The 144,179-nt window shown below is 44.4% G+C and overlaps 2 protein-coding genes across 2 annotated transcripts; both read right to left on the bottom strand.

Annotated features, from left to right (window-relative positions):
- Positions 1-34,397: 34,397 nt before the first annotated feature.
- Positions 34,398-69,048, bottom strand: FDXR (ferredoxin reductase). The gene is made up of 12 exons (XM_056867344.1): positions 68,970-69,048; positions 61,056-61,153; positions 50,694-50,789; positions 49,465-49,587; positions 46,550-46,663; positions 44,980-45,081; positions 42,204-42,311; positions 41,360-41,444; positions 38,038-38,237; positions 37,251-37,422; positions 36,010-36,183; positions 34,398-34,529 (listed from the first exon to the last, which is right to left on the bottom strand). The coding sequence occupies exons 1-12, from the start codon at positions 69,046-69,048 to the stop codon at positions 34,399-34,401; spliced, it is 1,482 nt and encodes a 493-aa protein (XP_056723322.1). The 3' UTR covers position 34,398.
- Positions 69,049-80,371: 11,323 nt separating this feature from the next.
- FADS6 (fatty acid desaturase 6) lies at positions 80,372-93,639 on the bottom strand. Its single transcript, XM_056863036.1, has 6 exons — positions 93,108-93,639; positions 88,513-88,679; positions 84,215-84,395; positions 82,667-82,854; positions 81,173-81,352; positions 80,372-80,531 (listed from the first exon to the last, which is right to left on the bottom strand). Exons 1-6 carry the CDS (start codon positions 93,595-93,597, stop codon positions 80,382-80,384), a joined length of 1,356 nt encoding a protein of 451 aa, XP_056719014.1. The 5' UTR covers positions 93,598-93,639; the 3' UTR covers positions 80,372-80,381.
- Between the last annotated feature and the right edge of the window lie 50,540 nt (positions 93,640-144,179).

The following is a 144,179-nucleotide window of genomic DNA, read 5'->3' as shown; positions in this document are numbered from 1 at the left end:
ACAAGGTTGCATTATCACCTATTACAACTGCAGTGAATATCCACTGTGCTTATCTTGTGTTCATTTGAGTTTAGTATAGAAATGTCACAGATTCTACTTTTTGGCTTCAGTTTTGATCCCACTGTTTTACTGCTCTAGTCTACACAAGTTGATGCTGCTTTAAATCAGTTAGTCTTTAAGACGCCACAAGCCACCTTTTTGTTTCTGCTATAATGGGTTATCGCAGCTCCCCCTCTGGAATAACAAGAACACCGTTTGTGTAACCCCTGCACATCTATGCAGTAACCCCTGTAACCCAATGTAAAAACAGCAAGACGCAAACGTCTTTATTGTAAGAAAGCAACCTTGCTACACTGCCCTGCTTATGATAACTGGGCAGCAAAGCTAATGTTGCCAGTAATTTTGGAATCCCCTATCCTTTGAATGATTGATTTCTCTACCTTTCTAGCAGATGGGTGGGAGGTGCTTATTTCATCCTACTGCTACCTAACTTTGTGTAACATCTCCTTGAGATAGGAATCAAGGCTACAATCCTAAGAACACCTGAATAAAGCTGGACTTGCTTCTGCATAGACCTGCTTAGGATTGCTCCCTGAGTTGCCTTTAAGGACTTCATGCAATTGATTCATCTCCATGAAAGCCAGAGTATAAAATTATGATGTGTTTTTTGCCACTCTTATGTAGGGTTGCCAACTTCCAGATGGGGCCTGGAGATCCTCCAGAATGCCAACTGATCCCCTTTTGGGGGGTTTTCATGGCAAGAGACTAACAGAGGCGGTTTGCCAGTGCCTTCCTCTGCACAGCAACCCTGATATTCCTTGGTGGTCTCCCATCCAAACACTAACCAGGGCTGACCCTGCTTAGCTTCTGAGATCTGACGAGATCAGGCTAGCCTGGGCAATCCAGGTCAGGGCATTGTTATTAATAGTATTGGTCTTTTTGGAGGCACAGGAGGGTGAAGGGGAGGGGTTGAGCGAGGGGAATAGGGGAATGGTGGGTGTGTTATGGACCTTCTACCCCCATCTAGGTCATCACTTGGTAGTTCTTCATGTGAACCTGCACAACTCTTTGCTAAGTTTATGTTCTGAGGTGTTGTCTCTCAATAATCGATGTTTGGTCCATCTCAGAGCAAGGCATACCAATCTTTGATGCGAAGTAAACACAGATCGAAATCCTTGCCACTTGACCTTACTTGTGAGGGCAACTTGACTCAAGTTCTTGCAAGAAAGAAAAACGTGACATGGGAGATAGCTGTTGTGAGGACACAAGCATCCTGGGCCACCTTCCCATCATTCTGGGGGCATCCACCCTCCTCAATAGCAGGCATCTCCCTAGTTTTTCACTCTTACTACGCCCGTACTTTCCACTTGGCCTTTAAAATTTGCCCAAGGATTTTGGGCTTTGCTCATATATCCAATGACATAAACTTTTGCCCTGTCAAAGCTCACATGACAATGTGCCAGTTGGCCTTTTCAGGTGGGACAGCACCTTTTGTCTCCGTGATCTCTGTTCACTTGACAGCAAATCAGAGTCTACAGGACTTCAGCAAAGCAGAAAGATTGCATTATCTCTGCTTTATGAGTAGGAAATGCGAGGCAAAGAGCAACAAGGTAATTTGCCCACGGCCTATGTCTAAATTAAGCCTAAAACTGCCTCCTGCCCAGAGCCCTGGATTCATCCCAGCCCAAATCAGCCCTCTCGTTCTTTTAATAGGACTCATCGACTGCCTGTGGCCATTTTATCCAAGTTCCATTTTAGCTCTCCTGCCAGACCAGGTGCTCATTCACTGATGCATTACACGTGGCAAATGACTTTGTCATTTTTCCCCTTGAAAGCACTATTTTTTATTAAACTTGAAGAGTGACCCTTCCCCAGAGAGCCTGACGGAAATATGCATCCATCAGCCTTAGGATGGCACTGATCAGCTGCAGCGGCACACAGGGACAAGGCATGCTGTTCTTAGAGGAAACGGATTGGATATTGTGGGCTTTCCCTCCCTCAACCCAGAAAGAAATTTCCAGCAGCTACAAGGGGAAAATGTACATAATCAGAAGGAAGAAAGAGGATATGATTGCTTTGAAGAGCCAGTCTTGGCACCAATCAGTCTAGGCAGCTGCAGGTTTGGAAAAAGGCAGCTGGTGTAGTTCTCCAGCTGTCAGTCCCTAGCAATGCAATTATGGTCACCTTATAAGCATATAGATTCAGCTCTGGGAACAACATCCCAATCCACCAGACATACTAAATAGCTGGATCCTGTATTGACACTCCACTCCAATGAGTAACAGCTCAGTGTGGTGTAGTGGTTAGGAGCAGTGGACTCTAATCTGGAGAACCTGGTTTGATTCCCTACTCCTCCACATGAGTGGTGGACTCTATTCTGGAGAACCTGGTTTGATTCCCTACTCCTCCACATGAGCGGTGAACTCTAATCTGGTGAACCGGGTTGGTTTCCCCACTCCTACACATGATGCCAGCTGGGTGACCTTGGGCTAGTCACAGCCCTCTTAGAGCTCTCTGAGCCCCACCTATCTCACAGGGTGTCTGTTGTGGGGAGAGGAAGGGAAGGGGGCCGTAAGCCAGTTTGATTCTCCTTAAAAGGTAGAGAGTCGGCATATAAAAAACAACTCCTCTTCTTCTTCACCAACACGTGCACACACACACACACACACAGTATTGTGTGTAAACTGTACTCCACCATCTGTTGGATGGGTTGAATTACTGTGATGGGATGCAAAGAAATTATTGCTTTACACCCTAAACACAGTCATTATTAATTGTACATATTAAGGACCCACCTACCCTTAGGATTTCTTCCATGAGTTATTGTAAGTAACTTTTTCTCCTTTTGCAAATTTAGCTGAAGGTTTGTTTTATCAAGGAGAAATGTAGGATGCAGACATAGGGATACTATAACTCTTTCCTCCCCTGTTGTTTTCTCACTGGAAAAAGCCCTCCCAAAACTCTGAACTAAATGTACAGGCACCCATATTTTTCTCTAGTAGGGGTAAAAAGCAGCTCAGGAGTGGCTTTTTCTAGCAAGAAAATGGCAACAGAGGAAAGAGTTCGTTTCCCCTCTCTCCTTCCCCTCATGCACATGTGCCCCCTGATAACACAATTCTGGCAGCTAAAGTTGCCAAAGAACTTTTAAAGTTTAAAATACACAGGAAGAACTAATAAAGTGTGTTGAGTTTTGAGTCTTAGAGCAGAGACCCCAGAAAACAAACTAGCATTGTTAGTCTTATAGATTGGGTGGGTGGGTTTGATGAGCCACTAAAAATTCTGCCCCAAATGCAGCAGGAATGCCTCAACACTGCTACAAAGTAGCATCAGCAAAGTTCTGTGAATGAGCAATCCCAATCTCTCAGCAACTGCAAAGGTAATGGTTAGGGTTGCCAACCTCCGGGTGGTGGCTGGAGATCTTCTATTACAACTGATCTCCAGGCGATGGCAATCAGTTCACCTGGAGAAAATGGCTGCTTTGGAAGATGGGCTCTATGGCATTATACCCCATTAAAGTCCCTCCCCAAGCCCTACCCTCTTCAGGCTCCACCTCCAAAATCTCTAGATACTTCCCAACCTGGAGTTGGCAACCCTAGTAATGGTGAGCAGCAGCAAAAGCAAGCACCTGCAGAAAACCTATAAATGCACCATCAGTCCAAAAGCAACAACCACAGGTGAGAGTTGGTGCCCCTGAGGCACCCTTATGTAGAGTCCAAAATGCGTTCTTTTGACAGGCAACGGTATGATGGAAACACTTTGTCCAAAAACCAATCTATGCAATCATCTTGACCTACAATATCAATAATACACTCCTCCAATTGGCCACTGTCCCAGTCTCTCACTTCCATCATCTGCCACCTCATTCTCTCCCACCTGCTGCCACGCTGCCCTGCCAGTAGGGTTGCCAACCTCCAGGTAGTAGCTGGAGATCTCCCTCTATTGCAACTGATCTCCAGCCAATAGAGATCCGTTCACCTGGAGAAAATGGCCACTTTGGCAATTGGACTCTATGGCATTGGAGTACTTCCCCTCCCCAACCCCCGCCCTCTTCAGGCTCCGCTCCAAAAACCTCCCACCGGTGGCGAAGAGGGACCTGGCAAACCTAGTTGTATTCGTGTGTCATAGCGGAATAAAAGACAAAAGTCCAGCGGCATTTTAAAGACCAACAACATTTATTTCAGAATGAGCTTTCATGAGTCACATCCCACTTCATCAGATAGATATGTGAAGAAAAATCGTACTGGAAAATACTAATGGGAGGGTTGTGGGGGAGAACAGTCTTGGGGTGGTGTGTATCACCCCATGAGTCTTTCAAGTGTAAATCTCAATGTAAGGGGAAAAGAGAAGAGTTGATGTAGAGAAGGCAATGTGTGAGGCCCCTCATAATTCAACTGATTTAGAAGTTACACATACTGGAGGATGACAAAGGTCAGAGGTTTCAACAGATAGTTTAAGCAAAAGTTAACTGATACTGGTCTGATAAAACATGTTAAGAACAGCCAATTAAAATTTCTTTAAAATCAGTCATGTAGAGCTATTAAATAATTGAGTGACCGAGGAAGCCTAAATCACTGTTTAAGACAGGATGACATATAGTTTAAGTTTTTGCTGAGTTCTAATTTGGCACTTTCATGTTGAATATCCCATTTGAAGGGTTGGGGTTGGTAGAACAGTGACTTTCAGGGAGATTAAAATGTTCCTCCACACATCCCTGCTTTAGATCTGGGCTGGCGCACCCGCTGCAGGCTGGTATACGTGGCTGATCTGGGCTGGTACACATGGCCCGGCCTGAGCAAATTACATCTATGTGATATCCGGCCTTCGTGACAAATGAGTTCGACTCACCTGGTGTGGCTGATATTATTAGGTCCTGTAACAGTATTGCCTGAGTGTATATGGGAACAAAGTTGGCATCTAGATCTGTTGTAGGGTTTGGTTCCTGGGCTTGTCTCTCTGTTGGGTGATCCATAGTGGTTGGTGAGAAGCTGTTTAAAGTTAACGTCTCCTGTCAGCAAGTAAAGGACCCAACGCTTGTGAAAGAGAAGATTCATACCCAGGAGAAGCTATAGGTAATTGATGATGCCTTGAAGTACTTTTAAGTTATGAGCTGAAGCAGACCACCAGTGGTATTCTGTTGTTGCCTCCTTTGGGTCTGTCTTGTAGTAGAATGGCATCGGATACCAGTCTGGCTTTGTTGATCTGCTCTTTTACTTTACCAGGCGGGTATTGTAATCCAAAATATGCTTTTTGTAAGTCCTCCAGGTGAGAATCCCTGTCTGAGGGATCAGAACAAATGTGTTTGTAGAAGAAGAAGAAGAGTTGTTTTTTATATGCCGACTTGCTCTACCTTTTAAGGAGAATCAAACGGGCTTACAATCGCCTTCCCTTCCTCTCCCCCCAACAGAAACTTTGTGAAGAAGGTGGGGCTGAGAGAATTCAGAGAGAGCTGTCACTAGCCCAAGGTCACCCAGCTGGCTTCATGTGGAGGAGTGGGGAACCAAACCTGGTTCTCCAGATTAGAGTCCACCACTCTTAACCACTACACCACACTGCCTCTTGTAGTGCAGTGCTTATGGATTGCTTTATATTTTCTGGATGGTAGCTGGAAGCATGCAGGTATTTTCAACAGTCAGTGAATTTTTGATATAGGGTGGTGCTAATATGACCACTCACAGTTTCGCAGTGGTCTCTAGGAAATGTAATTGTTGTGTGGGTTGGTTCTTCATGAGGTCAATACTGGGCTGAAAATTGCTGACATTATGATGGAACCTCCTGAGAGCTTCCTTCCCAGATGATATAAGTATCATCAATAAATCTTAGGTACAGGGCACGAGTTAATGGACAGGAGCTGAGAAAGCAGTGGTCTAAGTCAGCCATGAAAATGTTTTGCATATTGTGGTGCCATGAGGGTCCCCATAGTTGTGCCGTTAATCTGAAGATGTAAACTGTTATCAAATTCAGAGTAGTTGTGGGCGAGGACAAATGAGCGAATGCCGATATACAGGTTTGCTGTGGTGCAAGGAATCTGACTTGTAGCAGAAATCTATGAAAGGTAAAAGGCCAGAGGTCTAGAAGTGGGTTTATCACACACATACTAACTAGGGTTGCCAGGTCCCTCTTCGCCACCAGTGGGAGGTTTTTGGGGTAGAGCCTAAGGAGGGTGGGGTTTGGGGAGGGGAGTGAGACAGCAGGCCTTTGAAAAACCAGTAGGCCTCTGGAAAAACAAGGGCAGAACGGAGGGGGAAATAGGGAAAGAAAGAGTGGAGCCAAGAATAGCAAAAATGAGAAAGGAGGTCTGTTGATTAAAGCTAGCTAGACAAGGGTGGAAGGGAGTTGATATCTTCCAAGGTTTGGCTGGACCAGAGCTGGGAAGATACCAGAACTGGTGTCTGGAATCTTAAGGAAAGAACAATAGTCAATGGTAGTTACCAGGGGCAGGAAAGAACTTCAAACAGGACCAATGGCATTCCTGTATTCTGTATTATAATGAAGCCAATCATAAATAAGCTAAATATAATAATCAACCAGTAAGCTATTAGCTAATACTTTGCATCCAATGAAAAGTTATTATAAAATATGCATAGATAATGTATTTTAAAATGTATAATGAGCTTATAAAAGATGTTGCACACCTTTGTTAAAATGCGCAGCTAATTCTTTTAATGCTCTCAAGAGCAAGGCTGAGCCCAGTAGCTACTGAATAAACACTGGCTTTTTCTAATTCTGGTCTGAGGTCTCTCTGTCTCCCTTTCCTGCTTTTGATTTATTATTTTTCCCCGCTACAGGAGGGACATCAATGCCACAGAGTCCTATTGCCAAAGCAGCCATTTTCTCCAGTTGAACTGATCTCTGTCAGCTGGAGATCAGTTGTAATAGCAGGAGATGTCTAGCTAGTACCTAGAGTTTGGCAACCCTAATACTAACACCCCAGCCACTCAGAGCTTGGGAACCGGGGAGGCAGAGGACCAAGGAACTGGTGGGATCAGGATACTAACCACTGCACTACACTGGCTCTCACACTAGATTTTCATTAGTTACATTCCAAATGCACATCGTTTGATATTAATGCCTTCCCAAATGCCATTGTGCAGGCAAACGTCAGAGCTGGGAGAGAAACCATTTATCTTACAGGGCGCCTTCACAATTATGCTGTTTCTAGCACAGCACCTTAATGCCAGACACAGGAAGAATCCTCTGTGGAAGATGGTCTTGGGAAGTACTGGATGCATTCAGAGTATTCACCCTACACAAAGCAGGTCCCTGTGTCTACATCACACCCCAATGATTTTCATCTGCTCTTAGGTCAGTGATGGCGAATCTTTTAGAGACCGAGTGCCCAAACTGCAACCCAAAACCCACTTATTTATCGCCAAGTGCCAACACGGCAATTTAACCTGAATACTGAGGCTTTAGTTTAGAAAAAACAACTCATACATTAACATCTTTTGTCTTAAAAGAAAAACACAATAACAGAGCTTTATATGCTTTGCACACTCCTTTGCACACTTTTACCACATGCATTTGGAAAAGCAAACCTTTTTTTGAGGGGGAGGGATAAAAACCCTAAACAGACTTTGGGCCAAGGAAGCATCTTTAAAGGTCTCAGCAAACCCTTTTGCACGCTTATACCGCACGTCTTTGAAAAGCAAACCTTTTTTTTGCGGGGGGGGGGGAGATAAAAACCAACACTAAACAGATATAAAAACCAACATTACACAGTTTTGGGGCCAAGGAGGTGTCCTTATGGGTCAGAGCAAACCCCTTTGCACACTCCTATCACATGCATTTCAAATAACCAAACTTGGGGTGTGTGTAGAAGAGATGAAAATCACCACGTCTAAAAAAGGTGTGGGGAAGGCACCAGGCTCAGTGGGCTGGTTAACAGTGAGGGGTATTCTTCACGGAGATTTGCTGCTGTTTCGATGCTGATTTGCATCGGAGTCAAATTTTGGTTATTCACTGCAGATGCGTGGTTTTCCCCCCTTAGCAAAATAAGCCGGGTTAAAAGAGAGGCAATCCAAACCACTTTTGAAACGATCTTTCCTGTGGACACGTGTTTTCTTGCGCGGATGCCCATGAAAAAATGTTTGCTTCGCTCCCCCGGACGTCTCCTTTCTCCTCCCCCAAGAACAGTGATTGGCTGGGGGAGTTTTGCGCTCGGACAAGAATACCGCCCCTTTGGCTGCCTGCCTGCCTGCCTAGAATCCTGGCACTTCTCTCCCTCCGTCCCCACACGCCTTCCCCGCCCCTCGCCCGGGATGGGTCTTGGAGCTGGGCCCACACCTCCAAGCCCAGGGGGACGTTGGACGGACGGCTCCAGGGGGAGACTGGCGGGGCCACGCCATGTGCTCCTCGCGCGCTGGGGGTGGTGGTGGTGGCAGCTCAGTCTAGGGCAGTGGGGGGATCTTCAAAAGAAGGGGCTGTTGGCCCTTCTGCCCCAAAGGGGAGGGGGGATTTTTGAGAAATCGGATGGGGAAAATGTGCATCCTGAGAGCGGAAAACCCAAGTCAAAACTCCCTCCCATCACTTTTCTGAAGAGGGGCGGCCAGCCTCCTCTTATCTCCCTCCTCTCTCTCGATGTACTGTGGCCGGATCATGGCCAGCGCGCAATCCAGGGGCCTTCTTTCCTCTCCCCCCCTCGCCATGCACACTGGCTGGATCAGGGCTGGCATGCAAGCTAGGAGCCCTCCTGTCTCTCACGATGCAATGTGGCCGGATCATGGCCAACGCGCAATCCAGGGGGGCTTTCCTCTCCTCCCCTCGCCATGCACACTGGCTGGATCGGGGCTGGCATGCAAGCTAGGAGCCCTCCTGTCTCTCACAATGCAATGTGGCCGGATCATGGCCAGCGCGCAATCCAGGGGCCTTTCCTCTCCCCCCTCGCCATGCACACTGGCTGGATCAGGGCTGGCATGCAAGCTAGGAGCCCTCCTGTCTCTCACGATGCAATGTGGCCGGATCATGGCCAGCGCGCAATCCAGGGGCCTCTCCTCTCCCCCCCCTCAGCATGCACACTGGCTGGATCGGGGCTGGCATGGAAGCTAGGAGCCCTCCTGTCTTTCACGATGCAATGTGGCTGGATCATGGCCAGCGCGCAATCCAGGGGTCTTCTTTCCTCTCCCCCCACCCCCCATTCCCACTTTCAGCTAAACACTTCTCTGAGCACATGGATTCCCTGCCCCTCCCCCCCAATCCTGTCTATCATTAAAGGGCAATGGGTTCCACACCTATAGAAAATAGAGGGAAGCTTTGAGGAAAGCGCTGCCTCCCCCCCCCCCCCCACAATTTGGAATCTGACTGTTCCCAAAGCAGAACAGAGCGAGGGTGGAAGAAAAATGGAGGAGACCAGAGGGACTGGTGCTTGTTTTTTGCGCTGGGGCTGGTGAACCGCACGAGGTATTCTGCTGGGCAGAATTGGGGCGGAGCTGGGGGCAGGCATAAACAATGAGCCTGTTGGAAGGGGAGGCCTCCTGCAAAAGGGACAGACCAAACCGTTGTCAAATACAGCGTGCTTTGTTCCCATGAAAAACCAAAACTACAGATAATTGATGGGGATAAATCGGGGCCATGAAAAAAATATTTAAATCATGTTTTTCTTTAGTCCGTGGCAAAACAGAAGCAAAATCTACCGTGAAGAATGCCCCTGAGAGTCATTAGGCAAGAATGCAAACAGGAGCAGCGACAACCCAGGGATTTGAGATTGCCTTTTTGCCCCTCTCCTTTCTCCTGCTGCAGCCTGGACAAGTCGCCTGCGCTCTCCCCACATTTGCTGCCCAAGCAGGGGAGAAGAGAGCCAGAATTTGCAAGAATGCAAACAGGAGCAGCGTGCGCCCCAAGAGCAACCCAGGGATTTGAGATTGCCTTTTTGCCTCTCCTTTCTCCTGCTGCAGCCTGTTCAGTGGGCCCTTTAAGAGTGGGAAGGGCAGACAGACAGGAACCTCTCTCTCCTGCTGAAGCCGGGACAAGTTGCCTGCGCTCTCCCCGCGTTTGCTGCCCAAGCAGGGGAGAAGAGAGCCAGAAGGGGTGGGGTGGGAGGAGAACTGCTCGTCCCGCAGGCCCTTTAAGAGTGGGAAGGGCAGACAGGAACCTCTCTCCTTTCTCCTACTGCAGCCGGGACAAGTCGCCTGCACTCTCCCCACATTTGCAGAGCAGAACTCTCTGCTGGGGCGACGGCGCACGTGCCCACAGAGAGGGCTCTGAGTGCCCGATCTGGCACGTATGCCATAGGTTCGCCACCATGGTCTTAGGTCATATAGGCTCAGTTCAGGCATGAACTACTGGCTTAATGACTATGGTTAGTATGCTTGTTTGAATGCCTGTCCAATCCACTAACAATGGTTAGTTAAGGCCTGTCAAACCAAGATCTAGACCATGTTTTGAAGCGGTTTGCTAACCACTGAGTTAGACCCTGTGATCCACCAGTAGAAGTAGGGTTGCCAACCTCCAGGTACTAGCTGGCGATCTCCTGCTATTAAAACTGATCTCCAGCCAATAGAGATCAGTTCACCTTGAGAAAATGGCCTCTTTGGCAATTGGACTCTATGGCATTGAAGTCCCTCCCCTCCCCCAAACCCCGCCCTCCTCAGACTCCACCCCAAAAACCTCCAGGTATTTCCCAACCCAGAGCTGGCAACCCTAACCTGACTGTATGTCACAGAAACATTATCAGGCCAATAGGAAATGGCTCTTCACCTGTCTAGTGGATAAAACTTACTGCATCTTGAAAAATTCCAACCTAGAGAGAAAGCTAGGCTGATACTAACTTTGTATACGAAGGGAAGTTTAGGTGATTTATTTAAAGATTTACTTAAAGCAGGTAGGCAAGTCCTTACCAGCACACCAAAGACCAAGGTAAGCTGGTTTGGCTGAATGTATAATGTGATCCTGTCCTGACATTTCCAATATTGATATCTCCTTGTTCGTCTTGCTCACTATTGTCATGCAAATTAAATTTGCAGTTATGTTTGCTCGGCTTCCAGTTTTTCTCTCTTCTCTTGTGTTCTCCACCATCCTTTTATTTTATCCTAGATTACGGTGTACATTTTGAAGAGGAAATCTGTTTCACAAGATCCTGTGAAGTCCCACGCACACTGCTGATATAATAAATGAGGCTGGTACCTTATGTATGAGGCAAGTACCAGGATGCTGATTGCTCAAAATACCTTCCTATGAGGAATCTTAGAAAAACTTCCATGTGTGTGATTATGTGATGTTCTCCCAGAACAACCTGAGGCAGCTGACTTTGGAATAGGAAAGGTGAGTGCATCGCACGTCACGTCTCTCAATCAGCCTTTCCTTCTGTGCAGTGTGGCTGCATTTGCATCAGAGCATAATGGAAAAAAACAAACCATTGCTCGTGTTTGTTAATAACAGCAAAGTGCAGGTGGCTGACAAGCGGAGGGCCAACATTTCATTGGAACGTGCTCTTACCTGGATGTTAGTTGTAACATAGACCGGACGAATACACCAGCTGGTCTATTCATGGATCATTTTGCCCCAGTTTCTGTGATGGATATCAACAAGATCCTGGGATTGATGAAGGTCACTATTTGCGCTCTGGATCCTTGCCCACCCTGGCTGCTAAACTCATGTAAGGACCACATCAACAAACCCTAAGTATCATAAATCAGTCACTTACTCAAGGCACCTTCCCTTGACCACTCAAAGAGCCAGTTATCCATCTGCTACTTTAAAAACCATCCCTACAGAAAAAGTATGCAAGCCAAATCGCTTGGTTTCTAACTTGCCTTTTCTTGGCAAAGTGTTTGAGAGAGCAGTAGTGGACCAATTCCAGGTCTTCTTGGATAACTCATGTGCCCTAGACCCTTTTCAGTCTGGCTTCAGGCTAGGCTGTGGGACAGAGACTGCTCTGCTAGCTTTAGTTGATGACCTCCATCTGAGTGTAGACAAAGGCCATGCCTCCTTGTTGCTCTTATTGAACTTATCTGCAGCTTTTGATACAGTAGACCATATGAACTTGTTGAGGCACTTGGAGACAGAAGTAGATATCAGGGATGCATGATAAACAGGTTCAAATAATTCCTCACATATTGGACTCAAAGGCTTGCTGTGGGAGACCAGTTGTCATCAGCGTGGGACCTATCCTGTGGAGTACAACAGGGCACAATTCTATTCCCCATGCTTTTCAATCTCTATGTAAAGCCCTTAGGACAAAACATTCATAGCTTTGTGGCTGGATGTCATCAATATGCAGATGATACCCATCTCTATATATCCTTATCCAAATCCCCTGGTGATATGGTAGAGGTCCTGAATAACTGCCTGGCTGCTATGGTAAATTGACTAAGAGTGAACAAATTGAAACTAAACCCTGAAAAGACAGAGGTAATGCTGATTGGGAAGGTGGAGATCTTGAAGGACATTGTGTTCCCCATTTTTGAGGGAGTTCAGCTGACCCTTACTGAGTCAGTTAAGAGCCTTGGTGTTATACTGGACCCAACTTTATTACTGGAGAACTTTATGCAGTTGCTTAAGTCTTTCTTCCAACTCAGCCTAGCCCAAATGATGGTCCGTTATCTTGATAGGCTGATCTGGCCACCTGGACCCATGCCACAGTGACATCGAGCCTAGACTACTATAATGCACTGTACATGGGCCTCCCCTCACAATCAATTCAGAAACTCCAGCTGGTGCAGAATGCCGTGGCTCATCTATTATCAAGAGCTAGATAGAGCATGCCCATTACTCTCATCCTGCAGGCACTTCACTGGCGCCCATCAATTACCAGGATCAATTTAAGATATTAGCTGTCACATACAAAGCCCTTCATAGCCTTGGACCCTCAGAATCCTTATGGGTGACAATTCTGGGCCCCAAAGGAGATTTAGTACTGGGGACGTTCTATCGGCCCCCTGACCAAATGGCTCAGGGTGATCTTGAGATGGAGAATGAAATTAGGGAAGCATGTAAAGGTAATGAAGTAGTAATAATTGGAGACTTCAACTTCCCTCATATTGATTGGATAAATGTATGCTCCAGTCAAGCCAAAGAAATAAAAAAAATTTAGACATCCTAAATGACTGTGCCCTTGAACAGTTGGTCATAGACCCAACCAGAGGGGAGGCGATCCTGGATTTAATACTCTGTGGTGCTGCCAGTGATTTAGTGCGGGATGTGGATGTAGTTGAGCCAGTTGGCAATAGTGATCACAATGGCATCAAATTTAATTTGTCTGCAAGTGGAAAAGTGACTGGGAAATCTCACACAATTACCTTTGACTTTAAAAGAGGTAACTTCTCTAAAATGAGAAAACTGGTAAAGAGGAAGTTGAAAGGAACAGTTGGGAGGGTTAAATCTCTTGAAAAGGCTTGGGGGTTACTCAAGTCCACATTACTAGAGGCTCAGCTAGCTTGTATACCACAGGTCAGGAAAGGTAGTAATAAGTCCAAGAGGTCACCACCATGGCTAACAGGTAAGGTGAAGGAAGCAATTAGAGAAAAAAAGTCTTCCTTCAGAGACTGGAAGGTTTGCCCAAACGAGGCGAACAGAAGCAAACACAAACTTGCACAAAGGAAATGCAAGCAGATAATTAGAGATGCAAAAAAAGATTTTGAGGGGCTTATTGCTAAATGCATCAAAACAAACAATAAGAAATTCTTTAAGTATATTAGGAGTAGGAAACCAGCTAGGGAAGCAGTTGGACCATTGGACGACAATGGGAGTAAAGGAACTCTAAGGGAGGATAAAGCGATTGCTGAAAAACTAAATGAATTCTTCTCATCTGCTAAGCAAACTTCATAGTCACGGGATAAGAGGACAAGTCCTCTTATGGATTGAGAGCTGGCTGAAAAATAGGAAGCAGAGAGTAGGAATCAATGGTCAGTTCTCCCAATGGCAGGATGTGAGCAGTGGGGTGCTCAGGGATCTGTGTTGGGGCTGGTCCTTTTCAACCTGTTCATCAATGACCTGGAGTTGAGGTTAAACAGTGAAGTAACCAAGTTTGCAGATGACACCAAATTATTTAGGGTGGTTAAAACAAAATCGGACTGTGAAGAGCTCCAGAAGGATCTCTGCATACTAGAAGAATGGGCATTAAAGTGGCAAATGAGATTCAATGTGAGTAAGTGTAAAGTGATGCATATTGGGACAAAAAATCCCAACTTCACATATACACTGATGGGATCTGTGCTGGCAGCGACAGACCATGTCCACAGGCTCATTCCTATCCACATGCTTATTGATGCTTTCAAAGGAGGACTGTAGAATAGATAATGTAAATAAATATAATTTGTACACTTATATTCTTTTTCATTGTGGCAGTAACTTATCTTATTGTGGGTCTGTTTCTTCTCTCTGGACATTTTTTTTTTTTTGTATGAAAGCACAAATGTGCATGTCTAAACAAAGGATGGAGATTTAGGTTAGGTTTAAGTCTAGCCAAGTTGACCTCAAGTTCATAAGCAAGAACCATTCTTGCTAAACAGAGCTGAAATAAACCAGGGGCGGGAGCAAATCTACCTAGCAGATAAAAAGCCTCCCAGCATAGCACCGATGTGTGATGGAACTACAGAACAGTTTAGTTTGTCATCTGCTAAGGATCCAACATTTTAAAGAAAGATTTCATTTAACTTAAAAGGATAACCACAAGAGACCTGATATTAACATCTTAAATAATTTGCATAGAAGAGTGCAGTCAACCTTGTAATGCTTCATCATTGCATCTCAGCACCGGGTTTATCCTTAAAACACCCTGGCAAAATAGAGCATCCTATTATCATTATGCTCCAGTTAGGCTTACAACACTTAGCTTCGTAGACAATAACATTGTGGAGAGATTAGCACTTTTTAAAACAGATCAATTAAAGCTGATTTGAAGAAAAAGCAATCTAAGCATTCATTCAACAAAGGTAGGAATGTAGATTGTTTCGTCCTAATACTGTTACACAACCACTGAAATTTTTGAGAGCAGGTGGCTTGCAACATTTAGCTGCTGTCTTACTGAAGTTAGCATTTCTCTCGACTAATTCTGGATTCATTTGAAAGCTCACGCCTTATCAACAAACACGTGCCAGTTACCCAGTTTACCTTACAAGTGACTACACATTTTTCCAGACCTCATTCTAGTGATCCAGTAACTATCTGGGAATAAGCAGCAAGGTGGAAAGGGCTGGTCTGTGGGTACCATTGCTTGTATGCCTCCTTGTTTGTTAGCAGCTCATCCTGTATATTCTTTGATTTCTCAATAAAAAGATATTACAAACCACTGTAAGCTGGACTCAAAGATCTATTTTAAGGACAGGACAACTAAAAAGAAGGAACGTGAAGGACTGATTTCTTATGTCATCATGACAACCCAGAGATCATATGCTCAGTATTGAAAACAACTGAAGAGTTCAAAAGTTGCATGGTGGTTGGATAAACTGTCTACATTCAGACATTTCATAAACAGGTTTTTGAAATGTCTGAATGTAGACAGTTAATGTTCTTTAATGATTATAGACAGTCCCTCAATGGGAGCTAATTGTCAGGAGATGGCAAGAAGCCATCTTATTTTCTCTTATTTTCTTGTTCACAAACTTATCAGAGTTTGGAGAAGGCGTGCCAGTGCAGGTGGAAAACCAGTGTGGTGTGAAAGAGAGATCTGGTGCATAGTAAGGCTGATTCTTCCCTTCACTTACATTCTATTTGTGTATTTGTAAAAATGCCATATGTCTCTAATGTTGTCTTATCCAAAGGAAATTAAGTGCTGCCTGTGGAACCTCTCACATGGAATGCTTTAATATTGTATAATTTCTATGTAACCAGAATATCCAACATTCATATTTTTAAAATGTATATAAGCAGCATATATTTCTAGTACTCCTTACAAGGATTGTCACCCGTAAAACACGAAGGTGTTCTACTGATCAGCAGTCAAGTCAGGTTATCAACTTTACTACTGACACGGTGGCTGCAACTTCTGCATTGTTTTGCTCTTAAAGGAATAGATGCTGGCCCATCAACAAAGCTAGAAAGTCTAGTAGATAAGGGAGACGATAGATCAATGAAATCCCGAGACCAGTCATGAAAACAGAATATGGACAATAAACAGTGCAATCCAAAACAGTTGGTTCTGGTCTTACCTAGAAGGTAGGTTTCAGAAGGTGGTGCTATGGGACGGCTGCTCAGCCTTTGGCCTATGGGGTACAACAAGTTTCCATCTTGTCCCCTATGCTCTTTAACATTTACATGAAACCATTGGGTGATGTCATCTGGAAATTTAGGCTGACATGTCATCAATAAGCGGATTACAGTTCTACCTCGCACTTCTAGCTGATCCCAAGGAGGCTGAAAAAACAGTGAACTGGTGGCTGGAGAACGTTTTGGAGTGGATGTGGGCTAGTAAACTGAAGTTTATCCCAACAAGATGGAAGTACTTCTGGTAGGCAGATGGTCTGACCTGGGATTTAAGGTATCACCTGTTTGGATGGCATTGCACTCCTCTTGAAGGAACAGGTCCATAGTCTGGTGTGCTCTTGGACTCAGGCCTACTGCTGGATAAGCAGGTGGCAGCTGTGGCCAGGACCTTTTACCAGGTTAAATTAGTTAGCCGTGGCCTTTCCTGGGCATTAAAGTTCTGGCCACTGTGGTGCATGCCCTGGTTACATCAAGATTAGATTACTGCAATGTGCTCTGCATGGAGCTGCCCTTCAGAAGTGTTTGGAATCTTCAATTGATACAGAATACTGCAGCCAGCACCTTGACTGGAGTGGGTCGTAAGGACCATATCACTCCAGCCTTGGCTCATTTACACTGGCTCCCAATTTAATTTTCAAGCACAATTCAAGGTACTAGTCTTGACCATCAAAGTCCTATATGGTTTGAGACCAACATACCTGAAGGACCCACCTACTCCCTTATGAACCCACCCAACCACTACAATTATCTTTGGAGGCCCTGATTCAGATGCCCCCACCTTCTGAGTTTAGGTGGCTGGCAACCTAGGAGAGGGCCTTCTTGGTCATGGCACCAAATCTCCAGAATTCTCTCCCCAGGGAGATTCATCTGTCCCCTTCTGTTGCCACCTTCCGCCAGTGGGCAAATACTCTTTTTTGTTTCATTTGGCATGCCCTCAATGATCCCTCCTTCCTGACTGTTTTAATTGCTATTTTATGCCTTTGTACATCTTTTAGGAGCCCCGTGGGGCAGAGTGGTAAGCTGCAGTACTGCAGTCAAAAGCTCTGCTCACGACCTAAATTCAATCCCAAGAGAAGTTGGTTTCAGGTAGCCGGCTCAAGGTTGACTCAGCCTTCCATCCTTCCGAGGTCGGTGAAATGAGTACCCAGCTTGCTGGGGGTAAAGGAAAGATAACTGGGGAAGGCAATGGCAAACCACCCCGCAAACATAGTCTGCCTTGGAAATGTCGGGATGTGACGTCACCCCATGGGTCAGGAATGACCCGGTGCTTGCACAGGGGACCTTTACCTTTACATCTTTTAACTCTGCTCTTAATTTTTTTTCAATTATGTGATTGGGGTTAGTTTTAATGGTATTAAAATGCAATTTCATCATGTATATTTTAAATTGTTAGCCACCTTGGTGGCACTTGTGAGGGCAGAAAGGAGGGATATAAATTTTGTAAATAAATAGTTACACCCTTCTAATGCCATCATATTAAATAGACTAGAAAGGGTATGACTCTGTTTAGGATTGCACTGCTATGAGAGTAGAACAAATCTAAGCTGTCCATAGGATAGCTAGACATGAGTAGCATAATTTGTATGATTTTGTAAGACAACCACTGTAAGGGTGTCACCCTCAAACTACCTAAGGCCATTGAAAAGTCAGCTTTACCTACACAAACCAGGGTGACAGAAGTACACATCCAATTCAAGACTGGCTGCAGGCAAGAATTTTAAGAAGATTTAATGAGAAAGAATATCTAAGAAAGAATCTGTTAAGTGAATCAAACAACCAGACTTCATACAATCACTTTGGTAAATAGCCCACAGGCAGTGGGAATAGCTGGTTAGATAAGAAATATAGCCCCTCTTTCAACTGTGTTCAGCAATAACAACAGGTTGGTTTCTTAATCTTGCACTCCCTCAGAGGCCAATTGAAGGCTTTCACTAATGGGAAGCCTTGAATCAAATTCCAGTTCACTGTCACAGCCAAATGCAGGCCTCTGAGAAGATTAGGGCTGATGTTTTCCCTCCAAACTGATACTCTAAACCTCACTTAATTCCAGTTTAGAATGGGGTGGGAGCAAACTCCAATCTGCCCAGTAGGGTTGTCAACCTCCAGTACTAGCTGGAGATCTCCTGCTACTACAACTGACCTCCAGGTGATAGAGATCAGTTCCCCTGGATCAGTTCCCCGTCCTCAGGCTCCACCCCAAAATCCTTCCACTGGTACATAAGAAAGGCCCTGCTGGATCAGACCAAGGCCCATCAAGTCCAGCAGTCTGTTCACACAGTGGCCAACCAGGTGCCTCTAGGAAGCCCCCCAACAAGACAACTGCAGCAGCACCATCCTGCCCGTGTTCCACCGCACCCAAAATAATAGGCATGCTCCTCTGATACTAGAGAGAATAGGTATGCAGCATGACTAGTATTCATTCTAACTAATAGCCATGAATACCCCTCTCCTCCATGAATATGTCCACTCCCCTCTTAAAGCCCTCCAAGCTGGCAGCCATCACCACATCCTAGGGCAGGGAGTTCCACAATTTAACTATGCGTTGTGTGAAAAAATACTTCCTTTTATCTGTTTTGAATCTCTCACCCTCCAGCTTCAGCAGATGACCCCGTGTTCTAGTATTATGGGAGAGGGAGAAAAACGTCTCCCTGTCCACTCTCTCCAAACCATGCATAATTTTATAGACCTCTATCATGTCTCCCCTCAGCCGCCTTCTTTCCAAGCTAAACAGCCCTAAGCGTCTTAACCACTCTGCATAGGACAGTTGCTCTAGTCCCCTAATCATTTTGGTTGCTCTTTTCTGCACCTTTTCAAGTTCTGTAATATCCTTTTTTAGGTGTGGTGACCAGAACTGTACACAGTATTCCAAGTGTGGTCTCACCATAGATTTGTACAAGGGCAGTATGATATCAGCAGTTTTATTCTCTATTCCTCGTCTAATTATGGCCAGCATGGAATTTGCCTTTTTTACAGCAGCCGCACACTGGTTTGACATCTTCATTGAGCTATCCACTACCACCCCAAGATCCCTTTCTTGGTCTGTCGCTGCCAGCACAGATCCCATCAGTGTATATGTGAAGCTGGGATTTTTTGCCCCAATATGCATCACTTTACACTTACTCACACTGAATCTCATTTGCCATTTTAATGCCCATTCTTCCAGTATGCAGAGATCCTCCTGGAGCTCTTCACAGTCCGATTTTGTTTTAACCACCCTAAATAATTTGGGGTCATCTGCAAACTTGGCTACTTCACTGTTTAACCCCAACTCCAGGTCATTGATGAACAGGTTGAAAAGCACCGGTCCCAACACAGATCCCTGAGGCACCCCACTGCTCACATCCCGCCATTTGAGAACTGACCATTGATGCCTACTCTCTGGTCATTTTTTCACGGAGGTTTGGCACGGTTTTGCCTTTGTTTTGGCCCGCAGCAAATTTTTGATTATTCATGAACTCTTCGAGTTTTAGCAGAAAAACCGCGTCAACTCCATGTCTTCTCAAACCTGTGTTGGTCCGTTCTTTGTGGTTGCTACGCATTTTTTTTAGCTCCATGAAAAACATTCCTGGGTTCGGACCAATTGTCCCCGCCCATGTCAGCTAATTTCTCCTCCCCTGTGAACGACAATTGGCTGGGAGAGTTTCAAGCCCGGGGGACAGCCTCCCTCCAAGGCAGGACAGATCTCCCTCCTGCAAATCCAAGCCAAAACTCCCATCACCCTTCTGAAGAGGGGCAGCCAGTCTGCTCTGGGTCTCCCTCCTGCCAGTGTGATCCTGTGTTTGTGTTTTGAAGGGGGGCATCCTGAGAGCGGCAAATCCAAGCCAAAACTCCCATCACCCTTCTGAAGAGGGGCAGCCAGTCTACTCCGGGTCTCCCTTCTCTATCTGGATGGAAGTTCCTGGCAATGGATGGGCGGAGTTCTACTGGGGGGGGGCACAATGATGATCGTCTGTCAAAGTCTGGGAAAGGGGGTGTGTGGCCAAGAAGGGGGGGGGGAACGGGGAGCATGGTAAATAGAAAAATTATATAAGGAAACCAGAGGGACTGGTGTTTTTTTTTTGCTGGGGCTGTGTCCAAAGAGGTGAACTGCACTGGGTAATCCGCTGGGTGGAGTTGGGGCGGAGTTGGGGGCGGGCATAAACCATGAGCTTTTCAGAAGGGGACAGACCAAACCGTTGTAGAATACTAGAAGGTGCTAGAGATGCTAGGTGCTAGAGACTTACTTTTTTAAAAATGGAAGCTGGGGATTCAGAGAACCTGCTAAGGCTATTGTTACAATGTTCCAGTGATATGTCGATATTTTAATACTATTTTTTTAAAGGGGTGCTTTGATGCCACCAAAGACACCATCAGTGACAGCACCCTCCCTTGAAAATCCCCATTATTGGAGGCATGTGCAGAAGAAAATAAACTGACCCCACAACTGTGAAAACGCACAGGGAAGACAGACGTGTGGAAGAACCATGCCCAAACCGCTTCCAATGTTTGTGGATCAGTTCTCAAGAAAATCAGGAGTAAGTCCAGCATGCGGAAAAGCCAAAGCTCAAAGTACTTCCAAATGCACCACAAGTACTCAGCACTGATGAAGAGTTGAGGACCACCATTACATACTATTTGTGCATGTAATGAAGGGCAGCTCAGGAAACTATTCTGTAAAACAGGGGTGGGGAACCTTTTTTCCGCCAAGGGCCATTTGGATATTTATAACATCATTCATGAGCCATACAAAATTATCAACTTAAAAATTAGCCGACCAAGCCCCAAGCAGGCAGCTGCCCCAGATGACCCTCCCCACACGTTTCTCCATTGCCCAGGGTGGGAAAGGGTTAACAGTTTCTTGGGCGGTCCTAGCAGCTCTATAGCTAACGACTCTTCTACAAGGGGGAAGAAAGGTTCCTTTTCTTGGCAAAACAAACACATCCGCCTTGAATAGAGGCTATACCTCTTCGCGGGAGGGGGCGGATCGCCAGTCTTAGATCCTTCTGAGCTAGAGATCTGCCAGGACCCACAAAGGGCCAGACCAAATGACATTGCGGGCCTTAAACGGCCCCAGGGCCTGACGTTCCCTACCCCTGTTGTAAAGAAATCCTACTTGCAGACAGTAGGAATCCCTGCCCATTAAACAACTCAACTGCTTTCCTTTAAAAAAAAAAAAAAGGCAAGATTTGCCTCACAATGAGGACAAGAAATCAACGTTTGGGGTTACACACACATTTTGATATGACCACTTTGGATTTTACACAGGATGATGCCATAATCTAACTACCGGGATCTCCTCAGGATCCCAAGAAATTAAGGAGTGTCTTCTCATTCCGACTTCCCTGTCAGGTGGACGTATAAGAACAAGGGCCCCCATCTCACAACTGGCTTTTTCAAGAGACTCGGCGAACTGGCACGCAAGCCAACGTTTCAGTAAAATGGCGCCTGTAGAGCCAGGAGCCTCCGGTGCCATCTGTTCCTTGACTGAAGGGCCATTAAAGAAAGAATCATGAAGCCGCGCAGAACAACGGCTGCCGGGCGTGATGATTCATTGCCGTTAATGTCAGAGAACTTTGAAAGCGAGACGCCGCGCCTCTACAGACGGGGTAATTTGGGAAATTCATCTAAATTCATTTTTTTTTTACGATTTCATTAAACAAATCACTCCATTTAAAACATCTCCCTGCTTCCCCCTCCACTTGCTTCTAAATCACTCCCCCCGCCCAGCCCAAAATGGAAACAAGGGCCTCTTCGCCTCCCTCCCCAGTCAGCATTAAATAAGCAGGTAGATGGGTAGCCCCCAGGTAGCACCGCACACACATTTAGCGAGAGGGCGGTTGTTAGGCAGGCAGGAGCCCCAGCCATTTGTTGGGCCCGCGCAGAGCAGCTTGTTTACAAACACTATAGGAAGGAAATGACAGGCCTTGGCGTCAACCGCTATAATGGGCGTCTGCTGGGGAAAGCTGCCGTTTTGGCATCAGGCACTCCGCTGCTTCTGCAGGGGGGCGGCCTCGTGTATTTTTGTTCTCGCCCGACTCCTCTTTTTTTTTAAATAATTTTTTTATTTTCTTCATTTAATATATCAACAACAATATAAAAGTAATAATAAAAAGCATACAAACAAGTGATATCTTTAATTTAACAATACAATGACTCCCCCCACCCTCTCCCTCTTTCATCTAAAAATAAATTGTATAAACTTTTGCTAACGGTGCTAATCCCAATATTATTTTAATTAACCTGTTCTTATCCTATCCAACATTATTAATTCAATACCTAATATAAAAATTAATACAAAGTATAATTAAGGGATTAGATTCGCCCGCCTCCTTTTTTTAAGGCTGTGCAATGGGGAAATGGGCTGGGCCCATAGGAAGGAGAAGCAGCAGATGGATTATAGAATTCTTCACTATGGTGGGATGGGCACTGTTAACAAGCATCCACCCTATTATTCTCTCTGTTGTTCTGTGAGGCAAAAACAGGGCTGCCAACCTCCAGGTACTAGCTGGAGATCTCTTGTTATTACATAGGGTTGCCAACTGCCGGGTAGTAGCAGGAGATCTCCTGCTAATTCAACTGATCTCCAGCCGATAGAGATCAGATCACCTGGAGAAAAATGGCCACTTTGGCAATTGAACTCTATGGCATTGAAGTCCCTCCCCTCCCCAAACCCCACCCTCCTCAGGCTTCGCCCCAAAAATCTCCCGCCAGTGGCGAAGAGAAACCTGGCAACCCTATTATTACAACTGATCTCCAGCCGATAAAGATCAGTTCCCCTGGAGAAAATGGCTGCTTTGGCCATTGGACTCTATGGTATTGAAGACCCTCCCCTCCCCAAACCCCGACCTCCTCAGGCTCCATCCCTGGCAGCCCTATGCCTGGTAGATGCAAATGAGTTCAACAGTGATCACTTCCTTTCAGTAGTTGGGTTGACAAGAAAGAATTGGACTCTATGGCATTGAAGTCCCTCCCTTCTTCAAATCCCACCCTCCTCAGGCCCCGCCCCAAAAATCTGCAGGTATTTCCCAACCCAGAGCTGGCAACCTTAGGAAAAAACGTTTAGCATCTATTTATTTATTTAGTTCATTTTTGCCCAGTTCTTCCTCCAAGGAATTTAGGAGGGTGGCAACCCTATCTCCCTACCTCCATTTTACTTTCATAACAACCTTGTGTAGTTAATTATGCTGGGAGAAGCTGATTGACCCAAGGTTACTCAGCAAGCTTCATGGGAGAGAGGAGATTTGAACCTGGTCTCCCAGATCCTGGTTCAATAATTTATTTTATTTAATGCATTTGTACCCTGCCTTTCTCCCCAAGGGGGACCCAAATGGCTGTAACCACTACACCAAACTAACACTTAGCCAGAGGCTGGAAATAAATGAGCACATGCACCTTGGAAGATACCTCTACACATTTGGTTCTCCCCCTCCCCCCCCCAAAAAAAGCCTTTCAAAAGCCTGGCTTTGCAGACAATCATAGAACCAGAGTTGTAAGGGGAGGAGCTGTGGCTCAGTTTGTAGAACATCTGCTTGGCATGCAGAAGGTCCCAGGTTCAATCCCCGGCATCTCCAGTTAAAGGGACTAGACAAGTAGGCGATGCGAAAGACCTCTGCCTGAGACCCAGGAGAGCCCCTGCTGGTCTGAGTAGACAATACTGACTTTGATGGACCAAGGGTATGATTCAGTATAAGGCAGCTTCATGGGTTCATACAGGACATCTAGTTCAAGCCCCCAATCTCAGTTATTTAGCTGTGGGGGGGCATGCTCTCTGAATAAGATTTCTAAGATGAAGCCTGAAGACAGAATAGTCTCTCCAGTCCGCACAGTTGCCGATTACTACCGCAATTTGAGCTTCCGTGCTATTAATATCTGTGAGGCCTGGAAACATTTGCCACTTGTCTCATCACAGAAGACATGATACCTGCTAATTTTCCTGCTTTAGTATAGGGTAATTAATTGCACAGGAGCACCATTTAGGAGCAGACATTGGCAACCTCACTTATGAACAAGGGATACCAAGGCACCAGTCCTCCTATTCCAGAGTGTGTTGCAGTTGCCATAAACTGCTCCCATTAGGGAGTGAACAGAAGGAAAGCTGTGTTCATCTGTTGCATGAAATTAAACAAGTCTAGTGTCACTTTAAAAACTAAATTTATTGCTGGGTTCCTTCTTGTGAGCTGGAGCTCACTTCATTAGATGTGAGTGGATGAGAACAAAAGAATACTCCACACATGACAACCATTGCAGTCCAAATTGCAGAACGTGTTCAACTCAAAATAGTTTGGTAAATTATGCTGATTTCACAGTCTTTCTCTCTCTGTCCCCTCCCCACCACAATTAAGGATATGTTTCTGGTCTTCATTGGAAGAAAATTAATTCCTGCTAATAGTTTGAGAACCAGGAGAATCAACAGTTGTAGAGATGATACCTCGTGAAGGATTAGAGTATGTTCAAAGTAAGTTCTCAGTTTCTTCACTCTGGCGCCTGTGTTCATATAGCTACACAGTTCCAATCTCAGTATTCAATGGGTACAAAAGTCTTCTCCTAGAGCTCACTGCCATAACCACCACCCTCCTGTTTCTAGCAATTCCAGACCTTATCTTAGGATTTTGAAGGCATTCTATTTTGGTGCTTAGGTCCCTGTTTCCTTTAGTCCCTGTTCTTGAGGAGGATCATACTTCATGTTGCAAATGGTTATTCCCAGGTGAATGTTTCATATCTTGCAGGGGGAACACTCCATAAGAGATACTGCAGAGTGATGCTTGGCCATGGCTCCCTAATGCGCATCCGTTATTTGTTTATTTACACATCTGCATGGCCAGTCCGGTGCTGCTCACTGCTTGTATGGGTGGTGAGCAGCCAGAGAGCCATCTGCTTCATGAAGTGGCCCTCAGATGAACCTAGGGTTACCAACCTCCAGGTACTAGCTGGAGATCTCCTGCTACTACAACTGATCTCCAGCCGTTAGAGATCAGTTCACCTTGAGAGAATGGCCATTTTGGCAATTGGACTCTATGGCACTGAAGTCCCTCCCCTCCCCAAACCCCGAAAATCTCCCGCCGGTGGCGAAGAGGGACCTGGCAGCCCTCGCTGAACCCTATGGAGAGGCTTAAACCCAAAAGGACCTACTGCTTTGATCCTGTCTGAACAGAGATTATATCTGTTGGCCACAGTTGCACCCTTTAGTTTTCATATTTGTAGGAACAGACCCAAGATAAGAACATAAGAAAAGCCATGCTGGATCAGTCCCAGGCCCATCAGGTCCAGCAGTCTGTTCACAGAGTGGCCAACCTGGTGCCTCTAGGAAGCCCTCAAACAAGACTACTGCAGCAGTATTGTCCTGCCTGTGTTCCACAGCACCTAATATAATAGGCATGCTCCTCTGATCCTGGAGAGGATAGGCCTGCATCGTGACTAGTATTCATTTTGACTAGTATCCAGATTGTGATGGCCTTTGGCCACAAACAAGAAACTTTATAAATAACTAGTATCCATGGATAGCCCAGTCCTCCATGAACATGTCCACTCCCCTCTTAAAGCCTTCCAAGTTGGCAGCCATCACCAGATCCTGGGGCAGGGAGTTCCACAATTTAACTATGCGTTGTGTGAAGAAAGGCTTCCTTTGCTCTGTTTTGAATCCCTCACCATCCAGCTTCAGCAGATGACTCCACGTTCTAGTATTATGAGAGAGAGAAAAGCTTTTCCCTGTCCACTCTCTCCATAGCATGCACAATTGTATAGACCTCTATCATGTCTTCCTTTAACTACCTTCTTTCCAAGCTAAACAGCCCCAAGCATTTTAACTGCTCCTCATAGGGCAGATAATATTTAAAATCCAGCACCAGAATACCCCCCATATGATAATTAGTCAATTATCTGCATGTTTTTTAGATGACCTTGGTTGCTGAGGACAGATGCTTTCCTAACAGAAAGCAGGCTAACTGACATGGTAACCTTCCTCCCAAGTAGCAGACAAACTTTATACAAGCAACACAAATGCCGGTTCTCCTTGCAAAGTGAGGCAGCCCTCTCCTACTTTTTAAAACAGAGGAAGACACCTGCAACATTGCAGAACTTGCACATCAGAGAACAAGCTCATTTCAAGCCTTGCCTTTCTCTCCTGCACGTTAAGTGTGATCATTTCCATTAGAGGTTAGGTGACTTCAGGCTAATGCCCACACACATGAAACTGAGGTGGCAAAGTCAGAGTGAAGACTGTCAACAGGCCGTTTCAGAATACGGCATATAGTGAGGCAGAATAGTTCCTTTAGCATTGTGTAATGGGGCTGGGAGCTCAGGCAGGGGAAGGCTCAGGGGTGAAAGGGAGCTGGTGCAGGCCACTACAGAAGACCGGTAAGAAAACAGCCAGAGTGATACCTCCCATCTTCTGTTTTAAGCCCCTAAAGGAGAGATTACCTGTAAGAAATTTACTGTCACCCCCGGGATGGCAAAACTAGATGCAAGACTGTGAGATCAATGAACAGATATTTGCACGATTTTTACCAGGAGAAATAGCAGTCACACAGGCCCCAAATTCATATTGGAGACAGGGTGCAGGGGGAGAGGAAATTTAACCCTTCGCTATGCTTGATTCAATTAATTGAAACTGAGTTTCTTGCCCCTCCCCTTTGAGTAGTTATTTGATCAGGGGGCGGGGAGAAAGGTACCGGCCAAATTTAACCAGGGCCCTACATGGCTGTTATTCCCCTTCACGAGGAAGATCTCCAAGCATCACAACTGAGAATCATACAATAGTTCCTGTCTTCATCTATGACACGCTGGAAACTGTAGGACCTAAGGAAGGCACATGTGAAGCAGGCTGCAGAGAACTGCTCTGTGAGAAAAGAGGCTTACAGATGGGAAGATTCATAAGTGGGCAGAAGCTAGGGAATCTTCTCTCGCCTGCTTCTGCCACAACAAAGCCCTCAGATGTTGAAATGCAAAAAACCAGATGATAGAAGGAGAGTGGGATTAGACAGCAGGCTCCTGTAGGCAAGCTGGACTCTGAAGGAATTGACCCCTGCACCAGCACCCAACGGGCTCAGATCAGCATCTCTAAATTAGAGAGCTAAGTGCAGAGGGAGGATTTCACTGCAACTTTGTCTTCATCATTCCAGGCAGTTTGGTAGCAAAGACAACCAAGATGTGGATTTAGACACGTTGGGTTGCTTTCCCTGTGAGCCTGCTTAGGTTTATTTATTTGTTTTTTCCCAGTTTTTTAAATCCCACCCTTTCCTGATCAAGTCAGGCTCAGGGTGGCTCACAACAAGTTTCAACAATATTAAAATCATATCACTTACCATTAAAAAAAACCCTCCATTTCTGTTCAAATTCCAATGGCGCCCTTAAACCTGAAGACAGTGACTGGGAGCCTAGTCAAAGAGGGGGAAGAAAAGGGAAAGGAAGGAGCAGGCAAGGTATCCTAGGCAAAGGATGGGGGTAGGAAATAGGTAAGATGGAAAAGGTAGGTAAGTTAGTACGTTGCAGCAAAAACATAAGATGTTTTTTGGCACATTAAAGACTAACAGATTTAATGAATCATAAGCTTCTGTGGGCAGGAGCCCATTTCACCAGGTATATGAAGTGAACCTTGAGCCTGCATTCATAGCTAGATACAACTAGAATTACCTAAAGCAGTATGGTGTAGTGGTCAGAGTGTGGGACCAGAACCAGAGACCCTGGATTCAGACCTCCACTCAGCCAGAATATTCACTGGATGACCTTGAGCCAGTCACATTCTCAAGTTTGGACTGCCTTACAGAATTAATGTGAGGATAAAATGGGGAGCAGAGACCCAAATATACCTTCCAGAGCAGAAGGAAGTTGGGATGAAAGTGTAATAACAAAATGAAAAGGCCATGAAATGCAAGAGGTAGTCTGTGCCACGTTTCACTAACTGAGGCTTCACTTCATGCGTCAGATTTATAGTAGCACAAACTTGTGTGGGCATGAAATGGTTTCTAGCCCACACAAACTTGTGTTATTATAAATCTACTAGTCTTTCAGGCGTCACAACACTCGTTTAATACTGCAGTGTGTAAAGGGAAGCTATTTATTGAGCCTGAAGAACAGAGTTTTCCTTCAAAGGCAGAACAGATCTTAAAGCAGAGACAAAGGCAGCCCAGTTTATCTTCAGTGTAGGCAGCAGTATGACATCAGATCCATACCTTAGATAAACTTCAACGATTTTTCACTCCATGCTGCAAAAAACTTTGTTGCTTTCCTGCGAAGGGTGCGTGCAATGCTTACTGGCTTCACAGCACCATCTAATGGGCAGAGCAGACTTGGGCTAAGAAAGCTTTGGGAAGTTTAGAATTGAGAAGGGAGAGGGAAGGATGGCCAAGTTTCCAAGCCAAACTGAAGAAGTGAGCTGTGGCTCACGAAAGCTCATACCCTACCAGAAAATATTTTTGTTAGTCTTTAAGGTGCTACTGGACTCTTGCCCTTTTCTACTACTGCAGACAGACTAAAACGGCTACCCACTGTGATTTAAGCCAAACTGGGTCACAGTAACTGGTGCTACAGTTCAAAAGCCATTACTTTATGTAATCTTCACCTAGGGTGCCCTTGTTCACACAAGGTTTAAGCCTAAAAGATAGACTTTTTGTCTTTTAGTGCTACTTTGCATAGGGGGCATTAATTCCAAAGCTCTGTCAGATTTCAATGTGCAATCCCCCATTAGTTCTTCCTTTTCCAGTTTGTAGAAAAGCTAGGGCAGAATGAGCAGATTTTAACCTACACAGCAATAGGATCTTTGCACAGGTAAGGACAAGGAAATATTATATCATGTGCTATTAATCTTCACCTTGGGTTCTTTGCATTCAATATCTTATGGTGCAAAAGGCCCCTGGGTAGACCATATGGTGATTACAGTGGTGAGATGCTAAGGATTTCTGCGGCTTTTGGGATCCAGCTGTTTTCATCGTCAACTGACAAGCAATATCTTGCACAGGGCTGGTGACCAAGACAATTTCCACACCCTCTCTTCATTTACCAGCAACCCAGTTCTTCCCTCTATGCAAACAGAGCCTGTGACCAAAGCAAGGCCCATTCAACAATGAGGCAAAGCTGCGCACTTCAGTTGACTCACCTGATACATACCAGGGTATTTCTGCTTCCTGGCTTTTATGTTACAGCATTGGCATGAGATTTATTTAACTACACTTCTCTTTCCTTTCCCTAGATTTAACAGCCACTGGCTATCCATCAACCACTTCCCACTTTAAAAAGGGGAGATGAAATTTAATTTTCCTTGACACTATAAAGAGAAAAGTTGCCACATCTCTCACGCAATTGACAGATCTATTTGACAGCAGATAACATAGTATCCGCTTCTCAAAAAACATCTTTAGCTGTTTTATCCAGGGAGTGATATATTTATTTTGTGCATTATTTTGTGGACATGCTAAAACAATGTGGGCTAGGGAGTCTATTTGATCCAGACAAAATGGGCATTTTTGTTCTTCTGCAATAATTTTATTGTATCGCCCTTGTGTCACCCTTCTCTTTCATTTGTTAAAGACCACAAACAGCTGATAACAGCTCTACACCTCCCAAGTGGTACTGAATACACACTGAATTTCCCCAGCCATATGAAGAGTCAGAGATACCATCATATGTAAGCCAAGAGGCTACTGGTGGAAGGAGAGCCACTCCAAAAAGCTTTGGTACTGGAGGCAGAAAATCCACATGACCCTTTCATAAATGACCGCCTCTCCTGGTATGCCCCCCCCCCAGAGAGCACTGCGCTCAATGAATAGCAATTAACTGGGGGTCCCCGGACCGAGGAATGTGTGGCTGTCCTCCACAAGGGGCAGGGCTTTTTCAGCGCTGGCCCCAGCCTGGTGGAACAGCCTCCCTAATAACACCAGGGCCTTGCGGGACCTAAATGAGTTCCACAGGGCCTGTAAAACGGAGCAGTTCCACCAGGCTTTCGAATTAGGGCAGCCGCAAGTTTTTTTCCCAATACCATCATTGCTGGCCGCCCCATCCTCTCCCCCCAACTTAGGTTGGGGGTTACTGCCTGACCTGGTTTTTTCAGTGGCTCTGTTTTTTTTGAATGTTACTGTTGCCATCTTGTTTTATTCATTGCTGGGACGTGTGATTTTAAATATGTTTTAATCTTCGTTTTTATATTAAATGTTGTGACCCGCTCTGAGCCTGGCTTGCCAGGAATGAGGGTAAGATATAAATGTGAGGAAGAACATGCCTCTCGTCAATTTCAATATGGCAGGTTGCACCCAGGGTCAGAGCTGTTATCTTCTCCCTCTGCCACTTAATGGCTCTCAAAAAACCCTTGTGAAACAACAGCTTCTTGCTCTAGAAAAAGGGAAGAATCTTCTAAACAGAACACTGGGATCCAAGCCATCCACCTCTTTTATGCCAAGTACTTGCTTGCAGAGTATGTATAGACCCAATGCAGTCCACAGAGATGGTTAAGATGCTCAAAGTACAAGATGGTTTTCAGCTGCGATGCAGAAAGCTCTCTCTTTTTAGAAGTCTATACCAGTGGTTCCCAAACTTTTCAGGCCACCGCCCCCTTGGTTCCACAAACTCAACCCCAGCACCCCCTACCCTATCCAACAACACAGTTGAAGGGGCCCGCCTCTAGCGCCCCCCTGCTGCCCCCTTGCCTTAGTGCCTCCTTAGGTAATCCCACCCACCCCCAGGGGGTGGTACTGCCCACTTTGGGAACCACTGGTCTATACAAACAAGGAAAACTTTAGGCTAAAGAGAAGGGCAGAGAGAGTAAGCATTATTTTGGGCCCTTGAAGTTTCCCCGAACAGGGGACGCAGATCTGTTCCAACCCTTCTAAGAACATGCTGCCGAAACCAGTTTAATCACGCTCCTAAATCCAGAGTTGATGCCATTTCTAGATCAAAGAAAGTAATACTCTAAATGCATCATCGAAGCACCATAACAAGGGCTATATCACATAAGCAGCTGTTCGACAAATGTTATTGCTCATTTGCATACAAGCTTCCAGCAGTTGTTGCATTTCCCTAATGAGACTGCAAATGAGATTCTGGTGTATGTGCGTGCAAATGCATGTGTGTATCTCCTCTAGACTAGAAATGGGGCCCAAAATACTGGAATTCAAATTGCATCCTTCTAGCTGAAACAATGCTCATAGTTCACCAAAAGCACACAACAAATTGGTTAAGTTTTAATTTAACGTTTAAAATTTCCATAGGCCTAGAGGGGCTGAATCATGGCTGCATGTTCTGTTCCTCGAAGAAAAATAACAGCAATTCTGTGCTAATGTAGCAAGCACTGTATAAAATCAAACATATCTGTAGGTGTCTGCATAATTTATTCCAATATGCTAATAATAGGGAGTGCTCAAGAGCTAGGCAGGACATTAAAGGCCCACCTTTAAAGGCCAAATGGAAATCCTACATAGCCTAATTCTGGCACTGGATATTCCTCCAGAGTTTTAACATAACATTTTTTAAAAAGCCTTATTTTGAAGCCATGAGTCTAGAACGTAACAGCATTCGAATAATGAGCAACGGCTTTGGCTGCAAAGTGGAAAGAAACCCTTCATTTTCCTTTCACACCCAAACCAAGAACTGACAATAAACAATGGATTCAAAAATACCTGGACCCTCAGAGCACAAAAAGTAAGTGTTCAGGCTGTAACACAAACAAACAAAAATTGCAGAGAGCAGCAAAACCTCTGCTGAATGAGACTAATGCCAGGACAAATATTTAGTAAGATCTTTCTTATGAGTGCAGGTATTGCTGGATTTTTATGGGGAATATTGGTGCTGTGTAGAACTCAGTTCCTTGTCTGCAATCAGCTACTAATGGAATAATTGAGCAGAATGAAAATGTCCTCATGTGAAAGAAACTTTTGGTTTTTTTAACATGTGTTTTATTTCACAGTTAGGCAAAACATAAAGCTGCTTAAGGGTAGATTAGATGAGATGGTAGCAGTTTTGTGATCACAAAGAAAGACGCATAGGTGAGGGATCTTCAGGTATACAGCTGAGGGCACCCTGATTCTCCTACGGCTTTCCTCTCCCCAAATGGTTTTCTGTTATTCTGAGTCTCTCCCAGAATCAGTCTTGATGGTCAGAAAAGTGCCTGATGACAAGGGTGATAGGGAGGTAAGTCCTTGGGATGTAGGGGTCTGCACCCACACACCTTTTTGCCTTCAAAATGAGACCCCCCCACCTTTCCCAGCCCTAAGAAATTGAGGCAATGCCATCTTCAAAACACACAGAACTGCCAAAAACAGATCCATTTTGGGTCCCTCCGGTTCAGCTGCACGGCTGTCCCTTCTGGCGAAAAGAGGAACAAAGACAAACAGTAGAAAGAAACACAGATATAGGGCAGATAGTGCAGACAGAGGCAGAGAACAGGAAGATACACAGATAGCAGGAAAGATCAGAGGCATAGTGAAGGTGAAGAATTTCTTACTCCTGATAATAGTTGTACAAAAGTCGGAATGGAAGGTTAAGCCAGAGGCAGCGCTGAAGAGAAAATGTCTCCATGCTTTAATCAGCGGCAGTGACCTGCTGCGCACACAAATGCGTTCCTGAAATAAACACATGAACCACAAGGCTGTTAAAACGCTGTGTACAGCCTGGGACCAAACCTCTCTGAAGCGAGTACATGGGTTTGAAGGATATGCATCAGTTGCTCACATTTCATGGGTTTGCTACAGGAAATGCCAGCGTTCCACTCATATAGCAACCAAGTCAAGCCACCTGGAGTGGGAAACTCAATCCCTGGCCCCTGGCATTACCAACAGTATCTAGTACTCTATTTGAGCCCTGGCAAGAGATAGTAAGGAGGCAAATCATACCAATGGCCAAGGTAGGCATAACCATCCTTTGTTGTATTCAACCCACTGGATTCAACCTTGTATTCAACCTTCTTACACTTTCGGTCTGGTGGTGGAATGCCATAATTCAAGTTGTTACTAATGTGGTCTGTGCTGTCCTGCTGGACAAGAACAAGGATTACAAATGTGGTTTCATTTTACTCTAATAGATTGGTCCAAAAGCAGTGCTTCATGAACTCAGAGGATTCTAAAATATACAACCCAAGAATCCAGTGAGAACGTCAATCAGAGCTTTCTACTATGGCATACCTCCACAGCAAACTAATTAGACATGCATGTTACTTTATCTGCAGCAGTAATCCAACTTCTACTTGAGTTTCTGACAAGAAAAGATAACCATCTGCCATGATTTATTGACAGTAAATGTGTGCTTGAACTTGGCAAGGATCGGTCAAGTTTGCAAAGAGCTGCCTTGCATCTCCTAGCTCTTTGGCTTGTTACCACAACAGGTCACCAAACTGACATTAAGGCAAAAGCCCACACACCAGATCAGGCACAGAAGCAAAGGCTGCCGACCCAGGCTAACCTTCTATTTGAGGAAGAGCTTTATTTTCAGAAGATTATACAAATACCTTCCATTGCAATATGACATCAAAGTTATAGGAATCAGGGAGGTGAAGAAATTGAGTTTCATGCTGTAGGAAAAAGAGTAGCAACACTCTCTTTTGCTGTCTGGCATGTCCCCATGATTATGCAGATGTTTAGTTCCTCTCTGAATTTCCTTATGTTTGGCTTTCCTGTCATGTCCAGCATGTTTGAAGCAGGTTCCTTTTAACATAAGAAAAGCATGCTGGATCAGACCAAGGCCCACCAAGTCCATCAGGTTAAAAATGGAATGCTCTGCACATTTTAGTGTGAGTGTTCTATGGAAGTTTTTGTTCTCTCAAAGTAAGCACCAGTGAAAACTTGTTCAAGAAAGAGTTGAGGCCCAATTTTGCCTTTCCCAAATGGTTCATATGAGCCCAATATAAAAAACTGGAGCCAGGCAAAACAACAGAAAAAAAAGAATTATTAAGGCACCTACCCCTAAAAATCAAACTTTTATGTACGTAGTGTGCCCCACAAAGGGGTCCTGTGAATCATTAAAGCAATTATGGAAGAGGGAAGAGTAAGGTACTGCTTGCATAGAACTGCAGAATCCAACTAGCATCTACTCAGGAGTAACTTTCATGGTCAGGAGAGAACAAGATGGCCAAGGCAGTTGGCTAAGGCAGTTAGCCAAGGCAGTTGAGAACTGCTGCCTAGCCTATAATAACAACAAGCTTTTAACCAATTCACATCCTTTAGAAATCCAGAACCAGCCCAGTCTCAGGGTCTCCAGAATATCTGTAGGCTGAGGAGTAACACAATCTTCTGTAGAGACAGTATTTTTGAGGGAGACAGGGCCACAGCATGAACGTGGCCAGTTCACACAGCGCAGATGCCCAGCTCAGCGACCAGTCAGTTCGAGCATCTCCCGCGGATCCACTATCTTCTCTCGAGGCTTCCCAGCCAGCTTGCCTCTTGCCACTTCGGCAACATCAATCTTCTCCCAATCCGAAAAGGAAACGGGATGGATCCCTGTCAGATCATAGCGAATGAGAATGTAAAGATCAAGTCAACCCGCTCCCCAAAGGCACAGAAATTATATCCCCATGGAAGCCCCTAAAGCCCACATGGTGTCTATGTAAAGGCCTCTGCAGAACCAAATGCTGAGTAAAAGGAATGCTTGGCATGTCAGTTACTAGGCTGATTTAAGAGGGTGGCTAAAATGGATTTGGCAATGAACTACCTTAGGCAATGAAGCACTTTTGGTTCACTTAAAAATGAAGAACTGGTTTATAAGGAACATATGTGCACACACCAAATAAAAGCATTTAATGACTGTAAATAACCCAATCGGGCTTCCTCATGCATTCTTAGGTAGGTTGGAGAAGGATCACCATAAAAATAATCCCAACCCAGTAGCCTTTCACATTCTGACAGTGATGCTTCACGCACACACGCACACACACAGCACATATTCATACTGACCTTTTCCAGGTTTTACACACTGGAAAGTGATAACTATAACATCACCTCTCATAGCTTTGCTAACTTGGACCACTTCACCTATGATTCATTTTCGACACAAACACCACTGCCATTTGGCAAACAGTCATTTGCAGAAAACACATGAGGCAGGTCTCTAGCACAAATTGAAGGAAGGACCGGGGCTCAGTCGTAGAGCATCTGTTTTGCATGCACAAGGTCCCTAGTTCAGTCTCTGACACAATTAAAAGCATCAGGCAGAAGATGACATGAAATACTCCTCTGCTGAGCCTTTGAAGAACCTCTGCCAGTCAAAGTAAACAATACTAAGCTGGATGGACCAACAGTTTGGCTCGGTATAAACACATGCAGCTGATTCTCCACCTATCAACATAGAACAAAGCCCATCTCAAAGCACATCGATAGGCATGTTGCAAAGCAAACCGCACACTTAAGTAACTTAACAATAATACTAGATTCTATACGTCCAGCAGACTGTGGTTCCTGGGTGAAGAGAGTAGAATTGAGCGCTCATGATGTTTAGGACAGGAATGCTCATTACAAGCTAGAACAAAAAACCAAAATTGATTGTGGGTATTCCCACGGATGTGGAGAGAGTTCTGAAGAGTGTGACATGAATTACTGTTATTTATGAGCCGCCTCAGTAACACAACTTGTAAGCGAAGTAATTAAACATCACGATCAAGCGTGAAGAACAAAGTGACTTACAATCTAACAACGTGTATTTTAGAAGAACCATGTGAAGACAAACCCAATTCCCAGACACCTATAACTATTGTTTTTCAATCTGAATTTCCAAACCCATGGTGTTATTTTGGGAGCCTGAAGCATGGGATTGTTAGTTTCTTTAATCACCTCTGGTTGGCAGTACCATTGTTCCCTTTAGGTAGGCACAATGAATAACTGGAGATTTGCCACAATTGCCAACATGGCGTCAGGTGAGATATATCAGCCAACCAAGTCAACTGGCTTATTACAGGTTGAGATGTGTTTCCCCACACACACTCACCTCGAGACTGAAGCATGATTCTCACCAACTCAAAGCCTTCCTTGGCCTTCGAAACATCCAGTGAGCCAGACCCCAGGTCCTCCAGCACAGACTGAGCAGTGTCAAAGCTGTCATTCATGGTGGTGAGGATGACACCCACAGGCCCCCGCTTGACCCAGCCACTGCAGTAGAGCCCTGCAAAGCGTCACAGACCAACAGGCAGTTTAGCCAAGGAAAACCCCCAAGTCTTTGTGCGAAGATTAATTCCATTAACCTGTCTTAACACAATTCTTTAGCTTGAACACAGCCAAGCAACAGCCAGGGACCTTATAGTGCTCTCTATGAGACCAAGATAACCATGGTATGTCTGTTGCTGATCTGAGAAAAAGCTTCACTCAGGGTCAAATATCATAGCTGAACCAGTATTTGCACAACTGGTCCAAAATAGTTTGAAGTATTATCAAAACTAGATTCCTTTGAAATGTGGTGTTGGAGGAGAGTGTTACGGATTCCATGGACTGCCAAAAAAACAAATCAGTGGGTTATAGATCAAATCAAGCCTGAACTGACCCTAGAAGCTAAAATGACTAAACTGAGGCTATTGTATTTTGGTCACGTCATGAGACGACAAGAGTCACTGGAAAAGACCGTCATGCTAGGAAAAGTTGAGGGCAGCGGGAAAAGAGGAAGACCCAACAAGAGATGGATTGACTCTATAAAGGAAGCCACAGCCTTCAATTTGCAAGATCTGAGCAAAGCTGTCAAAAGATAGGTCATTTTGGAGGACTTTCATTCATAGGGTCTCCATGAGTCAGAAGCGACTTGACGGCACTTAACACACACATTATCAAAACAATAACTATTTTGCTTATCGATCAGTTAACAATTACAGTCCAAATTATCCTGGCCAGTCACTCCTATTTTTACTCTAACCCTTCTTCCAATCATCTCAGGATGGCATACATGGCACCGCCTCCCCTCTCATTTTTCCCTCAGAACAGCCCTGTGAGGTAGGTTAGACTGAGTGCACAAGGCTGGCCCAAGATCATCCTGCGAGATAAATGGTAGACTGAGTGCACAAGGCTGGCCCAGGATCATCCTGCGAGATAAATGGTAGAATGGAATTCAAACTCAGATCTTCCCAGTCCAAGGCAGGCACTCTAGGCCTACATTACACAGGCTCTTCTGAGCAGTCTGCCAAAGCATCCCATCCTCCACCACACAGCACTCTCAATTACACATGTGGCCTTAGCCGTACTGACCTGGGGCGCCAAGGACTCTGCCCAAATTGTTTGGAATAATCCCTTGCTTGGCTTCAAAGGGTACGGCCGGGTCAATTGGGAGGCTCCTGTAACCGATGCTGCTGAGGATCAGCCCACACAGCAGGTCCTCGACTTCTCCAGTGGGAACTGCCTTGACCGTTTCTCCTGAACTCTGCATCGTCCGGGAGCAGAAACGAAGAAGAGAGGGGGGCAAGGTTAGGCAGGGCATCTGGTTGTGCCAACGGTGTCAACTGACATCTTGGCCAGAAAATGGTAGTGAACTTGTGGACCCTTTTATCAGAGCCTGGGAGGGAAAACCATACACCCGAAGAGCCCCGACGCAAGCTGATCCGAGTATTCTAAAGGAAGGGCAGCTACAATAAAGAAATAACAAAATATCCCAACAGCAGATGCAGCATTACCTCTGTTTCAGCTCCTTCATATTCATGGCAACCCCACCACCAGGACATGTAAGTGTCCTCTTATCACAACTATCAATACCAACAGGAGGGGTTTTTCCCCAAACCATTATGCAGAAAGTGGCTCCTTGGGGAGACATAGTGCTGGCTTGCTGAGAAGCCACCATTTCAGCTCATAGGCAGCAGGCAGTTACATTGGTGGTTCTAATTAGACTGGGAGAATAAAGCTGTCTTTAGCTTAACGCCGAAGGGCTCCTGGGGGGGATCTCCAAACTAAAAGGCTGCAGCGAGCCTGTGAGAGCCAGACAGAAGAGGAAAGGGGGGGGGGATAAAGCTTTTTGGCATGGAGGCAACTTAGGAGCTCCTACTTCCAACCTGGTGACAGCCATTCGGATCCCTCTGGCACGCTTCCCGTCAGTGGCAGGCAACACTTCCAGCGGGCTGCGCAAGAACTTCAGGCTCCACTCTCGAGAGGCTGAAGCCCAACGGCCGGCCAGTTCTTCCCCAGGCTCCTCTAAGGCCGTTTTGGCCATCAGCTCAGTCAGCCGTCTCCTAGGTCTGGGAACATCTGCAAATTAAAAGAGCACTGCAGAAGAACACAATAGACCCAGCAGATCACAGTTCAGCCATCTAATTTCATAGCATCATAGAGTTGGAAGGTACCACCAAGGCCATCTAGTCCAATCCCCTGCACAATCCAGGAAATTCACAACTACCTCCCCCCCCCAACACACACACACACAAGAGACCTCTAGCCCATGCCCAGAAGATGGCCAAAAAACCTCTCCAGGATCCCTGGCCAATGTGGCCTGGAGGAAAATTGCTTCCCAGCCCCAAAGTGGTGATTGGCACTACCCTGGGCATGCAAGAAAAGGCCACGAGAGCCAAAGACTGATGCAACCCTTCCTGCCCTCCTTCTCATGATCTGCCTAAGGTCATAGAATCAGCACTGCTGACAGATGGCCATCTAGCCTCTGCTTAAAAACCTTCCCGAGGAAGCCTGTTCCATTGAGGAACCACTCCGTCAGAAAGTTCTGGTCTGACCTTCTGGGGCAAAAGAAAACAACGCAGCACCATCCTCCCCCTACCCCCCTCTATAAAAACAGATATGTAGCTAACCAATAAGAAAATTAGTATTTTTTATCTTAACTGACTGGGAAAAAACTTGGCAACTGCCAATGTAGTATTAAACTAATGAATCATGCACTTCTTTACATTGCAACAAACCCTGATGGAGGAGAGTGGTACCTCTTTAATTAGGTACTCGCTCACGTTCAGTCCCCAGCATCTCCAGTAGATCATGTAGTACATCACATAAAAGATCTCTACCTGAGACCCTGGAGAGCCGCTGCCATTCAGAGCAGACAATAGTGCCATAGACAGACCAATGATCTGACTCCTTATAAGGCAGCTTCATGTGTTCACTAAAACTGTAATTTTAAGAAGAGAAATCCAGTATTTCTAGACTTTTATTTTAAGCTGGCAAAAGTAATCGTATTCTGTTGTCGGCTCAGGCCCTGCACAGTTCTTTTTTCCCCAAGTCTGAAATTACCCCCCAAATCCCGTCAGAGGAGCTGTATCGACGTTTCAAAAACCAGCTGAGATAAAGCAGCAGTCTAAACATAGTATTTATTTATTCTCCCCCTAGAATGGTTAACCTTGCAGTCTCTTCCACTTAATGTCATAAAAACCCGCCTCTGAGCACACTGCAACTCCACTGCCACAAATCCCTCCGCTCTCATTCCCCCCCCCCCCTGAATTTCAGCACTCTACAATCAGGATATGCAGGGAGCGGCCCCTAAGGAAAGGGCAGCCACCCTCCTGCTGTCTGGAGCAGCCTCTGCGAAGTCGCTGGCCCTCGGCCATCTCAAGGTTAGACAGCTGCTGCTGTAGCTCATTGCCCTGTGGAGCACTGCAGTTCATCCCGACAGCACCCGTCGAGCCAGTCAGTTTATTACCAGAGGTAGCCTGTCAGAAACACAGGCAAAGTACAGGGGGATGTTTAGCTTGTTAACAACACAGTGAATGAAACCTCTTCCCATTCTAGGTCTATCTATATCAGGGGTGTCCAATCTTTTGGCTTCCCTGAGCCACACTGGAAGAATTGTCTTGGGCCACACATAAAATACACTAACACTCACGATAGCTGATCTCAATGTTTTAAGTAAGTTTGCAATTTTGTGTTGGGCCGCATTCATAGCCGTCCTGGGCCACATGCGGCCCAGGGGGCGCAGGTTGGACAAGCCTGATCTATATCATGGCCAATTCCTGAATCGTTTGGTGACTGGGGTCGGGGAAAATTGGTGAAAGCCCCCCTGGGATTCCCAAGATGCTTTCTATCATCCTCAATCACAGCCCATTAAAAAATAACATGCCTGATCTACAAAGTACTAAGTGCCAAACAATGTTAACTATCAAGGAGAAGAGTTAGTTTTTATATGCCGACTTTCTCTACCACTTAAGGAAGAATCAAACTGGATTACAATCACCTTCCCCTCCCCTCCCCACAACAGATACCTTGTGAGGTAGGTGGGGCTGAGAGAGTGTGACTAGCCCAAGGTCACCCAGCTGGCTTCATGTGTACGAGTGGGGAAACCAACCCGGTTCACCAGATTAGCATCCGCCACTCATGTGGAGGAGTGGGGAATCAAGCCCGGTTCTCCAGATCAGACTCCATCGCTCCAAACCACCGCTCTTAACCACTACACCACACTGGCTCAACAGCTAAACCAGTGATGTATCTCAAGCTCCAGCTTCAAGGAAAAGGGGTAAGAATCATAAAGGAGTCCAGCTGATCGAATGGATGCTCCCCCTGTCCCTCAGGGCATCACCTCACGCCTTGTACTTTCACTGAAACAGCGTTTCTCCCCATTCCCTCACACCCCTTCCCTGGAATCCAGACCTGGGTACCTTCTCTTGAGGTAGCTTCTCTATCTGCCTGATGCAAGGGAGCACAGGCCATCCCCCTCTTCACTCCGGCGTGAGAAAATGCTGCTCGTCTCTATTGTTTGGTCTCCTGTATCTTGTTTTAGTATGTTAAATTGTTCACCAGACTTGAGTGTGGTAAAACGGCACAAATGAAATATTTGGCTCCTTTGGCTCCTGATCACATTCACTTCCTCCCGTGGCCTTCTTGATAAAGCCATCAGTTGCCTGACCAGGCTACCCGGTGACAATCGCAATTTCTCACACAGCTGTCCCACACCTGGGCTCAATCTGGCCTCTGATACAAACAGCTCCTGATTTCATGGAAGAAACTGTTTTCTCCAATACAAGTCATGCCAATCCAAGGACTTACTTTATTGCAGGCACTCAATTCTCCCCCCTCCATGCCTCTGAGCATGTGAACATAAGAATGGCCATGCTGGATCAAACCAAGGCCCATCAAGTCCAGCAGTCTGTTCACACAGTGGCCAACCAGGTGCCTCTAGGAAGCCCACAAACAAGGCGACTGCAGCAGCACCATCCTGCCTGTGTTCCACAGCAACCTAACAGGCATGCTCCTCTGATCCTGGAGAGATCCTGATGTGTGTAGGGTTTTCCCACACTGCATTCTCCTTCTTAGCAATTGCAGTCAGCTCTCACATTCATAGGATTCGGCAAAGGGCTTTGGGATCAGGGCACAGCTCTGCAAAGGGCTGAAACCAAGGAAAACACCCCCCCTTAAAAACAAGCCACATTGATCCTCACCCTTGATAGCATCTCCAAGGCCTTTGAAGTCTGCAGGATCTAGGAAAGGTCTGGCACTAGGAAGGTTGATCATCTCCCGCAGCTCCTGAGGTTTTCAGAAAGAGAGACATTACATTTCCCTACTCCATACATGCGTATTTCAGAAATCTATGCAATGCTTGGAAGGCTGTTCTTCCGACAATCAGCCCAAGCACAACTGCCCCCTCAATTTTTTTTTTTTAAATGAGAAGATAACCCAATAACCGTCATTCTGAATTATAGCACATCCAGATGTCAGAGTTTCCATGCTCTCCATTTGGCACTTGTCTGCAAAACTGAAAGGCAGTCTTTTCTACAAACTCCTGGCATCAAATGTAAACGGAATGAGGAGTTGTCAGATTATGTATCATTTTGGACAAATAAGATTGATGTGAAGCTCTGATGAAGATTTTTATGAAACATGATCAGGAACTGGCAACCTGTCTAGTACTGAAGAGATTATTTATAGCCATTTTTCCACCGATACTGAAGAGATGATTTATAACTTTATGAACTGATCTACTGGTGTTACATCATTGAAGAGATATCCACAACATACGGAAGAACAAGCTCAAGGATTGTGTATGGACTCTTGATTCTATGCCAGTAGAATAATTGTGTTTTCTTACTTTAGATGTATTTCAGTCAGTATATATAGTTATAATGCTGGTACATAATTAAATCTGTGAGTATTGTCCCTTAGCCACATGCTTTTGTTTTTTTGGGGTTTGATCAAATGTAACGTGCCAGCCCCAGGGATGACCGGGCCAAGGGGAATATTTTCAGCTACAAGGAAGGTCAAGCATGCCAACGCTGTATTTTTTACCTTGATGGTGAAAGCCACCTGGAGAGGACCCCTCCTCCCTACAAGGCACACCCGCCTCACTTTGCTGCGGGCCAGGACTGCCAGTGAGTCTTCAGTGATATCCGTTTTCTGGGCAAAAGGAAATGGCAGTAAGACAGGGGATTAGGCAGGGTAATGGGGGGAGACTGGAGACGTTCACATCCTCATCAGCCCTCCAGTTCACATTAGCCTTCCTTGATGCAAAGCGCTTTACACAGATAATGCTTCAGTGCTGCATTAATCAAAAATATCTGAATGCCTTTTTGCCAATCATACTTCATTTTTGAATTACTGCTTCTTGGTCCATTTTTATTGAGCGATATCCTATGAAGGACACAGGGCAGGGAGCTCTGTCTGAAGTCTGAACATGGCCTTATCATCAATTATATTTCGTACACAGAAGCCAAACCCCACAAAAACCCCTTCACTCGGCTGTACGGCATGCCCATACGTAAGCTATGGCTATTGATTGCAAAATAAACAATTCCTTTCCTGATCACCAACTATAAGCATTTTGCAAGGAAAAAGATATACTGTGGCTCAGCTGCAGAGCATCTGCTTGGCATGCAGAAGATCCCAGGTTCAATCCTCAGCATCTCCAGTTAAAAGGACCAGGCAAGTAGGTGATGTGAAAGACCTCTGCCTGAGACCCTGGAGAGAGCCACTGCCGGTCTGAGTAGATAATACTGACTTTGATGGACCAAGGGTCTGATTCAGTATAAGGAAGCTTCATGTGTTCATGTGTATCTGCACGTACTATCCAGAAACAATGCTATACGTGCCCTCCTGCACTGACATCCAATATGTAAAACTGAAACTAGTCTTCAGAAAACAAGGAGAGTCTTCAGGTTTCAGAGCTTCTGTGTTTTGTACAGTTCATTATAGATTATTGCCCCATTCTCTGAACCCCACATACCCACACCTGCCTGTCATGACCCCTTATCGCCCATGTATTAAAATGGAATCCTGAAGCTTCACAAACACCGTAGTTAGATTGGTTCTTGTAGGTTATCCGGGCTGTGTAACCATGGTCTTGGAATTTTCTTTCCTGACGTTTCGCCAGCAACTGTGGCAGGCATCTTCAGAGTAGTAACAGTGTCTCTCAGTGTTACTACTGTCCTTCAGTGTTACTACTCTGAAGATGCCTGCCACAGTTGCTGGCGAAACGTCAGGAAAGAAAATTCCAAGACCACGGTTACACAGCCCGGATAACCTACAAGAACCAATGAACTCTGACCGTGAAAGCCTTCGACCGTAGTTAGAATTCGACGCAGAGGAAAGAAAGAAAAGGACGATCCCAGCAGGCAGAACCTCTAGGGCTTCCAACTCATTCATTTCAAGAGAGCTCCGTCCTTTGCGGCACTGCAAGGCAAAATCCATGAGACACAGAACGGGCCTGTTGTCATTCTCTGCCATTTTACTCTTTACAAGTCACAGAATAACTTGTAGATACTTACTGTCTCTTGCTCCCTAGTTGAACAAACTCCATTTTAGCCAATGCTTCATCGCTGGATTTAGTCCAGACAGAAAGAAAGGCCAATTGCAGATGCTGGTGAGGGGAGCAGAGCAGATAAAACTCAAAGCGCCTACTAATTTCCCCAACACGTACGCATGAAAAAAATAATGGATACTGCCCCCTTGTGTTTAGTTCAGATATCGAACGTGATTCCAGAACACATGATGTAGATCAGGGTGTCGAACTCAATTATTACAAGGGCCAGATATGACATAAATGTCACTTAGTTGGGCCGGGCCATGCCTCGCCAGCCCAGATCAGGACTGGGGTGGGGTGGGTGGCTGCCTCAGCTAGCTCACAGGCCTGATAAGAGCTCTCAAGGGGCCAGATTTGGCCCTCAGGCCTTACATTTGACACCCCTGATGTAGATAGAGTTGTTGCCATGTCCCACACAACCTAAAGGCATCTCTAAAGGGGGAAAGCCAAAGCTCTCATCCTTCACCTGCCACAACGAGCACATTCCATTTGTCTTTTTTTTTTAAAATGGGCCTTTCTGCAGTTCGTACAGAAGAGACGCGTAGACTTTCACACTGATAACCTCTAGGTTCACCAGCTCTTTGATGCTCCGTGAGAAGATGCCCAGCTTCCCAACAGGGACTGAGTGAGGGGAAAAATAGCTCCATAAATGCCCTTGATAAGGGGGAGAAGCAGAAGAGGAAAGAAGAGTCCCTCTCTCTAAGGAGAACCACAGGTTAAGACTTCTATCCTCTGTGGCTGCAGGCTGATAAAAGCCAAGAACTCAAGTATTTAGCGTGCTTAAAAAGCAGCAGAACACGAAGCAAAAGTTATCTGTTTTGACAGTGACAGCGTGTCAGTCCTAGCACCGTGGATTTAAGGAGAATGCCTCGTTTCTCGCAGACAGTCTCAGAAAATGAGAAGAGAGATTTTCTCACATCCCGTTTCTCCCTTCCTTGGTAAAGCAGGACCTCATATTGAGCGCACACAGTGATCCGCTGCCCTGATCCTATCTGCTCCTTCAATTGCTCTCCCACCCACCCCCACCTCTTTGGGTGGCAGATGCCGGATTACAACCTTCCCACAGAGCTCAACAGCAGGCCAGCTCTTATCTGCGAGGCGAGAAGCCAAGAAGCCGGCTGCTTTCACGGAGCTGCTTTAATGAGAGATTCTGCCCAGCTCCACCTCGGTGCCAGAGTCCTCCTTTAATCCAAACGGGATTTCTGATAGTTTTAAGTAATACCTTACACATCCTTGCACTGCAGCTAGCATTTGTTCTTGACTCACCCTAAGAATTTCAAGAGGCGACAAGAGAATCCTTGCAACATCCAGAGCCACGTTCCCATGTCCGAGGACCACCGCTGTCTCGCTGCTCAGGTCCGGCTTCAGCTACAAGGTTAGAGAGATCTTTCACAAACCACCACTCCAGCTAGCTCCCGGCCTCCTACAGGCGCACCCCAAGTTTTTAATCAAGGCAACCCAACACAGAATTTCTGATAGGTTCTCACACAAGTTATGCCTTGGGGACAACATTCAGGGCCACTTTCTAGCAGACTGTTTCCCCCCACTGCGTGTCTCTTCTTTACAGTAAAATCAAGTGCATGTGACAAATGCAAACACCTACTTTGCCACACATAGAGGCACCAAAATGCAGACAGTGGGACAAGTCATACTTCACAGGATACGCATGGCTTTTCTACAAAATAGTCATCTCATGGGATGCATCCTTCAGTGGAGCTCATGGCCATACTCTGATTCCATACAGCCTCAATGCCCAGGGCAAACAGACATGTTCCCCACCTATAAAGCTCCATTTAGACCCATCATCATCCAGTATAGGTTATATATTTAACATGCTGTTGAAAACGCATCTCCCAATATGGCGACATCAGACACTACTTTATAGCTTCGTCCCTGTCTACCTACAGCAGTGTGGACACACAAGGAGGGGGATTGTGATATTCCTTCCTTGCTGAGGAAGATATGGGGTGGGGCCATGGGCAGTGGTAGGGTGTCTGTTTTGCAAGCAGAATGTCCCAGTTTCAATTCCTGGATCCCCAGCTAAAGCAGGCGGGGTAGCAAGTGATGCGGAAAGTCTCCATTGGAGACCTGCAACCAGTCAGAGTAGACAATGCTGACCCTGGCAGACCAATGGTCTGACTCTGTATTTACTAATGCTGAGGGAGAAAGTGGTTCTCTACTGCACAAGAAAACCAACACTATGCCTTCACAGTAAGACAAAAGAGAGTATTCTCACTCTACAACCCACTCTCCATGTATGTGTATACATACATGTGCATCCACACATACTCTGATAGAATAAGCTTCTGTCCAGCTCTAGGCAAACAAGGTTAATGAGGAACAGAACTGGTTATCCTACGGGGAACCACAACAACTTTGTACAAGTATTTTTACCACTGTATACAGCAACACAGATAACACAACTTAGACAAAGCAGCAGATTTCATCAGTCACACAAGCCAAAGAGGGTTGTGAGATCAGACTCTGCTCCCTCCCATAGTTATTCAGAATACTTAAAAATATTCCTACACCTCTGTGGGTAAAACACCCTGTGTGAAGTGTCCAGACCTTTCCCTCATGTTAAGGGCATAAGCGTCCCTTCCAGTTTTCCTCATGGCACCTCTCAAAGAGGGAGACAGCTCTAATCCCCTTTTTACGGATGTGCAAATTGTTCACATTTGTAAATCTGAGGAGGATTTAATTTGACGTCTGCTAATCTTTTCCAATTTCAGGCCTTTCAGCCACTAATCTGAAGCTGGATAGCTGTATCTGAACATGCAGAAAGTCTAGTGAGGCAGGGTGGGGGATGGGGAAAGAGAAGCTTACATCTTCTTACATCTCTATTTTCAGGTAGGCCGTTGTACCAACCCACAAAGGCTCTGGCTGTATAAACTCCCGCGAGATCCTCCCCTGGAATTCCAAGGGTCCGATTGTCCTCAGCCCCATAGCTCTGTACAGAAAGAACAAAAAGGCACACACATTTTCCAGGCTACAAGTCTCACACTCAGATATACACATAGCTGACATTACTTCCACAGAGAAATACCCGTAGAAGAATACATGCTGAAAAGCATTTCTAAAGAGTTCAAAATCCATTAGGGTTTTATAGGAAAACTCAGTAAGCAAAAACAGGCAAGAAGAAGAAGAAGAAGAAGAAGAGGAACTGGTTTTTATACCCTGCTTTTCTCTACCTTTAAGGAGTCTCAAAGCGGCTTACAATCACCTTCCCTTCCCCTCCCCACAACAGACACCTTGTGAGGTAGGTGAGGCTGACAGAGCTTGGAGAGAACTGGGACTGGCCCAAGGTCACCCAGCAGGCTTCATGTGGAGGCTGTACCATATTTCTTACAGATTTCTTGTATGCCATTATGAAATTTTTCAAAGGTATTGCTCTACGGAAAGGGGGAAAGTCACATTGTCACAGAGGTTCTATCACTGAATCAATATTGGATAGAACGGAACTCAAAAAGAGCGCACTCTTTATGAAAACTTTCAGCAGCTGTAAAAAAAGGCACCCTCCATACACACAAAAACACTTTCAGCAGTCTGGGGAGGGGACGTTGCAAGAGGAGACAAACATGTTTGCCCACTGTACTGAAGAGAGTGGTGAGGATGGCAGCCACCCAGTTAACAGTAGCAAGGGCACAGGACACGCAGACCCCACAGGGCAGCAGGCAGGAAACACCAGCCCAGTTGCTATGCTCTCCCCGCTGACAATCGCAAGGACAAGCAATGAAATGACTGCAGAGTTGCAAGAGTGGGAAGCATCAATCAGGTGGCCTTATTTAGAGAATTTGTAGGCCACCTCTCCAGAACACGGCTCAAGGCAGCTCACAACTGAAAACAACAAAACAGGCCAATAAAACCAACAAAACAAGTAAAAAAAAATGACAAGCCAATAAGAGCATGCCAGAGAATAAAAGCAACATAAAGGTGATACTGATAAACATGATACTGATAAAACAGTCCTCAGGATCTGGACAGACCATAAAAGAGCTGGAAAAGATAAAACCTCTTATTTAAAAGCCCAGGTAAAGAGAAATGTTTTGGCTTGATGCCTAAAGGAAAGTAAGGGAGACACCAGGTTAGCCTCAAGGGGGAGAGCATTCCAAATGCAAGGTGCCACCACTGAAAAAGCCCTGTCTCTGGTTGCAACCCATGTCACCTCTGAAAGAGTGGGAAGAGAAAGTAGGGTTTGATCAGCACATCTTAACCAGCAGGTTGGACAATATGGGAGCAGCCAGTCCTTGGCAATGGGAGTACCTCTTCCCAACTCTCGGGCTGAAACCTTGTCTAACAGGTAGCTGGATGCCCACCTCCACCTCCGCAGCATCCACTCTGTATAAGCAATGAAATGATAGAAGCATAGACTCATTCTCAATTGACTTCATTTGTCTTCAATGACACAGTCATGTAGGCAAAATCTGATTGGCTATGTAGCACTGTGACACCATCACACTCACGTTATTACCTCTTATTGATTACAGTTACTATCCCATGGAGTATGATTCAAGCTTTTAAAAATGTCATCAAGAGGGACAGCCAATTGATGCAGGCAGGCATGAAAAAGGTAAACATTTGGAGCAAATGAGAAATGTTTTTGGCCTAAAACCAAAATGGCCCACCATTCTGCACAGCACTGATAATCAATATAAGCTTGCAGACACGATTCTCAAATTTGTATTTACGATGGAAGATAAAGCAAAACAGACTAATTCAAACAGAAGCCAACAAGAACATTTAGGGATGGGAGAACGTTTTCCAACATATTACTAAGGTAAAAGGTAAAGGTCCCCTGTGCAAGCACCGGGTCATTCCTGACCCTTGGGGTGACGTCATATCCCGACATTTACTAGGCAGACTTTGTTTGTGGGGTGGTTTGCCAGTGCCTTCCCCAGTCATCTTCCCTTTACCCCCAGCAAGCTGGATTCTCATTTTACCGACCTTGGAAGGATGGAAGGCTGAGTCAACCTTGAGCCGGCTACCTGGTTGGGATTGAACTCAGGTTGTGAGCAGAGCTTGGGACTGCAGTACTGCAGCTTACCACTCTGCGCCACGGGGCCCTTCAACATATTACTACACTATTAATAAACTAATGAGATTGGTTGGTGTAACTAGTTCTTTTTAAAAAGGAAAGTTGAGAACAGAAAATAGCAGGTTACTACAGCATTCAATTATTCTTCCATGCCTTCAGCAAACCTGTTTTCTGATTCAGATAATGGGGTTACTTGGCGGTGGGGCTATCCTGCTCCCAACAGTCAGAATTAATCAAAAGCAAAGAAAAGCTCACTTGTGCCTGCTGTATATTTTAACCCCCCCACCCCAAAAGCAATGCAATTCCTCCATGGGCCCAATCCCATGGAGAAAAGTTAGAACCTGGTCCCGGATGCTGTGAAAGGCATGTGTGATGTGACAAACTCGATTTTTATATATTCTATGTCTTTTTATATTCTATAAGTTGAGGGGCTGTGGCTCAGTGGTAGAGCCTCTGCTTGGCATGCAGAAGGTCCCAGGTTCAAACCCCGGCATCTCCAGTTAAAGGGACTAGGCAAGTAGGTGGTGTGAAAGACCTCTACCTGAGACCCTGAAGAGCTGCTGCCAGTCTGAGTAGACAATACTGACTTCAATAGACCCAGGGTCTGTTTCAGTATAAGGCAGCTTCATGGGTTTGCTTGGACCTGCCATTTTTCTCCACCCCCTTGTTCTCTTTCTCTCTCTTTCATATGACAACACGCAGGCAAGCAAACTCACCAAGATCACCGCATGATAAGCCTTCTGCAGTTCCTTCACAGTGATATCCTTCCCCACGGTCACATTCCCGTAATAGGAACAGCGATCAGAGCGTGCTGTCTGAGTGAACGTGTTGATCACATTCTGTTGGGAGAGGTCAAAAGAAGCGCCATCTGAAAAGCAATTCCTCTCTTCCCACAGAACCCAGCTGCAAGGTCTATGGATGATAAAAGATCCCTCAATGACCTTGTGGCATCTAAGCCAGCATCTCGCTCTCTGATTCATGCTGCTTCTTCCAAGACTCTTATCTGCCAACTAGTAGAATATCTCATTTTAAAGTAATGCTGCTATCCATAGCTTCTAGGCCAGTCTGTGCCACAAAAAGGGTAAATCCATTCCCACCCCCCCAGCACACAATGGCCAGTAGCATTTCAGTTGCTTTACAACATCAGATTTACCTCATGGAAAAACAGTGGAAAGTTACCCACTGAGGGACTTTTATTCACAGGAAATAACGAAGGCAGAGCAGTGATGACCTTGTTTAGACACCAGGTTTATCCTTCCAAAATTTGGTAGCACACATTACTGGTTAATTACCTTTCAAGATTTATAAAGGCCTTGTGAAATCAAAAGGTCAGGTGCAAAACCTAACCCCCTAAAAAGAAATGAAGTGTTGTACACGTGAAGGCATAGGTGCGCACACAATACAGCTTCTAGAAGAAGAAGAGCTGGTTTTTATATGCCAACTTTCTCTACCATTTAAGGGAGAATCAAACCGGCTTACCATCACTTTCCCTTCCCCTCCCCACAACAGACACCCTGTAAGGTAGGTGCCCAAAACTGAACACAGTATTCTAGGTGAGGTCTAACCAGAGCAGAGTAAAACGATACCATCACTTTGCATGATCCGGACACTATACTTCTGTTGACGCAGCCCAAGATCACATTTGCCTTTTTAGCTACTGCATCACACTGCTGACTCATGTTCAGTGTTTGTTGTACTAAGACCCCATGAACCTTTTCGCACACACTACTGCTCAGACATGTTCCTGACAAGCAAATCCTCAAGTTCTAGCCCACGTGCCCCCAATGGCTCATATGCCAAGCCTCTCTTCCTGGCAGAATGGAAGAAAGGTTTTAATGACTGAAGTGAGAGATTCAAATAGCCATCTGTGCCCAAGCCATGAGAACCAATTCCAAATCTCTGGTCTCCTCATTGTGCACCCCATCCTTTACTGACCAGTACTGACCTTGACTTCTGGATGGTCTGGAGCTACTCCAAAACGAACAAGGCCAAAGGGAACTGGCAGCTTCTCATAAATGTCCACCTGAGCCTGTCTGTGATGCTGGGGGAAGAAGAAGTTCAGATTCATTAGAACATAAAACACCCAAGAGGACAAAAAGCAAACAAAAGCCAAAGGGGCATTCATTGAGGTTATTATATATTTGTGGTGCTTTAATGCAACTCCTGTTTCTCCTTTCAACCTGACAACTTGGAAGCCAATTTTTGCCAACACTAATCATGTAAATATGTTCATATGTTGTGTCTCTGCATTATTCTTTAAGGAAAAAAAGGATCCTCCAGTAGGTGACATTTAATCTAAATGGCTCCATAGAGCAGCCGAAGCATCCAGATTTGAAGTCAGCACTAAGAGAACTCCAGAATACCAAAGATCAATAACATTACTTGATTTGGAGTTCAAATAAGCCCAGCGTCCAAAGACAGTGGCCTGTATCTACTCACACATTCTGAAAACTGAAAGGGCACATAAGATTTCGAAAGGGGGGGTTGAGAGAGCAATTTCCAACTACAGTCTCCTCCTACAGTCCTCACTTTTTCTCCTGTGCTGTTCCTGCGGGTCTACTTACCCACGAGAACAAAACTTCAAGGGGATCAATGGCCTACAATGGGAGGGGTAAGTCATGAGACTAGGTTTCCCCATAGTCTCATGTTCAGACTCAAGACTTTGGTTCAGGCATAAACTTTGGGCCATGATATATTATTGGATAAATGGGAAAGACTTTGGTCTCAAGATATGAAAATGATGCTTGCGCAATCTTTAAGAGAAAATATTTATAAAATGATTTATAGATGGTATTTAACACCCAAAAAGATGGCGACAATTTACAATACAATGTCTCCAAAATGTTGGAAGTGTAATGTAGAAACAGGTTCATTTCACCACATGTGGTGGACCTGCGACAAAGCAAAAAAAAATTGGGACATGATCTACAATGAAATAAGACTAATAATATAGATCAATATATCTAAAACATCAGAGATGATGTTGCTTAGTATGATACCGAACTCTATTTTGACTCAAAGATCATTCTTAATGTATGCCACCACGGCTGCAAGACTGGTATATGCAGCTAAATATTCCAGACAAAAAAGATTGAATACAAAAAATGTTAGAATTGGTGGAAATGGCTAAACTTACAGCACTGATAAACCAAAAAGACAATATACAATTTATGGGAGAGTGGGAGGCTTGGAGAATGTACTGTGAAAATGAATTGTAAATGGGGAAATTTGAGGGTTATTCTCTGATCTAATCCATTTTATATTATTTTTAAGGATGCTTCTATAATTGAATATATACTTACTGGAATAATTGATTATATGACAGATAATAGATACTTATGAATTATATATATATATATATATATATATATATATATATATATATATATATATATATATATATATATGTATATATATATATATATATATATATATATGAATTTTCTATGATTGCTTTAAATATAATTATATATTCATAATTATTTAGTAATATAAGGATTAGAACTGTTGTCAAAAGAATATCTAAATTTATAAAGAAATTGATGGAGATGAAGGGGAAGTCAAATTTTTTATTTTAAATATGTTTGTAATTTCAACAATAATTGTTTTTTCTTTTTTACTTCTCAACTTAATTATTTTTATTATTGTTGATGCATGTGTTTATATGTTTTGGAAAATAAAAAAAATATTACAAAAAAAACTTTGGTTCAGGCATGAGGCCTGCAGAACATGGAAAATTCCTGATTTCTGAGCACCAAGGCCAAACTGACAGTGACTCCGAGAGAGAGGTAAGGGTGGATGGGAAGCAGTTCATAGGTGCAAGGAGTACAACCAACACTAAAGGTTTCCAGGCCACCCTTAGAAGCCTACACTTTCCATCTAGTTAACGCAAGGATTTATGGGAGACTGTCAATTGGATCTGAGGTATCCGCAGAACACCAGATACTTATTGGCAATCTCACCTGATTGGCTACTTTACCTGGAAAGCAACACAAATGGTCAAGTGGATTATATAATGGGGGTGACTCTTGATTGGCTAGCCTGAATCATGCCAGTGCAGGCAGCAAGGCATAAAGTGAGATCCTTCATCCTAGTTTTGCATGCTTAGTCGACCTGAGGGAGGACGGATTAGAATAGATAAATAAAGTAGCCCACTTGGAGCTCTTGCCATAGCTTTGATAGGGGCCATGCCATGTTAGACCCATGCCATGATTACACTCTGCCCTACTGGGAAGGAATGTTGTGGGAAAGGAATGCTGACAGGGAAGGCTCCTTGAGAAAATGCCAAAGGGAGCTTCTGTAAAGAACAGTATATTATGCATAAGCTAGAGAATTTGAGGCACCAACAGAGATATCTGATGTCCATTGTTTATAGAACATCGCAAGGCTAGTACAGTGGGTATCTGAAGGGTATGTTAATGGATGAATGTCCTGAAGTAATGATGACAATCTGTCATCTATGCATATCAGTACAACACGCATTTCAAAGAGTGTCTACACATTTCAAAGAGACCCCAACAGTCAATGCATTCCCAGACCACATTCCAATATATTGATTATACTAGCTCATGTGTCATTAGTATATTTTATTATTATATTAAACAACTGCTGTATGTTACGTGTGTGTCATAATGGTGCATTACTACACACCACCCAAAAGGTATATCAGATGACATTTTGCTTGTATCCAATGCTCTCTGCATTAGCAGCCTTTGTCTTGCTAGCAGTGGCCTTATTGTGCACAATAAACTAAAGATTTTACTTTTTTGCCTTTGCCTCTGGTTCATTTTGTACTTGGACAAAGCACCAAGGGCCGAACCTTAGCACAACCTGTGGGTGGCGCTAACAGCTTGAAGGCTTGGCTCGGCCTTTTGACTGGGTGGGCCAGGACAGCTGAACACCTGTTGATTTTGGATTTTGAAACTATCTTGGATGCTGCCTTGTTAAGTACCCTTTAGATTAAGGAACCACTGTTTTGTGAGTATCTAGAACTAGTTATTTAGCCTTTATTATTTTATTCTTGCTGTTGTTTGCTCATTTGTATATTCCTGCACATCCTTTTAATAAAACACATTAATTATATTTTGGTATGTCTTTGCATTTGGGTGGTATGGCTTTGCATTGGGTGACTTGGATCTGAATCCAAGTTACCTTGGCCAGGCCTGCTATAGCTACTGCTACCAAAGTAATTTGCTCTCACTTGTATATTTTATTTGAAGACTTACCCTGTGAGTGGTCTACCTTACAGGGTGGGCCAGTTTTGGGAGCTGTCCAGCTCAGCGCCTCCTTGACAGGGTAAATCAGCAGAAATTGCCATTCATTCTTCAGAAAACCAGAATGCCTTTAAGCCTTCAGAACTGGATGCTTGGATACAAGGTGCAGAATTTATGGACCTCATACACTGCCCACCCTAATACATTCCAGAAGGCTGTAGGCATCAGAAGGCTGAAACCAAGGTTTATTTCAGAACTAGACTACCAGCTGAACAAGAAAGCAGAGCAGAAAACTAGGGAATAGGGTCATGTTTAGTTACAAAGACAGAGGTATGGCCAGATCTGCAATTCCTAAAACTCTGTAACCCAGCTTCTAGAACTGTCCCATATAATACAACCAAACATGGGATTCAGGTTCTTTTCAACTACCACGGTATGTCTGGTCTAACACTTCCAGCTCATGGAGAGACCCCTTTGAATAACTGTCAGGCTTTGACTCCTGCGGGCCAGAGCCCAGGGCAGGCATGCCCTCCAGCATCCTTTCTTCACCAAGCCCAAGGGTTGGGCCTCAATTTATGGAGAGGAGGGGGGGTTCAGCTGCACCCTGAACCTTCCCTCTTCGGCTGCAAAGACATGCCCTGCCTGGCCCTTCTTCTCAGATCTCTATAGGACTGACTACTAAAGGATTGCACGGGGGCAGGCTGACCCTGTACGCCCCCAATATCCTCTCTTCAGGAGCAGGCCCACAACGATTGAAGGGAATCAGGGCCAATGGCCTCCCTGGCTGGGCCCTCCACTAAGGTTTTAAGAGGCTACTCTGCTGGCATGCGCAGGCCCTAGGAGCCAAGCCGGTGCCAGCCTCCTCCCCTGGCCTGTTCCCAGGGGCAGGCTGCTGCCCGAGGCCCACCTCCCTTCTGGGCACGTGCCAGGCCTGCTGGGCTTTGATGTGGCCGGGCCTTTGCTCCTTTTGTTACGCCAAGCACAGAGGTCTCCTTTATTTGGGGAAATTAGCTGGAGACTAGATAGAGTTATGTGAGAGGCTGGCGTGGGGATCTTTTTAACCAATTCTGCCCCTAGGTGAGCTAGCCAGATGGAGAGCAACCCAATAACGAGGGAGGTTTTATGCATTTTAAGGGTTTTATTAAAATTAAACACACACACACACAATTTCCAACACATACAGAGCTAAGAAAGTAAAGGTTTGAGATTCCCAAGTGGGCCATAGGTAGCTTCCTGCACAAGGAGGTTCCAGAATGGCAACTGCAAGAGGGGGAGGGGAAAAGGACTGCACTCCAGGTGTAGAGCTTAAATTTTGTGTAAATGGCAGCCAGCCACTATGGCAAAGGGAAATATTTTTATACCCAAGGAAGGGAGGAGGAGGAGGCATGGTTTCCCTGCAATTGGCAACTCCCGGTGATGGCTGAGGTACTTGAGAGTTAAGTGTACAGCATAGGATTGGAGATTTGAGGTGGGGTCCGGAAGATGAGTAACTGAAGGGTTTGGCTGGAGAAAGGATGAGATTAAGGTGCATCAGAATGAACTGACAGGATTTGCCAGGGAGTGAGCAGCCTTGCTGCAGGAAGGGTATAGAGACACAAATGGCTTATCTTGGGCTTCTTTGTCTTTGCTCAGACGCTGCAAACGTTCCTTTCCTAGGAGGGTATGGCTCACCTTTTGCTGTTCAGACCCTGTCAGCTCGCTTCAGCCTTGCACAACCAAAATGGTTGCCAGGAGACCCCTTGTCGTCTCTGGCTACATGGCAGGGTGCCATCGTAGCACACCAGCTGTGGCCTTGTACACCATGTGGGGGTGTCCCAGGATTGCCTAGGGTCTGGTCTGAGGCCATAACACTTTCTCCACAACCCTAACTCATCAGTGGCTGGGCAAGGCTGTCTCTGTTGCCCATCTGTCACCCCCAGATAATAACCATTTATCAACACTACTTATGTATTTACTTCATTTACTTATACCCTGCTTTTCTCCCCGTTGGGAGAAAAGCAGCTTGCGTTGTTCTCCACTCCTCCATTTTATGGCAGCCAACTACCAAGCAACAGAAATGCCAATTAGCCCTGGACCAACGGCACTGTAAATGTGGCCTCCTGCCTAGCCAAAGCACATAGGAAATTAAATGCAGGGAAGTACTTTCTCATCACATCCCCATGATCCTTAAGAAGAATATGAAGAAGAACGAGACACACTCATTACCTGCAGAGTCTGACCACAGCAGTCACTTTTGAATTGTAATTGATTTTACTGCTGAAATCAATTAAGAAGGGGGCCAGGCATACAACAGGGACAGGAATTATGGATTGTTATACAAGACCAACCCCTCAGTTAAACTAATTTGTTCCCCTAGATAATCATCTCAATAAAAGCAAGGTGACACTTTCAGTGACAGAAGACAAAATGGCATTGGGGCATCAAGCTAGAAGGTTGATTCCAGCATGATTAGACAGCAAAGGAAAAAAAATCAAAGAGTAAAGACAAGTATACTGTGGATTCAGCAAACATTAGGAGAGAAAAAAGACGACTACAAGAAATCCTATTTAACTGCCAGGTTCATGTGAACCTGCTAAATAGCCCACAGATGAGTGGATTTTAACATGGTGCTAATAAATATTTACTGAAAGGCTGATCGCAATGGCCATATTCTAACATAAAAAAACAAGAATGTTTTTTGTGGGAAACACAGATCACTGAAGGAAGAATATTTTAACTCGGATAGAAGTGTAAGCAGAGTACCAATAGGTAGGATTTTATTGCTCCCTCAAGAGACTTCCCTTGTGACCTAAGAATTCATTAGCTGCCCATCCACCTTCATCTGGAGATCGGAGTGTTGGCTTAAAGCAATAAATTATCAGTATGCATAGCAGCAGCGTCCTGTATATTAAATGTTTTGGCTGGAGGACCTGATGAACAATCGGCCAGAGGAGTATACCAACTGAAGTTAGAGACATTGAATGCTATGTCTTTTCCTGTTACGAAGCAGTCTTCCATTTTCTTCTGCTTATATACGGGGGAACACAAACGTCTTCTAAGTCCCGTGCACGCTTGCTAGCTCCCATTATTTGTTTTGCAAATTTCATGGTAATTAAATTGTCTAAGCCAAGGATGTCGAATTCAATTGTTACTAGGGGCCGGGCCATGCCTCGCCAGCCCTGATCAGGACTGGGGGGGCGGGCGGTGGCTACCTTAGCTGGCTCGCGGGCCGGATAAGAGTTCTCAAGGGGCCGGATTCAGCCCTCGGGCCTTACGTTTGACACCCCTGGCCTAAGCTATTTATGGTGAGCTTGTACATAACATATAAATGAGACTGCGCAACAGATATAGAAACTATGAAGGAATTACCAGCTTGTCGTTTGAAGTTAGAGCTGGGATTGTTATGGCCCGGCACAACTGAAGTCTTTCCTAATTTATTACCGCAAAGATATCCCAAGAACTCTTCCCTCAGTCTGTAATAGATTAAAGTGATCTCCCTGAGCTTCCCCAGCAGCAAAACCACTGCTTGACAGAGAGATAAGTCAGTTAAGAAGGTGAAATAAATTTGACTTGGTGAGAGCTGCAGCAAGTGCGTCCTATCTCGGCGCCATCTTGGAAGCAGACCAATGAGCTGCTCCAGCTTAAAGCAGAAGAAGGTAAAAAGCTTTAAAATTCACTTAGCCCAGTTTTGAAATCCCTTTGATACTTCGAACTGGGAAAACCCTTGGAACCACAGTTCAATGAAAGGACCAGGGATTGCCAGCCAGCATTCCCACAGAACTACAACTCCCAGGGTTCTTCAGGGAGAAGCCACAACACTTCAACAGGCTTTACATCACTTCATGTGTGTGACATGAATTAGAGATGTGCATTTGTGAAAAATAATGAAAAATAAAAAGATCTTTTCTGCTGCTACAACAAAAGCAAATGGGAAAGCTGACATTTCTTAATATTTGTTACACCGGCTCCAGACTGCCCTAGAGTTCAGACTTCTGACTAGGGAGAGTCAATAGAGAATAAAATGACAGGTATTCTTTCCAATGAGTGGTGGGAGGACTGTGGAAAGAATGACTAGTCATTGCTGGTTTGGGGAGGGCTTCCTCTATTCTATGCAAGCACAATCTTTGCAGTTACTTTACCTGCGTTTGTACCATTCTCTCAAACATTGTGAATTTATATGTTTTTGCACTTTGCACATTCCATAGCTATATAACTGACCTGTGCATGAGAGAAAATGTAATTGGTTTACTCTTTTTTGCTAGGGTGTGGTTTTTCCTTCATTTGCTTTCCTTTCTCTTTAGTCTTGGCTCTAGTGCAAGCCTGTTAACTCTGTACTCTGCCAGTGAATAAGTTACAGCACAATCCTACAGACAGTAACTCCTGTCTAAGCCTATTGACCTTCCACAGGTTTGCCCTCTTAAGGATCACTGTCTTGCGTGTTGGTCTCATTATCTGCTGTATGTACACTCAGTCCTTGTGCATCACTCATACTGAGTGAATGCATATTAACAGTTCAGTCCATCTGTCCACATCGCCCAGTGCATTGCATGCACATTTAAAGCAATTTCCACCAAGTACTACCAGAAGAAGAGTTGTTTTTTATATGCCGACTTTCTCTACCACTTAAGGAAGAAACAAACCAGCTTACAATCACCTTCCCTTGCCCTCCCACAACAGACACCCTGTGAAGGAAGGTGGGGCTGAGAGAGCTCTAAGAGAACTGTGAATAGCCCAAGGTCACCCAGCTGGCTTCATGTGGAGGAGTGGGGAAACAAATCCACCAGATTAGCATCCACCGCTTATGTGGAGGAATGGGGAATCAAACCTGGTTCTCCAGATCAGAGTCCACTGCTCCAAACCACCGCTCTTAACTACTACACCATGCTGGCTCTCTACTAATATTCCATTGTCTGTTTCCTGCAGGCACTCACATATTTCCAACACAATGCAAGCCCCTATAATCACCCTCCTATGCTACCTACCTTTCTTGAGGCGCCAAGTGCCTTCCTCTGTGCCTGCTGCCAACTCTGCCTGCCTTGTTTTGGGTGCGAAACACTTCACTGTGCCTGCACTGAAACACTGCCTACTTTCTGGGAGTACGATACACATCTCTTCAAGTAAGAATTTTAATTGAATTCTGGGACCCTTTGTCCTGTCCACCTGATATTTCAAAGGATCCCTTGCATACAGGTGTACAACTTGATCTCTACCTATTGGAAAACAAAGATGTCACAGCTAGAAACACATCTCCCATTGAAACTAACAGAAAAACAAGTGAAGCTTTCAAAATGAAAATGGGCGGGGGGTAGGGAACATTTGCACATCCCTAGCATGGGTGTTACTGCAGCTTAAAGGAATTTAGCTACCCCTTCTACAAACTTCTATAGAACCCTGTGGCACAGAGTGGTAAGCTGCAGTCAAAAGCTCTGCTCACGACCTGAGTTTGATCCTGACGGAAGTTGATTTCAGGTAGCCGGCTCAAGGTTGATTCAGCCTTCCACCCTTCCGAGGTTGGTAAAATGAGTACCCAGCTTGCTGGGGGTAAAGGGAAGATGACTGGGGAAGGCAATGGCAAACACAGTCTGCCTAGTAAATGTCAGGATGTGATGTCACCCCATGTGTCAGTAATGACCCGGTGCTTGCACAGGGGACTACCTTTCCCTTTCCCCTCCCTTACAAACTACATCTAAAGAACTAAGAAGACTGAGCAAGCCTTTACACCCTTGCTACCAGAATGGCAAGTGACAAACTGAACAAAGGAGCTTTATGAAAGCTAGAGGTGCCATTGAGCAGGCCCACAGTTCTACCTGTGCTTACAATATCATCACAAGGACTTGCCACTGGCAGATAGTGATGCCCTTGAACATCTGTAGGAGGATGACAACATTCATTTCCTTTCTCCCTATCAGTGGAGTATGCCCTTCAGGGTTACCCTTCAGAGATAAATGCTGAGCTGTAACAGCAGTAATAGCATTCCTCCCCTCCCATTTACAACCAAGAAAGAGCTCTGAAGATCAAAAAGATCAGGAAAAAGAAGATTCTAATTTAGCAGTATCCTATCCACTGGAAAGCGCAAGCAGTAGTACACTTTATTCCCAATTATACATTATCTTCCAAATTTGATCATAAACTTTCTTGCTAGAGATTTCCATTCTTCTGAAGCCTCTGATGTGTTAGTTAACCTACCTGACCTGGCTATTCGCAAGCACAGAAATCCTCCCCCCCCACCCCCCGTGCCCTATTTTGTTCAAATTACTTTTTCTTGAGGAAGGGTTTGCTGGGATTGGGGATGGGGAGACTGCTGATTTTCAGGTAGGACTGGTTTGGGGTTCAAATCTATGTGGGTTTTGGCATTCCAAAGTTTTGGGACCATTGTTTTCCATGGGGAATGAATTTGAGGGTCTGTTGCGGCTGCTGTAAAGAACAAGGGACCAAATTTGCATAGAACATAGCGTCCATCTAATCTTATTACCACCACACCTCAAATTCTAAGCAGATTGAACAAAGGGGTTCAGCTTTACAGACCCTTGAAGTAGGCGCCTCTGGGTGTGGGTGCACTTCTCTCCACTGATTCCTAAGGGGGGGGATAGCTACTGGAATTTAAAAAACCAGCAACCCTGTCTGCATTTATTTCATGTTTCTAATCTTACAGTGACTGACTAACGATTTTTAAAAAATTACTTTTCTACTGAAAACTCTGAGTTTATAGTCATTCATTGTGGTCTGTTTGTTCCCTTTCACAAAGTGACGGAGGGAGGGAGAGATTTTTTCTCACAGTAAGCACTACAAGTAAGCCAATTACAACACAGCATTTAAAGGGGCGGGGGACTTGATCTGAGCTTGGAGACTGCTGATGCATAGAGTCACAACAGGAAAGTGTGGGCCCAGTGAGCAACGAACTTCAGATAAAATTCCCGTGCATAAATGACCATTGTAACTGCATCTGAGTAAAAACAGATACCCAGTAGAAATCCTGCAGGTCTTTTCCCATTAAAGCCCCTTGCAGAATGTCTTGAAGCACATATTGAGTTTTTTCTTCCTGAACTAATTCCATAGCGCCCCCGCCCCCCGCAATGTCTCCAGCAGCCCTACAGCTCCGTACTTTTGTAGGTTACCTTCAGAAGATGGTGGGCCGTGTAAAATCCAGCAGGACCGCTGCCTACGATACATATCCGAGGTACGAGCTCATCGGTGGAAAGAAGCCTCTTGACACCTGAGAACAAAATTGCATCAAAACAGAGAAGTCACATCAAAGAAGCAGGGCTGTACTTGGGGGGGGGGGAAGGCCTTCATACCTGTCAAGACAGAAAGGTTCATTTTACATGCTTGACCAAAGTTTAGATCTCCATTTTGAAATGCTAAGTGTTAGTTGTAGTTATTTTCCAGAGCCACAGAAGCCTAACAGTCTGCACCTGTAGCTTGTTAAGGCTAGTGAGATATCTGTTCAAGGACACCTACATTCCAGCTTAATTGGATGGTACTGTGCATCTGCGAGAAGTTGGGAGGGGGATGAGATCACTCCTTGGTGCCTGAGAAGTGTGCCGGTCAGAACCGGTCAGATCCAACTAGAAGTTTCTCCCTGGCTAGTGCCCTGATTGGGGGAGGGAGAGGGGTCATCTGACCTGGGGTTAGAAATCCATAATTGCAATTAGGCATTAGGGTGGTCACCTTCTCGTTTGCTATCCGCATGCTTTACTTCTGCTTGGAACACCGTTATTCTGCAACTTACGTAACGCAAGGCTCGTGCCCAGCCTGTATGGCGGAGACCAGAACCAGCTTAGAGCAGCGAGTAAGAGTGCCTGCTAAGTGCCAGCTAGTAAGTATTCCGATTAAGTTAGATTTTGTTATTTTTCTTGCCAGTGTGCCTTAACTGTAACCCGTGTATTAATCAGTTATTTCGAACTTTCTTAATAAAGCTTTTTCCAGCTTTTTAAAAGGCTGTGGTTTCTTTTGAGTTTTCTGGCCTACGCTCGGTCCCGTTCCACAAGCTCTGGGGTCCCTGGAGAGGGCTCAGGCGTGACAATACCCCATTCAGCTGCAGCTTTCGGCAACTTTCCCATGAGGCGTGTGTATATGTCACTTCTTGCCAAATGAGGAAGTGACACACAAATACTTTTGTCCTCCATTCACAGGCCAGTAGAGATTTCCAACACAACACATAGTTAAATTGTGGAACTCCCTGCCCCAGGATGTGGCGATGGCTGTTGGGGGAGTTGGACATATTCATGGAGGAGAGGGCTATCCATGGCTACTAGTAAAAATGGATACTAATCATGATGCATACGTGTTCTCTCCAGGATCGGATGAGCACGCCAATTATATCAGGTGCTGTGGAACACAGGCAGGACAATGCTGCCGCAGTCATCTTGTTTGTGGGTTTCCTAGAGGCACCTGGTTGGCCACTGTGAGAACAGACTGCTGGACTTGATGGGCCGTGGTCTGATCCAGCATGGACTTTCTTATGTTCTTATGAACACTGAGCTGAGAACTGATCTGAGCTCTGGCAAAAAGACCAAGGATCCTGATTGCCAAGCAACCAAAGACCTGATGGACATGTGTGAAATATTTGACAGAATTGGTTCCCAAGAATTGTAATCTGATGCTTATGAATTGTTTTTCAGCCTTGCTTGATAGATGGGGCAGTCAGCTGTCTTTTGCACTAATGAAGTAAAAGCAGTAGCACCAACTTTCCTATTAGCATTTATTAATATAGCCTTGGGTTTAGAAGACCCACAGACCAGGGTGGCTAAAATAGATGATTTTTTAAAAAAACAAAAAAAATCAGATTTTTAAAATTTAAATTGGGATTTTTAAAAAATAAAATGCTTTTTGAGGAAAAAATATTTAAGATAGATTATAGTCCAAAAGTTATTCATCATGAAATAAGAATTAGTTTTGTAGCATGAGGCTGTATATTCATGTGATGTTTACAGGTTTTGGTAAATGAATTCCATTAATCCATTCACAATGCCATGATTTTCCAGAGGTTTCTGTAAGATTATTTTGGGAATTTTTCTGTCTAGAAGATATTACTACAGATGCTTGGTTTTGCAGTTCTCAGAACTGTGAATACGTGTCTACAGAGATAACATTCCTTCTTCTTCACAGCAAAAACGTTATAAAGTAAACGTACAAAATTGAGAAAAAGACCTTAATCCCCTTGTTCCTTTGCAAATCTATGTACACAGAATAAACCCCTTACCCCCTAAGTGCTATGGTTCAAGAAGTTCAATGAATTGAGGATTGTTTGGAGTGGAATAGATCTGCACAAGGAGCTAAGTGTGAGGAGGGATGGGCAAGCAGCAAAAACGATAGTGAAACCTTCTGAGCAGAACTCTCCACAAGTCTTGGGATCTTTGTGTGTATAGCTTGAGGTTTATCATAGTATTCTCTCCCTGGAGGAGAAGACCTATAATGGCAGCAGGCCATAAAAGGTTGTAGAAAACCATGATGATTTAAATCTAGTCTTACTGACTAGTGGTTGAAATCAATTGGATTTAAATCAAATCCACCTGACATAAACTCATGCAAGGGAACTTCTAAAATTTCTATTATATTCTAACTGGAAAGGATCCCAGCCCTTTTATTTACATTTGACCATAGTTATACAGAACCTTAATACATAAGGTCAAACTCATTTTTGAGCATTAACATGAGAGTAAGAAAAAAGTAACATCCAGAAATTTAAACTCATGTTATTTGGTGAACAGTAATTGCCTCCCAAGAGCCCCGTGGTGCAGAGTGGTAAGCTGCAGTACTGCAGTCAAAGGCTCTGCTCGCAACCTGAGTTTGATCCTGACGGAAGTTGGTTTCAGGTAGCCGGCTCAAGGTTGATTCAGCCTTCCACCCTTCTGAGGTTGGTAAAATGAGTACCCAGCTTGCTGGGGGTAAAATGTAGATGACTGGGGAACGCACTGGGAAACCACCCCGCAAACAAAGTCTGCCTAGTAAACGTAGAGATGTGACGTCACCCCGCGGGTCAGGAATGACCCGGTGCTTGCACAGGGGACCTTTACCTTTTTAAATTGCCACCCAATATCTGGGTTTACCGAATCCACCTTGGTGTCAGTCACACCATTACGCAGCTTTGCACTGTCATTGAGTACACCTGTCCTTGGCAACATGCTATTTATGTCAGCCACCACATCTGTAATCTCGGTTCCATTTGCTACACACAGTGGACCCCTGCAGCAATGCCAGTCTGAAATCTCTCATTCATGACAGCGCTAAGAGGCAGAGGCCAGAGAGCACTGATAAGTCTCAGTTAACATGACGGAGTTAATCAGAGAAGTGAAGGTCTAGAGGTGATCGCCAAGGCCTTGTTGGTCTGAAAACAGGCGGTCATTGAGAAGTTTTACACTTCAGAGTACAAAGGGAATGACAAGATAGGGAATAAGATAGCACACTGACGCCTGAGGTTTTTCTCAGCTATCCCTGATATTTTCACCAGCTTCTCTGAAGCAGTGCTTGACTTGGTTAGATCGATGGTCTGTCTAGCCTAGTACCGTACTTCCAGAATGGCCAATAATAGATGCCTTAGAGAAGAATGTCACACAACAGAGGGGTAATGGGAAGAATTTATCCTCCATCAGGCACTCTCAGCTTCTGGCCTCCAGCAGTAGCAATGCCATGAAAACAAAAAGTTTATTTTAATATATCAACTTTGGGCCTCCAGACGTTTATTGAATCCTTTTTTTTGGTAGCAAATTAAACTGAGGATGCCAGCGTCCTGTTGCAATCCGCTAACTCTACACGGCCCGAAAAAGATTCTGTACGCCAAGGGCTGGCAACTGGTAACCTGGAAGTCCAATCCTGGCTCCAGCAGCTTTTTGCCTTGCCATATGATAGCACAGTCCCAAGATTTTCCTCCCCTTGTGCATCTCAGCCATTCTCTCTTCAACCAAGGCACAAGGAAAGGGCTCTTCAGTCCTCATTCTCTCTCTCTTTGGCAGAGTTCCCTCAGCAACCCTGTTTGAATTAACACAGACCAAAGGGAAGGAGCATCTGGGAGGATAAGAGCTGATGTTCCATGCAGGGAAGAGGGGGTCCACCAGCTCTTTGGTTATGGGCATTTCCATATTACAGATTTAAACTGTTTTCATGGTCATTCTGCTTTGTCTGGGACCTTGAGATTTGCAGATTTGCAGGCTTGTGATAAGAGAGCTAGGGAGCTCTAAGAGAATTTTCAGCTCCTCACCAAACTATGGCCTTTCACGCACGGGTTGTTTCTGCCGCGATCACCCCCCAACTACTTCAGGGCTTCGTTTTGAAGATGTGCATAATGAAAATGAAGCCCCAAAGTAGTCGGGAGGTGATCGCGAGGGAAACAACCCATGTATAAAAGATCTATATTTTCCAGAATTCCTTGCAGAAACCATTGACAGTTAAATTAACACAAAACCACTATAAAATAGTAGTGTAGATAGGGCAAACAGATTGAATAGGAGTGAATAAGTGGGAGATGGTAAACTTTTATATGCTTTTTATCACTGATATTTCAACAAGACCAATATGTGTTTTACCAATAAATAATTGTGCACCTTATTATTAAAGACATTAAATCAACCTATGCAGGGGTCCCCAACCTTTCGGAGCTTGTGGGCACCTTTGAAGTTCTGCCACAGGATGGCGGGCTGCCACAGGATGTGGAGCCAGCCATAAATTGGCTGCCACAGTTTACCTTCAGTCACACAGTGAGGACACTTGTGTCATGGTGGCGGCGGCTGCTGAAACATTTTTAAAAATCTGCAGTCAATCAGATCGCCAATGGCCAATCAGAAGCCTTGCTGGGCAAACGCCCCCCAAACACTTCGCAGGTAGAAGGAAAGGTGTTGGAGGATGCTATGGTGCCAATAGGTACCATCTATAGTTTATCAGGTTTATCTGTTTGATAGATTCCCCTAGTGGTCTATGCTTTTTTAATTTGTATCCTTCTATGATGCTGAAATTATTGACAAAGAATGGCCAATGAATTGAATTGGCCTTCTCCATGGCCACAGGAATACATGATTTCCAAGGAGTCACTAGAATGCATTAGAACAAGGAAAGAGGTTACTCACACAGTGTTTGTTGGAGCCTATTCCCAAATGGTTAAACAAAACAAGTAGTGCCCTTTCAGTTGGCCATTGCGAAGGGAGGCCGAATAACAAGCTGTATGAACCATCAGACGTCCTGCAGTCAGTCATGGCCATATTAAAGGCGCACCCCCATCCCAAGACCATGGAGCGCATCAGTGCTACAGCCTCCACCTGCCCTCTCTTTAGAAACAGATGGTCCTTCTCAATGGTCTTCACTGAAATCCACTGGTTTTGAGCCAGTGGCTTATGGGAACATGAAGAAATCTACTAAAGGTCATAGGCATGCACCCAGGTTGCCCTCCCAAGGACTCTGGAGATGTTTACAAGCCCCTCCCCCTTTCCTCTGGCACAATATAGGTATCACATTCAGATAGTGCTCTTCCTAGGTATTCTCTCACCAAGCTTTAGTCTATGCTCTGCAGAGCAGCATACAGTATCACAATGTATGCCAGTGCATTCTCATGGCTATTCAGAAGGATCAATATTTATATAGACACCTACCTCACACTGTAGGCATGGTATATGTGTATGCAAACCTCAAGAGTGTGTAAATGTTAGCTAGAATCTTACTATGACAGCCTCTGAGGGTCTACAGGGGTGATCTATATCTGCAAGAAGGCTCCTGAGGTTCCATAGGTCATCCAGATGCATGGGAGGCTATCTGGAAACCCAGTTGACTTACATGGCAGATACCACAGCCTAAAGGCAATGCAGCAAGATCCAATCTATGGCAGTGTTTGGCCATACAGGGACACACCCTCAAGACCAATGCCTATGCTTAATGCTGGGTGCCATTTGAAAAATCCCCTGAATTCCTAAGCCTTTCAAAAGGAACCATCAATGCATTCTAAAGACCAGTTGGTGTCCTAACTTTTCTACATCTACTTAAGCTGTGCACTATCCCATTCTGGGATGTTTCCTTCTATGCAACTCTAAAAAGGATGCCTGTATATGTGCTTCAGTCATGCACATGAAATGTATGCACAGCACAGAAATGTTTAAGCAGGTTCAAGAGAACAGGGTGCATGACCTAGTTCAGCAGCACTATGCACAACTGTGGCAACACTAAACCAAACTACAGCGTTACTAAAAGAACAGTTTGGGTACCCAGTTGCATAAATGCACGAGTGCAAATCTAAAAGGTGCGTCTGCATGGAAGTTTCCCATATTACTGGACCAGCCCCTTAATGCTAGTATAAGGCCATTTATGCATGGTCAATTTTGAAGCTCTTTTTTTTAAATGTGACTTTAAAAATGCCTATTCATGTTCCCGACGCAAAAGGAGAAATTCCACCCCCCACTTGCCTGCTCCTTTGTTCCTGTTTGCATTGTCATTAGCATCTGCATAGCTAACACGCCGCTGTTGTTTTGCATGGTTGCTTCAGGGGGATTCTTTGTGGCAGACACCAAAGGTCGCGTTAAAGGGGCTCTTAAGTAATGTGAGTGTGCGCCGGCTTAGCAGTCACTTCCGGAATGATGGTTCAGCGTGCAAAATTCAAAAAAATATGCGGGGCAATTCAGCCTGGAACGTGCTGCTGATTACCATGCATAAATGGCCTAAGAAATGGGAGGGGGATTTGCATCTTCCTGCCCACAGTGGCCACACGAGCACCTTTTTTCAGACTATGTAGACCACATGGGACTCCACTCCCCATAGCAGCGATTCTCATACTTTTTTTTAAAAAAAAAAGTAGGATGCAAATTTACACTTTTGGTGATCCACTTGTAAAGTAACTCCACACTCCTTTCCCCCTCCCCAACATAAAACACATCAATCAACACAGAGGTTTGTATAACATTTTTCCTTTTCAGTACAGTACTTATAGGTAGATGGGATCTTTTGACTGGATCTTGATTTAAACCAGCCTCTGCTTATAACATCACCCGTCCTTCCTACCTTTCTGTTGTGAACATAAGCCTTAACAACCGACGAAGTGAACGCTGACTGATGAAAGCCGACGCTAGAACAAACGTTGGGGCTACTGGATTCCTCTTTGATTCCGCTGCTACAGATTAACAAAGATATACCCAGTTGCAATTATTTGCGATGCCGGCGACTGCTCTCCTCCACCCCAAGGGCATCTTTCCACGCAGCCTCAGGCCTCCACCGACCCTCCTCCCAACCTGCGTCTTCAACCGCATGGCCTCAAGTCTTTCGAGGCCACCCCCTCCATCCCCGGCACACCGCATGCTGCACTGTCCAATGCAAGACCAGACCAGGTGGGACCCCCGACCTTCCGCTCTTTGGGCTGAACTCATGGGGCCAGGGATTCTCCCCCCAACCCACCCAAAACGTGTGAACCCAACTATTCCTCTTGTAGCGGTAAACGGGTTCGTGGGGGAAATAGAGACCTGAACCGTTATTTCAAGAAAACAGTTTATTCTGGCAGCTGCTGACCCAGAGGCCCTAATGGGCAGAAATCAAAAAGTCCCGATCATCCTGAGGAAGGGATATTGATCCAAATTCAAGATATGACAGCCATCAACGTTCAGGGCATATCTCATTGTAATACAGAGAGAGAGAGGCGGCAGTATAGTAACAGTTCCACCCAGTTCTTGTGATGGTTCCCGGTAACCCTCCGTGACTCTTGCCCCAATCACCAGCACACAGACCCGCAGAGATACCCCGCCCAGCAACAAGCTATTCCCTGGCTGTCCTAATACATTTCAATACATTTACAGAAAGGGGAAAGAGAGTATTGCAAATTGCAAAATCAGTGGATCTTCCATAGCCAGGGGAAGTCTACCTTGCTGTCTCACTCTCCCCACGCAATGCATCTGCAGAGTGCGCCGAAGCCTGGATTCCCCCCCGCCCCAACGCGAGACCAAATCCTCAATAGCCTCCCCCCAGTGAAACCAGCCCATCTCCTCTCGGCTTTCCTGGAGCCTTTCAGTCCCTCCTCGCCCCGGCAGGCCTCGAGCTCAAGGATGGAGGGAGAGGCCAGCGCTTACCGAAGGGGGAGCCACTGGGCACCCAGAAGCGGGACGCAGACGCCCGTCTCCAGCACAGGATCCCCCGACCGCGACCCATCCTGCGAGCGGCGCGGAAAGCGCCAGCCCCGCGGGCTCCCATGCCGCTCGGCTCGGTTTGGAACGCGACACGACCAATCACAAAGCGAGAGGCGCCTCACATTAGCATAGATCCGCCCACACACTCTTCCCTTGCCTACGGAGCTGTCGAGCGAAGCCTGGCCCGTCCCGGAAGCTGGGTACGGGAAAGGGGAAGTACGTGACCGAACGCTTCTTGTCGCTCAGACGCGTTTTCGAACTCTGTGGTCTGTCCGCCGCTCGCCAGCGACGCTGATTTTGCCAGGCGTGCGCACAGGACTGGACGGCGCCAGCAGCGGCGATTGCACAAAATAAAAGTAGTAGAAAAGGGCCAGAGTCCAGGAGCACCTTAAAGACTAGCACAAATATTTTCTGGCAGGGTGTAGGAGCTTTCGTGAGCCACAGCTCACTTCTTCAGCTGATGTTGTATTTTGATGTTGTATTTTAATGGATCAGTTTTAATGTCTTGAAGTTAGAGCATCAAGCTAATCATCAGATACTGAGTCTCAGAACTTGGACCCCTTAAAAAGGCCCTGGCAAAGTTTGACAAGATTGTGCTCCAGAAACCTCTTGAGACTGAGCTATCACAACAACTGCGCAGATGATCTGAAGAAGTGAGCTGTGGCTCACGAAAGCTCACACCCTGCCAGAAAATATTTTTGTTAGTCTTTAAGGTGCTACTGGACTCTTGCTCTTTTCTACTACTGCAGACCGACTAACACGGCTACCCACTGTGGGAAAAAATAAATAAAAGGTACCTCCGACAGGGGAGCGCCGGTCATAGTCATATTTCCTCCGTCTTTCATTCCACTGTGCACAGCAAATAAATCCTGACCAGCCCTGATTCGTAATAAGGCTTCACTCACCCGGCTCTAGCCTTTTACAAAGAGTGTACTACGTTTTTACAAATAAATAAATAAAGCCTGGGGATTAGTAGTCAATATTTATATATTCATTCCATGCGAACAAAACAGGCTTGCTTTTTAAAAAACACACACGATTGTTTTGATGTATTAGATATTCATATCCTTCCTCCAAAGAGTTCAAGGTGGTATAGGTGGATGCTCCTTACTTTTATCCTCACACAGCCTTGTGAGGTAGATAAAGCAAAAAAAGGGACCCAAGATCACCCAGTGAGCACCATGCGGTAGAATAGGAATTTGAACTCCAGCCTCCCCTGTCCTTTTTCTGACATTCTTAATGCTACCGGCACACCACCTTTCAATATAATAAGTGTATTATTGGCTAGAGTATGATATGCAAATGTTGGGGGTGCTGCAATGAAGAACTACAACCCTGCTTTCTTGGTATACTGAGGAGCTGAGGGTGAAGAAACAAGTAGGAACACCATGAGATGCACTCAAGACAATCTGACCAAAGGCAAATGAGGGCACATTATTGTGCTTATTAAGTGTTGGTAATGACAGTGAAACATTCCCACTTCTTCATCACCATTGAGACTACAGATGGCCCTGTAGCCTGGCTGTTCTGTGTAGTGAGGGGGCTTTTGAAATCGACCCCTGATGTTTCTTTGGAAGCTTCAGTATCTCACTGTGAGAAATCCACAAGGCATTTCACAGGTAAAGTTGCTCATAGCTGACTTGGACTGTGCAGTTGTTGTGATAGCTCAGTCTCAAGAAGTTTCTGGAGCACAATCTTGTCAAACTTTACCAGGGCCTTTTTAAGGGGTCCAAGTTCTGAGACTCAGTATCTGATGATTAGCTTGATGCTCTAACTTCAATGATGCTTTAACTTCATTAAAATACAACATCAAGATGAAAGGGTATGTTGGATCACCTATCTGCATGCTCCATTTACTGGACTTTGGCGTACAATGGTCCTTTTTGTGTGACTTACAGATTTAGTCATCATATGACTAGAGATCTGAGGTCAGATCTCCATTCTACCAAGAAGTTAACTGACAGAGCCATCCTAAATTGAGTTACATCATTCTACACCCATTCACCAATGAACTGAGGATGATATAACTCTGCTTAGAATGGCATTGTGAGTGACCCTGATGAGCAAGTCATTCTTTCTCAGCCTAATCTATCACAGAGGGTAGTTGTGTGAATAAAACGGAGGAGTGAAAACCAATGTACGCTGCCGGAGCTCCTTAGAGTGTGATAAAATGTAATGATAAAAAAACAGCAAATAGTGTCTGCGGAACTGTGTACAAAATTTCAAGTCTGAATGATTCCCATAAGCTGCTGAACGATATTAGAAATTGTAACACTGTGCAGGCAGAATAGGGAATATAATGTGTTGGCACCAATTAATCTCATCATATAATTCTGAGGATGGAGGGTACTGAGGTGGAACAGGAAAATGAAAGGCATCTGTGCACCATTTGTTTCAGCTCTTGTAGTTTGGCTGTTGCTTTAGATTTGTCTTTACTGGTCTCATGATCCTCTTTAATCAGATGTCGCACTGATGTTGCTTTTAGGCAAAATGTTTAGAACTGCAACTATATAGCCAAGTTCTAGTTACAAAGTGATGTGTCCACCTGATTCTGTGCATGTTTACTTTGGGGGAAATTCCAGTGTCACTCAGTGAGACTTAATAAAAGTGTACAGGATTGCAGCTTGCCTTTAAAATGTGTAAGTAGGATCAGAGCCTTATGTTTATGGTAATTTTTTTGGGATTGGGAACATTCTATCTGACATAGTTTATACATTTCTTGGTTTGTTAATTGGTATCTAATGTTCTTGTTAACAATCTGGAGGTCAGGGAGGCTCCTCTTTTCTCATGCTTTCATCTGCTTTCCGGACAATGCCTTCAGAAGTCTATTTTTGTTAAAGACCTTGAGGCTAAGAATATATACTTCTGAAAAGGTCAGCTAGATAAGACCCTCAAAGAGAAATATAAAGCAAGGCCAGAAATTTTCTGTTTATAATATATTGTGTATTTGGCCTTCCCTGATTTGTTGATCTACAGTGTAGGCAGTATTCCAGATTTCCTCGCGGAAAATGTGTCGCAGTGCTTACTTTAATGGTACTGCTTATACAGCTAATTTGGCTCTGAAGAGTGTCACACTAAGATGGGGAGCCCATTCCTAAGGGGGGGACTGGATCCACGGCAGCCAGGAGCGGCACAGCCACGCCTCCTCCTCAGAGGCTTCCCGGCTGCCTCGGAGAAAAAAAAGCATTTTTTTTAAAGTAAAAACTGAAAAAAGGAGGAAATGCCCCATAGCAAACAGCGAGGCTGCACCACCAAAAAAGGTTTGCAGTCCAACATTCTACCCAGCACACATCCGGTTTTAATGAGTACACATTAAAGATCCACATTATGTATCGGCTAACCCTGACTTTCAAAGGGAATATCCATTGTGTACACCCTTCATTCCTCTTCCACTGGGGATGATGCTGGTGGTCTGAGGTGTTATCAGGCTCGCCTACTGAGATTAATGTTTTTCTACCCAACTGTGATGATGAAACAACCAGGTGCTACTTGCACAGACAGACTAGCATATGGAAAATATGGGTTGAATGAATCCATACAGAATGTTAATGCTTTGGGGGTCTTAATGGTTATACAACAGCACTCAACCCATATTTACTACACACCATTTTAACCCTTCTGCCAATTTTGTAGAGTTGTTGTGCATCACTGCATTTTGCAGCAGGCACTTCAAATGAGAATACTTTAGGCCAACACTGCTGACTTTGGGCAGCTTTTACTACAGTTTTTGTAGCTCTGTGATTCAACAATTGGTTCAGGTAGACTCTGTCACTACATCTCGATGATTGAAGAGGTATCTAGGTCAAAGATCAACTGAAATCTTTATTAGATTGTACTAATCTAAGGTTTGCCCAGATCTTCCAGATAGTTTTGTAAATAATTAATTCCTAGTTTAGCCTGGGTCCATCTCATATTATTTTCTGTTGTTCCCACAATACAATAATAGTGGCCTATATCCTGCCATGCAGTTAAGAAACCTTAAGTATCGTTAAGTTTTCTTACGGAAGGGCAATGAACTCCACCAATTCCCCTCTCCTGCTGCATTCCCTGAGTCCCTGGGTCAGCGTAATCTCAGGAACAACACAGTAGGGGTCTGTAGAGGAAGAAAATAATTGGCAAAATCATTGTCCCTTTTAAAGAAAACTTAAGTGCCCTTAAATGTGGTCGGATACAGGCAAGTATGCAAGAGCGTGCAGTGGGACAGTCAGACATCTATTTTAATGCTTGTTGGACCAATTTCAGTCAATTGAACTGTGTTTGAATTGAAGCAAGTGTGCCTGTCCTAACATCAGTGGATTTTGTCAGGCCGAATGTTCTAGCTGGCTGATCAGCGGCTGGAGTCAGGGTACAGCGTCTCTCAGGAACAGGGCTGGGGAAATTCAGAAGCGGAATCAAAAGGGAGCCAGAGGAGTTGCCAAAGCCAGTTATCAGTCCAAGGTTGGGTAAGTTCAGGAATCAATCACAATGGGGCCAGCAGGTTACACGTGTGGTGAACAAGTTGCAGCCATGCCCTGCAACTCCTTCCCAGGAGCTTTATAGCTGGCGCCTGCCTCTGGGAATCATTCTGCCAACACTCTTCATCTGAGCTTCCCCCATGTAGCTTATACCTGGCAGCCAATCTCGTGCTGTGCCAGTGTTCATGCATCTCCGTGTGCAGTCTTCTGCGGCAGACTTCCACGGGGGCTGGTGACCCTGGAGAGCTGGGGCCAGGGTCTGGGGCTGCTGCCTCTGGTGTAGGAGGGGGCTCTGGGCTGCCTAGTGGGTGCACCCCTGAGAGTGCCTGGGTCTGGTCTTCTTGCTGCTTCTCTACTGACAGCCTTGGGGTGTCCACACAGGGTCCCTCTTCCTCTGAGGAGTCCTCACTATCGTGTGGCACAGGCTGAACCATGACATCGAAGCCCCGCTCAACACAGTACGGACATATAAGACCAGCTGCAGTTTGAATCTGGTTCATCTTGGCATTTAGGAACCCAAGAACTGCCCTGTTGGATCAGACCAAGAGCCATCTGTTTCCAACAGCAGCCAACCAGTGAAAATCACAAATATGCCTTGCAAATTGTAGCATCTCCATGTTTGTTCCCTGCACCTGTTAATCAGAGGTATACTTCTCTGCAAATGGAGGTTCCATTTAGCTACTATGGCTATTCACCACTGAGAGATCTTTCCTTTCCCTAGATTTAACAGCCACTGGCTATCCATCAACCACTTCACACTTTAAAAAGGGGAGATGAAATTTAATTTTTCCTTGACACTATAAAGAGAAAAGTTGCCACATCTCTCATGCAATTGACCGATCCATTTGACAGCAGATAACACAGTATCTGCTTCTCAGAAAGCGTCTTTTGCTGTTTTATCCAGGGAGTGATATATTTATTTCATGCAATATTATTTTGTGGACATGCTAAAACAATGTGGGCTAGGGAGTCTATTTGATCTAGACAAAATGGGCCTTTTCATTCTTCTGCAATGATTTTATTGTATCGCCCTTGTGTCTCGGCTGAGTCTAGGGCATTACATCTTGCCAATAAGAATGCTCGTCTGAACTTATGAATTTCTAACCAGTGGAAATCGTATGGCAAGGAGAAAGTTCTGTTGAAGGGTATCTGGAAGAAGTGAGGTGAACATTTATGGTTTGCGTCCTTAAACACTAAGGACCAATCTGTTAGCCAAATTGCTCGGTTATGAATATTTATATGGGGAAATTAGCAAATCAATAACCGGCACTGGGCATAACCTGCAGGATCTAACCTATGTCTATGGGAGTCCAATCAGTAATTCAAAGAATAAAGCGGAGTCAATGGTTTTAGTTTCAAAGTTTTACTGGTTATTTGTATGTACACAAGCACTCCAAGAACATGTACACCACAATACACAGAGTCTAGGAATTAAAAGAGAGGAGTATAGAGACAGTTGCCAATGTGGCAGGCCCTTTGAAGATGGTGTAATACTGCACCTGTTCTGAAGCGGAGTTGTCCTGGGTTCCGTGGGCTAAAAGGAATAAAAAGGGGGTGGGGGTCCCCTGCGTGTTCAAGCATTGCTGCTTACTCCAACAGAGTGACCGCAAGTATGCAAGGGGAAGACCTAAGGTAGCGTATGGATTAAAGGAGACCCCAGTTATACCTTTCTCCGGGGGCGGGGTGATTGGATTACCCCTTCGTGGTTCCCGTGTGAAACAAAAGGTGACAAAAAGATTAATGGTCTGCTACCAGGGTGAGGCAACAGGGCAATTGAAACAAACTATTCTACTCCTACTGATTTGTGCAATTCCGGGAGGACCGGGTGTCATTCGTAGATGGGATTAAAGAGCTGGAACAAAGACATGTACAGCTGCCTCCGGGCGAGTCATTTTCGCAATGCCGGAGGAGCGATCTTCTGGAGCTGATATCTCAAAGGCTTCCGATGGGCCATTAATCATGCATATGGAGGAGTGGGGGGGAAGGACTGCGTGCATGCTTGGTCATCTCTTGCAAAATGACAGCTTGCTGGAAACTGGGTCAGAGAAAATGGATTCCCTCTGGTTCTCGCTGAGAGGCTTGTCTGCCCGTGGTCCCTCCTTGTCAGTTTCATTGGATGGTGCGGGAGCCTTCCCCATTGCGTTTGGGGCTTGGCACATGTCTGGAACGGTGGTGGCATGTGTCTGTTGGGGTTGCCATGACCAGTCCGGGAGATTGGCAACCCATTTGCTTACAAATCCTCATTTAAGATCTTATTTTGTAATTGTTTACAGCTTCCTTTCCGAGTACTATTCCTTGCAGCTTTCAGTCACTCGGAAGATCTATCTTCCATAAGTTTTAAAAACACATTTAACCTAGAGGGTATCATTAAATTTTATAGTAGTAAATTGCATAAGCTGTTTATGCATTGTGTGAAGAAATGTGTCCTTTTGGCAGCCATTAATTTATTGTCAGCCAGCTTCATTGCATGATCTCAAATTGTAATGCTGTTATAATGCCTTTTATCTGTATCCACTTTCTCCACCCTGTTCATAATTTTGTAAATCACCCACTGCCAATAGAATATCACTGTGAGCAAGCCCCTCGTTCTAGTCCTGTAGAGTCAATCTCATTCAACCTGCAGACATGTATTATTAAATCTCTTTGGGGTACTGTAGGTATAGGCATCAATTTCAGGTGCTAACTGCGCACAAAAACTTACCACCATGCTGCCAGTACAGTATTACTACAGCTTTTATTCTTCACAGGATAAACATTTGTCAAATGTAATCATTTCCAAACGGAGCTGTAATTCTGTCAGCAGCATTTGGCATTGGGATTAACCTCTTCACACAATCTGAAACAGTATCTAAGGCTCAGATAAATCCACCCCCACCCCTTGCCTTTGCTGCCATTTGATTGGGCAACACTGTGGACTTTGTAAATCACAGAGGAAATTCATCATCCTGATTAAATCAGGCTTTTAATGTAAATATTCATTGTTTAGGATTATTTTGTATGCAGACTTTATTTTGAAATTTGAAATTATGAAGTCATAATTTTAGCCAATGGTTGTTAAATTTAAAGTTGAAATAAAATATGCTTGTTTAAGCTTATGAATAGTAGTGTGATTTCCCAAACTTACATATGAAAAGTCATTATTGGTGCATACTGTTTCATGTGTGTGTGTTAAGTGCCATCAAGGCGCTTCCAACTCATGAATCAGTGTCCTCCCAAATGTCCTGCTTTGCTCAGATCTTGCAAATTGAGGGCTGTGGCTTCCTTTATTGACTCAATCCATCTCTTGTTGGGTCTTCCTCTTTTCCTGCTGCCCTCAATTTTTCCTAGCATGACTGTCTTTTCTAGTGACTCTTTGTCTTCTCATAATGTACCTTGACTCATTTGTTGGTTGACAGTGATACATCTCACCAGGTTTAAATCAGACAACATACCAATGCAAACTATTGTTTGCACTGACCACAGTTTACAGTCCTTGTATCCCTGTGTGGTTATTTGCAGGCATAGCTATGCTGGCCCATCTCCTTAATTGGATTCTTCTACAACAGAAGAAGAGTCCAGGATGGACCACATTCACACTGTGGTGTCAACCGCTTGTGGAGCCTACAACACTACTAATAGCTGCAGTGACCAGTATGCACCTAGCAGCTCTGCTATGGGGTTGCCAACTCTCTGGGTTCTAGCCTGGCTCCTGCACCATTGCAAGCTGCTTAATAGAGTTGTCTAACAGACAGGTATTCTTCTCATGGGCATGCAGTGATAAGGAGAGTTACTAGTGCAGCTTTCAAAAACACAAGAAGAGAATGGGCAGTCCTAGTTGTTTCTGCTTTGTATAGGTGTTTTTGCCCAGGCAATTACTGGGAAGATGAAAGGAATGCCTTCTGTGAACGTGCAGTTGTGTGTTCCCTTGTATGCTCTCCTAGCATTTATGTCTTCCTCTTCCTGCCCTGGGATCTGAGTCAGCTGTGGAGGCATTGGAGTGGCTATCGTTGGAGTGGCCATGCTTCCTTCTCTGTTTATCTGTTTGACAAAGGAATATGAGTTGGTAAAAGGGGATTTGAACCCCTCTCTGTGTAGCTCCCAGGAATTACAGAGATCCTGCTGGGCATGCCATGGTCCTCCCTATGGTGAAGAATGCTGTGTTTCCTTTCTTCCTTCCCTTGTCGTGTTCTTTGTGTGGGTGAGGGTAGGGTGCAATCATGGAGACGGGCTGGCATAGCTATGCATTGGTTGGCTGCTTCCATGTATGACTGACATGGGGCCATCGTCAAGCTCCTTGGAGAGGTGTCTTTTTAAAAATGTCTGTCAAGAAAGCATTGGTACTGATCACTGGTGTGATTTTGGCATCTGGGGCTTATACTGCTCCCCTCTCTGGTGTGATCTAGTGTGATTTTCCCTTCTCTTCTCAGCCTTAACTATGATTTCATGTTACCTCTTCCAGCACCAAGCATGATTTTGTGTTACATGCATACCAATGCAAACCATGGTTAACACCAGTCAGGTTCCCTTGCAACTATTCAATCACTGGTTTGTTAGAGAGGAGGGTTTTTGTTTGTTTTTTACTTAGCCACGGTTTGTGTTCGTGCACATATAATGTGAAACTATGGTTAATACCACAAAGGAGAGGCAAGAGGAAATTGTTCTGGAGAGGAGGAGGAGGAGGAAGCATGAGAGCCCACTTTTTCTGCTTACCCATGGTTAAGAAAACAGCAGCATGATGTGTGCTTTGACTCTCGCTTGGTTAACATGATGGGAATACGAATCTTAACGGGAAACAAGAACATATTTATTTGTGTAGTCTTTTGTTATTTCAGGTCACAGACTGGTGCTGTCAAGAAGAATGCCTCTGATAATACATTATTTCCATACAGTATGGCACTGTATCATAATATCTTTGCACAATATAGAGGGCAAGATAAGAGATGTGATTCTTATGCTTAAGCATATTTAGGGCATGAATACAAGACTTTATATTCCAGGAAATGAATTTAGATTAAATGTCAGTCCATCCACCCCAAGACTTTTATCTACTTACCGCCACCAACCTGAGCTAGAATCACAATTCTTCGAGGGAAGAGCAGGTTGCAAAGGGCCACAAAAGCATCCTCTCCTGGTGAATGGAGGGACTGAAGCAGAAGAAAAAGGCAAGCAGATGGCTAAGGTTCAAGTGGCTTCATGTTTGTGCAGAAGCTGATAGATTTTAAACATTGTGCCACTGCAGTGGAAGCAGCAAAGTTGTCTTTCTTTTCTACCTCTGCAGAGCTGCACAGGCTGGTATCCCACATACTGAATCAGGCTGCTCTGCTATAATGTCTTTGCTACCCATTCTAACTAAGCCGAAGTGGGGATGTGTCAGCCACTAGGGAGGTTATGCCCTTGCGTACACACCATATCTCTTCTCGCTTTCCTGCCTCATAAGCACCTCCACACAATTCTCCCGGTTCCAAAGACACTCGTATCATGAACTAATCTGGCTTCAAGCTGAAAAGTACCAAGAACCTGGTTATAACAAATAACAGAGGATGGCGCATTGGACAAAAACAGTGGCATGTTGGCAACCAGAGAGTGTGCAGGGGTGGGTAGAGTACAAAGCACTGAGAAAGACAGGGCACAGAAAGAACTGCTCTGAAGATCACAGACCTATGCAAATAGCCTGGCAGACTGTCCTCCTGTTGCAGAATTTCCATTAAAGGTTCTTGCACCAGAGAAGGATTAGCTGGCCACTAATGATTACGGAGCAACATTGCCATGTTTCCCCCCCCATAGCTCACTCTTCTGTCCCCCAGTCATCTTCCCTTCCTGCTTCATCTATGTCAATCGACTCATGGTAGCCCCAGGACCAAAGGATTTTCAAGGCAAAAGATGAACAGCGGTGGTTTGCCATTGCATGCCTCTGAATAGCATCCCCAGGCTTCCTTGGTGGCCTACCATCCAAGTACTAACCATGGTTGATCCTGCATGGCTTCCATGCTCTGATGAGATTGGGCTAGTCAGGGCTATTCAGCCTGCTATGTGTGAGAAGCAGTAAGTTATTTTCCTCTGTCCCAACCCCTGTACAGGTCCATTACATGCTCCACACAAGCAGCAGTCCTTACTTTAGACTTCCTTTACGGTGCAGGTGTACCATCAATAAAGAATATATGTCCCTGGGTTTATGTGACTTCATCTGTTCCTTTTGCAGAAAGGCACAATTTTCTACATGGAAAAGACTGAAACGCATTTGTCAGCAAAGAATCCATCCACAGTGGTCCCCGGCATGGCTTACTGATGAGATCTAGCTTAATTTGTCAAGAAATCACTGAGTTATATCATGCACACAGGATTCAGTTAGAGCCTGATCACGTATTACTTTTTCCTCTCACAAAATACCTTCTGTGTGCATATATCCCTACACTATGAGAGCAGTGCCGTTTTCTTGCTCCTTTATGGCTTCTTAAATAGGTAAGCCATAGCCTATTATCCTGTTGCAGAGAGGAGATAAAAGCTGCTGCCGCCACCCCCAGCGTACAAGTATTTTCCTATTTGGAAATGATCTTGGCAAAAACATAACATATGAAACAGCCCTTATAATTTCCTCTCCATGGTTGCAAACTAGGAGAAGGAACACACCAAATGTGTTGATGTGCAAAGTTAAAACAGCAGCGAAAAAAACACTAGCTGTTGAAATATTTATCTCCTGACGCTATAGTATTGGAGCTGCTAATCTGCCCTTTGACCTATCATGGAGTAATTGGGTGTTTTTTTTTTAGCGTTGCGCCATTTCTGGAGTCATATTTCCACTTGTTCAACTGGGAGACGTGCTGGTTTTCTTCGTAATTGCTTGATCAAAGCCTAAATTGGGTTCCAAATTCCATGATCCTGGGGACTAATGTGGCTGTCCTTGCTTGGCACGCCAAAGGTGCCATCACTGAATTCCAACAAGTTCGGTAATAGGCGGTGCATGGACCATCAGTTCTTCATATTTGTCCAGGAACAGCTTCAAGCGGGATAGATATGAATCTTCATTATATGGCAATTTATTTTCTTTTAAATATTGAGAAACAACTGGCTTGATCTAAAAAGGAAAACCAACATTAGCATATTGTGGCATGTAATTACTAATATTTACTACCATATTGGTCAACTCCTAGATCCATTCTAGCCTGGCAAAAGAGGATGAGGTGCATTTGGGATGACTGGATTTGAGCCCTGCCACTAGAGGGGGTGATGTCAGTGACTTTGGCTAAAAGGTGCCATCTAGAAGTGGTGCCTTGGCAGATTTTTGTTGTCCAAACCCTACTGCACTGTTGACTGGATGTCCCATACAATCCGACTTACACTATGTAATCCATCTTGAGGGAGAAAGGTGGAATAAGAGCAGTTCAGCAGTGGAATTGGCTGCCTTGGGATGGTGAGCTTCCCTTCACTTGAAGCAGTCTTGAAGCAGCGGCTGGACGAACACTTGTCAGGGATGCTCTAGGCTGATCCTGCATTGAGCAGGGAGTTGGACTAGATGGCCTGTATGGCACCTTCCTGTATGGCCCCTTCCAATTCTATGATTCTAAGTCCGAGCTCTAAAAGCATAGTACTTTCCCATTCCTGGGATATGATTCTCTTGATTTCCCATAAATGTGCATCCTTGTTACTCATGCAGGTTCCCTTCTTTCTGAGTGCCCCTCTCCCACTTCCCTTTCAAAACTGCCACCAGCCTCGCACCTTCAGGCACATGTTATCAGAAAGTGTTGGGAAGAGGTGATGCTCCACGTGGCAGCTGATGAGCGAGTGGCCAAAGGACCAGTCCAACAGGAAATTTCGAGGCAAGTTCAGAACGCCACATGACATCATGTGAATCCGTTTTGGCTTCTTATGAGGAGCGAACATCGGGAGGCCAATGTGCTGCAAGAAAAGAAGGGGAAAACCACGGCAGAGATGCTGTTTTGGATCTTCCTTAGAAAGTCATAGTGCCAACATGCCTGATAGGAAGAAGGACAGTCAAGGAGAAAGCAGAAAATGGATATCAGATTGCCCATTGCCCAAATCCTTTGCAGGTACTGATCACACTCTCCAAGGAGAGAACAGGTTAGCACCTTTGGGAGAAATACTTCAGTTATTCACTGTTTGCCTGAAGAATCAACCTTGGGCTAATACATCACCATGCAGGGCTGGTTCCAGGTTTGATGGGGCCTTGGGCAGAAAGTGCAGAGAGCCCCTTCCTTCCTCTGCTAGCCACCAGCCTCCAACTTACTACATTCTTCCAACTCACCCACTTTCATTCCCCCCACACCTGCCTGTGTAGCCTCCTTATCAGTAGGGTTGCCAACCTCCAGGCACTAGCTATTGATCTCCTGCTATTACATCTGATCTCCAGCCAATAGAGATCAGTTTACCTGGAGAAAATGGCCACTTTGGAAATTGGACTCAATGGTATTGAAGTCCCTCCCCTCCCTAAACCCTGCCCTCCTCAGGCTCCGCCCCAAAAACCTCCCACTAGTGGTGAAGAGGGACCTGGCAACCCTCCTTATCAGCCACTGCATGTGCTCAAAGCTGCTCACAGTCCCTTTCCACAGTGGTGTCAGGCAGTTCGCAACTAGGAATATCCCAACTGTGGCTGCCAAAAGCACCACCACCATACACCACTTGCACAACCTTCCCCAGCAGCACTGGCAGTACATGCAGACAAGAACTTGGGTGACAGTGTGTTCATATATGGACAGGGGGAAGGGTGCATTAATGGATGGCAAGGCAGATAGATGGGTGGGGAGTCAGCAGCAGTGGGCCCTGCTAGAAGCTCTGGGCTACGGCAGCTGCTCTACCTCAGGGTATGCCGATGCCGGCCCTGTCACCAAGTACCCTGTGGGGAGCAGACGTCCCATGCAGCACTGCCCTTCACCTTCAGCAAGCTTTTAGTTTTTAAACATTTCTTTCCAAGCATCTGACACGATTACCCATTTACCGTAAAAGATTGTTAAATACCTTTGTTGTTGCTTTTTCAAAGAAAATCTGTTTCTTCTTTAAAACCAACTTTAAAACACAGCCCTGGGATGTGGGGCTGGGACGTGGCTTTGTAGTTGCCCAAAGGAGCAGCCAATCCATACTATTCACAGCTAGCTGGGATTGGAAAGGGAGGTGGGCTTCATGACTGTCACAAAGACCAGCCAGTCAACATTTCCAGCTTGTGCTGGAAACAGGAAGAACCCTACATAGCCTTACCTGGAAGATGTTAACATGGATGTAAGGATGGGCAAGGAAAGATCGAGTGAGCAGCATACAGCCGATTGCAGACCACATCGACTGGAACTCCGAGACATTGAGCAGGAGCCAGTAATGGGAGTACAGGCCAAGAAAGATACAGCAGAGGGTCCGGATGGCTGTTTTCAATCCAACTTCTTTAAGTAAGCCTATGGAAACCATAGGGGCAGGGTTATGGTCAGGGTTGATGCCAGCAGGCCAAGAGAGCCGAGGACAGAAACACCATGAGGTGTACCATGTGAGAGACAAGCTATGGGTCAGACCCATGGGGGAATCCTCTCCACTACTGAGCGGCCTCACCTTCCTGCCACTCCTCTCAGAATGTGTGCAAGGGGAAGCAGGAAGCTTGGCGCCCTTGCAATCTATGCATGGACACTACTAGCCTAGGGTTGCCAGCCTCCAGGTGGTGGATGGAGATCTCCCACTATTACAACTGATCTCCAGGTGATAGAGATCAGTTCTCCTGGAGGAAATGGCCGCTTTGGCCATTGGACTCTATGACATTGAAGTCCCTCGCTTCACCAAACCTCACCCTCCTCAGGCTCCACCCCCCAAAATTTCCAGGTAATTCCCATCCCGGAGCTGGCAACTCTGTACTAGCCTCAGGTTGTACCAAAATGCAACAAAAACTGGTGGCTCTGTAGGGTTTTGTGACCCACCTGAGAGTGGCTACCCAGGAACTGAAGACCACTGCCTTCAAGGATAATTTTTGAAATACTTTTCATTGACCAATAAGGCTACATTTTCTTTTATGACAGATGTCAGGGTTTTTCAGATTATCTTGTTCATTGATTTTTTTTATTCTACTGTAAAATACAGATCCTAATGTTTATTACAGTTATAGAATCATTAAGAATTTACTTTAAAACCGAACAAAGACTCATGCTGTGAATCTGAACATCTGAAAACTAAAGACAGCTGTGGGTGCAAGCCTAATGCAAAATGGCCATTAAAATGTTTTGCTTGGAAATCAGAAGAAGATATAGACGTTGGATAGCATTAAGTTATTTTGCAATAGAACTGCCTTGGGTAGGATGCAGTTACTGAGTTTTGCTTTGTACAAGTCCTGACAGATCATCATAGTTAAGTTCAGGAACAAATTTACCCACAGGTGGGGCTGGCTAGCAATCCCAGGTGCTTTTCCTTTCCTTTAACGTTATGGATTGGCTGGCTTGCTTCAAAGACCTGGAGCTATGCTTAGTGTGTACCTCTGTTTGCTTTTTGCAGAGTTTCCTGAATTGAGTAGGTGGATCTGAGAAGGGCTTGGTGGGTGGATTAATCTTGCCTTGGGGCAGATAGCTGTATTAGGTAACCTTTGGTTCTTTCTCAGTTTCATTTTTCCAGTGAACAAGAAACAGTGTACACAGTGAACTATGACGATAGAGCATAATCTTAATGAACTAAGTAAATAACAGTCTGTTGCAATTAGGTCCTTAGCATTACCTAGGATCTAGCTGGTTTGCAAAAGTTATACCAATATATAATCGATGTTAGAGGAAAGCAACCTACCAATGGCCGCTAAAGGGGTGAGAACAGGTATTGCTATGGGTGCGATGAACATGTAGACATAACGGTTCAGGAAAGGAAGCTTCCATGTACTAGAATCCCCGAGACCAATGACATTTGTGTAGCCATGGTGCAGCTTCACATGGTTGTAGGACCCCTGTTCTGCCGTGAATGACGAACAAACCTGGGACAGAGAAGATTTTGAAAAAAGAACATTGCCGGGACCTGTATACAGAATGTGGATGCAGGATTCACAGAAATGAAAATATTAGTGTGCACACAGACAGCAGTTGGAAAAAAAGCTTTCAGTTCTCTGAATATTCTTTGAGTATTTAGCATACACGTGGCTGTAGCACATCAACGAATCTAATACTGGTGTCTCCTGCAGTCACTGGGCCAGCCTCACCCTTGTGTCCCCTCCCCCCACTGTGATCACTGGAAATGCCTTCTTCCATCTCAGGCTCTTGAAAGCAGAGCCCTTTTCTTTCCCAGCGGGTGAGAAGGCAGCAGGAGAGTGAATGAAGGGCCAAGCAAAGGAAGGAAGCACCTTGCAGCCAAGTACTTTCTTTCCCTGCTTGCTTTCCGGTCACTCTCTGCTGCCGCCTAGAGTTGCCAGGTCCCTCTTTGCCAGTGGTGGGAGGTTTCTGGGGTGGAGCCTGAGGGGGGGGGGTTGGGGGAGGGGGGACTTCAATGCCATAGAGTCTGATTGCCAAAGCGGCCATTTTCTCCAGGGGGAACTAATCTCTATCGGCTGGAGATTAGTTGTAATAGCAGGAGACCGCCAGCTAGTACCTGGAGGTTGAGAGAACCAAGCAGCACCAAGCTCAATTGTTAATTATAACAAGACTTTAGAGTTAAACAAAAACACCAAATACTATCATGCAGACATGAACATATATTAATCACCATATATGCTATAAAGATTACAATCCAAAATCTCCAGTAAGATACTGAAATTATACAATAACTAATAAATGTATTACTTCAACTTTCAACAGAAAAATAGTCTCAGGGTATGTTCCATCACACAATTTCTAAAAGAATCCCTTCAAAATATAAGTCTCATAGGATTGCTCCACAGTATCGGTGCAAGTTCTAAACGTAGGTATGAAGAAATTCAAACTAAGGCAAATCCAAAGGAAAAGTCCAAAGAAGTCCAAAACGACACCTCCGGGTTTAGTGTTCGTTTCGCGGTTGCTTCATCAGTTGTTGTCTCCTTATCAATTCATGTCGGGTTAATAAACCTCTAAAAATATTTTTAATAGCCCAAAGATCACAGTTAACCATTCAGTCTAATATAACCATTCATAAATTAATTACTACATTTTAATCAAGCATGCAACAGCTTACCATCATTTGACCAATGTTCATGTCTGCATGATAGTATTTGGTGTTTTTGTTTAACTCTAAAGTCTTGTTATAATTAACAATTGAGCTTGGTGCTGCTTGGTTCTCTCAACTTACGTTCTTCAGCATACGTTGTTATTGTTTAGTACCTGGAGGTTGGCAACCATACTGCCGCCTCTGCTGGGAAGGGGAGTATCGCCCAGCCAAGTGCTTCCTGTCGCTGTTTGCACACTTGTTCCCGTGGTGCTGCCATAACTGCTACCCTCCTGGGAAAGAAAGCCCCCCTCGCCTGGGGGCCTGAGATGGAAGCGGTACAATCTTCCCCCATCTCAGGAAATCAGCTGCCAGGTATTTCATTTTCCAACAGGAGGAGGGAGAAGGAGGAAGAGGTGGCAGTGATGGAATGGCCAGCCAGTGGTTGCAGCATCCACCAACGTTCGATTGGCAGATATACCACACCCGTATATACCGTTTTTAAAAGATCAAAAAATGTTCACAGTACAGTGAACCTCTTTTTAGAGTCTGCTTGTTTTCTCCCTCACAGTACTTCCCCCACAACAGTGACCCGACGCATGCTTACTTGGGAGTAAATTCAACTTAAATAAATGAGACGACCGGTAGTGATGAGGCAGGTTTAGAACAGTGCCCTGAGACGGTGAAAATCCTCCGTTTGTTTAAGCCAGAACACTCCCTCGGAGCCCAAGGGGACTATGGTAATGTGAGTATTTGGGCAACTGTCACCTGAAAATCACTATAACATAACCAAGGGAGATGTTTTGTCAGTTTGCATTGTTTAAAGGGCAAAACTCTTTACATGCAAGTAACCATAGCCTCCATTCTTTTGGAACCTGAGGGTAGAGAGGCAGCAGGAAGAGGAGCCTCACCCTGTCCTCGTCCACTTGACCTGTTCCAAGTTGCCCTGCAAGTTTGACGTGAAGGCTTCTACAAATGAACATTTAAAACCAGTTTGCGTAGATCAGCTGTTTTCTGATGAGCCCTGAATCAAAGCAGTCGGATGCTAATTAAACACCTTAACATGGCATCCAGACATAACTTGGTAGATCTGGAAACCGATTCCAAATGCTCGGATTAGTTTTTGCTGTGCTGTAGAAGCACGTGACGGTCTTTGCCCAGAAGTGATGTCAGAAGTTGCCATGCCCCACCCCCTTTTCGGCAGAGGCCTGGCAACCCTAAAAAGAAGCACGAATCCATGGCCAGAAGTCACTTATCACCCCATTCGTGTGACAGATAGGTAGAGGAGCAAGTCTTCTGAACCTGCCTGTGTGTAATCCTCCCTGCCACTGAGGCACTGCCTTACTGTTCTGCTTCTCCTCTCAGCGAGGCTGCATGAAGAGGAAGGAGGTGTGGCATCCTTCATCTCTATTTGTGTGCACTAGCAGCAGGTCCTTACATGGATGGATGGATGGATGGATGGATGGATGGATGGATGGATGGATGGATGGATGGATGGATGGAAGAGAGAAAGAAAGAGAGAAAGAGAGAAAGAGAGAAAGAGAGAAAGAAAGAAAGAAAGAAAAAAAGAAAAAAAGAAAGAAAGAAAGAAAGAAAGAAAGAAAGAAAGAAAGAAAGAAAGAAAGAAAGAAAGAAAGAAAGAAAGAAAGAAAGAAAGAAAGAAAGAAAGAAAGAAAGAAAGGCTGTTACCGCACTAGGTATTCCCAGCGATGTATTAAGAGTTTGAAAATGTTATAAAAAACATCGCTTTAAAAGGGTTTTTGGATACCACGGCTTATAAATGGTAGGAAGACGTCTTCACAGCTAAAGGGGCCAAACAAAGTGCGAACAGTATTTTTTATAACATTTTCAAACTCTTAATACATCGGTGGGAATACAAGTGCGGTAAGAAGGAAGGAAGGAAGGAAGGAAGGAAGGAAGGAAGGAAGGAAGGAAGGAAGGAAGGAAGGAAGGAAGGAAGGAAGGAAGGAAGGAAGGAAGGAAGGAAGAAATATTCTTAATCAATAGTTGGGGCACCACAAAACACCTGAGAATCCCAAGCAATGTATTGAAGATCTCTATTCTAATCAGTCCCATCATTTCCAGTATAACATGAAAGGTGGTCAGGAAGAGCCTAGTTTGTGACAGACGGCAGTATTATTGCCTTGTTGCCAACACTTGTATTTCAGACCCCTAAACTATTTCAGACATCTGAAACACCAGCTTTGATTTAGTTAATATATCCAGGAAGATTAGCAAGACTTTCAAAACTATTTCTGAATCAATTTGGGGAGCTTGCTCATCTCTGCAAGAATCAGAGATGTCCGACTTTACAAGGCCCAGCTTTATTTATTTATGTACAACATTTATACCCCATCTTTCTTCCCTATCAGGGCTACCAAGGTAGCCGATAGTTAAAACAATTATTATAAAAAGACATCATAAAAATAAATAAAACCAGAACTAAAAGACATATATCGAAGGGCAGAAAAATAGTGATTAAAAGATTAGTGAAGGCAGGAAGATTTGGTCTCTGTATTATGATTGCATCGTGTTTATATGAACTGCAGATGGTAGGTCTTATGCATTACGATGCATCCTAGTGTCATCCTTTACTACAGTCCCGTTGCAAAAAAAAACCCTGTCAGGATTTTTGGGATGGGCTGTATGACAATTTGGAAACTTGGGGCAGTGGATTTCCAAGCAACAAACTGTCTTCCATGCCATCGCAGAGGGGGTGTGTGTGTGTGTGTTAAGTGCTGTCAAGTCGCTTCCGACTCATGGCGACCCTATGAATGAAAGTCCTCCAAAATGTCCTATCTTTGACAGCCTTGCTCAGATCTTGCAAATTGAAGGCTGTGGCTTCCTTTATTGAGTCAATCCATCGTGGAGGGTAGGGTTTGTAAAATTTCTTTTTTACACAAGCCTGTTAGATCCTGTGTGTAACAACACTTGGTCTCACCTGCTTTCTGTGTCACAAGTATGGGTTTCTGAAAACGCACCTCTAAGAAGAATACGGCCAATACTTTCCCCCACGACTTGGACTCCACCAAAGAACTGTGGCTGGCCAGGTGGCTCCCCTTCACGGTTATTGTGTAATGTGCCATTCCCAGGACTACAATGCCCAACAGGAAAGAAAAAATACTGTCTGAACGCAGAAGCAAGAACCCTGGGAAAGGAGAGGAAAATTTTAGGACTTTATCTTTTTCTACACAACCAAGAATAGTACACAGCAGACAAAGAACTATAATTTTCTATTTTGTTCTTAGAGTTGTTAACCTCCAGGTAGCAGCTGGAGATCTCCTGCTATTACAGCTCCAGCCGATAGAGATCCGTTCACCTAGAGATAATGGCAGCTTTGGCAATTGCTCTATGGCATTGAAGTCCCTCCCCTCCCCAAAACCCGCTCTCCTCAGGCTCCGCCCAAAAACTCTCCATGTATTTCCCAAACCGGAGCTGGCGACCCTATTTGTTCTACTAATAAGGCCCTCTGATTTATTTGAGTTTAGTTCAAAGCTAGAAGAAAGACTGAACTCAAACAGAATAACAACACTGTGGAGCTAGATTGTACCTGCTCTTTGGGATCTAATGCCGTGACTGAAAGTCTTAAAGGATTTAGCAGACAATATGAGAAGATACGCAGAGTTGTTGCCATTTAGGATCTCTTCCTTGTGGCTTCTGGTGTGAACACAACACTTGATGTGTTGACCCCATGCTGTGAATTACTCTACTCCTGCCTCACGTTATTAGCTGTCAGTGGCAGGAGAGGAGCAACAAAGAGAATGATGAAAAAAACAGAAAACCCCATATGAACCTACTAAACCACTATGGTCATCTTCGGAGGCCCTGCTTCAGATGCTTCTGCTGTCTGAGACTTGGTTGGTGGCAACCCAGGAAAGGGCCTTCTCAGTTGTGGCATGAAAATTATGGAACTTCCTCCCCAGGGGAGTGGCTGTTGCTCAGTTGCAGAGCATCTGCTTGGCATGCAGAAGGTCCCAGGTTCAATATATGTGTTTTTAATCTTATTGTAACATTTTAGTTTTCACCATTTTGGGGACAATGAGTCAGAAAGGCAGCTTAAAATTCTTATAAATAAATAAATAAATAAGCCATGTTTTGTATTCAACTAAATGTTATAAGGAATAGGGGGAACAGACAAGAAGCAACCACATCATTTTCTCAGCTGAGGTCTAGATATGACTTGTCAACTTCTGTTGAATAGCAATATTTACAATTGAAACATCTGTTAGTATCTAAATATGACCCTGCAGCATTAACAGTGTAATCATAAAGAGAGTTACTCCAGTCTCAGCTCCAGTGTAAGAGTAACTCTGTTTAGGATTGCACTGTAATAGCACAGTCCTATGCAGAGTTACTCTAGTCGAAGCCCACTGAAATGAATGGGCTTAGGCTGGAGTAACTCTCCTTAGGGTTGCACTGTATGCAGAGTCCTCTTTGCTCCTGGAAACTTTAATTGAATTGAGGAAGAAAACAAAACCTACAATATTTATCTGTAAATATTTGATGTTGGTTAATAAATATGATATGCAGAGTCTCAGGAGTGAATGAAATAAGGAGCTAGATCGCTCTTGTTTTGCCAAAGCAATGGGATATGGTCTTAAAGTTTATACCTGGTCTCTCCATGGATCTTAAGTTGCCACATTCACCAAAGAATTATGTCCAAGATATGCGGGACACTTCAGTCACTCTTAACAAAGGACTGAATAAAGTGTCTAACTGTTGGTTTTGTAATTCACAGGACGCGCCCCTTAAACATATACTTTGGGCGTATCCAATCATTTGGTTTTTCCGAGAAGAAGTTATTAGTCATATCAATTTTTTATTAGAATGTTCATTTATTTTTGAGGATGCTTATGTACTTTTAAACTACCTGCCTGTCTCTTGGAGGCTAACCGATGGTCAACGAAAATGGAATCTCTGTACCTTTACTACAGCTAAAAGACTTGTATTACAACACTGGAAAGATAAAAGCCCACCTCCAATAAATATGGATTGAGGACCTTAGAACTCTATCAGTATTTGAATGCATGGCAGACAAAACTGCAAATTTATTCCTGTAGTATACCACCCCACTCAACATCCCGCTTCCAGCTGTGATTATTTCTGGTAAAATTCTTTCTATATGTACAGGACAAGTTTTTACCGATTTTGGGCCCCAATTTTTAGGAAGTGAAATGCAGTGTTTTTGACCTGATCTGTCAAAACTCCGAAATGGGATTAGGGATAAGATCATAACAATAGCCATCTCCTTCCTTCAGTGCTTATCACTTGAAACAAACAAACCCAGCCTGGCCATGATACAGTTGCATTATGATGCAGAGGCATGAGGCTCCCAAATTGTTTGCATCACAGGCTGTTAGTACATGCACCAAACATAACATGTGGGATTGGATAAGTCTAGTATAGCAGGAGCAATCCATAAATAAGATGAGCAAAGACTCATAGTCTATTGGTAGCCTGGAGAAAAGATGTCCTGTACCTTTAATAGAAGTCTAATGTATGGAAAAGGGCAGCTGAAACTCCTTGTGGCATGGAGGTTAATAACATCAACTGGTAAATTACACCTCATTAAACCTCTGTTAATGGGCTTTTCTCCAAGCTGTCGGCAAGCCTTCTATAAGGCAATGTTTGCAACCAGATAAATCCTAACTTCCTGGATGCAATATGCTATGGTGTGCAATTATTGCATATCTTGGGAATCAGCAAAATATTGATGCTGTGTGTAGTACATGGCATAACAATGGGCGTGATATCATTTCAACAGGTAGGTATTTGTTTGTGTATGTAGCTCTGCACCTCTGATATGGTTGAGCTGCCTGACTCATCACACATGAAGAACCAGTTCTCTTGCCCCACATCTCAAAGGATTTAATGCAACCCTATTGTACAATAACAAGTTAACATCTCTGTTTCTATAGACGGGTGTCTTGACAGTTTACATAGTTTTTATTGCAGCCTAAGGTCACCCAATGAACTTCACAGCTGAGCAAGGATTTATAGGAAGCCCAATCAAATTTTTAATCAAAGAATGATAAAAAAAAAAATGTAGGCCGCCATTTCATTCATGAAGAAAATAAAATTGTTTTCCAAAAGTTGTGAGAGATATTTTGTGCTTCCATATCACACCTTGGTTTTGTATGTAAGCAATGAGACACCCAATTAATTATATATACATTAAATTGTGTTGCTGTTTCATGCATATGCATGGAAGGCATGGACCACAGTGACAGTCTGCCTCTTGAGGGAAATTTTGGGGCAGCACTTTAATTCCTCAGTGTCCCACTGCCCCATGGTGACCTCTTACTGCCCTGGCACATGAAGTTAATTTACTGCAGGATAGCACTGACTTTATGGTAAAAAATATAAAGCCTGACCATCCCTGAGAGGATCAGATTTTACAGCACAACATACCAGACTACTGCCTGAAAAACAGACTGGCTCCCTAAGATACAGGAGTTGACCATCCCTATCTTACCTAAAACTCACCTAACTGAGGGCAGAAGGGCAGGGTCGAAATTTTGTATAATAAATAAATAAATAAAGAGGATCTAGATGCTCCAACAAAATACAGCATTCCTTTAACGGCAATGCGGTTTCTAAAACCATTGTGATAATGTTTGTCCATGACTATTGTTGCTTAGTAAAGTTTCCATGCGGTGATCAATGGATCACTCCTGTTTTAATGAAATTACCTGCCACCGTAACTGATGATAAAATAGTCCCCTTTTTGCTGGTGGATAGAGATCCAAGTATAGGGGAGGGGCCGTGGCTCAGTGGTAGAGCATCTGCTTGGCTTGCAGAAGGTCCCAGGTTCAATCCCCGGCATCTCCAGTAAAAGGGACTAGGCAAGTAGGTGATCTGCCTGAGACCCTGGAGAGCCACTGCTGGTCTGAGTAGACAATACTGACTTTGATGGACAAGGGTCTGATTCAGTATAAGGCAACTTCATGTGTGTATAACATTGGCAGTGGCCAAGTATCTCTCAACCATATTTTCCTTAAAGAAATAGATTTTTTTAAAGACTCACTATTAACTGCTCAAGACCTGTGGGTCATGGGAGCTTGGAAGGAAAAAGAAAGTTCGCCATGCCAAGGTCAGTCTAAGGGTCCATCTAGCGTTATCTCTCACTAATCAGGGCAATGAAAGGCAAGATGTAATAGCCATCCCCTTGTTGGCTTAGTATCTAGCAATCAAATATATAATCCCACATAGTGTTCAAGATCAATAAACCAGAAGACCTAGCAACACATTTCCCCAAAGAGTTGCCAGCCTCCAGGTGGAGGCTGGAGATCACCCATAATTACAAGTGATCTCCAGATGACAGAGATCCGTTCCCTTGGAGAAAATGGCTGCTTTGGAGGGTGGGCCCTATAGCAATTTACCGTGCTGAGGTAATTTTCCTCCCCAAACCTGACCCTCTCAAGGCTCCACCGCCAAATGTTGAGGAATTTCCCACCCTGGAGCTGGCTCCCCTGTTTCCCCATTAGCTGCAAATTTCCCTGTTAATACAGAATGGGAAAACCAGATAGAAGTCACACTTAACAGTGTACCAAATCATCCTAGGCATTCTGCTTACCTCCTGGGAGGATGAGAAAGTTCAGAGTAATAATTGCGTCATCAATGCCATGCTTCTCCCACCAGCTGCTTTTCTTCACCACCTTCTGCACCATCTCGGAGAGTTCCCCCATCAGGGCATCCTCACGCCTCCTTTCTCCAGCTGGCAACATCTCCTCCTCCTTCACTGTTCTTTTTAATATGACCATCTCTTCTCCTGGGGAACTCGGACTTCCATCATTGTCTGGGCCTGAGTAATCTGGGGAGGGCCTCCGGCCATGTTCTTTCAGAGCCTCATCCTCAGGAGGACCTTCTCTTTTGAAACCATTTTGCAGCTGTATTGTGGCCTCAGCAGTTTCTTGGCTTAGCGTGTCCCCTCGTCCTAATATTTCACCTCCTTCCAGGAAACTGTTTTCCCCTGAGGGTGAACCTTCCCCCCCAGACTGCTTCTGTTCCCTTCTTTCTAGATGCCATTCCTGGTTCTTCAGCATCTCCTCCTGCCTTGGCTTCATCTCCTTGCTGAGCTCAGGACACTGCAGAGGAAACTGATGCCCTAATGCTTCTTTCTGCAGGATCAAATAACAAACCAGGCTGTCCCTGGGAGGGCAAAAACAGCAGAGTAAATGTTGGTGGCCTTTGGCAGAAGCACCAAATTCTGCAGTCAGAAATGCTCACTGGGCTACAAGCTCATATTGCTTAGCTCTAGCTCTGAGAAGCTGGCTCTGATCCCATCCCTAGACTCTGCCCTGTTACCGCCCTCTCCTTTGCCTGCGTCCTCCTTTCCCTGTCTGCCTGCATCTCCATCCTGGTGCAGCCGTGGCTCTTGCCCTTGGTTCTCCCTATCATTAAGAACAGCCTGTGCAGGCAGGACTTGTGCTACTGCTCTCACCACAGCCGAAGGACATGGGAAGGGCAGCAGTGATGTAAAAAGGAGCACTGAGCTCTGCTGAAAGCAATTGGGAAAAGACCCAGAGAAAAAGCGCAGGAACCTGAAGGGAAACCCAGGTCTTAAAGGGCCATCACAGAGTTAAAGCAAAACAGTGACAGACTCCTCTCTCTACAGCTCCACAAACATGCCTGGCCCCTTATGTTAAACAGTATTTTTACATTCTGCCCCTATATTTCTCCTGTATATACCTGGTTATCAGATAAAGGGAGATTTGTAAATCAGGAATAGCCTCTATTCAAGGCGGATGTGAGTTTGTTTTGCCGAGAAAAGGAACCTTTTTCCCCCCTTGCAGAAGAGTCGTTAGCTGTGGAGCTGCTAGGAGAGCCCAAGAAACTGTGTTAACCCTTTCCCACCCGGGCCATGGAGAAACGTATTCCCTCTGTACTACAAGAGGGCTGGGGGCGGAAGTGGTGACAATGGAGGGGTTAAAGGTGGCAGGGCCAGAATGTGCGGGTGGGGGGGAGTTCTTAGCCAGTGTGTCCTCATTTTATCCCTGCCGGCGGAGGTAGCAGGAGCCGGCTGTAGAATCCGGCCCCGACCATGCAGAGCAGGAGCAACTCCGGCGTGCGGCTGGATGGCTACTCCCGGCTGGTGCAACAGACCATCCTGTGCTATTCTCATTATAGCATTTGGGTGCTCTTTCTCAAGAGGAAAACACAAGCTTGGAATTTAGGTCACAGATATCATTAATGCGTCAAGTATCAGATGTGGTGGTTTGTCACAGAAATATATGTTTATTTTATCTTTCCTTCCCCTCCTTTCCCCTGTTTTATCTTATACCCTAAAAATCCAATAAAAAAATTTCAAAAAAAAATTCCCCGACAACAACAACAACAAAAAGATATCGTTTCCATTCTGTGAGAGAACAGCATATAATAGATACACAGTGAAACTATCCAAACTGGTTTGGGAAGCAAGAGGCAGGAGTGGGCGGAAGCATCCAGCGTCTTCCAGTGTGACCCAGTCAGATGGTGAGAGAAGCTGGGGTCTGCCAGTTCAAGAGACACAGTGTCAAATGCCTGGTGTCATTCTCCATGAACTCACATCTTCTCTTCTAGGAACATGTGTTGTGGTATGCTGACAGCCCTAGTGTTGGATAGTATACATTACATTTAAAAGGTAAAGGTAAAGGTCCCCTGTGCAAGCACCGGGTCATTCCTGACCCATTCCTCACATCCCGACATTTCCAAGGCAGACTTTGTTTGTGGGGTGGTTTGCCAGTGCCTTCCCCAGTCATCTTCCCTTTACCCCCAGCAAGCTGGGTACTCATTTCACCGACCTCGGAAGAAGGGAAGACTGAGTCAACCTTGAGCCGGCTACCTGCAACCGACTTCCGTCGGGATCGAACTTACATTTAGCAGAGTCAATAATAACAGATGCTAATGTTAGCTTAAACGTGAAGATTTATTCCTTAACTAGCATCCTAGATATAAGTCCTACACTATGGAAAAGCTAAATCAACTACAACAACTGAACCTAGATATATAGCCCAATGTCAGTTAAAACTCCTCTTTTGGGGATCAACGGCTTTACTCCATGCCCTATTGGCTACATACTAACACAGAAGCAGTTAACTCTGTCATGACTGGATGCTGAGACTTGCCTATCCCAACACCTAGGCTACCCTGGTATGCCATACAAGGTGTGCAGGACTGGAGCTAGTGTGCAAGGATGGAACACTGCTGTATAGCCAGAGACAAAAGGGGTCTCTTAGCATCCATCTTGTTTGCACCATGCTACGGAAGGGTCGCCACGGGTTTGAAGCGACTTGACGGCACTTAACACACACACACACACAGAGAGAGAGACAGAAGCCGACTGGGCAAGTTTTGGCTTTTTTACTTGTTTTCCCTTGGGAGAACATCTGGTGTTCCTTGGAGACTAAGGGACAAAAGACAAACCTTGTCAGCATTTCTTTAGTTCTTTCTGCAGCACATAAGACACACCTTGCTAGATCTCCTCAGGAATAAAACTCCATTCAGAGAATCTGGATGGGCACAAATAATATCATCAAGTTGCTAGCCAAGCCCTCTGACTCACCCAGGCATATAGGTTCCCAGACCTCGCCTTCATCTCCAACTCTATAGCCAATGTCCAGGGGTACTTAGACAAGAGTACCTCGGTATTGTTTCTGATCTAACTCATCTCCTGTTCTATTCTCCTTCCTACTCCTAATCCAATCTAGAGCAATCAAACATTTTGTCCACTGGCAATGACAAGCCATTTCCAAATATTGCCAGGCGCAGTAAGGCTATGGCTCCAACTCCTCTCCTGGGTATAAATATATCCCCATTTGCCATAACAAATTGCTAGCATTTTTCCTGGATCTAAAATATCAGCCACTGTGTTTGCGTGTATAGTCTTCCTTTCCTTGTGAGTAGCGCTGGTCATTATTTGTCTCCATGTAGCTGCCTCTTTCTGGACCCTCTCGTTCCCCAGAACGGTAAATATAATTTCCCCTGGGAACCTTTAATCCTTGTGTCCACCCCTCCTGCCTTTGCTTTCTGAGTTCTGTGTGTATTGGGATTTGTGTGTATGTGTAAATGAATTTGACTATTTTTAATAAAACCCTTGTGTGTGTGAAGTGCCGTCAAGTCGCAGCCGACTTATGGCGACCCCTTTTGGGGTTTTCATGGCAAGAGACTAACAGAGGTGGTTTGCCAGTGCCTTCCTCTGCACAGCAACCCTGGTATTCCTTGGTGGTCCCCCATCCAAATACTAACCAGGGCTGACCCTGCTTAGCTTCTGAGATCTGACGAGATCAGGCTAGCCTGGGCCATCCAGATCAGGGCATAAAACCCTTACAATTCACAAAAGGTTTCTTTATTGGGAACCTTTGCCACGGGTATGCTTTGAATTCAGTTCAAAGATCCCCACGCCAACCTCTCTTGCATAGGTCTACCAGTTTCCAGTTAATTTCCCACAATAAAAGGAAACCCCTCTATTTGGCGTAACATGCCCTCCAAAGTTCCCCAAAATTAACTTCATCTAGCCCTCCCTGATGGACCTCCAATAGTTAATTTAAGGAGTTGTACATCTGTTACTTAGCTTTATTTGAAAGGAAAAGAAGCAATGAGGCTCTGTATTATTTCCTATTCATTTTATTACACTGCTTCTCTCACTCATGTTCTGTAACGACAAAGCAACACTGCCAAACCGGCTCTCAGGCCGCCCCATCGTCACCCTTCAAGGAAGTGAGAGGAGGGTAGGGTTGCCAACCTCCAGGTAGTAGCTGGAGATCTCCAGTTGATAGAGATCAGTTCACCTGGAGAAAATGGACACTTTGGCCATTGAACTCTATGGCATTGAAGACCCTCCCCAAACCCTACCCTCCATGGGCTCCACCCCCAAAACCTCCCCTCGGTAGTGAAGAGAGACCTGGCAACCCTAGAGGAGGGGCATGGTTTGGCCGCTGGTGGTGGGAACAGAGAGCCAGTTGGCTGTTATACCTGGGGCCTGATGTAGAAAGAGGCAGCTCAAGGAAAGGGCATATAGGAACCCATATCATGCTGACCCTCCCTATTTGGGAAAGCAAACGCAGCAAGGGAGACATGACAGCAAGAAGGAGAAGACAAAGGCCCACATGCAGGATAAGTATGTGTGTGTGTGAAGGAGTACTCCACGCAAGCAATTTAGAAGGGGGAGAGGAATTCATGATGGCTTAGGTAATTTGAGCTCGTACGGTGGGACCCTGCCCAAGTACTCTCTACCCCCTCGCTAGAACATCCCCCCTCCCAGCCTACAGGCTGCAAGAAGCAGTGGGAAGGTCTCCCTAGGATTCCCCTCATTTGTCCCATTGTTACCTTCTTGCCTACATGATTTCCCTGTGAAGATGCATGTTTGCCAACCTCCAGGTTGTGCCTGGAGATCTCACAGAATTGTGAATGATTCCCAGGGACGGGGGGTGGTTCCCTGGGAGAGGATGGCAGTTTTGGAGGGTGTTACACAGCTTCTCTCACGCATGTTCTTGAAAGGCAAAGCAACCCTGCCGAACCAGCCACCCCAGTTCATTCATATCAACTGAGTGGATATCCTCTGACCATCCTCAGCTTACAATGAAGCTGGTAAACAACTTTGCTCTGAACTGGATGGCCCAGGCTAGCCCAATCTTGTTAGATCTAGAAAGCTAAGCAGGGTCAGCCCTGGTTAGTATTTGGATGGGAGACCAACGAGGAATACCAAGGTCATTATGCAGAGGAAGGCAATGGTGAACCACCTCTGTTAGTCTCTTGCCTTGAAATCCCCATAAGGGGTTGTAATAAGTCAGCTGCGACTTGACAGCACTTTGCACACATACAACACCTACCAGTTACTATGAGGTGAGCCAACTTTATTATAAAACTGAGGCAGTCAGGTAATTACAGCTACTGGATTACTGTTAGCAATACTGTAGCCTCCAACAGTAAAAGGTAAAGGTGCAAGCACCAGGAAATTACTGACCCATGGCATGATGTCACATCCTGACATCCTGCTTAAAGGGAAGTTATTTACCAACTATGTTTTGTTTCTGAAACAAATCAGCAGACTGTGTTTACGGGGTGGTTTGCCATTGCCTTCCCCAGCCATCTACACTTTACCCTCAGCAAGCTGGGTACTCATTTTACCAACCTTGGAAGGATGGGAGTCTGAGTCAACTTTGAGCCGGCTACCTGAAACCGACTTCCGTCGGGATCAAACTCAGGTCGTGAGCAGAGCTTTTGACTGCAGTACTGCAGCTTACTGCTCTTGCGCCACAGGGATCCTGACTATAAATGGAAAGTTATAAAGTCTGAAGATGCTATGCTCCTATGTTGCAAAAAATTTCAAACTAAGCCACTTGGGGCCCCAAGCAATGCCTCCTCTGGAGTCCTCAGTAATGCCTGATGCATGTGATGATCTCTTTAGCTGATGTAGGCACAAGATCAGATTTGCCGGGTTTCCACTTGGGAACCACCTGAAGGTGCTAGGAGAAGGCTCTTTGATTCTCCTCCTCTCTACACCAATGTATCAACAGTTATGCTTTTCCAGATATGCTTAAAGGTAAAGGTCCCCTGTGCAAGCACCGGGTCATTCCTGACCCATGGGGTGACGTCACATCCTGATGTTTCCTAGGCAGACTTTGTTTTACGGGGTGGTTTGCCACTGTCTTCCACAGTCATCTTCCCTTTACCCCTAGCAAGCTGGGTACTCATTTTACCAACCTCGGAAGGATGGAAGGCTGAGTCAACCTTGAGCCGGCTACCTGAAACCAACTTCCATCAGGATCGAACTCAGGTCATGAGCAGAGCTTTTGACTTAAGTACTGCAGCTTATCACTCTGCGCCACAGGGCTCCTCTGACTATCAAAGTATGGAATCAAAAAGTTCGACAACTGGTAAAACTGAATAGAGTAACAGAAATTGTACAACAAAGAGATGGAAGGCAACTTCTTGAAGTGCTAGAAACCTTTTTTTTCAACTTACGGCATGAGACTCCTGGTTTAACCCTGGGTTTTTGTCATTGTTCTTCTTTGCTGTGAATTAAATAAATAAGACTGAATGATAATATGGGATTAACACGTTAATTAAATCCTAAAGGAGAGCACTTGACAAAGATATCACCAGGAGCTGAACGTAAAACTCTTATTTTAGCACTCACGCTCTAGCAACTGAATGTAAACCTGTAAATGAAGAAAGTATCCCAACATGATGCAAACACAAGCCAAGGCCTCCAAGAATACGGGGCTGCCCAAAGATACGGGGCTGCCCAAAATAAGAGATCTTACAGTGGAACTTGTGGCCTATTCAAAATAATGAAAGCAAGGTTAAACTGCAGAATGAATTGCTATGATTAAACTTTTAGGGGGGAAAGGATAGCAGAGATCTTAGCTAGTATGACATATGTTGATGATACCCCAGCTCTACATTTCATTAACTAAGTATTCAGGAACTGCCATCTGTGTCTGAACCAAAGTCTAGAAGCCTCTCTCAGGTGAATGCAAGTGAATCCATAATCTTTTTGCAAATCAGATTGGACCTATTATGTCTGTTGGTTTGATCTAAAACTCAGTGATTTGTCTTTTTGGTGTCCACAGTATCAGTAAAACTCACTTGGGAACCTGTGGACATTTCTGTGGCTTAATAGTGTACCTTTGTGGACTTTGTTATATTCTGGAATTACCATTACATGGATGAGATAGTCAAAAAGGGCAAGAGTCCAGTAGCACCTTAAAGACTAACAAAAATATTTTCTGGTAGGGTATGAGCTGTATCTGAAGAAGTGAGCTGTGGCTCACGAAAGCTCATACCCTACCAGAAAATATTTTTGTTAGTCTTTAAGGTGCTACTGGACTCTTGCCCTTTTTGACTACTGCAAACAGACTAACACGGCTACCCACTGTGAATTATCTTCATGGATGAGATAATATGGGGCTGAAGAAACCAAGGTGAAACGGCCGTCCCCCATCTTTGGATTTATATTCACTGGATTCATACCAGATGAACATATTATACAATTGGAACCAACCAACTTTGATAGACTTAAGAAGAGGACTTTTTTGCCTGGTTATTCTATAATCCATGTATATATTGTACATTGTGTAGTCACTGCTGTTAGTGTACATTGTGTAGTCACTGCTGTTAGGTCTATTTGTCTCACACTGCTGTCTTTGATGTTTTGCACTTATTAACATTTGCATTTTTGCTACTTGGCTCTGTGCATTTGTGTACCTTTCACCCGTGCTAATTTCCAAACCATATGGTATAGGCACGGGAGTGCTTTTGTTTTGTTTATATTGAACCTCCAGGTACTAGCTGGAGAGCTCCTGCTATTACAACTGATCTCCAGCTAATAGAGATCAGTTCACCTGGAGAAAATGGCCACTTTGGCAATAAAGCTCTATGGCCTTGAAGTCCCTCCCCAAACCCCGCCCTCCTCAGATTCCACCCCAAATATCTCCAGGTATTTCCCAACCCAGAGCTGGCAACCCTAATGGCTGCCCTCCCCAGTCTCAGACTCCCTCTGCTTTCTGGCTCGTAGTCTTTCTTTTGGTTAATGATGGAGCCAAGGAACAGAAAACCTTGAACAATTTCAGTGTCTTAATGGCCATCCTTAAAGTAGTGTAATTGTGTTCATTACGTTCATCTTGTTGATGTTCAGCTGTAATCCTGCTCTGGCACTTTCTGTTTTAACCTGGGCCTGTTCTGCATGCTGCTGTTGCTGTTGATTTTGTACAGTGTCGATCCACAAGCTTAAAGGATCAGCTTTGCAGCAAATGACCTGCGCCTCCCTATTTCCCATGCATTAGTCTTGGGGTTTTCTCCGTTTTAAGAAAATCATTTTATACCTGCCCCAGATTCAGAATTTGAAACTATGTGGCACCAAAAATTTGTCCTGGTTAGAACTATTGCTATCATTTATATAATTTCACTCCTGAAATTTAACGTTTTCTCCAAGTATTCCACATTTCTATTTTCTTGTCAAATGCTTTGAAAGGGGAATACCAAATTCACACAATAAGCCATTTCTTCATAGGTGGGGGGCTACTACTCTGGGAAAGTATCACTGTCTCCAAAATGTCACCTCTTGCTGTGAAATATGAACCCCCCACGACAGTTTAGCTTATGCCTATTGTGAATCACGTTTGCCTACCGGACATTGTTGCTGTCTTATGGTTCTTGACAACAGTCACTGTCCTCAGCGTATTCAGTACTGGAATCCACTGCGTCTCCAACTTGCACCAAGGGAGCCTCATATTTTATTAACGTATCATGGTTGCCAACTTCAGCTTGGGAAATTCCTGGAGATTTGGGGGCACTTGCTGGGGAGCAAAGGGAACTCAGTGGGGATGTGATGCTATAGAGTTCCACCTCCAAAGTTGCTATTTCCTCAAGAGGAACTGATCTTTGTAGTCTGGAGATAAGTTGTAATTCCAGGAGAACTCCAGGTCCTACCATGAGGTTGGTAACCCCCCTACATACTAGATATCCTTCATCTAATCTTTCCTACTTTTATTTTTTTCCCTTTCTCTCATTCTCCTTCTCCTCCCCCACTATTCTTCCTCTTAAAACATCTAAAACAAAATAAAAAAGGGTAAACACCAATGTATGGTGTAGTGGTTAGCTAAAATCTATGCTAAATATCTAGAACAACAACTAGTTAAATGGATATATGACAATAAAATCATTGGTCCTGAACAAATCGGATTTATAAAAGGATGTTCCACAGTGGATCACTGTCTTCTTCTATCTTGCCTAGCTAAAAAATATATGAAATCGGGCACAAAAAAGTTACACGTTGCCTTCATAGATCTAAAAGGAGCTTTCGACTCAATCGATCGGAACCTCCTTTGGAACAAAGTGTCCCTGAACACAGATTCCCGTCTTCTATATCTCATCAAACAACTCCATACAGGTACCTTTTGCCAGGTCAAATTCTCGGATGAAGGCCGCTTAACATCTAAAATTCCCACCCTAAAAGGAGTGAAACAAGGCTGCATTTTAGCCCCTCATCTTTTTAATTTATTCTTAGCCGATCTCCCAAAGATTTTTAACTTAACCGATGGTCATTCCCCTAAGATTGGAAGTTTAAAAATTCCACTATTACTTTACGCCGCCGCCGCTATTTTATCTTTTACAAGGGTCGGCTTATTAAGACATCTACAACTGTTCGCTGATTACTGCAAACATAACAAATTGCATATCAACTATGCCAAAACCAAAATTCTAGTTTTCACTAAAAGCTGACACCTTTCAAAATGGTCCATCGACAACGTACCAATAGAGCAGGTCAAGACTTTTAAATATTTGGGTCTTACTTTTAATTACAATTTAACTTGGACATTTCACAGAAATAATGTCATCAACTTAACTAAATGTTCAGCATCACAGATTAAACAATTTTTTTACTTAAAGGAAACCATTATGTACCTGCAGCTATTCACGTTTTTACAGTTAAGATTTTGGCGCAATTACTGTACGGGATACCTGTCTGGATAGAAGCACTAAATAAAAACTTGGAAGCTGTACAGACTTCCTTCCTCTGCCAAATATTAGGACTTCCTAGTTGCGTCCCATTCCAATCTATACTCAGTGAAACTGGAATGATGACTTTAGAGACCAAAGCTTGGCTCTTAACTTTTAAATATTGGATTAAGATTCATTTTTCCCCAAATGAAAATCGCCTTATTCCTTTTTTATTAAAAGAAGCTGCAGATACAGAGTGGTTCACGCTTATTTCACACAAACTGAAAACCTTGGGATTAGATATAGACAATTTATTGATGTTGGACAGCCAAATAATTTTCAAAGTTATTAAGCAAAGACTACTTGACCATGAAAGTCAAACAATTCTGCCTACAACTCCTTTATCTTGTTCTTCATCCAAATTGGGTCTTTCTGCCAATTTTGGATTGCTTCAGGGTTACTTCTATTTTCTAAGTGATCCCTCCCTCCGCAGGGCTTTTATGCTAGCTAGATTAAACGCCTTCCCATCGGCGGTTCTATTTGGGAGATTTAGTGGTACCCAGTTGGAAAGGAGAATTTGTGGTCGTGGCTTGAATCAGATAGACTCCATACATCATATGTTATTGGAGTGTGTAATGCTAGCGGATTTACGCACTAAATTTTTAATGCCATTAATTCAGGACAGGAATTTTTCCCCTCACTCTTGGTTTAGATTCCTACTGAATGGGCACAACCTAGAAACGACAGAAATAGTAGCCATGTTTTTGAAGCAAGCTTTAAAGATAAAAATCAAACAAAAAATATAATAGCTATTATTTCTGTTACTTTAGATACTCGTTTTCTATATATACCTTATATTCACTGCATTCCAGCATATCCTATTTCATCTATTTTTAATGATATAGATTTTGATATTGATGCTTTATCATTTGACTAATTCTGGAACACTTTGAACGACTTGTTATGCCAATAAAGGTTTTTGAATTTGAATTTGGTTAGAGTGTGGTATAGTGGTTAAAGTACCAGACTAGGATCTGGGAGACCCAGGTTTGAATCCCTACTTTGCCATGGAAGCTTTCTGGGTAACCTTGGGTTAGTCACACACAGTCAGCCTAAACTTCCTCACAAGGTAGCTGTGAGAATAAAATAGAGGAGAAGAGAAAGACGTTGGATGCTTTAGGTCCTTACTGGGGAGAAAGGTGGGTTATAAATGAAGTAAATAAATAAATAAACTGGTACAGCCCATCTGACACTGAGTACAGCCCATTGTGAGAGGCTACCCATCCACTGAACTTTAAAATATATATATACTATTTAGAATCCGCCTTTCCCCCACAAAGAAGAGAAGAAGAAGAGTTGGTTTCTATACCCCGCTTTCCTCTACCTTTAAGGAGTCTCAAAGTAGCTTACAATCACTTTCCCTTCCCTTCCACACAACAGACACCTTGTGAGGTAGGTGAGGCTGAGAGAGTTTGGAGAGAACTGGGATTGGTCCAAGGTCACCCAGCAAGCTTCATGTGGAGGAGTGGGGAAACCAACCTGGTTCACCAGATTAAAGTCTGTCGCTGATGTGGAGGAGTAGGAAATCAAGCCCGGTTCTCCAGATTAGAGTCTGCTGCTCTTATCCACTACACCTAAGGTGGCTCAAAATAAAAATCAGCCATAAAATACCCCCAAGTGAAATCACTGACAATTCACAACACAGAAAAATAAGCCTCTAATAATAGCTCTAAAAAAAAAGTTCAATTGTCAATCATTTCAAAACCCTCCTAAACAGAACTATCTTATAAACCTTCAAGCAGGTGTACCTACAATGTAGGGGCCACCAGTCAGAAAGTCCATGAGTGGGCTGAAGCTGTTCTAACCACCCTGGGAGATGGAACAAGAAACTGCTGATCACAACTGACACTCAGGTTAACACAAAGGTTTATCTATGCAGCTTGTAAAATTAAACTGCTTGACAGATAACATAAAAGGTATTAGGATCTTCAAGAAGGAAGGAACAAAACAGACAGTAAATCATAATAATATTTAATGTTTGTATAACATTTCTGAGATGTAAAGCACATACCATTAATCTCCTTCTTGTTATCCTTACAACAACACTATAACGTAGACCAGAATTATAATCTTCAAATGCAGCTTCCGGCCACCTAGAGAGACTAGGGACTTCCCCATTCCCATCTCAGCTTCTTACCCTCTACATTAGCAGAGCAATCCTAAACAGGGTAACATCCAGTGTGTCCAATGGCCTTAGAAGGGCATAACTCACTTAATATGGCACTGTAAACCATCTCCACTCGTTGCAGACTCTGTCACTAGCTTTTGTCCCCTTTGGCTCATGTCAAAATCTATAGCAGAATGGTAGTAGCTCAGATTGCCACCCACGGTAGGATTCATCTTCTCTGGGAATTTGTTATGCAACCATGTCCAAACACCTCCAGGCCATTATCCAATGGTATGATTGAAGAAACTGGTCCGAATTGTCACTTTTCAAATGGGGGGAGAGGATTTAACTTGGTTTCTAGGAAAAAAGAATACTTCCCCCAATAGCTTAAAGTCTCCCTGTGTTTTTCAGATAAACATATATATTGCTGCTCAAATATTGAAGGGGGAAGAATTACATGAAGCCACTTTATACTGAGTCTGACCATTGGTTTATCGTGGTCAGTATTGTGAGATTGTTGTGGTGAATTAAAAACCTTTATACTGATTCTACAGCCCAAGTGCAGTGTAATAGAGAGGGTCATTTAACTGCTCCTTTTCCCGTTGTCCGGGGGGGTTAGACAGGGGTGCCTTTTAGCGCCATCCCTTTTTGATTTGTATCTGTCTGATTTGCCAGCCTTTTTAATTGACCCTTCTTTCCATGCGCCTAAATTACTGGATACTTCAGTCCCTCTTTTACTTTATACAGATGACTCAGTTTTACTCTTCCAAACCTAGGTTGGTCTTCTTCGGGCTCTGAAAAGGTTCCATACTTATTGTTTGCATGAGGAATTATCTATAAATTTTACTAAACCTAAATTATTAAGTTTGCTCCTTGCTCTTCTACCAAAGGGAAACATGGATATTTAATGGGTGGAAGATTTCCCAGGTTTCCTCGTTTAGGTATTTGGGTGTCCTATTTCATTCCACTTTGTCCTGGAGATGTCATAAACAATTGACCACTCAGACGTCCACAGCTACTCTGAAGGCAATTTTGTGATTTCCCCCCTCTAATGGGGCACATTATATCTCAGCAGCTATTAGAGTTTTAAACTCAATAGTGATGTCACAACTTTTGTATGGTGCCCCTATATGGATTTCTGCTGTAGACAATTCCATAACTAGAGTGCAGTCCTCATTCCTTTGAGCAATTGGAGGGTTCCCCAGGTGCATTTCATCATCAGCCCTTCGTTATGAGCTTGGTCTTAGCTCAATAGAAGCTTGTGCCTGGGTACATGCCTTTAATTATTGGTTTCATCTATTTTTGAGGCCCCGGAAGATAGCTTGGTAAGCTTAACCCTCAAGGACTCTTATAAGGTTCCCTGACTCCAGCATTTTGAACATAAGCTATCATTTGTAAATTTGAAGGTGGAAGATCTTTACTCTTCTTCTGCAGATCAACGTAAAAAACATGTGGCCAAATTGATCTGTGCTAGAGATAAGAGTTACACTCATTTTGATGCTCAAAGGATATGTTCTCCACTTGCCCTGGGCCTGTTATCTAAAGGTAATCTTCCTTCCTATATGGATTCTCTGGTTAGTCCAAAGTTATGTAGAATCTTTATGCATTCAAGATTTAATTGCCCCTTTTCAATGATTTTGCTGGGCCATATGCTAAAGATCCCTTTTTAGGACCAGCTGTGTCCCTGCCCTCTTCAATCAGTGGACTCCTTGGTACATGTCCTTTTGCACAGTTCTTACATATACCAAATTAGGCTAAAATGGATTATACCATGTTTTAACAAATGGTCCACATCTTCTCGAGCAACTTTGAAGCAAAAGGTTCAGTTCCTCTCAGAGTACTCTGACCCTCAGCATTCTTATTTTATTGCTCCTTTTTTGGAGGCTGCAGAGAAGAGACGAAGGGAAGTGTTTTTACAGATGGGTCTTATTTAAGTTTTATGGTTTTATTGTTCAATACCTCTGTCTAAGAACAGGGGGAAAGAAAGGTCAGTATTGTGTACTCTTACTGAATAGTTCAGGCAAGGGGCATTTTTCTGAAAAGAATAGTGGAGATGGGGATGATTAACTCCTCCGAACACCATGGTCCCAATCTATATCAAGGCCCCCTACAGCAAGTGGTACACGATCTCCTTCCTGCCCTTAATTTCAGTTTAGGGCAGGGATGAAGATGCAGGAGTTAAGCCAAAGGATTCACAAAAAAAGTGTTTGGGGGGAATCTGACCTCACTGGTGTATGATTTTGCCAGAAGCATAATGTTGATCCAGGGGCAACAGTCACTAGGTGAAGGGGGGGAAACTGGTGCGCAGTAATCAACTCACTTTGCAGCCACACTGAGTGCTTGCTCCATTGCAGATCTCAGTCACTTTCTCCCACTGAAGAATGACATACTGGTGGTTATGCCACTTGAGAACCACCACAACCTCCCACTGTCCTCCCAGATCCCGGGACAGCTATGCACCAGCCATGACGCACCAGGGCCCAAACCACAAGCCCTCCAGGATCCCCACCCCCGCTCACCCAGCAGGAGCAGTGGAGAGTGCAGATGCAGCCAGGAGAAGACGCACTGCCAGGCAAGGAGCCCGAGCTCCAGCCAGGGAGCCAGACCATTTGCTTCAGGTGACTTGATCCCCTGCGGGATTGAGCCCTATTATGACCTCGCTAGGTGAATTCCAGAAGCTGCCTTTAGAACTGCTATGGCTGCTTTTGCCCCACCCTATTTAAGCTGAGGCCCTGTCTTGGATGGCCCAGACTAGTTCGGTCTCATCAGATCTTGGAAGCTAAGCATGGTCGGCCCCGGTTAGCATGTGGATGGGAGAAATCCAAGGAAATCCAGGGTTGCTATGAAGAGGAAGGCAATGACAAACCATCTCTGTTAGTCTCATGCTTTGAAAGCCCCATAAGGGGTCACCATAAGTTGGCTGCGACATGACAGCCATTTACACACACACACACACACACACACACAAACACAGGTGATATGAAGATGAACCCCACCCGAAGAGTCTGCAGCTCTGCATGCCTTCAGACAGAGCTGCTGACTTAGAATAATAGAATCATAGAGTTGGAAGGGACCACCAAAGTCATCTAGTCCAATCCCCTGCACAATGCATGCAATTCACAACTACCTCCCCCACACACACTGCCAGTGGCCCCTTCTCCACACCCAGAAGATGGCAAAAAACCCTCCAGGATCCCTGGCCGATCTGGCCTGGAAGAAAATTGCTTCCTGACCCAAAGTGCTGATTGGCACTACCCTGGGCATGCAAGAGAGGGCCACGAGAGCCAAAGTGATGCAAACCTTTCTGCCCTCCCTCTCATGATCTACCTAAGGTCATAGAATCAGCATTGCAGACAGATGGCCATCTAGCCTCTGCTTAAAAACTTCCAAAGAAGGAGAGCTCACCCCCACCCCCAGAGAAGCCTGTTCCACTGAGGAACTGCTCTAACTGTTAGAAAGTTCTTCCTAATGTTTAGCCGGAAACTCTTTAGATTTAATTTCAACCCATTGGTTCTGATTCGACCTTCTGGGGCAGCAGAAAATAACTCCGCACCATCCTCTATATGACAGCCCTTTGAATACTTGAAAAAGGTTATCATATCACCTCTCAGTTGTCTCTTCTCCATGCTAAACATACCTAGCTCCTTCAACCTTTCCTCATAGGATTTGGTCTCCCCTCACCATCTTTGTCGCCCTCCTCTGGACACGTTCCAGCTTGTTTACATCATTCATAAATTGCGGTGCCCAAAACTGAACACAATAGTCTAGGTGAGGTCTAACCAGAGCAGAGTAAAGCGATACCATCCCTTCGCGTGATCTGGACACTGTACATCTGATGATACAGCCCAAGATCGCATTTGCCTTATTAGTTACCACATCACACTGCTGACTCATGTTCAGTGTTTGGTCTACTAAGACGCCTAGATCCTTTTTGCACTGCTAAGACAAGTCTCCCCCATCCTATAATTATACTTTCTCAAAAAAAGAGATAAGATTAGTCTGACATGACTTGTTCTTGAGAAATCCATGCTGGCTCTTAGTAATCAGATCCATCCTTTCTAAATGCTCAAGGACAGACTGTTTGATTATTTGTTCAGAACTTCTAAGACTTTTCCAGGTTTACGGTAGACATCAAGCGGATGGGTCGGTAGTTACCCGGATCCTCCTTTATCCCCTTCTTGAAGATGGGGACAACATTTGTCCGCCTCAGTCTTCTGGCGCCTCACCTGTTCCCAAGAATTCTTAAAAATAATGGACAGAGGCTCAGAAATTACATCTGCAAGTTATTTTAGTACCCTTGAATGCAATTCATCTGGCCCTGAGGACTTTGTTTCGTTTAAAGAAACTAGGTGTTTCTATATTACCCCTATGCCAATCCTAAACTGCAACTCTCTTCCCTCATCATGTGTTCTGTTTTTGCCATGTTGAGAGTCATTTCCCTCACAAGAGAAGACTGCGGAAAAGTAGGAATTGAGGAGTTCTTCCCTCTCTTGATCTCCTGTTACAATTTCACTTTCCGGTCCATGCAATGGGCTTATCATGTCCTTGTTCTTATTCTTACTCTGAACATAGGAAGAGAATGCTTTTTTGTTGTGTTTAGCATCTCTCACTAGCCTAAGCGCATACTGAGCTTTAGCTTTCCTAACATTCTCCCTACAAGTGCTGGTTATTTGTTCATATTCATCCTTGGTTATAAGGCCCTCCTTCCACTTCCTAAATTAATCTTTTTTATTTCTCAAATCTCCTCTGCCTACAAGGAACGGCTGCCAATTTAAGAAACATTCTGTTGCTAGCCTTTATGATTGCACATAAAAGAAGAGAAAACATAATAATCATTCAAGGGTGACCATCAATATTTTAAATTGAAAATCCAGAGGCACCCCAACTGTAATTTTTTTATGGGTTTCCACAGGCTTTCACTACTTCATCTGATGCCAGTGGAACTATGAGCTGCAAACCAGGGAAATCAGGAGGTGGGATGTTCATGTCTGAAATCTTAGAGGAACATTCACAAAAGGGATTCTGAGCTGGGGTCTCAAAGGAATCACAAAGGGAAGGGGTGGACTTTGAAGCAAAAATGGCCCTGGAAAGGGCTCTGCCTCCCCCACCCCCAATGGAGGGGAGAGGAGCAAAACCCAGCAAAAACAGCTGCTCGCTCACCCACCCTGTCCAGGTCCCCTGAAGCCAGCTTGGTAGTCACAGTGACAGCGCACCTGCCTCGCCCAGGGCCAATGCAGCCGGCTTGCTAGCTGCCACAGTGGCTCGCCCACCCTGAACAGGGCAAGGGCTGTCAGTTCACCACAGCGGTGGCTGGAAGGGCTGCTGGCTCACCGCAGTGGTGCCTATGAGGGCCACCCCAAATGGGCAAAGACCTACCCCTCACTTGGGGCTGGGGTGGCCCTGGTGGAGGGAGGAGGTAGCCCCCCCTCCCGAGTCCATAAGCCCACTGGGACTTTTCCTAGTGACCTTAATGGCCAATCCATCCTTGTCAAAGGGGAACAATTTGGGGATCCTACCCTAATCCCCTGCACCAGGATTTTTTTAAGCTCTTGGGATTGAGCAGGCTGCCTTCTTTTTTTTTTTTTAAAGCTTATCTCTTCTGAAGCATTTTCAGCCCACATCAGGCCAGTTTTCACGTCTTTTATGGGGAGGGGTGTTAATTTACAAAGTTATATTTTTTCCGCATCTCTGGGAATTCCCCTTAGTTGGTAGATACCCCTACCTTGTCTGTGAGTGACCTGGTTTTGTAGTGGTGACCATCCACACACAGAATGGATGGTTTACTATTTAATATAGTGAAATATTATTGTTATTATTAGTAATTACATATTTATCCAGTTCCCACCCTTTCTTCAAGGTGCTCAGGGTGGCGTACATTGTTCTCCCATCCTGAGTGAGAGTGATCGGCCCAAGGTCACCTAGCAAAGTGTTTGCCAGGTCCCTCTTCGCCACCGGCAGGAGGTTTTTGGGGCGGAGCCTGAAGAGGGTGGGGTTTGGGGAGGGGAGGGAATTCAATGCCATAGAGTCCAATTGCCAAAGCGGACATTTTCTCCAGGTGAACTGATCTCTATCAGCTGGAGATCAGTTGTAATAGCAGGAGAGCTCCAGCTATTACCTGGAGGTTGAGGTTACAACCAAGTAAATAAACCAAATTGCTGTAATACAGTAGTTAGGAAACAAACAGCACACAAGCTCAAATTTTTACAAACAAATCACTTATCTTTTATAAGGTGAATTTCTTTGATGTAATAAATACTTTCTATACTTTATACACAAAATTTACAAACATCAAATGAAGCTATTGGGGGTGTTCATGAGATAAAAGAGACCACAAAAATACAGTTCCCAACGCGAGTTGGTAAGTATGAGTTCAAGCAGGACGCCGAGGGGCAAGAGCGGTCACGTCAGTGAAGATTTCAGCGGCGTCCCAAGAGTGCTCTAAGGCTATCCAAGAAGTCTTCACCTCCATACCGGAGGCGAGACCGAGAGACCGGGAGGTCCCGGCGCGGCTGTGGAGAGCCACAGTCCGAAGGTAAACAAGGGAACATTCTATCCGGAAACGCTTTCGCCAAACGGCTTCATCAGCCCAGCTTTCATCAATATTGCTTTCAGTAGACCTATAATTAGGTTTCTATAGGGAAGGGGTGGACTTGGAAGCAAAAATGGCCCTGGAAAGGGCTCTGCCTCCCCCACCCCCAATGGAGGGAAGAGGAGCAAAACCCAGCAAAAACAGCTGCTCACTCACCCACCCTACCTAGCAAGCTTCATGGCAGAGTGGGCGTTTGGCCCCAGGTCTTCCGGATCCTAGTCTGATACTCTAATCACTAGACTACGCTGGCTCTTTTGGGGAAGTTAAGTCAACAGTTTCCTAGGAAAATAAGAAATTGTAATCCCTGTCTAGGCTAATCCCTAATTGACAGTCATATTTCTGAATAAATTCTTGTTGTGCTAGGTCACATTCTGTATGTCCACCTGATTACAAGTGAGGATGACTTGATTACAAGTGAGGAAAGTTCGACGCATATAATAGGAACATGGAATGTGAGAAGCATGAATCAGGGTAAGCTTGAAATTGTTAAACAAGAAATGGAACGCATGGACATTTCAGTCCTGGGAGTAAGTGAATTAAAGTGGACTGGATTAGGACATTTTCAATCAGAAAATTACAAAGTGTTTTATTCAGGGAATGACAAAAAGAGAAGAAACGGAGTTGCTTTAATAGTGAGGCAAGATGTAGCAAAGGCAGTCAGGAGCTATAATGCAAAGTCTGACCGAATAATATCAGACTTCAGGGAAAGCCTATCAACATAAGCATCCTTCAAGTTTATGCCCCAACTACAGATGCTGATGAGGAAGAAATTGAAAGTTTTTATGCCAGTGTTCAGGAAGAAATTGATCACACACCTAAACAAGATATGCTGATAATCATAGGTGATTGGAACGCAAAAGTAGGAAACAAAGCAGAATCAAATGTTGTTGGCAGATTTGGGCTAGGAGCACAGAATGAAGCAGAATGCCTCGTAGAATTCTGTGAAGACAACAATCTGTTCATTGAAAACACATGTTTCAGGCAACCAAATAGACGATTGTATACATGGACATCACCAGACGGCCAGTATAGAAATCAAATAGATTATATAATTGGAAGCAGAAGATGGAGAAGCTCTATTCTCTCGGCCAAAACAAGACCAGGAGCCGACTGCGGTACAGATCATGAACTGGTAATATCGAAAATCAAGATAAAGCTTAAGAATAACACCAAAACATTCATAGCACCAAAATACAATCTAAGCAATATTCCGGAAGAGTTTAAAGACCATGTAAGGAACAGATTTGCATTACTAAGTTCAAGTGAATGTAAACCTGAAGAACTATGGGTGGAAACTAGAGATATTATCAAGGAAGAATGTGCAAAGACTATTCCTGTAGCCAAAAGAAAAGAAAAACCTCGATGGATGTCTGAGGAAACTCTTAAAATTGCCAGAGATAGACGAGAAGCAAAAGTAGAAGGTGACAGAAATAGAATCAAAAGTCTAAGTACAACGTTCCAGCGACTAGCACGTAGAGACAAAGAGACCTATTATAATAACCAGTGTAAAGAAATAGAAGAGAACAACAAAAAAGGAAGAACAAGAGATCTGTTCCACAAGATCCAAGAAATCAAAGGGAAATTTAAAGCACGGTTAGGCATGCTGAAAGATCAGCATGGAAATACATTAACTGAACAGGACAAAATAAAGAAAAGGTGGGAACAATACACTGAAGAACTATACAGAAGAGATGAAAGGATAAAAGATTATTTCCAAGAAGAATCTTTTGAAGAAGAACCTACAGTTTTAGAAAGTGAAGTGAAAGCTGCATTGAGAGCAATCGGGAGAAACAAATCACCAGGAGCAGATGGGATATCAATAGAGCTATTCCAAGCCACAGAAACGGAGTCCATCAAAATCTTGACAAGAATATGCCAACAGATATGGAAAACAAAACAATGGCCCACAGACTGGAAACAATCCATTTACATTCCAATTCCCAAGAAAGGAGACATCAAAGATTGCAACAACTATCGGACCACTGCATTAATTTCTCACGCAAGTAAAGTGATGCTCAAAATCTTACAGCAAAGGCTGTTACCATATATGGAACGAGAAATGCCTGATGTTCAAGCTGGTTTCAGAAAAGGAAGAGGCACTAGAGATCATATTGCAAATATACGTTGGTTACTGGAGCGTATGAGAGAATTTCAGAAGAAAATCAGCTTGTGTTTCATAGATTACAGCAAAGCTTTGACTGTGTGGATCATGAAAAGCTATGGCTGGTTTTAAAGGAAATGGGTGTGCCACTACATCTGATTGTTTTGATGCGCAACCTGTACTCTGGACAAGAGGCCACAGTTAGAACAGAATATGGAGAAACGGAATGGTTTCCAATTGGCAAAGGTGTCAGACAAGGATGTATTTTATCTCCCTATCTCTTCAATCTATATGCAGAACATATAATTAGGAAAGCAGGATTAGATTTAGATGAAGGTGGAGTGAAAATTGGAGGGAGGAACATTAATAATTTGAGATATGCTGATGACACTACATTATTGGCAGAAAATAGTGAAGATTTGAAACAACTACTGCTGAAAGTTAAAAGAGAAAGTGCCAAAGCAGGACTGCAGCTGAACATCAAGAAAACAAAAGTAATGACTACAGGAGAATTACACAACTTTAAGGTTGACAATGAGGAAATTGAAATTGTTCAAGACTTTCTATTCCTTGGCTCCACCATCAACCAAAAGGGAGACTGCAGCCAAGAAATTAGAAGGAGATTGAGACTGGGAAGGGCAGCCATGAAGGAGCTAGAAAAGATTTTGAAGTGTAAGGATGTGACTCTGGCCACCAAGACTAGATTAATTCATGCCATCATATTCCCTATTACTATGTATGGGTGTGAAAGCTGGACAATGAAGAAAGCTGATAGGAAGAAAATAGATTCCTTTGAAATGTGGTGTTGGAGGAGAGTGTTGCGGATTCCGTGGACTGCCAAAAAAACAAATCAGTGGGTTATAGATCAAATCAAGCCTGAACTGACCCTAGAAGCTAAAATGACTAAACTGAGGCTGTCGTATTTTGGTCACGTCATGAGACGACAAGCGTCACTGGAAAAGACCGTCATGATAGGAAAAGTTGAGGGCAGCAGGAAAAGAGGAAGACCCAACAAGAGATGGATTGACTCAATAAAGGAAGCCACAGCCTTCAATTTGCAAGATGTGAGCAAGGCTGTCAAAGATAGGACATTTTGGAGGACTTTCATTCATAGGGTCGCCATGAGTCGGAAGCGACTTGACGGCACTTAACACACACACACATGACTACTCTGAGGCCTTTGACTGAGTGACCAGGGCAGTTAAAATAGTATTATTATTTTATGTTCATCTAATCTTGTCCTCAGTCTTCTAAAGGGCATCTTCTGCAAACTATTTCCAGTGTAGCATAGCGGTTAAGGTGTCGGACTAGGACCTGGGAAACCCAGGTTCAAATCCCCACTCTCACCATGATGGAAGCTTGCTGGGTGATGACCATGGGCCAGTCACACACTCTCAGCCTTGACCCTGGCAAGTATTTGGATAGGAGACCTCCGAGGAATACCAGGGTCATGACGAGGAGGCAGGCAATGGCAAACCACCTCTTACCTTGAACGTCTCTTACCTTGAAATGTCTCTTACCTTGAAAACCCTATGGGGTTTGCCACAAATCAACTGTGACTTGATGGCAAAAAAACAAAACAAAAAACCCTGCATATGCAACATTGAAAGAAATGAGGAATCCTAAGCAGGGGTACTTGGAAGAAAGCACCATTTTATACAGTGCCTCTTACTCCCTGGAAAGTGTTCCTAGGATTGCACTGTAAGCACCCAGATGTGGTAGACAGGGGCAGTAGGTCCTTTAACTGTATTGTTCGTGTTGATTAATGAGCATAATTGGCACTTTGTTCTGTTGCATGGTGTTGTGCCAATTACTCTCATTAATCAACATCAGCAGCACAGTGCTGTTATCACCAGTTATTGTGAATGGTCTCTGTTCTTTTCTTGATTGCATTCGAATTTAATATAATTACATCTCACCCTGTTACCATCTACATTTCACATCCCCTTGATCCGTTTTCTCTTTTTAAACATTTTATATACATCATATACCTAACTGTGAACCTGGCTCTTATGTAGCTTGATCGTCCCAGAGAATGGGGCCAGCTGCTCACATTAGGCATTTTTCTACAGATTTGTAAGAACCCCCAGGTTTGCAGAAAAATCCAAGGCGGGATAGAAGTGGGATGGCTGGCATGGGACTGGTCCAGTGGTTGGGGGGAGGGGATTCCCCCCTCAGAAGTCTTGCAGGTTCTTCCTTGTGTGCGTATATACACAACACACACGTGTGTGAGTCTATTACATATGTCCGACAAAATGGCTTCTAGTTCATGAAAGCTCACGGTAGAAAAAACTGTAACGGGGGGGCCATAAGACTTGTATTTATTTTTACCCCTTCAGTGGTGGTTACAGTCCAAGGCTCTCACCAAACACATTTTTCCTTCCCTTGTGAGGTGCAAACCATCTCCTGATAGAAGATCTTCTTCTCAAAAGTGTAAGCCTTGGTCCAGAAATCCAAACCTTTCTTGACGACACCATCTACGCATCCAGTCATTGATTTGTAGTATTCTTCTTTCCCTTCCTAAGCCATGACTTTTTACAGGCAGAACTGATGAAAACACAACCTGCACCCCCAGGTCCTTCACTTTCTTACCCAGAGCTGCATAGTGTCTTTTAATACATTCTGGGCTGTGTCGGGCAATATCATTTGTTCCCACATGAATGAGCAAGAAAGGGTAATAATCTGTGGGCTTGATGAGTCTTCCTACCCTTTCTGTCACATCCTGGATGCGTGCACTTGGTAGACAGCAGACCTCTCGAGATGACAAGTCTGGTCAGCATACTTTAGACTCTACCCCTCCCAGTAGGGAATCCCCAATTACCAGAACACGCCTCTTCCTAAATTGGAGAGCGGAAGATCAAGTCCTCTCATGCACAGGAGCCTGAGAAATTTCTTTCATGTTTCGGGGGGGGGGGGTAGCCCTTGTTCCAGTGGTCCAGAATCAGTATCTATGGGGAGATCCTGGAACCGACTGCTGAGCAACAGAGGACCAGATTGAGTCCTGATTTTCCTGCTCCTGTGGGTCACATTCTTCCATGCACCCTCCTCCTGTGTTTCTTGCACCTCCATTTGTTCAGATTCCTTACTCTCCTCCTCCTGTTGCTCCCTAAAGAGTGCTTCATGAGTTCTGTCCATGAACTCTTCACCTTCCTTTATAAAATGGAATGTGGACAAGTATGCCTCAAGACCCTGTATCTTCTCCTCCAGCAGGGCTACCAACTGACACTTGCAGCAAGTGTAATTATTGTTACCCTCAGGCAAAAATACAAACATGCCACAGACCTTTCACGTTACTTCCTCAGCTCCCTCACTAGCCACACTGCTGTGATCCATTGCTGAAGTTGTTCAGTTTCTTTCCTGCACTACTCTGATAGTTCCCCTGACAAATTGCCTCTCAAGTCTCCCTGCTCTTTAGAAACTCTAGGTCCTGCAGACTCTCAGCCCAGGTGCCTCAGGTTCTGCCTCTGGCGAGAGGAGCCTTCTTAATGAAGAGCTCTCAGTCCCACCCCTCAACAGCTAACAGCAGAGGGTGGAGCCAGCAATTACCCCACTCACTCACACTAGCCCTCCTCACTCAGGAAACAGCAACTCTTTAGAAACTGGGTTCTGAGCCCAGGTGCCTCAAGTTCTATCCTATCACTTTCCGAATAGCTTAGCTCCCATCCTTTCTCCCTATAACACCCCAATACTTGAGAAGCAATCTTACCTTTGTGCACCCAAGACCACCTGTCTAGTGAGTCACCCTTCCTCAAGGCAGAATTTTATTATAAATATAGCTAGCCTCACAATGGCAATTTGCAGGCATTTTACTGGATCCAAGCGTTTACCCTGAGCTGTTAGTGTGGTCTTTTCCTTTGCTGACTCCTGGCTGCAGTTATTCTCCTTGGAACTTCTCTCTGGACCTCAGAAGGTAGCTATAGAATCCAGTTGCTCTATCCCTATTAGGAATCTGTGTGTGTGTGTTTGAATTATTGTGTTATTTCTCTCTGTGTGTGCCCCCCTTATTCCCCTTAATAAAGACCACCTGTTTTACATTTTAAATTGTTTCCTGCTAGTTTTATTCCTCTCGATTTGCTCATCCCTTGTAAACAAAGGTTCAAGATTCCACTTTAAATCAAGCCTCTCATTAGTGCTCTAAATTCCGTCTCCAATAAGCTAATTTCCCTATTAAATATCAGAGACCCTCAACATTCCCCGTAACAATGTGTATAAGGGGAGGGCAGCAAATCAGGCTGGCTCTGTTCCATCCTTCCAAGAACCGAAACTGACCCACACTCGCTGTTAAATTGACCAAATAAGTACCCACGAAGATCATTTATGATTATTTCCATGTTCTCTCAACTATTCAATCTGAAACTGACCCACACTCACTGTGAAACTGACCAAATAAGCAGCCTCATGGTATCCCAGCATTATTCTCTCACTAGTGCACTTGCAAATGGCTTTGAGGAGAGAGGTTGGATGAGGGGGACAGACACTTGTGAGTGAAAAGCAAGAATGGGTGTGGGGAGCAAAACCCAAAGTGACAAGTATGCACAGGACTAGCTTTCGATTTGGGATTGAGGCAGACTTTAAACTCGGGGTAAAAGAGCACCCTGAAAATGTGGGGGAAGTGCAAGGGGAGAGCGAGGTGACTTCTGAAGGTTGGAAAATACATGTATTATTAAAACAAGCCCCCAAAGTAGTCAAGGGGTGACCACGATGGGAACAACCCATGCATAAAAGGCCTTCCTTCCTTCCTGGGTGACCTTGGGCCAATCACACACTCTCAGCCTAACCTTTCTTACAGGTTAGAGAGGAGAATATGCCAGCCACTTTGGGTCCCTATTTTGGAGATAGGCAGGGTATAAATGAAACAAGGAAATAAATATTGTAATGCTGCACTAAGCAACTGTCCTGTTTAAACTGCTATGCATGGAGTGCTGCTACATATGCAATGTAAGCATGCCATTTTGATCTCTGGCATGCTAACATTGCACATGTGGTGGCTGAGGGCCTAGTTCAAACAGGACTTTGGGCTCACATAGCATTGCACGGGTAAATTCTTCTTTCCCTTCAGCGACTAATTTAAATCACACCAAAGTGCCTGTGGAGGTTTGCACAAGAATGAGTCAAAAAGAAGAATTATTACTACTGTATTTTTTTTTTATTTATTAATTTAGAAAATAGATGTGCTGCCTCTCCAGAGACCTGCTTGAGGTAACTAGACCCCACTAAAAAATTAGTTCCCAACCAGGTTATAGGCTACATTGTATCTCCCAGATAGGGATGTCATTTACTTGCTGGGGATGGAACATCTCCTGCCCCTAGCTCCTGTTGCCCACTGCTGCTCCAGCAGTCAGTGGGGAGGTGGTGGTGGTGGTGGAGAAATCACTGTTGGTGTGACAGCATCACGTCACTCCCGGGGAAATCTCCCCCCCCCCCATGTCCCCCCAGACTCCTGCTATTTGCCATCTGCTGGCTGGCAACTGTATTCCCAGTTTATTTTTATTCCTTGCCACTCAGTAGGGCTGTCAGGCTACCACTGGCAATCCCCAGAACTAAAAAGGGGTGGGGCCTGGTGATGTTGATGTACTCATTATCATTCCCAGTAAAACCTGGAAGTGACATCACTGGATGCTTGATTATTTTCAAAAATCCAATTGCACTCTCCCCAACTCCCCCGCTTCCTCCCACCAGCATTTCAGGTGCTTGGCAGGTACTGTGAGGGTTCAGCAAAAGACCTAGCAAGCTTACCACTCAGAGATTTTGCCATTGCTTTCCCACTTTAGGGAATATATTGAGAAATATAGATATTCTTTGGAATTCCATTTGAATTAAAAAAAAAACACGGGACATCTAAGGAAGCTTAAAGGTTTCTATGATTTTCTTTCCTATTTCTGCAACCTATGTTTTGTCATGTGTTTAATCTGTCTACACCAGTTAGTGTAGCAGAGTCCAGACTTCTTCCATGAAAGTTTCTTCTTATGTATGAAAAGACTAGATGTTTTTAAGAGATGTCTATGAGTTATTGTCAGGTCCAATGATACAGTGCTATTAGCAAGCAAATAGCACTTGAGCAACACCTAGTGTCAGATTGCAAGTATTTCAACGTACCAAACAGTAAAGAAGAAAATTTTCTGGTGCGAAGAGACCCATGTCTTCAACTAAAATCTCTAATCTAGGCAAACATTCACAGAAATGCCACTAGATATAATTACCAAGTAAATACATCTTTGTTTTAAAAATTAACAACTATAACAGACAACTTAATACTGTAGAATCCTTGTAAAATTATTTTTATCAGGGTTCTGATCTACCTGGAATCCTTGATTCCTACACCCAGAGAGATGAAAACAAGCTGTATCTACTGTGATGAAAAGTAAAACACTATAAATGCTCAGCTCTGTAGCTGGTGAGGAGGGTGGATGAAAAAATAACTGTTCTGAGAACAGTTACAAGCTCTGACTTGTATTAACTATGAGACCTCCCTCCTCCAACCCCCACTTAAATTCAGAACACTGGAGAAGAATTGGTTACATAAATATTAAGGGCTGGTAGTATGCTGCTATCTTATTTGGAGATACTACCATAATGTTGACCTAAAAACAGAACTGAATTCACACGCAAGATAAATAAGGTACATTTTGGAACCTCAGATTATGAGGGGCCTCTAACCCCCTGGTTATCTTGGTTGCCCTCTTCTGTACTTTCCCCAGCAATGTCCTTTTGGATATGGTGACATGTTTACATGCTAGGGAGGGACCTCTTCTATTTGTCATAGTTTAGGGCCTCAGCAGGACTTAATCTGCCCCTACCTGAAACCAATTTGCTCACTGTGAACATAGGTGCTGGGGGGAAACCGATGCTGCTGATAGGTAAATGGCAGGCCATACTGGAATTAAATCCAATGTGAAAATCCCGAGTTATGACTAGTGCTATAGTAGTAGCTGTCTCTCATCTTCTGTCGTTTAAATAGCAAATATTCTTTGCAAGGTCTTGTTCAGGGTGGTTGTTCTGTTGTTTTTGCTCTGGCAAATGTGTGAATTATTTCTTCATCCCCATGTGTGAGAAACTGTTGTTAGTAGCCCCTCCAGCTGTGGATGAGACTGGCAGCTGAGCCTGGCTAGTGAGATCAGACATCACTTTTCAGGGGAAATGTGACAAGCAAGAGTGAACTAGAAGAATAAGATGGCAGGAGTAGCTAGTGATGTGACCCATAGAGACTGGGCAAAGAAGCAAGTAAATAAAGATGGAATCAAAGGTAAGTTTCAAACTGGATTTTCATATTTCCAAAATCCAAATAATATATGCCACATAACCATATAAAATGATCCCACAGAGTGCGTGTAGTTGCTTCAAAGTGTGATGGGCTACAGAATTAATAATAAGGGTGGGATAGTGTTAGCATATATCTGAGGACTTAGGCAGATCATGAGAGGGAGGGCAAGAAGGGTTGTGTCAGTGTTTGGTCCTTGTGGCCCTTTCTTACATGCACAGGGTAATGCCGATCACCACTTTGGGGACAGTAAGTGATTTTCCTCCAGGCTAGATTGGCCACGGATCCTGGAGTGGTTTATTTTTTTATTTTTTTTATTTTTTTTTGCCATCTTCTGGGCATGGAGCAGGGGTCACTGGGGATGTGGGGGGGAGGTAGTTGTGAATTTCCTACATTGTACAGGGGGTGGACTAGATGACCCTGGAGGGCCCTTCAAACGCTATGTTTCTATGATTTCTATCTCTGAAAGAGTGCTTCCCTCCAACAATAAAGGGAATGGGAATGGTCTACTCAACACCAGAGGAAGCACCAGGTGAAGAACACTCATTTGGTCACAAGCAACAGACAACAGGGGGCAAACCTGAAGAGCAGATAAAAAGTCCCACTCAGATGGAGGCCGTAGAGCACTTTGACAAGATTACTGACCTGTTTTGCCACATGCACACACACACACACAAAACACAGAATGCTGCCTGGGAAAATTTCTTTTTCAACTCTTTCTAATATTTTGTTTCTACAGAATGACTTTGTATATGTGCAACACTCGGTAGGAAGATTTTCTGTGCGTGTTTCATATTTCTTTTTCCATTGCCTTTTTTAGGAAGTAATGTTTTGTTTGCATGTTTGGACAGCACCTGTAGGTGGCTCCATTTCATTACCTTACTGGCTGGCATAATTCAGCTTCTTTTTTTCTTTTTTGCCGTCGAGTCACAGCTGACTTACGGCAAACCTGTAGGGTTTCAAGGCAAGAGACGTTCAGAGGTGGTTTGCCACTGCCTGCCTCTGCATAGTGGCTCTGGACTTGCTTGGTGGTCTCCCATCCAAATACTAACCAGGGCCAACCCTGCTTAACTCCTCCCTTCTTCTCTTCCCTCCCCTCTCCTTCTGCCAATCATTTTCTTTTCTTTGATTTTTTTTTTTTTGAGACAGGACCTACCCTTACAGAAGCCATGTTGGGTTTTGCCCAGCAGACCTTGCCCTTCTATATGCTTGACAATTTTATCTTTAATAATGCTTTCCACTAATTTACCCGGAACAGACGTTAAGCTAACTGGCCTGTAATTTCCTGGGTCCCCCCTGGAACCTTTTTAATAAAAGGTTACATTGGCCATTCTCCAGTCCTCTGGTACAGAGGCTGATCGAAGGGACATATTACCTTTGTTAGAAGTTCAGCAATTTCCCATTTGAGTTCTTGAAGAACTCTAGGATGAATACCGTCTGGTCCCTGTGACTTGTTAGTTTGCAGTTTGTCTAGACGTTCTAGGACTTCCTCCCTTGTTACCACTATTTGCCTCAGTTCCTCATTTTCCCCTCTCCAAAATCTCTGTTCAGGAGAAGGAATCTGCCCTGAATCTTCAACAGTGAAGACAGATGAGAAGAATTCATTTAGTTTTTCAGCAATCGCTTTATCCTCCCTTAGAGTTCCTTTACTCCCATTGTCATCCAATGGTCCAACCGCTTCCCTAGCTGTTTTCCTACTCCTAATATACTTAAAGAATTCCTTATTTTTTGTTTTGATGTGTTTAGCAATACGCCCCTCAAAATCTTTTTTTGCATCTCTAATTATCTGCTTGCATTTCATTTGTGCAATTTGTGTTTGCTTCAGTTCGCCTCGTTTAGGCAAACCTTCCAGTCTCTGAAGGAAGACTTTTTTTCTCTAATTGCTTCCTTCACCTTACCCGTTAGCCATGGTGGTGACCTCTTGGACTTATTACTACCTGTTGAATTGTTACTAGCAAAAGAATGCTGGAGTGTTGTAATAACCCCAACAGGACTGTAGCTCTGTGATTGTTTGTGTTTGGGTGGGAGGGGGAATTTGCCTGCACAGACATTGTGGTTAGTGTCATTCTAAAGGTAAAGGTCATTCCTGACCCATGGGGGGGGATGTCACATCTGGCCGTTTACTAGGCAGACTATGTTTATGGGGTGGCTTGCCATTGCCTTCCCCAGTCATCTACACTTTACCCCCACTCATTTTACCGACCTCGGAAGGATGGAAGGCTGAGTCAACCTTGAGCCAGCTACCTGAAACCAACTTCAGTTGGGATCAAACTCTTCTAGTGTCTTTCTACATGCCGTGAAAAATGAAGTGATTCTCAAAATGGCATACGAACACAAGAAGCACACAAAAGTAGTGAAGGGGGGAAAGTAACCTGGTGAGATGGCAACCAATCACAGCGCACCATTGCACCATTGCACCAACGCTAGAGCACATGCGCAAAAACAAAAAAATGGGAGAAGAAGAGGGGGGAGCATCTTGGACATTAGTGACATCACGAATGATGCGGAATATCGTCCTTTTCCTAGAAGGTGCAGACAGGGGAAAATCGTTCTTGGGAAGGAAGTATACAATGCAGAAAGTGGTGAAATGCAGACAGAAATTTGGAATTCATAACCAAACTTCGCAGGTCGAACACAAGGATAATATGCTGTAAGTGAATGGTGCAGAAATGGCCAGGGAGTGGTATTTCCCTATGGCCACAGAAGAGCAACCAAGAGAACAGGAGGGTTAATTTATAACTTTCTGTAATGTATGAATTGGATTTAGATACTGAAAAGAGTTGCTTAAAAGATATGAACTAGTTTACCCTTGTAGCAATATACTGGACTTACAAAAGAGGGAATTTCAAGCATGCTTAGGGAATCAGGATTCCAACAAGTCATAAGAACATAAGAAAGACCATGTTGGATCAGACCAAGGTCCATTAAGTCCAGCAGTCTGTTCACACAGTGTCATCCAGGTGCCTCTAGGAAGCCCACAAACAGGACTACTGCAGCAGCATTATCCTGCCTGTGTTCCAAAGCACCTAATATAATAGGCATCCTGGAGAGAATACGTATGCATCATGACTAGTATCCATTTTTACTAGTAGCCATGATGAATAGTCCTCTCCTCCATGAAAATGACCACTCCTCTCATCAATTGCTTTATCCTCCCTTATTGTTCCTTTACTCCCATTGTCATCCAATGGCCCAACCACTTCCCTAGCTGGTTTCCTACTCCTAATGTACTTAAAGAATTTCTTATTGGTGGTCTTGATGTGTTTAGTGATATGTCCTTCAAAATCTTTTTTCCCCATCTCTAATTGTTTGCTTGCATTTCTTTTGTGTAAGTTTGTGTTTGCTATTGTTTACCTCGTTTGGGCAATCCTTCCGGTTTCTGAAGGAAGCCTTTTTTTCTCTAATAGCTTCCTTCACCTTACCCATTAGCCATGGTGGTGACCTCTTGGACTTAATACCCCCTTTCCCGACCGGCAGTATATAATTTAGCTGAGATATGTTATTTTGATTTTGTCAAATGACTGTAAATTAAAGATTGATTGATTGATTGAATCTAGCTGTGCCTCTAGTATTGTGGACTTGAGTAACCCCCAAGCCTTTTCCTCAGATCTAACCCTCCAAACTGTTCTTTTCAACTTCCTTTTTACCAGGTTTCTCATTTTAGAAGTCTTGCAAAGGACACTTATATTTTAGTTAAAAGAAAAGAAAACTATATTTCTGAGAAGACAGCCTTCTCCTTCTGCCTGTTCCTCTGTTTCGAGTTGTCTTCTGTGGTAAACATGGTTCCTTGGCCAACTGCTTTGGCGGGATGAAGACAGCCCTTGATCTGAACAGTACAGCATAGGGAAGGGAGCCCTTCTCCTCCAACGCTCGGTTACCTGTCCCATACGTGAGCACTATGACACAGTGATGCTATAGAGGGGAGTGTGCTGTGTCCAGCTGTACAATACACTACTCAGCTAGCCCCTGAGTGGTACAGAGGCAGGCGAGAGCTGGCCAATCATCCCTGACCAAAAAAAGTTCCTGATTTGGGCCTGAGTCACAGGTACATGTTCTGGGAATTGTGATGTAAGAACATTTGAGGTCATCAGTCGCCTGAATAATTTTATTGGTTCATACTGTACAGACACGCACATCAAAATCCTGCTGCTGCCCACACATAACTTTAGCCAATCAAAAGATAGCATAAATGGCCCCTGATGCATTGCTTCTCTGGCACCGGTCTCAGAGCTGCCTTCTCACCAGTTGGTATGAATGCCATTTGATGCTCCTGATTAGAGAGATGATAACTCTTCATTGCATCTTTGCTCTACATTGCATGATGCCGTCAAAATTGGCTTTTGAACAACAGGTTGTGCTGGATTTTTTTAATAGTGTTTTCCTCCAACACGTTTGGGTAAATTACCGCAACCTCAACAAAGAGAGGAATTAACTGTTGAGACATTTTACCATCCATGGGAGACAATAATAACAAGTGCCTGTCATAGTTAATGATCTGTTTGGGGCAGCAGCTATGGATGATTAGCTGCTCTAGGAGTTACAGCACCAGCCACACTCAGGCAGTGTGCGGCGCCAGGGGAAAGAACAAGAGTTCAGTCCAGCAGCTCCTGTCTCAGGCCATAAAGGTCAGGCTGGGCTAAAGAGGGGTGTTCTGCTCTTGCACATTCCATCCACAAAATAGGCCCTGCCCATATGATTAATCAACATAATATCCTAGATGCATCAACCCAGCAAGCAGTGTGGATAGGAAGGCAGGGGCTTTCTGATCCCCACTGCCTGCCTGCTCCTAGAGGCAGCAGGGATAGGAATGCCTCCGCTTTCCTATTCACCATACTCCTAGCTCCCCCTCCCCTGTGTCCTCTGTGATTGGAGATCACAGGGGAGGGGAAACTAAGTGCCTCCTTAAAAAAATCGATGGCACCCCGCTTTTCTGGAATCCAGAGAAGCAGGACAGCATGGATTTATTTCAGATCTGCCCTTCAGGTCTTCTCTGGGGCAGTGTGGATTTCTTTCACATCCATGATGCTCCCCTTCTCTGGAGCCTGGAGAAAGGGAACGGCGTGGATTTCTTTCAGATCCACCTTGCCAGACTTCTGCAGGGTTCGGAGAAGGCCAGCGGGGCAGATGTGAAAGAAACCCACACTGCCCCGTTTCTCCCCACTCTGGAGAAGTGGTGTGGTGTGGATTTCTTTCAGATCCATGCTGCCCCCCTTCTCCGAAGAAGGGGGTGACATGGATTTATTTCAGAACCACCCTGCCAGGCTTCCTGGACCCCAGAGAAAGGGGGCAGTGCGGATCACAAATGATTCCTATGAGAAGGGAAAATGGGAGGAACCTAAAGAGGCCAGGGTGGCTCCATAAACAACTTTTTAAGGAGTTGAGAAAATGGAAGTGGAAGGACGGCCTTATAACCAAGGATGAATATAAACAAATAACCAGTGCTTGCAGGGAGAGTGTTAGGAAAGCTGAAGCTTAGGCTAGCGAGATATGCTAAACACAACAAAAAAGGGTTCTTTCCCTATGTTCAGAGTAAGAATAAGAACAAGGACACGATAAGCCCATTGCATAGACCAGAAAGGGAAATTGTAACAGGAGATCAAAAGAGCGAAGAACTGCTCAATTCCTACTTTTCCTCAGTCTTCTCTTGCAAGGGAAACGGTGCTCAACATGGCAAAAACAGAACACATGATGAGGGGAATTGCAGCCTAGGATTGGCAAAAGGGTAGTATATAAACACCTACATTCTTTAAATGAAACAAAGTTCTCAGGACCAGCTGAATTGCATCCAAGGGTACTAAAAGAACTTGCAGATGTAATTTCTGAGCCTCTGTCCATTATTTTTTAGAATTCTTGGAGAACAGGTGAGGGGCCAGATGATTGGAGGCGGACAAATGTTGTCCCCATCTTCAAGAAGGGGAAAAACGAGGATCCGGGTACCGTATATACTCATGTATAAGCCGACCCGCGTATAAGCCGAGGTGCCTAATTTCACCCCAAAAATGGGGGGAAATTAGGCACCTGTGTATAAGCCGAGGGTCGGCTTACACAATGCCCCTGCCCCAGGTCGCCCTCCCGCCCGCCCTCCCGGGCCCTCCAGACCCACCCTGACCCCAACGCCACCCCTTCCCGGGCCCTCCACACCCACCCTGACCCCAGCGCCACCCTAGGGGGGAGGGAGAAGAGCCCCTGAACCCCTTACTCACCGGGAGGACGAGGCCCGCTGATCAGCTGGAGGCGGCAGCAGGGAAGGCGTGCGGGCTGGTGGCGGCAGCGGCCGCGGGGCCTGCCTGCGCGCAGGAAGGCCCCGCTGGCCACTCCCAGGCCACAGAAAAGGCGCGCGGGATGGCGGCGGCGGTAAGTTCCCCCTCCCCCCTCCCCTACCGTATTGACCCGCGTATAAGCCGAGTTGGCTTTTTTCAGCCCTTTTTTGGGGCTGAAAGACCCGGCTTATACGCGAGTATATACGGTAACTACTGACCCATCAGCTTGACATCTATAGCTGGAAAAGTCTTAGAACAAATAATCAAACAGTCAGTTCTTGAGCATTTAGAAAAGATGGATCTGATTACTAAGAGCCAGCATGGGTTTCTCAAGAACAAGTCATGTCATAACAATCTTATCTCTTTTTTTTGAGAAAATTACTACCTTGCTGGATCAGGGGAATGCTGTAGACATAGTTTATCTTGATTTCAGTAAGGCTTTTGATACGGTTCCACATAATGTTCTTGTTGACAAATTGGGGAAATGTGGTTTAGATCGTATTAGGTGGATGTGTAACTGGTTGACAGATTGCATCCAAAGAGTGCTTGTTAACTGTTCCTCATCCACTTGGAGAGGAGTGACTAGTGGAGTGCCTCAGGGATCAGTCCTGGTCCCTGTGTTGTTCAACATCTTTATAAATGATTTGGATGAAGGAATAAAGGGAATGCTTATTAAATTTGCAGATTAGGGCTGTGCATATCAGTAAACCCAAGTCGAAAATAAAGCAGAAAATCGCTTTTTTGGGGCTTATTTTCGGCTTGGGTTTATTGGGCGGGGGGGAACACACTTGAATCAGCCGAGCCGAATAGGTGATTCCCGGAAAAAGCCAAATAGGCGATTCCTGGAAAAAGCCGAATAATTATTCAGCTTTTCTGGTTTGGCTGGGGGGGGGGGCATTTTTGGAGGTAGAGTCCTCAAACTTGCAGCATGAAGGGACACTCTTTGCATGACCCCAAAGTTTGGTGAAGATTGGTAAGGGAGTCCGATTTTATGGGGTCTGGAAGGGATTGCCCCTCCCACAGAGAAATATTGCGAAGTTATAGCTAAAAAGGCAAATGCGATCTTGGGCTGTATCAACAGAAGTATAGTGTCCAGATCACATAAAGTGATGGTATCGTTTTACTCTGCTCTGGTTAGACCTCACCTAGAGTATTGTGTTCAGTTTTGGCCACCACAATTTAAGAAGGACGTAGATAAACTGGAACGTGTCCAGAGGAGGGCAACAAAGATGGTGAGGGGTCTGGAGACCAAGTCCTATGAGGTAAGGTTGAAGGAGTTGGGTATGTTTAGCCTGAAGAGGAGATAACTGAGAGGTGATATGATAACCATCTTCAAGTACTTGAAGGGCTGTCATAGAGAGGATGGCGTGGAGTTGTTTTCTGTTTTGGGAAGAACTTTCAGACAGTTAGAGCTGTTCTTCAGTGGAACAGGCTTCCTCGGCAGGTAGTGGGCTCTCCTTCCCTGGAGGTTTTTAAGCAGAGGCTAGATGGCCATCTGTCAGCAATGCTGATTCCGTGAACTTACACAGATCATGAGAGGGAGAGCAGCAATGGTTGTGTCAATGTTTGGCTCTCGTGGCCCTTTCTTACATGCCCAGGGAAATGTCACTCGCCACTTTGGGGTCAGGAAACAATTTTCCTCCAGGCCAGATTGGCCAGGGATCCTGAAGGATTTTTTATGGCCATCTTCTGGGCATGAAGTAGGGGTCACTGGTGGTGGGGGGAGGCAGTTGTGCTGAGTTGTTTTCTGTTGCCCCAGAAGGTTGGACCAGAACCAACAGGCTGAAATTAAATCAAAAATGTTTCTGGCTAAACATTGGGAAGAACTTTCTAATAGTTGGAGCGGTTCCTCAGTGGAACAGGCTTCCTCAGGAGGTGGTGGGCTCTTCTTCCCTGGAGGTTTTTAAGCAGAGTCTAGATGGCCATCTGTCAGCAGTGCTGATTCTATTATCTTAGGCAGAGGGAGGGCAGGAAGGTTTGCAACAGTGTTTGGCTCTTGTGGCCCTTTCTTGCATACTCAGGGTAGTGCTGATCACCACTTTGGGGTCAGAAAGCAATTTTCCTCCAGACCAGATTGGCCAGGGATCTGGGGGGTGGGTTGCCATCTTCTGGGTGTGGAGTAGAGGTCACTGGGGTGTGTGGGGGGGAGGTAGTTGTGAATCTCCTCCATTGTGCAGGGGGTTGGACTAGATGATCCTAATGGTCACTTCCAACTCTATGATTCTATGTTCTGAAAAATCCCATTTTTTGAGTATTTTGGGGGTTCAGGTTTATTAATCTGAAAATTTTCAAAAAAAAAATCTGGGTTGTCCAGATTTTTTGAAAATTGATTATTGCAATGCAATACAAATAGTGCCAATTTCTCTATAAATCAAAAGAGGAGTTAGATTTTGACTTGTTAATTTATACCAGTACATTACAAATGGGGAATGTATTTTCTTCTAGCATGCAGCAATCAATATGTGGACACAAATTACTAAACCCAATACAAGTTCTAGATTGTTATCTGTAACAACATATTTAAGAAAACCCAACAAGAAGCCCTGCTGCAGTTTTGAGGGAAGAGAAAGCAACCAGCTCGATGGTATAACAATAAAGGTATTGAAATTGAAATTGAAATTGAAAGCAACCAGAGTGGGAACAACCAGTGTCTTGGAATGAGTAACAGCTCTAGGATTAAGGTAAATCCCAAATTGAGCCCCAATCAAATACTTCTGGGAAACTCACCACTTCTCACTTCACAAGTTAAACCTGATGTAAAATTCAAATACCATTCAAATTTGTGTGCATTGGGCAGCTGAGACACATGGGGTGCTGATTCACCAGGGGAACAGTTGTTCTGAAAATCATCCGTTGCTAGATGGCCTTAGGCAAGCCACTCTTGCAATACAGTCAGTAACAATACTGACTTATATTACAGGTTTGTTATAAGGATTGCAGCAACTGAAGTATGTGAAGAGCCCCGCTTATCAGATTAAGGGTCTATCCAGTTCAGCATTCTGTTGTACACAGTGGACAAAAGGCGCCTCAAGGAAGCCCATAACCAGGGTTCAAAACCGACAGCACTCCTCTGTTGTTTCGCCACCACCTGCACTTGACATTCAGAGCCAACATGTCTGTTAGTAGCTGGCGGATCTGTCTTTGAATTTGCCTTTTAAAAAGCCATGGAAGATATAAATTCAGCTATTTACTAGTACACATTTATACAGTGCCTTCGAAAGCGTTCAAAGCACGTCACACCTCACGCACTGCTTTCATCCCAAAGAGAGTTGCCAACCTCCAGGTGGGGTCTGGAGTATTCCCTGAATTCTGGAGTATTCCCTGAATTCTATTCCCTGAATTCTCTGAATTCTCCTCCTCCTCCTCCTCCTCCTTCTCCTCCTCCTCCTCCTCCTCCTCCTCTTCTTCTTCTTTTTCTCACAGACAGAATTGCTAGCAGAAGAGGAAGCAAGCTCCACAGGAGAGGCATGCAGGGAAATCGTTCATAGGATCCAAATCTTAATCCTTTGCAAGAATGTCCAACCATATATGCAATACATATTTCTAAGGTTATATCTACACATGGTTGGATATTGTCCTATCATTGCACTATATAGCAATCATTTGCAATTGGATTGGGTTGTCCACACAGTTATGAATGACTGCTATAACATAAGCGCAGTATCCAATAATGTGTGGATACAGCCTCAGTATTGGGGCGGGGGTGCCTTCCCATCACATTGACATGTTTAGTACAACAAACACCAGTGTACACACAAAGAATATGAGTACCACATGAACTGTGAATCAGTTCGTACTTTTAAAATTATGTAGGATTTTGAATGGCTCCGGGTTTGGTTTGATATTTCAGTCAATAACAGCCAGTAAAGACAGTACATTACTGGTAAACAGTAAGATTAACTTTCCCCCCAAAGATATTGATTTGCAACTAGTTATCCAGAGCCTTTTACTTCCTTGACTGCACAGTCTAGCATGTGGATAACGGAGCATTGCTTGTTCAAGACAGATCCTTGCACCTTTGCAAGGGGATCCTAATAGCAGCATGCTATTGCCAGTCTCCATAGTCAATCAAGAAACAAAACACAGCAAAACATTGACAGATGTTGTGGGGGAAAGGCAAGTAACATCCTTTATCAGCAGCAAACACATCAGGAGTGTAAGGGAATTGCTCACTGTAGGAAAACCAGAACGTCCCTTATCATTGGTGATTTAAGGCAGGGATTTGAGATGATTTGGCTGAAGAGAGATTATTCTTCCCACTCAAGGCTCATTAGGCTAGTGAGCCGTGACCCTGGAGCACAAGCAGTTACTGTGCAGCTGCAAAGCTGCTTGGCATTTCAGCTAGCCATCAAACAGCAAGGCTGTCTGATTGGGGGCATGTGAGGACAGGCACTTCTTATCCATTATTGTCACCCTCCGATAGTGATGTTAGACCACACAGCCAAGATGCTCAGACATTAGAGATTTGTATACCTTCATATTTACTGTTGGGCAGCTCCCATTTTTAGCCCCTAGGTCATCAAAAGACTCTGTTATAAATCAGACTGGTCATCATTTGGTGGAACTTTGTGTGAATTTTAATCTATGTATTCTGAATGGTTCTTTACAATATGATCCCTTTGGCCAGTACACTTATAACTCCCCGCGCGGTTGTAGTGTTGTTGATTTTGCAGTCCATTCAGCTGACCTAAGTGATCACATTGTCAATTATGTAGTTGGCAATCGATCAGAAAGTGATCATCTACCCTTGCTCCTGACTTTTAAGACTAGTTGTGAACCTGCCAAGCCCTTTTTGTCGAACCAGGATCAGGATCACACTGTCAGCAAGTATAAGAGGATTAAATGGTCTCCATCTACTGCGACCCAAATTCAGCAATGGATACATAGTGATACTGGGCAGCATTTATTAAATGATCTACTAAATGCTGAAACCCCAATGGCGGCGTTGTCAATATATAACAATATTGTTGACAGACTTGGTGACTTTGCTCAACCAATTAGTCATAGGTCCTCTAAATGCCTAAATAGCACCTGGTTTGATGTTGAATGCCTTGCTGCAAAGAAAGAGCTTCGCCATCTGTTTAAGTTGATGCGTTCAGGCCTGTTACCTTGGGTCCCTTCAGTGTACTGCGAAAAGAGAAAGGGGTACCAAATTTTGCTAGCCGGAAAAAAACATGCTTTTGCTATGGAGAAATGGTTGCAGTTATTCCAAGCATTTAATAGTAAAAACAGCAAAGCTTTCTGGTCACTAATTTCAGGACTTAATTACTCGGTTGGCGGCAACTCTGCAAGTTTAATTCATGCTCAGGCATGGTTTTTGCACTATTCTAATGTTTTTAATGTGAAGTCCCCAGGGGTTTCTATCAGAGAATCTTTTATAGCCCCTGATGTACCAGAATGGCCTCCTGTCACCTGTGATGAGATGAGAGAACATATTATTAGCTTAAAATTGGGCAAAGCCCCGGGACCCGATGGTATTCTTGCAGAGCTCCTAAGGAGTAATTCTGATTGGTGGGCCCCGTTACTCGCACACCTCTTCACGCTTATAGACAAATTTGGTATCCTCCCAGATTCGTGGCTGAATTCTATCATAATACCATTGTTTAAGAAAGGTGATTCCAGTAAACCAGAAAATTGCAGACCAATTAGTCTTTTGTCTATTATAGGAAAGCTCTATGCCAAGCATCTCCTCAAGAAATTATCTGAATGGATGGCCCTTCATAATCTCCCAGGGAAAGAGCAAATTGGATTTTTACCTAACCATTCTACAACAGATCATTGCACAGTTCTTGCATTTTGGCAGAAAAATATCTTAAGTTCCCTAGAGGAAAGTTATATGTTGCTTTTATCGACCTTCAAAGAGCATTTGACACAGTCAATAGACAGATTTTATGGGAGAAACTATGCCATATGGGCCTTGACCAACGCCTTTTGTTTTTTATTACGTAACCTCCATACATCCAATACCTGTCAAGTTAGATTCGATGAGGGGAGCCTTTTAACCCAAAAAATCCCGGTGACAAATGGCGTAAAGCAAGGCTGTGTACTGGCACCATCCTTATTTAATTTATTTATTTCAGATCTCCCTGCTTTTTTAGCTAATACTGATGGTCATGCACCTAAGCTAAGCTCTGAGAAAGTCCCTATTCTGTTATATGCGGATGACGCAGCAGTCCTATCCCTTTCAAAGATGGGTCTTAAACGTTTATTAGCTTCTTTTATCCTATTTTGTAAACGGAATTCTCTATCTATTAATTTTGATAAGACCAAGATCCTGATCTTTTCTAAGACTTGGAAGCAATCAGTTTGGAAAATTGAGGGAAGAGAAATCGAACAAGTGAAAACGTTTAAATATTTGGGGGTCTCTTTTCATTATAATTTAAAATGGATTGCACACCGTAATCAGTCCCTAACCTTGGCAAAAAATAAGATGGCTGCAATAACTCGTTTTTACTATAAGAAGGGTAACCATTTTGTTCCGGCTGCCTTACAGATTTTCCAAGCCACTGTGATCCCGCAACTTTTGTATGGAATCCCAGTTTGGATCCAGGGTTTTAATAAAGAAGTGGAGCGTCTCAGGGCAGTTTTTTTGAGACGCATCCTTGGCGTCACAAACTCTATTTGTTATTTCTCTCTGTGCGCTGAGCTGGGACTGCACACGATAGAATCTGGTGCTTGGATTACTACTATCAAATACTGGTTACGCTCTCATTTTCGATCCCCCCCAAGTAGTTTATTGGCAGCCTTACATACTGACTCAACTGTTTCTAGATGGTCTAGGCTTACCTTAAATAGGATCAGATCACTCGGGATTGATCTCGATTCCTTGTCCAATTCCAGTGAATTATATATTTTTAGGACAATCCAAAAAAGGATATGGGATAGTGATTCCCAAATAATAAAAGCCGGTGCTGAAGGTATCTGCTCCCCTCGTTTTTTAGGCCTTTCTTATCAAACAAACTCTATGGCCCAGTATTTTTTTAACTTAACTATACCCTCTCACCGTAGAGCATTTTTGTTGGCCAGATTTAATATATTCCCTTCAGCTGTTGTTAGTGGTAGATACAAGGGAATACCATGCGAAGCAAGATATTGTAGGTGTCAATGCAAAGAACCTGACACAATACAACATATTCTCTTGTACTGTCCACTTTTTACACAGCTTCGATGCAGCTTAATTAGCTCCCTTCCTCAATTTACTATTGCAATGACTACTGGAAACATAGCCCATTTATTGGATGACAAAAGCTTTGAAGTTACCACTCAAGTAGCCGAGTTCCTGGCCAAGGTCCTAAAGGAGGGAGAAAGAAGGAGGGGAACCCTCATTTAATTGTTTATTATAATATTTACCGATGAAATGTGTATTCATTCTTTTTTAGATCCATATCTAGCTGCTTTACATGTTTGTTTTGTTACTGTTAATGCCAATAAAGGTTCTGTTTTCTGTTTTCTGTTGGGCAGCTCAGGGTAGCTTTTGATCTTGCATTTAAGTGTCAAAAGTGTATTTCTGATGGAACATATGAGAGGGAGAACTTGCACATTTCCCTTTTGGACATTACATTGGAAGCACAAAGTAAGAAAACAAGAGCTGTTTCCACATCCTCCTACAGTGCTTAGGGTTGCCAGCTCCAGGCTGGGAAATACTTGGAGAATTTTGAGGTGGAGCCTGAGGAGGGTGGGGTTTGGGGAGGGGCGGGACTTAAATGCCATAGAGTCCAATTGCCAAATCTGCCATTTTCTCCAGGTGAACTGTCCTCTATCGGCTGGAGATCAGTTGTAATAACAGGAGATTTCCAGCTAGTATCTGGAAGTTGACAACCCTAACAGTGAATATCTGTAACAGCTCCTCCGATTCATCCCATTTTTTAATTTATTTAAGTGATTTTTTAAATTTATTTAAGTGAATTTGCATGTCGCCCCTCCAGAACCTGCTCGAGATGGTTCATGTGCCCTCTACCATAGCCAGTGGCATGGGAAATGGCGTCCATGCATATACATAATCCCTCTCCACTTGCTGCTGCCACCACCCCAACCCACACTCGTCACTTTTTTGTGCCAAGACCCTCCCATAGTCCTGTAAGACCCCTTTCCCCTCACTTTACCTTTTTTTCTATCAAACCATGCTATAAGATTACAGTGTGGCTCAGCAGAAAAAGGAAAGAAAGCCCCCTAAAGGGCTGAAGGGGCAGGAATGGCTTGTGGCAGTGAGTTGCCCTGCAACAGTTTGAAAGCAAAGCATAATGCCATCCTTCCTGGTAGTTGCAACAGAGGGAACGTCAACTTAGAACATTCCCTGCAGCCGCTCTGAAGATTCTGGGCTTACCAACTCTGGCTTGGGAAATTCCTGGAGATTTGAGGGCAGTGGAAACCAAAGCTAAACACTATCTACTGTAACCAAAAAAACACATTAATTTTATTATATATTGTGCCCAATTGTATTTAAAAACACAGGGCCTAAAATAAGGCTTCCTAAAAAGCACAGAAATGTTTACAAATTATTACCAACACATATACAGTTGATGTTAGTACATACAATGACCAAAATAAGACTAGACGTGTTTTGGCCCTTTAGAGGCCTTCTTCAGTGGCCATACATGCATAATTTTATGATACACATCCTGACATCCTGTAATGGCAAAGGTCAGCTTCTCCTTCCCTTCATGTGAAGTCATTTCTGCCCACCTCAATTCAGTTTTTACATTTCCCACCTCATATAACTTCCCCTGCCTGTTTCTACTAACTTACATCATTTGATAGCTTCTGTTTGTGTGCATTTTGTATGTCATACTAACCTTTTATACTAAATACTTGTGCTGGTATAACTGACTGCTGTCTGGTTAGGTTCCACTCCACTTTTGAAAACTCTCAAATTCCTTTTCAGGTTTTTCTTGTTAAAAAGAAAAATTCACTATGAAGAAAACGGCGTTGCACTTCCCTGTAACTGTTGTTCATCGAGTGGTTTTCTGGGTGGGCACACAGGGGACTGCACAGGCGCAAACCGGCTGCGGAGATTAGACTTGTAAGCTTCTGGAAAGATTGGCTCCGTGGGGCACTCCCCCTCCCCTCCGCCTCACGTCCAAGTCGGAGAATTTTCCTGCCCAAATGGCCGCATGATAGGGGGGGAGGGAGCACTCCTCCTTCAGTTCTCACTCCGCTGTGGAGTAAAAAACGGTCTTATATAAAGCAGTCCATAGTGAGGAAAGGAGGGAGGGATGCGTGTCTGCACAGAAGACAGTTGATGAACAACAGTTACAGGTAAGTGCAACTCTGTTTTCATCTTCATGGCTTCTGTGTACTATTCCACATGGAATAGTAGCAAGCTCACTTACCAAGGAGGTGGGTGTGTGACTGCTCAGCAAAACAATGATTGAAGTACTGCTCTCCCAACAGCTGCCTCGTTCCTGGAGTCCACATCCATGAAGTAGTGTCTGATGAACATGGAACGAGTCAACCAGGTCGCTGCTCTGCAGATGTCCCGAAGATCAACGTTGGAACTGAATGTGACTGAGAAAGCTTGTGCTCTAGTAGAACGCGCTTTGACCTGGACGGGGAACTCTACCTTTGCCCTGTCGTACGCTAGCCTGATAGCAAAGGTCACCCACCTAGAAAGGGATTGAGCTGAATCTACCTTCCCTTTATTTGGCCCCCTGAAGCATACAGAGAGGTTATTGTCCCTTCTGAATGATGCTATACAGTGTAAATAAAACAATAACACTCTATGACGGTCTAATGAGTGTAATGCTTTTTCAGCAGTAGATTTTGGTTGTGGAGGAAAAAATTGGCAGTATTGTGTCCTGTGAAATGTGGAATTTGGATACCGCTTTTGGGAGAAAATCCAAACTTGGACGAAGGACAACCTTATCTCCATGAAATTTTGTGACTGGAGGTTCATGCTGGAGAGCATGCAGATCACCAACTCTGCCAAGGTGATAGCTACAAGAAAGGCAGTTTTGCACAATAAGTGAGAGAGGTCACAGAAGACTAGTGATTTGAAGGGTCGATACATAAGTTGAGACAACACCAAAGACAGACTCCACTGGGGTGAGGGAGGTTTGACAGGGCGATACAAATTATTTAGGCCCTTTAAAAACTTCTTTGAATGAGGATTGGAAAATAATGATGCAGAGTTGATACCACCCACATGGAATGCTGCTATAGCAGCCAAATGCACTTTAATGGAAGAATCTGAAAGGCCAGAGTCAATAGATAGACAAAAATTTGACAACAAATGACAGTCAGGGTTAACATGTTTCTGAGATGCCCATACAGTAAAATGGTGCCATTTGGCAGCATAGGACTTCCTAGTAGCTGGTTTCTGGGAACACAACAGTACATCAGTTACCCTATCAGACCAAAGATTTAAGGTTGGATGCACCATGCCGTGAGATGGGGTCAATCCATGTCGTCATGGTGGAGAGGCCCTATCTCTAGCAAATCCTCATAAGGAGGAAGAGGCACGAAATTCCCCTTGGCTAGACTCCAGAGTGTGGAGAAACAGATCATTCTGGCCCAATAAGGGGCTATTAGAATACAGTTTGCTCTCTCCGCTTTTACCTATGCTATGACTCTGTTCAACAGGGGGAAAGGTGGAAATGCGTACAGGAAAACACCCCACCACCACCACTCCATTTGAATTGGAACGTGTTTCCCATTGAGCACTTGCTACTTTAGCCCTGGAACAAAAATGAAGGCACGGTATTGTATGTCACTGCAAACAGGTCTATTTTGGGGTGTCTCCACAATTGGAAAATAGGTGTTAGGTATCTGATGTTCAGGGTTCACTTGTGTTGATTGTACAATTCCCTGCTTAGTGCATCTGCTACAATATTGTCCTGGCCCACTATGTGACTGCTGTGATTGCATAGTTTGGGGCTGGGTGGTCCAATGCCAAATATGACAGGCCTCTTCACATAGGGCTATGGATCCTGTGCCCCCTTGTTTGGAGATATAAAATTTTACCATCATGTTGTCTGTGGCGATCAATAGTGACTTTCCATGACCAGGGCTGAAAAAGAAATGAGAGCAAATTTGACAACCCTGAGCTCTAATAAATTGATATGAAGCTTGGCTTCAGCAGACAACCAAGAACCCATTGCATGAAACCCATTACCGTGAGCCCTCCAACCTGATAAAGAGGCATCTGTGAATAGCTGTAAATCATGGCGTTGAAACCCTAACTGGACACCTTGCAACAAATTGTGTTCTCTAGACCACCAGGCCAAGGTTTTAATAACTGATCTGGATATAGATAACTTCACCCATTGGGAATCTACATTAGTGCTAAATTTACACAAAAACCAATTTTGAAGAGGACTCACGTGCAATCCAGGGGAAGCCATGAGACCCAGCAATTTCTGAATATAGATGGCTTTTTAGAATCTGTTAATGGAAAATCCATGAACCCAGAGTTTGACTAGCTCATATTCTCTGTAATGGCAGTTATGCCCTGCCAGAAACAGAGTCCAACAGCTCATTCCTCAACTTTGTGGCGGCCAGTGAGGCATAGTCAAGGCACCACCTCCAAAGCAGTTTCCTGGACGCCAAAAGGCTAAAAAAGCCTTTTTTAAAAAAATTTTGGGGAAAATGGGGCATTTCCCCCCATTGTAAACAGTGAGGCTTCACCAGGAAAAACCTGGCACAGCAGCGTTGTTGGTGGAGGGGGCATTTGCAGGCTGGAGGGGCTTAGGAAGCTGACTAATGTCCCGGGAACAAATCCCCATGCCGGTGCCGCATTTTTCTTCCGGGATTTAGGTCCCAGAGAGACTGCGGGGGTGAGGCAGCAGCATGCAGCTCCACGGTGCCCAGGTGCTGACAGAACTGCCCCGCTGCCAGCGTAAGTGCCTCTTATCACAGAATAAGAGAGCACTTACACTGGCAGCGGGGTCACACCATCTCCAAAGAACTTTCATCCCATTTGTCAGGAATCTGCTGCCAATATGCCCCAATGAATTCTATATCCTGTGTGGGTTGCAATTTGGACTTTTCATAATTAATCATTAGCCCCAGATTCTCTAAGGAGTGAATTGCTAGTGCGTTCTGATCCAATAGGGCATTATATGATCTTCCCAGTCATAACCAGTCATCTAGATAAGGAAAAATAGAGCACCCTTGCAGGATCAAGTAGGCCATCACTGCAGAAAGGCATTTCATAAATACTCTAGGTGCTGTCGCCAAGCTAAAAGGCATAACCATGTACTCATAATGATGGTTACAAATAAACCATAAAAATCTCCTACACTTTTCATGTATAGCAATGTGAAAGTACGCGTCCTTAAGGTCAAGGACTACAAATAACATGTCTTGCTCCAGTAATGGAATTATATCATTCAAGGAAAGCATCTTGAACTTTTCAATCTCAAGATATTTGTTTAACTCCCTAAGGTCCAAGATTGGCCTCTTACCACCTCCTTTTTTTGTCAATTAAAAAATACCTAGAATAGAATCCGTTACTGGCATCCGAGTGAGGCACTTCTCTAAAGGCCCCTTTCTTCAGCAACTCTGAAGTTTCTTGCTGTAAGGAAGGCAAGGAGGCAAGGAGTTAAATTCAAGAAAATAGCCTTATTATACCAGTTGAGTATCCCTTATCCAGAATGCTTGGAACCAGAAATGTTCCGTATTTCAGATCTTTGAAATAGTTTGGAATATTTGCATATACATAAGATATCTTGAGGATGGGACCCAAGTCTAAACACAAAATACATTTATGTTTTATATGCACTTTATACACATAGCCTGAATGTAATTTAAAACAATATTTTTTAATAATTTTGTGTACATTGAGAGACTTGGCGCACTGCAGAGGGCCTGTGAGTAATGCCTGCATGTCAGCTCAAAACTTCCAGTTTTGGGGTCATTCTGGTTTTTGGATGAGGGATACTTAACCTGAGATAAGAACCCAGGAGTCTTGAGTAATGGACTCCCATTCAGAAACAAACTAACATAACCTGTTACCAAACCTAGGCGTCTCCTGTAGTCAAGTGAGAGACTTGCCCTTTGGAGGGTTATCTGTCAGAGATTGAGCCCCTTTCCTAGTCTTATCTCTTGGTTGGAACCTTTTTTCCCTGCTGTGGAGGGGGAAAGGAAGAGCAGTACTGGGTTTGGTGTTGATAAGGAGGGGTCTGGTACCTATATGGCCTCTGGAACTGATGCCCATGCCTTGGAAAATATCTTTGTTTATAGTGACCAGATGACTGTCCAGTGATCTTGCAGTAAGTCTGTTCTTTCTGATCCTGTCTAATACAGAATCAGTCTGATCACTAAAAAGGGTTTTGCCTTCAAAAGGCAGATCTTCCACTCTCGCCCTTGTGTCAGATGGAAGGGCTAAGGCCCTCAACCAAGAGTGTCTTCTAAAAACAATAGATGAAGCCATTGCTCTGCTGCAACTATCAGCAACATGGCGAGATGCATTTTGTTACTGCTTGTCTAAATGCGTACCCTCCGCCTGAAGGACTTTTGCTAGTGGCTTCTTTTCTTCATTCAGGGAGTCTATGTACTGCATCATATGGTCTCATAAAAAGACTTGCTATCTGCCCATAATGGCCATGAAATTAGGAATTCTTAAGCCAAGTGCTTCTGATGAGTAGATTTTTCAAACCAGAGAGTTTCCATGGTACACCATAGGAGAAGTGATTTTCTAGAGCATCCACTTTCTTCAGCCACTCTGGGGCTTCCATTACTCCTCCAAAGCTGCCATTTCCTCCAGGGAACTGATCTCTTTAGCCTGTTGTTCAATCGTAATTCTGGGAGAACTTCAGGCTCCACCTTGAGGTTGGAAACCCTAGAATACTCCCATTCTAACCAGAGAAAAACAGGTTTTTTTCTGGCTTTAAAAGGAAAGTCCCAGAAATGCCACAAGCCATACTTGGAATTAGCATGACATTATGTGGGCATTTCCCTTTAATGCAGGGGTTATCTATGCACAGAGTAATTTGCATGTGGAAGCAACCTAAGAGTGAAGACAGATGTTCATAATGTCAGCAGTAAGTTTGCTTTGGAAGCTCATTCACCACATATTAATACCTATATAACATTCTTTTAAGCATAAGGTTTAGGGGAGAACCTGTTCTTCTAGTTTAGAGAAGAAACTGGATTTCCACAGGGCTGATTGCTTGGCCTTTATGGCAGTCATAAAAGAACTCCTTCCCTGCTTCTCAGACCTAATTTTGTACAGTGCTGATTGGTTCTCTTTCACCCTTGTGTTACTCAGGATGATACTTCCATTTCCACCATCAGAGGCAATTTAAGGGGGAAATGATGCAAGAATACAGATGTTAAAGATGGTAAACCTGCTGAGTTCTTGGAGAAAGCACAATAAAAATAAAGTGGGCAGTCTTTTCGAAGCACAGGGACACTTTCAATCAGTGCTGGAGGTGTATATGTGTTAAGGGGTTAGAGTGGGGGGCAGGATTTGTTTTGCAACTGAAAAACATGGGCTTGCTCTGCTTAGAAGGTTTTCAGAATTTGTTTCTCAATTCCGCCTCTCCTCACAGATCCACTTCTATTTTTGCTTTCCTTTTTCTTCTGTTGCCATTCTCTTCATCATGTTCCACACTCCTTTTGTTTTCCTTTTCTTCCTCAACCCTCTTCATTTTTTCCCCTCTGTCCTTACACTTCTGGTTCCTGAGGGTCAAATGATATGGCCATTATCCTTATTTTTTAATTTGTAAGTGTTGGGGACAATGGGTCTAAGGAGCTGAGCTGTCTATGCCAACATGTACTCAAGACTCCAATACTTCATGTTATTTCAGTTCATAGGCAAAGGATCGGGATTGTGTATAATATACCCGAGTATTTCCTTCAGGGATCTACAGGTTGATTTGAATGTTGGGTTACATCTTCACAATGTATACACACACCCATGTGATTGGGGACCCTGAGTTTCGAGAGGTCTAGATCAGAGAGTCTTCTATGTGTTTCTTCTGACATCAAACCAAACCATTGCCTGAATATTGGATGAGGGAACAGCACAGAAGTTAGACTGTTGTACAGTGGCAGAATACTTGCTTTGTATGCAGAAGGTTCCAGTTTCAATCCCCAGCATCTATAGTTGGGGTCGCCAGGCCCCTCTTCGCCACCGGCGGGAGATTTTTGGGGCGGAGCCTGAGGAGGGCGGGGTTTGGGGATGGGAGGGACTTCAATGCCATAGAGTTCAATTGCCAAAGCTGCCATTTTTCTCCAGGTGATCTGATCTCTATCAGCTGGAGATCAGTTGAATTAGCAGGAGATCTCCTACTACCTGGCACTTGGCAACCCTATCTATAGATAAAAGCATCAAGATTAGTAAGTGATGTGAACTACCTCAGCCTGAGACTCTGGAGAGCTGCTGCCAGTAAGTTAGGGTGGCTGGTAGCCATCAGGAGTCCGGGGGATGGAAGGCGCTACATCACTTCTGTGGAAAACCACAGCATTTCTGCTGATTCCTAAAGTGATGTGACATCATGTCGTTTTCCCCAGGAAATGATGTAATACCAATGACCATTTTTATTTTTTCCCCTCCTGCCAGCTGCCAGAGTTGCAGTGGGCAATAGAAGCTAGGGGCAAGAGATATCCTGCTCCTGAGGGCACATGACATGTCTAGTCAGAGTAGACAATACTGACCTTGACCTTTTCTGCACAGTAAAGTTACTCCTGATTTTCTTGGGAGTCGATTTACAAGCATTGGGATTGGTTTGGGCAGGATTCTTCTGCATTTTTACTGCTGTGGAGTCAGTTAATTTTCTTCCACTCGCGGCTTAAATAATGAGGATTTTCAAGGGTGGGTAATGTTATCATTGGTGTCATTATCGGTGGCGTCAGAACACCCCCTGTATTATTTTTTTAATGGTCCTAAAATATTGACATTATGCAGCCGTGCTACAATGATACTTTAAGCAGGTTCTCTGAATACCCAGCTTTCATGTTTTTTAAAAAAGTAACTCTCTATCCCCTTCCTTCAGGGAGATATGGAGAGAGGGAGTGGTTTAATGATGATGACAGTTCAATAATTGAAAAGTGGGCTGGAGGTGGGTATGACAAAGAAAACCAATAGAAACATTACAAACTTGGAAAAAGCCGATTCAAAGTCGGCTTCCAGAAGAAACATCAGGGTAAAAGTGGCATCAAAAGAACCAGGGAAAAATCGAGGGGGCGGAGGGAGGAAAATTAAAAGCAGAAATCAGGGAATAAATCGAAGCAGTACAGGGCCAGAGCCAATGGAGGAAAAATCCATCTGGAAAAGCTCCTTGATAGATCAATTGTCTGACTCCTTAGAAGGTAGCTTCATTTGTTTATTTGTCTTGATTCCCTTCCCATGTACTGAGAAAGCTCAAGCCTTCTATGGGGCCTTCAAGGAATAAAGATTCCTCAAAGAAAAAAAATCCCTTTGGATAGGCAAACCAACAGGGGCTTTGGCACAGCAAAGTAGAAAAGATCTTTTGTTACTGTGTGGTTGACAAAGCCATCGTCCTTGTCTGTTCCTCTCTCACCCTGAGCTCCAGCTTGCTGCCCCGGGCACTCATGCTCTTCCCTTCCTAATTCCAATTCCCTGTGCTTCTCCCGTCTTATTCCCCACCCCCAGGTTCCAGACTGGCTTCCTTGTTATAATGTGTACTAAAATCTATCTCATCTCTCCCCTAGTTTGTGCTGCACTTCCTTGATTTTCTGAGCCTATGCCAGCCTCTGCTGTGGGAAATGTTGGCAGTGAAGCCTGAGTAAGAGATAATGACTTTCCAGACTTGATTCCACTTGTTAAAGCTGCCCATAATCTTAGTTTGGCCAAATTGATATTATGGGCTTCTGTGGGAAACAAACACCTTGAAGAATGAAAAGGCTGTTTTTCTTAACCTCTTCCTCTGGTTTTATAATATTGGTG

Source organism: Euleptes europaea, chromosome 1, assembly GCF_029931775.1.
Source record: "Euleptes europaea isolate rEulEur1 chromosome 1, rEulEur1.hap1, whole genome shotgun sequence".
Classification (NCBI taxonomy): Eukaryota; Metazoa; Chordata; class Lepidosauria; order Squamata; family Sphaerodactylidae; genus Euleptes; species Euleptes europaea.
Note: the sequence above shows the minus strand (reverse complement) of the source record. Positions and strands in the feature narration are given on the sequence as shown.

Excerpts from the sequence above, each read along its gene's own strand:
- FDXR (XM_056867344.1), bottom strand. The coding sequence starts at position 69,048 with ATGGGTCGCGGTCGGGGGATCCTGTGCTGGAGACGGGCGTCTGCGTCC. Across the intron at positions 49,588-50,693 it reads CAGACCATCCAGAAGTCAAG|AATGTGATCAACACGTTCAC; the intron begins GTCAGTACTGGT and ends CTCTCCCAACAG. Across the intron at positions 36,184-37,250 it reads CAGAGTCCTTGGCGCCCCAG|GGCTCTACTGCAGTGGCTGG; the intron begins GTCAGTACGGCT and ends GACGCTTTGCAG.
- FADS6 (XM_056863036.1), bottom strand. The coding sequence starts at position 93,597 with ATGAAGCCAAGGCAGGAGGAGATGCTGAAGAACCAGGAATGGCATCTA. Across the intron at positions 88,680-93,107 it reads CTTTCTCATCCTCCCAGGAG|GGTTCTTGCTTCTGCGTTCA; the intron begins GTAAGCAGAATG and ends CTCCTTTCCCAG. Across the intron at positions 82,855-84,214 it reads CACCCCTTTAGCGGCCATTG|GCTTACTTAAAGAAGTTGGA; the intron begins GTAGGTTGCTTT and ends TGGTTTCCATAG.